The sequence below is a fragment of the Arachis hypogaea genome, chromosome 18, assembly GCF_003086295.3.
Source record: "Arachis hypogaea cultivar Tifrunner chromosome 18, arahy.Tifrunner.gnm2.J5K5, whole genome shotgun sequence".
NCBI classification, from domain to species: domain Eukaryota; kingdom Viridiplantae; phylum Streptophyta; class Magnoliopsida; order Fabales; family Fabaceae; genus Arachis; species Arachis hypogaea.
Window position 1 is genome coordinate 6746100 of NC_092053.1, and position 128171 is coordinate 6874270.

General features: G+C 35.2%; 12 protein-coding genes across 15 annotated transcripts; 3 read left to right on the top strand and 9 right to left on the bottom strand.

Annotated features, from left to right (window-relative positions):
- Positions 1 to 13069: 13069 nt before the first annotated feature.
- Positions 13070 to 13738, bottom strand: LOC112770771 (uncharacterized). Its single transcript, XM_025815172.2, has one exon. The coding sequence runs from the start codon at positions 13736 to 13738 to the stop codon at positions 13070 to 13072; it is 669 nt and encodes a 222-aa protein (XP_025670957.1).
- A 552-nt stretch (positions 13739 to 14290) lies between these two features.
- On the bottom strand, positions 14291 to 20506 carry LOC112770770 (serine/threonine-protein kinase Nek5). Of its 2 annotated transcripts, XM_025815170.3 has the most exons (15): positions 20027 to 20506; positions 19822 to 19946; positions 19613 to 19679; positions 19442 to 19507; positions 19246 to 19292; positions 19089 to 19134; positions 18898 to 18978; positions 18759 to 18801; positions 18619 to 18668; positions 18233 to 18314; positions 18107 to 18156; positions 17459 to 17532; positions 16993 to 17044; positions 16285 to 16899; positions 14291 to 16182 (listed from the first exon to the last, which is right to left on the bottom strand). In XM_025815170.3, exons 1-15 carry the CDS (start codon positions 20039 to 20041, stop codon positions 14545 to 14547), a joined length of 3051 nt encoding a protein of 1016 aa, XP_025670955.1. In that variant the 5' UTR covers positions 20042 to 20506; the 3' UTR covers positions 14291 to 14544. The 2 variants fall into 2 exon arrangements, with proteins under 2 accessions (XP_025670955.1, XP_025670956.1); XM_025815171.3 differs by lacking the exon at positions 20027 to 20506 and having other exon boundaries at positions 19442 to 19526; positions 19822 to 19895.
- Positions 20507 to 35373: 14867 nt separating this feature from the next.
- Positions 35374 to 41517, top strand: LOC112770807 (putative pentatricopeptide repeat-containing protein At1g56570). Its single transcript, XM_072224659.1, has one exon. The coding sequence runs from the start codon at positions 37293 to 37295 to the stop codon at positions 38244 to 38246; it is 954 nt and encodes a 317-aa protein (XP_072080760.1). The 5' UTR covers positions 35374 to 37292; the 3' UTR covers positions 38247 to 41517.
- LOC112770806 (pentatricopeptide repeat-containing protein At1g05750, chloroplastic) lies at positions 38345 to 39991 on the bottom strand. Its single transcript, XM_025815215.3, has one exon. The coding sequence runs from the start codon at positions 39989 to 39991 to the stop codon at positions 38438 to 38440; it is 1554 nt and encodes a 517-aa protein (XP_025671000.1). The 3' UTR covers positions 38345 to 38437.
- LOC112770805 (receptor protein kinase TMK1) lies at positions 40644 to 44999 on the bottom strand. Of its 2 annotated transcripts, none has more exons than XM_025815214.3 (3): positions 44826 to 44999; positions 42131 to 44656; positions 40644 to 41514 (listed from the first exon to the last, which is right to left on the bottom strand). In XM_025815214.3, exons 2-3 carry the CDS (start codon positions 44511 to 44513, stop codon positions 41000 to 41002), a joined length of 2898 nt encoding a protein of 965 aa, XP_025670999.1. In that variant the 5' UTR covers positions 44514 to 44656; positions 44826 to 44999; the 3' UTR covers positions 40644 to 40999. The 2 variants fall into 2 exon arrangements, with proteins under 2 accessions (XP_025670999.1, XP_025670997.1); XM_025815212.3 differs by having other exon boundaries at positions 42131 to 44665.
- Positions 45000 to 47092: 2093 nt separating this feature from the next.
- Positions 47093 to 49351, bottom strand: LOC112772272 (histone deacetylase 8). Its single transcript, XM_025817178.2, has 3 exons — positions 49027 to 49351; positions 48098 to 48681; positions 47093 to 47746 (listed from the first exon to the last, which is right to left on the bottom strand). Exons 1-3 carry the CDS (start codon positions 49292 to 49294, stop codon positions 47453 to 47455), a joined length of 1146 nt encoding a protein of 381 aa, XP_025672963.1. The 5' UTR covers positions 49295 to 49351; the 3' UTR covers positions 47093 to 47452.
- A 13467-nt stretch (positions 49352 to 62818) lies between these two features.
- Positions 62819 to 65715, bottom strand: LOC112769479 (aluminum-activated malate transporter 2-like). The gene is made up of 6 exons (XM_029294862.2): positions 65419 to 65715; positions 64811 to 64951; positions 64414 to 64692; positions 64192 to 64295; positions 63744 to 63887; positions 62819 to 63434 (listed from the first exon to the last, which is right to left on the bottom strand). The coding sequence occupies exons 1-6, from the start codon at positions 65702 to 65704 to the stop codon at positions 62907 to 62909; spliced, it is 1482 nt and encodes a 493-aa protein (XP_029150695.2). The 5' UTR covers positions 65705 to 65715; the 3' UTR covers positions 62819 to 62906.
- Positions 65716 to 69003: 3288 nt separating this feature from the next.
- Positions 69004 to 71962, bottom strand: LOC112769480 (aluminum-activated malate transporter 2-like). Its single transcript, XM_025813993.3, has 6 exons — positions 71689 to 71962; positions 71275 to 71421; positions 70903 to 71175; positions 70535 to 70641; positions 69650 to 69790; positions 69004 to 69417 (listed from the first exon to the last, which is right to left on the bottom strand). Exons 1-6 carry the CDS (start codon positions 71960 to 71962, stop codon positions 69004 to 69006), a joined length of 1356 nt encoding a protein of 451 aa, XP_025669778.1.
- A 2387-nt stretch (positions 71963 to 74349) lies between these two features.
- LOC112769481 (aluminum-activated malate transporter 2-like) lies at positions 74350 to 76763 on the bottom strand. The gene is made up of 6 exons (XM_025813994.2): positions 76407 to 76763; positions 76152 to 76298; positions 75799 to 76071; positions 75187 to 75293; positions 74946 to 75089; positions 74350 to 74848 (listed from the first exon to the last, which is right to left on the bottom strand). The coding sequence occupies exons 1-6, from the start codon at positions 76687 to 76689 to the stop codon at positions 74426 to 74428; spliced, it is 1377 nt and encodes a 458-aa protein (XP_025669779.1). The 5' UTR covers positions 76690 to 76763; the 3' UTR covers positions 74350 to 74425.
- A 12137-nt stretch (positions 76764 to 88900) lies between these two features.
- On the bottom strand, positions 88901 to 91487 carry LOC112772848 (uncharacterized). 2 transcript variants are annotated; one of them, XM_025817853.2, is made up of 2 exons: positions 89450 to 91479; positions 88901 to 89362 (listed from the first exon to the last, which is right to left on the bottom strand). In XM_025817853.2, the coding sequence occupies exons 1-2, from the start codon at positions 91407 to 91409 to the stop codon at positions 89031 to 89033; spliced, it is 2292 nt and encodes a 763-aa protein (XP_025673638.1). In that variant the 5' UTR covers positions 91410 to 91479; the 3' UTR covers positions 88901 to 89030. The 2 variants fall into 2 exon arrangements, with proteins under 2 accessions (XP_025673638.1, XP_025673637.1); XM_025817852.2 differs by having other exon boundaries at positions 88901 to 91487.
- Positions 91488 to 98207: 6720 nt separating this feature from the next.
- On the top strand, positions 98208 to 98820 carry LOC140181221 (uncharacterized). The gene is made up of 3 exons (XM_072224743.1): positions 98208 to 98357; positions 98472 to 98756; positions 98806 to 98820. The coding sequence occupies exons 1-3, from the start codon at positions 98208 to 98210 to the stop codon at positions 98818 to 98820; spliced, it is 450 nt and encodes a 149-aa protein (XP_072080844.1).
- Positions 98821 to 103883: 5063 nt separating this feature from the next.
- On the top strand, positions 103884 to 118995 carry LOC112769482 (uncharacterized). Its single transcript, XM_025813995.1, has 5 exons — positions 103884 to 104007; positions 104241 to 104292; positions 104397 to 104662; positions 104771 to 105265; positions 118217 to 118995. Exons 1-5 carry the CDS (start codon positions 103884 to 103886, stop codon positions 118993 to 118995), a joined length of 1716 nt encoding a protein of 571 aa, XP_025669780.1.
- The last annotated feature ends 9176 nt before the right edge of the window (positions 118996 to 128171 follow it).

Sequence of the window (128171 nt, forward strand, 5' to 3'; positions counted from 1 at the left end):
TATATCTAAAATCTAAAAGATAATTATCAAAGAACAAAAGATAATATCTGGTTTTATTCTCATTTAATTCAAAATCAAAAGTAATAATGACTTATTCAATTTAGCATTTATAACAATAAATGAGATCACCATTATATAAGCCATTTAATTTGAAATAGCATAGTTTGTGATTATAATTAATATATGTATTGCCCACAAACAAATTAAGAAATTAAAATAATTTCCTAACAATCTCCCATTTGGGCTATACATATATTCTTTCTTGACATAATCACATCTTATAAACTTTATGCGCGCATCTGAATGCTATTTCTCTCATTACTTTAACAATCTGGTCCGTCTCATACATTAGATATGGAACTATCGCAGCTTTTATCACATTAATGTCGTGACTAAACTACGACAATCACCATCCTAATACACTTAACGACATAGATCAAATTTGGATGAGTAATATGGAAATTACATGCCAAGTGATCTCATGCATGTCTATTTTCAGCTGGTCCAACTTTAAAACTTTATTGAGATCAAACACAATACAAATATTGCAAAATGAACATTTCACATAACATGAAATAAACTATCAACTTAATTCTGTAGAAAAATAATTCAATATCTGTCATAGGACATATAGCATAAAATAAACTCCCACTAAACCAAGGCATCACAAATATTGACACCCATCCGAACAGTGTGCTCATGAAAGACTTTAGGGATCAATCCCTTGGTTAGTGAGTCTGCTAGCATATACTCTGTTCCTATATGTTCTATGAAAATCTATTTTTCTTAACCTTTCTCCTTGACAACTAAGAGCTTGATGTCTATATGCTTCGATTTTGCTAAGCTCTTATTGTTATTGGAGTATATATAGTACTGCTGACTTATTGTCACAAAATATCCTTAATGGCCTTTCAATGTCATCTACTATATGAAGCTCAGTGACAAAGTTTTGCAACCATATGCCATGAAATCGGAATCAGAGTACCTAATGATCTCCAAATTTTCTGATCTCCGATAAATAAGCATGTAATCCTTTGTTCTCTTTAAATAACGTATTACGCGTTAACAGCTATCAAATGATCCATGTCCGGATTGCTCAAGTATCTACCCAACACTCCCACTATAAATGATATATCGGGACGTCTGTAGACTTGAGCATACATTAAGTTTCCTAGTGCTGATGTATAAAGTTTATCATGCATTGCTGTCCTCTCAAGATCATTTTTAGAGCATTGCTTGAGATTGAACTTGTCTCCTTTAGTTACGGGCGTGTCCGTTGGTCTACATCTTTCCATGACTTATCTACTTAAAATCTTTTGATATAGTTCTTTTGTGATAATCTAAGAATACCTTGAGAGAGGTCTCTTAGTATCTCGATTCCTAATACAAAAGAGGCATCACCAAGATCTTTCATTTCGAATTTGATCGATAAAAATTTCTTAGTTTCATGCAACAAGCCTATATCGTTACTGGCAAGTAGAATGTCATCAACATATAAGACCAAAAGATGTATTTACTCCCACTGAACTTGCAGTATACACACTCATCTATGATATTCACCTCAAAATTGTATGAGGTAATGACTTGATGAAACTTGTGATACCATTGACGGGAAGCTTGTTTGAGACCATAGATGGATTTTCTCCTTTCTCTATTGGATCTCCTTAATGACACTTCTTGAGATTGTTGAGCTTGTTGTATGGATTGGGATTGAGGAGGATTCTCATTATTTTCCTGTGCTGTTGCAGTATCTTGAGCAACAACGATATTCTCATTATTCTCTTGTACTGTAACTGGATCTACAGTATAATTCTCATTGTGCTCTTGTACTATAACTGTGTCTTGAACAATAATAGGTACAAAGACCCGATCATTGTCAGTTACAAAATCCTCATCAAAAGTCACATTCCTAATATTTTCATCCCCCCAAACCCAACACCCTCAAGAAATCTCGCATTTCCCATCTAAAAAAAAGACCTTGATGCAGGATTGTAAAACTTGTACCTCCGTGAACGCTCAGCGTAACCAACAAAGTAGCAACTAATTGTCCTTGAGTCCAATTTTATTTCATGCGGCCTATAAGGTCACGCCTCAGCTGGACATTCCCAAACATGCAAATGCTTTATACTGGGCCTTTTTCCAGTCCAAATTTCATATGGGGTTTTGTTAACTGCTTTGCTTGGAACCCTATTAAGGATGTACATTGCGGTCTTTAAGGCTTCTCTCCAGAGTGATTCAAGCAAGGAAGAATGACTAATCATACTTCTCACCATGTCCTTAAGAGTTTGGTTCCTTCGCTCTGCCACACCATTCATGCTAGGTTTTCCTGGCATGGTGTATTGCGGAACAATACCACACTCCTCTAGGAAAAGAGCAAAAGGTCCGGGACGTTGCTCACTTGAACTGTCATATATTCCGTAGTATTCATCACCACGATTAGACTTGACAGCTTTAATTTTCTTTCTAAGTTGAATTTCAACTTCAGCTTTGAAAGACTTAAAAACATCCAAGATTTGAGACTTTTCATGAATTGAATATAGATACCCGTAACGAGAGTAATCATCTATGAACGTAATAAAGTACCGTTGTCCATTCCAAGAGACAGTAGGGAATGGGCCATATATATCGGTATGTATCAGTTCTAAGACATCTTTAACTCTATCGGCACCTAATTTCCTTTCATTTGTCCTTTTCCCCTTTATGCACTCAATGCAGACTTTAAAGTCTGCCAAATTTAGGGGTCCAAGAATTTCATCCGACACGAGCCTCTGAATTCTCTGTTTAGAGATGTGACCTATGCGTTTGTGCCATAATGATGCCAAATTTTTATTTAGTTTTCGTTTTGTACCTGTTTGCAGTATTTCATTATTATAGGAATTTAGGTCAAGCCTATATAGATTATCCACCAAATGACCAGAGCAAATATTATTCGAATTATAAAAGAGACTGACTTTATTATCTCCAAATGAACAAAATTAACCTGATTTGTCCAAACGATAAACAGAAACCAAATTCCGTCTAAATGACGGTACATAAAATGTCTCTAATAAATCCAAGTAAAATCTACTCGTGGAACATAATCTAAAGGTTCCTATAGCTTCGACTGCAACTATATTGCCGTCTGCCACATAGATATATCTTTTAGCATCACTTGGCGATCGACTCCACAAGCAACCTTGCATAATAATACTTACATGAGTAGTAACAGCAGAATCTACCCACCAAGTATCAACATGTGCATAACTTAAACTAGCCTCAGAATAAACAAAAGTAAGAATTATACCCTTCTTTACACACCAAGTGGTATATTTGGTACAAACCTTCTTCATGTGTCCCACCTTCTTACAGAAGAAACAGGTTAAAACTTGATCCTGTTTCTTATCCTTTTTCTGCTGAGAAGGCATATCCACAGTGGTATCACGCTTTCTTTTATACTGAGAAGATGAATCCATATGAGTACTTTCAGTCTTATCTTGCTGTAGCCTTTCTTCTTCTTGCAAACAGTGAGATATAAGCTCATTTAATGACCAAGTGTCCTTCAGAGTGTTATAACTCACTTTGAATTGTCCAAAGTGTGCAGGAAGGAGATCAAAATGAAATGCACGAGTAAGTCTTCAGAAAACTCTAACTTTAGTGCTTTCAATCTTGAAGCAAGATGAGACATTTCTATAAGGTACTCCTTTATGTTCCTTTTACCTTTATACCTCATGGAGACAAGTTTGCTCAAAAGGCTACTTGCCTCCGCCTTTTTATTCTTAGCAAAGAATTTTTCAACATCTTTTAGGAACTGTTTGGCATCTTTATCCTCAGTAATTGAGCCCCGAAGTGCCTCAGGAATTGAACGCTTCATGATCATAATGCTCATTCGATTAGATATCTCCCACTTCTCTATTTTAACCTCATTGAGATTTTCTAGAATGGAAGTGGATTTCTCCTCTTGAAGAGCTATATCCAGATCCATACAACCGAGGATAATTTTCACGGTATCCTTCCAAACTTTAAAGTTTGAGCCATTCGGCATAGGAGTATTGCTAATGTGTGTAGAAATATTGGTAGTTGAAACCATAGTTTCTGGATTAGAATAAAAGAACATGCAGTAAATATTAGTTAAATAATGGAAAAAATCCATTTTGAGATATTTAGAACAACATTAATTTTCAATCTTTTGATAGAAAAATTAACTGTAAGTGATACTCTCATTGCAGTAATCAAATATTGTCAAAATTCCTGTCACACATTAAGCCTTTCTTTGGACCGACTTAATGCGCACATGGATACTTAACTTTTGCAACCTATTTATTACCGCATATATTTTCTATTAATTGGCCAAACAATAACCTTCCTTTGGGCTGATTATTGATCGCATAATTAATAGAAAATAAACAAAAGAGTGCAATATTTATTATTTGGCCAAACAATAAACTTCCTTTAGGCCGATTATTGTCCGCATAAATAAGAAACATTACTTTATTCTTAATTAGTTGTCCAAACATGTACTTACCATTATTATGTATATGTAATTCGGCCAAATACAGAATTTTCTTTGGGCTGACCAATATTCGCATGAATTATATATCACCAAATTTCTAATGTTTTAAATAAATTAATTTTCACAAAAGAGGCTACTTTGGCAGCATAATGTTCAATCAATTTATTCTAAAACCAAATCTTTATAAAATGAGTGGGTATAATAATCCAAATTGTTACTAGTTTCCTTATGTAATAATAAAAAAATTCCTTAAACTGCACAAGGAATTAAATCTTTAATTGTGTCTTTTCATACCTTAAAGAAAAAATATGGTTATAACTGTGAAACAAATTTATGTGCCAAAAAATTCGTGATAAGATTAAAATCAATCATTATAATTTTATCACTCACATATTATTAATGTGTATACATAATTTGGCCTAAGGATGGCAACGGGTCCCCATGGGGCGGGGACATGCCCCCGCCCCCGCCCCCGCCCCTAATATCTGTCCCCGTCCCCGTCCCGTCCCCATGACGGGTAACGGGGACCCCGTATCTGCCGGGACCTGGGTCTCCGCAGATTTTTGTAAAAATTAATAAAAATAAAAAAAATTAGAGAAAATCAAAGATAATCTTCAATTGTCATTACAAACATAATATCCATAGTCTTTAAAGACTTAAATAGCAATAACAACAAACATAAACAACTAAATATTATATAAACAACCAACCATATTCATAAACAACAAAATAAAGTTCATGACATCATAAAAACATAATTCCACCATCTCAATCTTCCTTTCATCCCGTAATGGTAGTGATGGTAGATTCCGACTTACTTGAATCCTACCGTGACAAGAAAACAATTTAAAGTTAAAATTATATAATAACTCAATAAGTCAATAATATAAAAATATAGTGTGTTATATGTAATTTATTAGTTTACTTATGTCAACATCCCTTCAATGTTATGAATTATGTAGCACTCAAATCCTATGTTAGTTGTAGTACTAAGTTCATTCCAAAGCCAATCTTGATTACACATTAGAGCCTCTAATGTGTCCGGACGTAACCTACTATGATGTGGCGTAACAAATCGACCACCCGTACTAAATGAAGATTCAGAGGTAACGGTAGAGATAGGAATCGCCAAAAAATTCCTAGCAATAGCTTACAAAGTACGAAACTTCGCTCCATTTGACTTCCACCAATTTAGGATATCAAAATTATGTTTAGTTTGTGGTACCGCTCTCTCTTCAAGATAATAATCCAACTCATTCTTTGTATCAATAAATGCGGATTCCTCACTTACATGTGCAGCAAAATCAGCTTGCTAATCTTCATGATTGAACTTCCTCCCATTTGAACTTGAAGGAATTAATGATGGTGGCGGCATATCTAACTGAGCAGCTTGGTCTCTCTCTCTTCCATTTGTTGCATATTCTAAAACTAAATCTTGCACTACCCTTTTCACTTGACCAATTACAACACATGCCTCCATCTCACCATATATTTTACGGAAAAAAAAATTCAATAAATACATCTTGTACCTAGGATCTAAAAGAGTCCTAATAGTCATAACTGTATTAATCACACCCCAATACTTTTCAAACTTAGTTATCATACTAGTAGCCATCATTTCAATTATCTCATTTCCACAATTTTTTCACTCTATCAAAGCCAACTTAATCACACAAACCTTAGGAAAATAAAGATTTGATGTAGGATAAGTTGTTCCAGAAAATAATTCAATCACATAAAAGAATACCCTCAATCTTTGAAAAATCTCATCCGCCATATCCCAATCCTTCTCACTAGGTAAAGATTTATATTGACTCTCACGCAATGACAATCTTTCAAATACATCTCTATACATAATTGCAACTTCAAGCATAAAAAATGTTGAATTCTACCTAGTTTTACAATCAAGACAAAGATTTTTGTGTAGGGTATTTTAAGTTGCGCACATGTTTTCTTAAATTTTTCTTCTCTTTTAGGTGTTGCAGTCCAATAATGAACACTATCCATCACCTTTTCAATAGCATGTGAAATAAGTTGTAACCCATCCTTGACAATTAAATTTAATATATGCGCACAACATCTCATGTGAAATAATTTACCACCCAAGATAAAGTTTCTATGTGACATTTTAGTCAAAATATTCTTAATCATAACGTCATTAGTACTGCAATAATCAACAGTCAAAGTGGATACCTTCCTATCAAGATTCCAATCCATCAAACAATCCACAAGAACCTCTGAAAGTACCTCAGCCGTGTGGGGAGCCGGCATATATATAAACCTGTAATGATAATTTAGTACAATTATAAACAAGACAGCTTTGCAATTGTACACAAGAACATATCGCAATTATATAAACAAGACAGCTTTGCAATTGTATAAACATTCGGAAGAACCTATAATGATAATATTATTACCTCACAAGACGGCTTTGCAATTTCCAAGAATCATCAATGTAATGAGCCGTGATAACCATATAACCTTTGTTTTGGTTGCTTGCTGTCCACATATCAGTCATAATTGCAACTTAGGGGTGAGCACGGGTAGCGGGTACCCGATTACCCGTCCGAATCCAAACCGAACCAATTAAATTGGTTCTGAAACCAACGGGTAATCGGGTCCAACCCGAACCAAACCGATGGCTTTTGTTAGTGATTGATTCAGATATCGATTTTGGGGATGCGAAACCCGAACCAACCCGCGAACCCGATCATATATTAATTAAATAAAAAATATATATGGCTTTTCCATTAGACAATGATTATTCATTATTAATATGTTTGGATTTTAATGAGTTTAGTTTTTAATGTATTTGGTGTTTAACATGTTTGAATTATTTCTATTGATGTTACATGTTTATTGTACTTGTTGAATTTTTAAGATAAAAATTTGGTTTTTTTTTTATGAATTTCAAAGTCATCGGGTACCCAATTACCCAAACCGAACCAATCCGTTCTTAATCGGTTTGGTTTGGTTCGGGTACATTTACAAAAAAATGCAAATCCGAATTAAACCGAACCAATTACATTTTGATCGGTTCGGTTCTAATTTTACCATAAATCCGAACCAAACCGACCCGTGCTCACCCCTATTGTAACTCGACTTTTATTACGGTCAAGGACATTCATTGTCTTCGATCTCTCATCATTGTAGAGCTTCAAGATGTCACTCTTTAAAGTGTTGAGAGTAATCACCTTGAAGAGAGGTTGCAAAGCATTGCAAAATCGTCGAAACCCAATGTCCACAATAGATAGCGGATACTCGTGAAGACAAATCATAACTGATAACTCTTTCCTTGCATTTTTTGGTCGAAGGTATATGCACCAACCACAACTATTTTCCCACTAGTTGTTGGAGTTGTCTTCATCATACATTGTCTTATATCTCTAGTGGTGCGGAGCTTGCAGCTTTTGAAGTGATCACGTAAGTGCGAAGTGCCTTGTTTTGGGTCACCAAGTAGCTTCGATTTGTAATAATTGCATTCAGCCTTTAATTTTCCCATGATTTCTACAATCTTGAAGTGATTCCACACTTCAGATGTTAACTTCATCTTTTGAACACCACTGGTAGAGTTTGTCGTTCCTTCATTAGTAGTTGCGGTATCCGTTGGGGGTTCTTGAGGTTGAGATTGAGGAGCCTCTTGTGTAGTTTGAATATTAGTGCCTATAGGTTCTTCTGATGGAGTACTCTTCTCAAGAGTATTACTCAATGCATCCGAAGAAGACATTCTATAAATCATGAAATATAAATCATGAATCAGAATCACTTTAATCCAACTCAGAAATATAAATCACCTCACAAATCACAATCATGAAGTCATGTCATTTTCATCATCAAAAGATGCCTCTACTTGAAATGAAACTCGTAGCATATCATATTACCATATATTTGCAGCTAAAGTTTATGATAAGGATTTCTTTTGGATACAATATTAGGATATAAAAAAACTCAGATATTTTTATATCAGCTGAATTGATTGACTCAATTACTCACTAACTTAAGAGTCTTATATACACAATTAAATACCAATACATTATCAGTAAATAATAATTAAACTGTTATGATAAACCTATTTTAGCAGCCACACATTGACAAGGAACCTAGTTAGTACAACATTGACAGATGAATTGATGTGGTTTAGGGGGTGATTATGAACAAAGGTAAATAGAACACACAAGAAAATGAGATTTGATTGCAATATTAGTGTGATGATCATAGTGTTATGCATGAGATCAGATAAATTAATCAAACTAGGAAACAATGAAAAAACATAGAGGGACAACTTCACAAACTACACCTAGCAATTTTGCAATAACTTCACAGACATAAACATACAATTCCAATGTCAAAATAATCAAATTTACACACACTATTATGCTTCTTTCACCTCCAGGGTTTAATTTGCTCAGATCTTGAATATTAACTCAGAAATATTAATCAGAATCAGAATCAAATTCATATCAACCTAACTCAGAAATATAAATTACACAACCAGAAATTCATAGTCGAAAATTCATTAACCTAATCAGAAATTCACAAATTCAAAACTCAGAAATCCAGAAATTCAAAACACAGAAATTTAGATTAATTGGAATCTCATTAATTCAGAACATAGAAATTCCTTACCCTAATTCATAAATCTAAATTCAGAAAAGGGGATGAAAGACCAGCGAAGACCAGGGCTGACTTACCTGAACCTGACGGAGAAAAGGGGAAGGAAGACAAGCGAAGACCAGCGATGTGAAGAGGAGAAGATAACGACCCGCGACAAGTCTGCCGTGACCAGGAGAAGAAGACGACGTTGCCGGAGCCCGACACGGTGAGCTCGACTGCCTTGACACCTTCAGTGAGCGACCGAGCCAGTCAAGGGGTCTTAGGTGGGAGGCGGCGCTAAGGGACCAGAGGGTGGAAGGCAGCGGGTGACAGTCGGCGGTCAGCAGGAAGGAGCCAGGAGGAGTTGAGGGTTTGAGGAGGAGTGGAGAGCCTCAGTTCAGTTCTCGCTCTATCTCTCTGAAGCAGGGGAATGTGACGGCTAGGGTTAGGACGTTAGAAATGGCTAATGGTTCACTATTAGGGTATTTTTGTCTTTTCACACAAACGGAGATTTAACGGGTCCCACGGGGCGGGTATACGGGACCCCGTCTCCTGTCTCCGCGGGTAAAAATTACCCCCCATACCTGCTCCCCGACGGGTAAATCTTCGCGGGTACCCGTTCCGCTGGTGATTTTAGCCATACCTAATTTGGCCAAATATAAATCTCTTTTTGGATCGATTAATATTCGCATAAGTTACATATACAATAATCTTTATATTCCAAAAAAAATTATCAATTAGTTTTACACCAAATTAATGACACATATAATTAAATCTAAAACAATCATAATAATACTCTACACTAATGTTTCAGAACAAATCAATTATTATATCAAATTTAAAAAAAAAACGGATACGGTAATTAATATATATATATATATATATATACACACACAATAACATTAAAGTCATACTATAGGCATAATAAAGCCATACATTTGGTACGTGTATACTGTTTGTTTGTTAAGACACAAAATTTTGATGGACACGGTTACATACAAATGTACATAAAATACATGTATTTTGTATATTTCCTTCAAACTGTGACACTGAGACATAATTCATAAGGCACAAATTTTTTTAATTTTATCCCTAGTTATTTTTTAAAATTCTAATTTTATCCTTTACCCTATCTTCATAACTCTCCCTCTTCTTCTCTAATTCATTTCACTTTCTAACCTCTATTCTACCCATGCCTTCTCCTTCCACCATTGTCACCGGCACCACTACTGGCGTCGTCACCGCCTCCTTCCTTTGTCCGCCTCTCTTCCTCTTTTCTGCTGTCTTTCTCTTCTTCTGCCGCCGCCCTCATCTCCCTCAGTGTTGTTGCCGTCACCATTGTTGTGCCGCCTCCCTGTCGCCTTCCGTCGTCGTGCCGCCTCCAGATCTGTCTTGGTTCGCCTCTCTTCTTTGTCTATTGTGTTGATGTCTCTGTTGCCTCGCCTTGCCTCTAGATATACCTTCACCCACCTACGTTGTCTTTGTTGGTTCGTGCCGTCGCTGACGCCTCTATTGCCTCTCCCTGTATTTAGATTTGTCTTTACCGCCTCCATATCTGTTTTTCAAATTGTGCTTGTTTCTTGTATTTTTTTTCATTATTCTTTTTCATTGGATATATTTTGTTCAAGTTTCTTTTTTTTCTTGGATCTCTGTTTTAATTTTTTATATATAAAAAAATTATTCATTTGATTATTGGATTAAATATTTTGATGATATTTCATAGTTATTTAGATTGAGGTTGAAAAATTAACGACAGTGATGGTGAAAAGCAATGTTGGCAGTGGTGTTGCAGTGATAGGGGTAAATATGATATTTGATTGAGATCAATGTGTTTTGTACATCACTACCAAACATAGCAAAAAAAAATTGTGTATTCTATGTGTATGTCTTATTATGTATTTATGTCTCAAAGACACTATCCAAACACTGCCTATATGCACAGTAGCACACCCATAATACACGTACGTGGACATTGGCAATTAAAAAAAATTAATTCTTGTGTTCGTGCAAAAGTGCCAGTTATATATGACGCGCTCATACACATATATCGATCGAAAGAATAAACAAAAAAACTGATATTTTTTATGACCAAATTATGGATTGCTCATATACTATTTATTGGAATAAATTAATTTCAATAATTCAGATCATCTATATTGAATCACAAAAAATATATTATAATGTGGAAGCGTACATTTACTCATAAAAAGTCAGAAATTGATGGAAGAATTTGAATCTTGTGGTTCTTTCGATCTTACTCAACCAAAACCTTCTGTATCCTAGGCGGTTGAATTGTGACTCTTCTGATGGAAAAAGAGCAACAAAGGCGGCTTTGGTATATTGAGGACTGAAATCCTGAAGGCACTATTTATATTTGAGTATGGCACCCATTAAACCCTAAAGCCCAAATAAAATAGTATTTAAAGTCCAAAAAATAATTATCTAAAGAACAAAAGATAATATCTGATTTTATTCTCATTTAATTCTAAATCAAAAATAATAATGACTTATTCAATTTAGTATTTATAACAATAAATGAGATTACTATTTTATAAGTCATTTAATTTAAAATAACATAATTTATAATTATAATTAATATATATATTATCCACAAATAAATTAAAAAATTAAAATAATTTCCTAACATTAACAACTTACATAGTTACTATTATCACTATAACATAATCATATTACAATTCAGCGTATATGAATTATTTTGTATAGCAAGAAAAAATGGTGACTTTGGTTTCATTAGCTGATTAACGCGTATTTGTTACGTAAACGTTTATAGTTTCATACTTTCATCCATGTATTATTATCGCTATTTAATACCGGATGTTATAGCTGATAGTTGATTAACATAATCGAAACCGGCATACATCGTACATATATAAATAAAATTATCGCTTTTTGTATACATCTTTTTTGTATTTTTTTATAAAAGACAAACTTTTATCTTTTATCTCTTATTTTTTATCAATTACTTTTAATACATATAACATCTTTTTTCTTTTATAAATTATAATACTTATATTAAACAGGAGTGGCCACCAATCAGACTAGGGGAGGCATATGTAATAAATAAATAAAGAAATTAAATATTGGCTTCAAGCGAGAACCGATAGTTTAAGATTCTCCGAAAACGAAAAAACTATCGGATTTTAGTTACTTGGCAACTTCCCCATGTCACTAATTAATTTGAATATGGAAGCAAAAAAGGTGTTAGACTCGCGTATGGAGAGGAGAGGTACTTCACCTTGTTGTGGGATTTGAGGAAGCAGAACTCGGACCCTGCGAGTTGTAAATACCCAGAACAAAAAAACGAAAGGTCCAAATTCTACGTTTCAGATTTCAAATTCCATCAGCTGCAAGTCGGATCATGCGATTTGTGAAGCAAAATTTCATTACCAAAGAACTCGCATGGTCCGAGTTGTGTACTCTTAGTTTTTTTAATTTTTTTAACACAAATTGAACCTTCGATTTGTGTACTCTGAATTTTTTCTAACTTTTAAACACAAATAGTCCGATTTGTGTACTCCCACAATTTTAAAAAACACCAACAATTACCATGTTAAAGTATATCACTCATTTTACTTCCATATCAACATTTTTTAGCCTCCGCATATCATTGGATCAAAAAAAGTGTGCCAAATTATAAATTTTTACAATAAATTTAATCTTATATCCTTAAAAACAATAAGCAAGTATTTTGGGTATGCACGGCACTCGGGGCTAAAAAGGTTGGCACATTAGAATGTTATAAATTTAGTTGAAAATAATGTCATATCCGTAAAAGCTAAAAGTTTCATTCAATTCTAAAGAAGAAAAAGAAGTAGATACACCTCAATTAATGATAAGGTTATCATGATGGCATGGGTGTTTCTGTGTGTCTCATGCATCATAATTATACAACATACATGATACATCATTCGAAGTGTTAAGTGACTAATATTTTTCTCTTGCATTTGTCTTGTATTCATAATCTTGTTAATCTTGTTCTAACGTAGTAACATTGCAATCCTTCCCAACACCTAGGAGCTTCCCTGTGTCCTTCATGGTAAAAAACTCAACATCAAGGTCTCCACAATAAATATCCAAAAACTTCTCCTCTGTTCCCCATATCACATGCTCGTATCTAACTCTACCCTTCATTTTCACATTGAAGTTCACCACCCTTTTCTTCCAATCCTTAACCATGTTCTTGTTGCTTCTTCGAATTGGAGCTGGTGGTGTGTCCTTCAACCTCAACTCAACCTTCATGTCCTTCTCCCTCATCTTCTCCACATAGATTAGCAGTGTCTGCTGAAGCACCGGTTCTGGAGCCGAAACCACCACGGAGTCATAGCACACGAAGAATATGAAGTGGTCAACATTCACATCAACCCTCTTGTTTGGGTTTGTGATGTTTAGATCAATCTCATACTTTCCTTTGAGCTGTGAATCAGTGACACTGAAGTTGGACACAGAAACTGAGCTAACTCGAAAACCGGGTAGCTGTGGTTTCAAGACAGACCAGGCAATGGCCATGATTAGTATTATGATGATTAAGAGCACAACAGCTAACCATTTCGCCATTCGAACACAGAGGAACCATGATGCTGAGGATCTTGGTGGTGCTGCAGTCATGCTGATATGAAGAGTAGTCCCTGCCTCCATCTACTAGTAGCCAAAAGGGAAGGGGAAGGTGGAAGGTGGTGATGCTTTGTTATGAGAAGGGTATATGGGGAAACAAAGAATAAGGAGTAGTCTGTAGTAACATGCTAAATACTTCTAGCTAAATGCTTTATTTATAGTTATGTATGTGTAGAAGTTGGTGTATGGTTTACCTAGGGGCTAGGAAGGTTCCATGAAGCTTCTTAGAAAGAAATGCTCAAGGCAACTCAATGTTTACAAAGGGAGGAGAGGGCCTACCAAGTTCCAACATTTTCAAATGTCTTACGTTAAAAGGGGTATGTTATAGTTACCAATGTAGGCATAGATCTATTGAAGGACAAAAGAGAACCACATCTATGATCTTTTTTTGTCTTTGTATTTGTCATCTTTCTAGATGTTCTATGGCGTTATGTCTTGATAAAAAAACCATTGATTTCTAGTTGCTTTGACATTATGGCTTTTGTGCCATTGTCTCATTGCCATGCGCAACTCTATTTATTGATTTATTTGTTTTGCTATATAATCAAACTATCACTATAGTTGATGGACAAGGAATAAAATGTAGGTGAACATTTATTGTTAGCAGCTTTAATTTGACTGGCTGCATCATATTCCATACAATTCACTGCATTTTTGTGTTATTGATTTGTATGGTCACAATATTTACAACATCATAGTAACACTTGAAAAGGGGAAATTCGTTAATGCTTTTGAAACACATTTAATGTGCACTCCAAAAACATCAACAGACAAGAAACAACTTCAAATATCAAATACAAGAAAACTCAGCATGGATAAGAAAAGAAAGATCATGAAGCTCTTCCCACACTATCCTCAATCATTAATCCTTTTAGACTCTTGGCTAACCAAATGGCTGTCTCCCTTGGGGATACCTTATCTTTTCCAAATGGCTTCAAAACAATTGAAAGCTCCTCCAATTTGTTCTGCTCCAGCAAGTCTGCAGAAAGTTCTAAGAGACCTTCAAGTGCCTCAGCTCTCTGTCTTGAAGATTTCACATCCAAAATTTCCTTTGCCTGTGTTTCCTCTTTGACTGTACTAGTCTCATATTTAGTGGAATCAGATTTTGATACTGTAGAATCAGGGATTTTCAAATCTTGATCCTTAATGGTAGGTTGGTCAAGAGTACTTGATTCCAAACTCAACGTGCCAGGGCAACTTGGAGATTCTAAATGATCAGAAGAATTTGAAGAATTAAGGGCCAAAGGAGTGCTTACATTTCTCATTTCTGCATCATCCCTTACAATGCTGATGAACTTGCCAACATCAACATTTTGAACTCCCACTTCTACAGATTCCTTCACCGGCTGCTCACTCCCGACACGATAACTACTATGCCGTATAACATGGATGACATCACCATAAGCTGGAGGAAGTTGATCAGCAGATGAAATTTCAGCTGATGTGTTCTGTAAAACTGCTCCTTTCTCTTCTTGCAAAATGTTCTGGCTTGGAATTTTAGTGGAGACTATCAGAGGATCTGTTTCAGCCACTGATGACAATCTTTTGGTTACCTTGGATTCTTCATCACCACTTGGGGTGATCATAAGTTTTGGTTGGCTATCTTTATCAGGCCTATTATCCGGTGTGCTTTCTTCACAAGAAGACTTCTCTTCAGAAATGGGAATTGGATGCTTCAGAGACTTAGCTGAAGTAGTTTCCACAGAAATGTCTTGAAGCTCTTTGGATTCTTTTGCAGCTGAAGCAGAGGGCTGTAGAGATTTTCTACCACAACCTGAGGCAGCAGATATGGTTGTCCGATTTATGGGACAACCATCATCAGAAGCGAAAATTCCCTTATGATCTTGAACTGAGTGATCCTGAGATAAAGTGGAACTTAGGTTCTCATTGCTTGTATTGCTATTATGGAAGCTCCGTGGAAGCCTTGCAGATTCCCAAGACACATCTTCAGATGTCTCAGAATGCGTATGAGGCAAGTTGCTATTTAGATGTGATTCCACATTCTCAATGTGGTTTATATTCTCATGATCAGCAAGTGTGAGTTCACTCAAGTCCATAAAAGTAGTTGCATCATCACAAAGTTCAAATCCTTGAATAGACACTGAAGATGAGACTGAATTGCTGCTGTCTGTTTGCATTCCTTTTGAGCACTGTTCAGAATACTTCCGAGGCTCTTTCCTAATATCTCTCGAAACACGTGGTATATGACTGTTAGTCAACCTATGATGGCTCATCTTAGGCTCATGAACCACTGGATTCGAGTTTCTTATATCATTCACTATGTTTGGAAAATCAAGCCTGGCCTGCCTCATACGAACTGGAGATGAAGGTGGTCTGAGTAATCTTGGAGGAGTCATTTGCCTTGGCTTGGCAGGAACTCCATTTCCAACTATTTGTTTGGTTCGGCCGGATGGCAGAGTCACAATATCTCGAGGTCTGGTTTTCGGCAATGATTCTGTCATCGGTAACTGCAAGCATATTTTAATGTACCAGAAGTAAATGTAAATGTTATGAGGAAATCCATAAAAAGCTAATAATTATAGAGTTGGAAAATGCCTAATGTTATGTACCTGATACTTTAAACTATGTGATCCCTTTGCAGAATCAAAGGTTGCTTTTGCAGGTGCAATAGTTGGTGCCTCTAAATTAGGCCTCAAACCAAAACTAGGTTTGGGCAATTTGGAAGGTATCTCTGTATTTATTTTTTGGATGGATACATTGCCAGCCTTTATGTGATTGCCTCTCATTGGAGAACTTGATTCTCTAACTCTTCTGTCTTTTAAAGCAATCATTGTATTCTTGAAAAGGTTTTGTTCCTTAGATGCAATATTAGGATGGTTTTCATTATGAGATGGCTTCACCACCTTTACTGTTTTAACATTGCTGGAACAATTTCCTTCTTCACTAGGCAGGGGATACTCAGAGCCATCATCAACAACTAATGCCTGAATTGTGGTTTCTCTACCAAAACTTGGCTCTGCCATTTCCATGTTTCTCTCATTTGACATCAAACAATCTTTGTCACTGCTTGAGCTATTATTGTTTTGGCTTTCAGGCCTATTTCTTCGAGGATCCTGGAAAACTCCAATAGACTTTTGAGGAGAACAGGTTGTAGGCGGACAAAAAGACGGACGATATTGATCAACATAAGGTTGCAGATAGGGGTGTTTTAAGATCTCAGATGCCTGTGGTACATGTAAAATGAATTTACTTTGAGTTAACAACAATAATGAATCACATTAGTGTCAGAAATAAAGTTAGTCTCGGTAGAGGCTTACTGATAAACGATGCTCGGGATTTTTTCGCAGCATGCACTTTATTAGCATTTTCCTGCATATATGAGTAAAATTTAAGATTTTCGAGCTAACATACAGATGCAGAGGGTATAGACAGAATTGAGACTGAAAATGGGGCATATAAGCTAAATTGAAATGCAAGCCTTCTATCCAATCCTTCTGTCTTATAAGAAATTATCTTCTGGTTCTCAAAAATGGATAGCAGGACAAAGCACAAGATAAATCTACGCGCATTTTATCATTCAGAGACATCAAATTCATGTTTACAGAAGAAATCTATCTATTCAAAATACATGGGAATTCTTCACAACCAAAAAGATTGAGGATGAAACAGATGAAGTGTATAGTGCATAACAATGCTTCTACACAAGTGTACCATGCAATCACTAACTTTCTGTTAACTAATTTAAAGGGATATTAAGCATAATAAATGGGAATAGAAACATACAAGGATGGGGAATAACAGGAAGGCAATGGGCCGATTGCGGTACGATTCACCTTACTTATCAATCCTGCCATATCCTGAAACAAGATTTACCATGTTTATCAAAAGGGAGTAAAAAAGCCATGATAAGATACCTCAACATACATAAATGTCCATATGAATGAGTAGAGAACAATGTGAAGCATAACCAACTGAAATACCAGCATCACTGAACTTGTTTTTTTTCCCCCTCAAAGAAAAAGTCTAGAAATTGCAATAACTAGATGTCATGTTCATGCAGTTCCAAAGGACTATTAACAAACTGGGAAAGGCTGGTTGCAAACAAGAGTAATCGTAAAAATCCACCACAGATATCAGAATATTGATAACAACCAAAAATATTGGTCATAAATATGGTTCCTGCAAAATCTGGAAGCCATGCAGTCCACTTGCTCAACTACTACTAATTTTTACAGCTTTTTTCCTTCTAGATCATTAACGCAAACCGATAACTGATATTTCTTACTGCACTTAACTGAAAGAAAATTTGCTAACTTTTGGTGCAGAAATGAGATATTTTGTTCATACCTAACTTGAGGATAATGCATTAAATGAATTCAAATATGAGTATACGTATATATTATTCTATTCAAGAATCAGAGAAGATCTTACAAAAGCTTTAAATGCAGGGCGATGAGCAGCCATTTCATATATACAACACCCTGAACCGGAAAGTAAAGGACACTTTAGCTGCAGCAAAATCCACTATACAAGCAACAACATTCATCAAGCATATACCTAATGACCAAATATCAGATTTGAATCCGTAAGGAATATCTGCAAGCAGTTCAGGACACATGTAGTTGGGAGTTCCTACCACCTGCATACAAATATTTGCTGCAATGAATTAATTCTTCATTTGATTATTATTAAGCAGTCAATAAATAAATGCAATACTGATCACATACAAATTAAAAACATGGGCAAATGTCATATCATAACCTCTAGTGGTTGGAGACCATTAAAACATGGATTCCATCCTTACATAAATATATTAGCTTGTTGGATTTATCAATGCAGTGGAAACTTGACAGAACAAGGCTAACTAGAATACTGACATCCGCTAAACAAAAGCTAGGATTTAAATGAGACAGAAGAAAACAAACTCTTAATTTCAAACATACCGAAGATGCCAAATCATCTGCTTTTAGTGTCTTGGCAAGCCCAAAATCCCCTGTTAAGTTTCAGAAACTTATAAACAAAATCAGAATGAAAACGTAGTAATCCAAGTCCAGTATAATCAAATACAGATAGAAGAACTCACCTAGGCGAACATCCTGATCCTTGGTAAGAAAAATGTTTGAACACTGTCATCAGAGTCAACAAACTCAACTTACTATATTTTCAAATTGAAAGATCAAAACGTTGAAGGCTGCACTGTATGTTTCCAGCAAGTATTTTACCTTTAAGTCACGATGTAATACATAATTGGAATGCAGATATTCCACCGCTAAGAGTAATTGTGCAAACCACTTGCAGAGTTTCTGAGAAATGTCAAACACCTTCAATGTGAGTAACCAAAATAACTTGAGGGAAAATAAAAATCCAAGATGTAGAACATTCAAATATATCTGCATTCATGAGACAAGAATACCTCCTCTGGAAAGTATACCCCGTTTGATTTTTTCATCAATGCAGCCCTGTTAAAGATTTGAAGAGAAGACAAGATACAAAAAACTTACAAGTTATTGGTCATGCACAATTTCTTAACTTATTGACCAGCAAGTTCATAGGTATGATAATTGACTCACATGTCTCCACCTTCACAGTATCCAGTAACAATGCAGACAAAGCAACCCTACAATACAAGTAAGATGAGCTTAGCAGAATAGAACTATTTATTGTTTACAACACATTGCAATTATTAACAAAATTGTTAAGAGAAATTAAGTGTTTGTATGTATGATCATAACATAGAGAAACTCAATAAGGGTCAACAAAATTCACCTTCTCAACCCAAGCCTCTTTGAATTCCACAATGTACGGGTGCCGAATTCGAGCAATAAGAACCATCTAGAATTCCCAATACAGGCTACAATGGTCAAATCCTCCAGGCATGAGGCAAATCAACAACAAGCAAGTTCTAAGGGAAAACAAAAAACCGCCAAAAAAATGTACCTCTTGATGTGCAGCTCTTCTGCACCTTTCAGTCTGCCTCGCAAGCCTTATTTTCTTCAACACATATCTGCAAAAACGAAACGAAAATCCAGCTACTAAAATTTGAAATTTTGAACCCACCCCATTACAGTATCAGCTAAATTGAATAGACATAAGCAAGAGACACACAAAAAAGAGAGAAAAAATAAAAAGGGGGAAGGAATCAATACTTTTTCTTCTCTGTTTTGTGATGAACGAGAATTGCAGCTCCAAATGCTCCTCTGCCGATCTGCTCCATGATCTCGTACTGATCCAAGCGAGACCCCATTGGTACCTCTCTCCAGCTACAAAAATTCTGATAAACAAAAAGAAAAAAAAAAGATGAGCTTTTTATATCTATGTCAGGCACCCATGATGGTAATTCGGTAGTTGTACATTGCTGAGAAACATTGGAATCACGTGGAAGTGTGGTTTCCTGCAATGGCGGTGCTTTGGCTACACTCAAGAAACGCACTCTTCTCTCTCCTTCTCTCAATCTCTCTGTGGGTGTATGTGTCACTGTCACGCTAGCAATAATAGGAGGATCTAATAATAATAATGGCAATTGGCAACAGTGATGTAGCTTAAGGAAAGGTAATAATTTAGCGCAGGAACTGCAATGTAAGAGCTTCTGTTTTTGACTTGTCTTAGATACATATACATGTTCCAGAAGCTAGGTAACAAAAACCAAACACATGGGAATTAAAGTTTGGACCATAATGTAGTAACTATATAACTAACAATTTGTAACACACACACACACATAAAACAACGGACGAAAGAAACACACTGTTCTGTTCTTTCTTTGAGAGTGGAGGTCAATTGGTGAGAGAGAGAGAGAGAGAGAGAGAGAGAGATTTTGGTATGATATGACATGGAGTTTCATGCCGACAGTACCAGCTAGCTTCCTTGCCTTGCCAGCGTTGAATTTTTGGTATATTATAATAATGTTATAATTCCTTTTTATTATTTTTTTGGATCTTGTATTTTGTTAACTAACTTGGAAGTTCAACGTTAATTAATGACTTAATGGCGATAAATTGGGGAATTTCTTTGTTGTCAATGAAAAGAAAACGTTTTGTTGCTGAAATAGTCTTGCATGCATGTAGTGTAAGGAAATTAAAAACCTTTTAGAGAAAAAAAAGAAAAAAGTTGAAATTGTTAAAATATGATGTTTGGAATATACACCACAAAACGTTTTTAATAAAAGTTGTTTATTGTATTGCACTGTCTCTGAGTCTCACTCTCACTCTCATTGTCATCATGTGCTTCACATAACTCATCAGATCTGAATCTTCTTCTGTTTCTGTTGAGGTAAAATATCTCATTGCTACTACTTTTACTTTTATGTCATACATTAATGTTTTGGAGTATCACTTTTTGTTGCATTTTGTAAAAGAAATATGTATATATATATATATATTGAGAATTAAGTTGATTAGTGTAAATTTTCATCAAATACAGCTAATTAAGACAAAGCTGCTCATTGTCTCTCCAGATTTGTCCCTCTTGTTATGGCCAGATCTGGTGGGATATATGACTATGATATGATATCATATAATACGTGGTGGTCCTATGAACCCTTCTTGTTACTGCTTGTATTAACTATTAACACGTGCCTTACTTTCATTTTCATTTTCATTTTAGTAGTTAAAGCCTATGAACCTTGTCATCCATGAAATAACTAAGTACCATACTCTGATTTTTGGGTCTGGGACAAGTCCCAACGGTGCAAGCCAAACCTAATAGCATATCCAATATTACATCTAATTTTAATTTTATTTTAGATTTTATAAATAATATATAAATATTTGTGTGACTATATATTATAAATAATAATTTAAAAATAAAAGTAAAATTTATTTCTTTATATTTAGTTTTAGTTTAGTTAAAATTTTATATTATTTTTAATTATTTCATCAACATAATTATATAAATAGTAAAATTTTATTAATCTTATCAGTTTTATTTCATCAATTGATTTTAATATAAATTTTAATTTTAAATCAATTTATCTTTTTAAAAATATAAAAAATGATACTCTAAAAATACTTCTTTAAAGATGGTCTAAATTTTGTCATGTGTATCTACCCTTGTAATCAGGAACTAATAAATCTTAACATCAATTGAGGTTTTACCTATGAACTACCAACCCTGAAAACATGAACTCCACCATAATATGCAATTAATGGTATAAATTTGTGGAGGTGTATGTTTCCTTGATTGCAAAGCAGGTGAACTCCTATGATCCATAATTTCATACAAAAACAAAGGGATTAATCAAAGATATGGAAGCTGTGTGCGGTTTGTTTTAGACTTTTAGGTCAACTAACTAACTAAACTCCAATAAATTAAGTTCATAACAATTACATGATCTCACCCAAAAAAAGTACAAAAGTTATTAATGGACCAGCAATATATATACGAGAGGGGGTCACTTTTAATAATGACAATCAGAAAAGAAAAATTACATTCTTTTTTTCTTCAGTGGATATTCGATATTCTTCTTACAATTATGGAAAACATACGCTGCCAATCTGTCCGATCTTTTTGTGAGTGTGTACTGTGTAGTGCGTGTATTTGTGTAGTTTTTTTCTTTAAATATTGTCAAGAAATTTATGGAAATATCAAATTGGGCTTTATTTTTTTGGTCATAAAAATTGGGCTCTCAGGTATGGTAAAAGGCACCACAAAACCTTTTTTATTGGACCATAGCGTAACTGAAGCCCATTAAGAAAAGAGAGCTACTTGACTGAAAAAAATTCAAGTACCGGAAGCCTAACAGTTGGCCCCCATAAAAAAGCCTTATGGGGAGAACCACTCTCTTTAGACAACAGATACCTTCTCCTGACCCAAAAAAAAAAAAAAAAAAAAAAGAGATCAGATACCTTCTTGAAGAATAACTTGGATGGAAGTGGAGGGATGACACCAATATTTTTGTGCTGGTTTGTGCTGATCTACTCTAAGCAAATTAAAACCAACTAATGATTCAAATATTTGTGCTTAAATATATGGTATAATAACAATGATTATGAGGAAGATGAAACAAGGAGCTCATGCACAAGGTCATGCTCAAGTGGTGGCAAAGAACCTAAGGGTATTGATGGAAGGTATGGCTAAGAACATAAGAAGCTTGGAAGTTACAAGGCACAAGCACCAATGCCAATAATCTCACTTGGAAGGAAGCATGGGGTTGCTCAGTTCCATTCACGATTATTATGTGCAAAGATATTATTTGAATGTATATATTTGTTTTGGTTAATGTTAGTTGATAATTTTTGTTATCAATTTTTTATAGCAATAAATAAATAAAGAGTAAAGTATACTTTTTGTTCTTTGACAAAATTTTTAGAAATACCCCTAAATTTTATTTTGTTTCAATTTTACCCCAAAAGTTTTCGATTTGCATCAAATGCAAGTGCACCAGGTCGTCTAAGTAATATCTCAGGTGAGTGAGAGTCGATCCCACAAGAATTGTTGAATTGAGTAAGCAATAGTTATCTTGCTGGACTTAGTCAGGCAAATAGAAAAGAGAGTTGTTGTAGGCGCATAAACAAAATAATAAAGAAAGCAGTACGAAATTGGTGTAGAAACAATAATGAGAAATCAGTTAAGGCTTTGGAGATACTTATCTTTCCAGATTAGTACTTCTTACTGACTATATTAACAACGAATGATTCATTCTATGGCAAAGCTATAAGTGATTAATGCCAGGGTCAGTGGTCAACTAATCTCCTCTAATTCACATCAAACGCCAATGTCAGTGGTCATTTAATCTAAACGAGGATGAAACTCACGCAATTCAATCTCTCTTGATCCTACTTAAAGTGCCACAGACAATGTCAGATCTTTCGGATTGGAGAATGAAGCTCAATATTCTAGCTTTAGCGCCACAGAAACCTCAATTACCCAAAGCTAATCGGATTTTATGTCACATATCTAATTAGCCCAGGCAATTTGCAGTTTAGGTGATGTATTCTCAAACTGTAGCTCAATACTATCCGGTCAGGGACTCACAAGAACTCATGTAGAATAAGGGGTCATACTTCTGTTCCACCCCAAATTCATTTAGATGAAAAACGACAATACATCATAGAATAGAATCAAACATATATTAAAATAGAGAAAGTAATAATATTAATTTATGGGAATAAGCAGAGCTCCTAACCTTAACCTAGGAGGTTTAGTTGTTCATAACTTTACAGAGAAAATGAAATAAAAGTAAATAAGATCTAAAGTAATGTGTTTCTCCCCTCCCAGGAGACGTGGTTCTCAAGAGGAAGGGAGTCCCTTATTTATAGTAAAAATACTAGACCTAAAAGATGTTAATTTAAATTTAAAAGTTACAAGTATAAGATAAAATAAGCTAAGGAGTGCTAAAATTCACTTTAGGGACCACTTGGTGAGCGTTTGGGTTGATGCCTGGCGTTCAACTTGGATTCTGGGTGTTCAACGCTGGTCCCTGCCAGTTTTGGGCGTTCAACGTTGGACTTGCTCCTCTTTGGGCGTTGAATTCCAGATGTGGACGTTCGACGCTAGTTTTGGGCAATGATTCTGGAAGAGAAGTATAAATTATTATATATTGCTGGAAATTTCTGAAAGTTAGATTTCCAACGCCATTGAGACCGCGTCAATTGGACCTCTATAGTTCGAGATATGCTCTTTGAAATGCACAGAGGTTAGGATTGACAGCATCTGCTATCCTTTCTTCGTCTCTGAATAAGATTCTGCCAAATTCGCCCGAAATTCACTTAAAATCATAGAAAAAATACAAAAACTTAAAGTAGCATCCAAAAGATGAATTTTGCACTAAAATATACTAAAAATTGATAAAATATAACTAAAAATAACAAAAAATGCTATAAAAAAGGGTATAAGATATTCACTTATCACAACACCAAACTTAAACTCTTACTTGTCCTCGAGTAACCAAAAATAAGATAGGACTAATTAGAAGAGAAAAATACATCAGGTTTTAGAGTTGTCAGCGAAGCTCAGTTCCAATTATTGAATGGGGCTATTAGCTCTTTATTTCTGAACAGTCTTGGCATCTCACTTTCCTTTGAAGCTCAGAAACAGTAGCATCCTTTGGAACTAGAATGCGGATGGTATTATTGATTCTCCTCTTTTAGTTTTTCTTGATTTTTGAACACAACTTCTTTTTGGTGCTTTGCACCTTTGAGCCTAGCCGTGACTCTAAGCGTTTTGTTTTCAAGTATTACCACCGGATACATAAACGCTACAAGCACTTAACTGGGGAAAACCTTTGGATTCGAATTTAGTTTTGCTTAAATTCCCAGACAGTAGTGCTCAAAGTTCTTAAGCATACTCTTTATTGCATTAGATCATGACTTTAAATGCTTAGTCTCAAGATTTTTTTGACACCTTCACATCACAAGCATATAGTTAAGGATAGCAACTCATTTGAGCTTTTTAGGCCAATTTTAACCCTCCTAACCATTGATGCTCAAAGCCTTGGATCCTTTTCTTTTTCTTTTTATTTTTTTTTTGCTATTTCTTTTGCTTCAATAATCAATCTTTTTGATATTTCAGAGAATCAATAATACTTCTATAAATTTACTGTTCTTCAAGAAGAGCCAATATACTCAACTTCAATATCAATTATGCACAGTTAATTCATACATTCAGAAAATAGAGATCAGGCCACCACATCAAAGTAATCAAAATAACTCATAATATATAACTCAAAATCTCATGTATTTTACTACTTCTTTTTCACAATTTTCTTTTTAAGCTTAGTGGAAAATTCATGAGACATCTTTAACCATAAAAACTACTAAAACAAAATCCTAAGAGTGATCATGCAAAAGCTAGAATAGAAAACAGAAAATAGAATGAAATACTGAAAAACAGAAATAAAGAGGGATGAAACTCAACCACCTTAGTGCTGATAGTTGCTCAGGCTATACTCTTCTGTGAAGATGATTCACCTTCCTTTGGTGCTATTGATGATAATATACACCTAGAGCTTGCTCTGCAACACCAAACTTAAAAAGTTCGCTTATCCCCAAGCAAAAAAAACTTGGTCATTTCTATTCCCTTATGGGCGTTGAACGCCCAAGCTATCTTTCCCCTTTTGGCATTGAACGCCAATAAGGGGCACCCTCCAAGGTGTTCTGTTTCTCTCCTACGCGTTCCTATTTCTGCTCTAAGTGCTATACATGATCACAAACGTTAGAAAAAGAAAAAAATTATGAAAATTAATAGAAAATAAAATAATATGAAATCAAACTAAAGTAACAGAAAGAAAATAGAAAAGAAGAAAATACTATATGATACTCATGGTTGGGTTGCCTCCCAACAAACGCTTTTTTGATGTCATTAGCTTGACACTTGATTGCTGAATTTTTTTTTCTCTTCTTCCAATTGGTTAAAAGAAATGACTCCAAAGGAAAAGAGGAGGAGATTAGTGCCCTCAGATTTGAATTCCTCCTAACAAGTTTTCTTTTTTTGTTTTCATCTTGGTTCTCCTTGCTTGTTAGGGTAGGTGTTGGGTTCCTTCTTGCTGACCCTTTTCTTTTCATGGATATCCTCTTTTGTTCCTTGGTCACAATCTCCTTTTCAGTGTATTTCTTAATTATCTCTACCACTCTGGATTCAGAATTTGGGTGTTGTGTGATGGGTGGAGTGTATCCTACATCAAAAATCTCTTGAATTGGTAGTTCATTGAGCTCACCCTCTATGTAGCTCTCTGCTTCATTGGAGTGTAAATTCCCATAAATATTTTTCTCTCCTACAACCTCCTTTTATCGTGCATTTTCTTCTTCTTCCATGTGTGAGGGTGGAGAGTTCTCTACTTCACTAGGGTATGGACTCCTTTGAATGATTCCCTCACATTCTTTTGTATGAATTTGCATTGCTTCCCTTGTGAGGGAGTTTGCTTGTTCCTCTGCCCATCGCTTGATAATCACCTCCACATGCGCCTCTACATTCTTGACACTCATTCTCATATCATGTATGCAGCTTTGAGCAGCCTCCCTTAATTCTTTTATTGTAAGCTCTAAAGCTGATAGTTCTTGATAAGGAGATGATGATTCTTAATATGAATAATGAGATGGTGGTTCTTGATATGAGTAAAAGGAGCATGGTTCTTGGTATGGATAGAGAGGTGGTAGTTCTTGGTATGAGTAAGCAGGTGATGAGGATAAAATTTTTTGTAAAATTTTCTCTGTTATTTGCTCTAGTTCTTGGCAGGTATGATCAAAAGATGATGATTCTTGATATGAGCAATATAGAGTACTGAAGTTTTCTTGGTCTTGTCTTTCCCAACCAAAGTCTGGATAATTCCTCCATCCATAGTAATTTGAATCACTCCTTGAGTGTGAGTAGTAGCTCATGTGATCTTTCTCCATGATTGTTCCTCAGCACAAAACACCAAATAAAATTAAACGCACCAGGTGATAAACAGAAAAGCAAAGAAAAACAAAAATATATTTTTTTTTAAATTTCAAAAATAAATAAAAAAGTAGAATACTAATTTAAAATAAGAAAAATAGCTAGAAATTTTGAAAAATTAAAAAAAAAATTAGAAAGAAAGGGATTAAAAAATTTTCGAAATTCAAAAAGAAACAGAAAACACTAAAGGAACACCAAACTTAAATTTGAAATTAAATGCAAAATAAAATAACAAATAAAATTTGAAAATCAAGAAAAAGATAAACAAGATAAAGATTGAAAATCAAGAAAGATAAACAAGATAGAAATTCAAAACAAAAATGCAAGAATTAACAAAAAATTTTCAAAAATTAAAAAGAAAAGGTTGTAAAATTTTTTGAAATTCGAAAAAAAAAGAAAGAATTAAAGACTAAAGAAACAACAAACTTAAAATTTGAATTTAAATAAAATAACTAATACAAAATTTCTAAAATAAAAGAAGAATATAATTAAGATCAAGAAAGATAAATAAGATAGGATTCGAAAATTCAAGAAAACAACCAAGATAGAAAGAAACACCAACTTTAAATCTTGAATCAAAATAAAGATAAGATAGGATAATTATTTTTTTAAGATAAGAGAAGATAATTATTTTTTTGTTTGTTGAATTCGCATAAAGCACAATAATAAAGAAAGCAATAAAAAGTTGATGTAAAAACAGTAATGATAAAATAGTTAAGGTCTCGGAGATACTCACCCTTCCGAATTTATATTTCTTACCAACTATTTTAACAATGAATGATTCATTCTATGACAAACTGTAAGTGATTAAAACCTGTCCGTTCAGTGAATTAATCTCCCCCAATCCTACTCAAAACGCCACAGATAAGGTCATATCTTTTGGATCAGAAAGTGAAGTTTAAAAAACTAGTTTAGCGCTACAGAAACCTCAATTACCTAAGAACTCTGAGCACCACTGTTTGGGAATTTAAGCAAAGCTAAAATTTGAATCCAAAAGGTTCCCCCAGTTAAGTGCTTGTGGCGTTTATATATCAGGTGGTAATACTTGAAAACAAAACGCTTAGAGTCACGGCTAGACTCAAAAGGTGCAAAGCACCAAAAGAAAAAGCTGTGGTCAAGAATCAAGAAAAACAGCTAATTTTTTAAAAAATTTAAGACCAATTTAACAATAATTTCAGAAGAACAACTCTTAATACAAGGAAATCAAATATAATTTTCATGCATTATTGTTAGATTGGTCTTAATTTTTTTTAAAAATTTAGCCGTCAGGGGTATATTTGATGCAAATTGAAAATTTTTAGGACAAAATTAAAACAAAATAAAATTTAGGGGTATTTTTAAAATTTTTGTCAAACTTCAAGAATAAAAAATATATTTTACTCATAAATAAAATACATTAATATCTAAAGATAGTTAAAAAAATAAATATTTGAATATCAGTGTTAATTTGATATCATGTGCATAGTTTAAGTATTAAATTGATGCAATTCTCTTTCTTATTATTATTAAGTACGATTTTTTTAAATTAAAACGGGACCTAATTCTAAGAGAAGAGAAAACTAAGCTATAATCATTTGGGAATGGGAATCTCTCTATAATTATCATCAATAATACTCTTAAAGTCTCTAAGAAGCATATTAACAAAATAAAAATAAAAATTTGCTGTTATTTTTTTCCTTAGCAAGTTACTTTGTATATCTATTTCCTTCTTTATGTATGTGCTAGAAGTTTAGATCCTATTCCTTATCAATGTAGATTGCAATGTGCTTGGTAATATTGTCAGGATGTTGTGAAATTTTTTCTTTATTCAAAATTGTTAAAAAATAACCGCTCTAGAAATCGTATTTCACTGTTACCTTTTTTTTGTCTTAGGTCCCACAGTCTTCAAATCATGTAAAATTTTCATAATTCATCCTAAAGGTTGTGCACACTTTCAAATTGACCTTGTATCCTATAATCCACCTCCCTAGATAGATTCATGTTATCCCTTTGTAGTTTATTTTACTATCATTTTCCTCCGTTGCACCATCCAAATTTATCTTAATATAGTTTTCTGGAGGGCTTGCCAACTTATGGAAGCTTCTGTTTTTATAGGTTGAGATTTGAACATTTGATACTTTTTAAAATTTTTTTAAATGATCAAATATAAAGGAAGATCACTAGATTCGATTTAGCTAGTCTCTTATAGGAAGGTAAAAATTAAAAATCTCTTTATTACTCGATTGGATTGACCTAAATCCGATGTTAGATTTCATCGAATCCATGTATCAAAGGGAGCTCTAAAAAGGTAAGTTAACTAGTAAGAATGTTCTATACCCATATTTGGATGCTGCCGGATAGTCTCACACCACATGAATCAAATATTATTCAGTATTCTTAAATTTTTTTTACGTTCAAAATCGTGCTTATTTTCCTAATTTTTGGACAAAGATAATCTTTTTCTCTCACCTTCTCCCCACGCCTATTTAATCAAATATACGATGGACAGTTGTAACGGTAGTAACACTATCATCATCAATGAAGTAGCCAGAGAGTCCTCCACTACACCAACCAAACAACAATGCCACTCTTTCCACTCTTATCTAATCGCACACACATCACACATACTCAGAAAACGCAAAAGAAAACAGAAGGAGGGAACGAAGAAGACAGAGAAAGAAAGAAAAGAAGAAGTTGTTCGATGATGTGGCTGCAGTGGCTGTAGGTGACGCTGAACCAAGAACAATATGGGGTCAAAATCATAGAGACAAAATCATAGGTGACGCTGAACACTATTATTATTATTATTATTAAAGAATTTAGAATGATCTAGAGAAGGGGGTGCATCTATGGCCTCCTTTTGAACCCTTTTGCCTTTTTTTAATTTTGACTATAAGGAGAACTTAGTTGCTGAACTGTCTGTCAAATAGAAACTCAAAAGACAATTTTATTTTGTCTTTCCACGATGTTTTAAGAAATAGAGCAACTTTTTACTTTTTTGAAAAACTGTAACTTCTGAGATAAAGGTAATGTAAGAGACATTTTTATGTTGTCTCTTCATGAAAAAAAAAACAGAAGAAGAGTATAGAAGAGAGATTTATATAGGAATGACAATTTTTTTCAGTGGGGAGGGTATCCGCTGGGGAGCAGATTTGGGGGTATTTTTATCCGTGAAAGGTGGGTATGGGTACCCGTGTAATAAACGAGATGGAGGCAGAGGCAGAAATCCCTATCTCGTGGGTATCCGTTTATTACTCATGATCATAAAATTACAAAAATAACCTCATATATATATATATATATATATATATATATATATATATATATATATATATATATATATATATATATATATATATATATATATATATATTTGTTGAAACCCTACTCCCAAACCACAATTTCTACGCTTCTCTCTCTGACTCTCACTCACTCCACTGGCACTCTCTATTACACGAGCCTCTCTCTCACTCAATCTCACCAACACCTCGTTACCTCCTCCTTCTTCCTTCTCACTGCGTCGCCGACGTTCTCCCTCTCTGTTCCTCATGTCGTCGTCCCTCACCTTCCTCTGTCACTGCCGCCGTTTACTTTCTTCTTCTCACTGCTTCGCTCGCTACTTGCTTCTAGCTTCACCACCGCCTCCACTTCACGACAAAGCCTCATATCTACGATGTCGACGACAACCTTCCTCTAGCAATGCCTCTAGTCCACGACGTTGATGATGGCTCTTTCACTAAGACTCTGCGTCACCTCTACTCAGTGAAGACAACAATGACTGTGCTCCGTGGTCGGCCACCTTGTAATAAGTTGAATGTTTATGTTAATTGATGAAATTGGTTTTAATATATACTTTAATTTTTAATTGATAAAATTGTTATGAAATTGGAACATTGGAATTAGGGTTTAAATTCTGTTAATGTGAAATTGGGTTTAGGTTTAGGGTTTGGATTCTATTAATGTGAAATTGGGTTAGGTTTTGGGTTTGTGTTTGTTAATTGATAAATTTAGGTTAGATTTAGATTCTGTTGCTGGGGAACTGAAATTAGGATTTTGATTCTTAATGTGAAATCGGACATTGGATTATAATACTAAGTTTATTGTAAAACTTTTGTTGTTTACTGGGGTTTTTTTTCTTTTTAAAGTTTTTTTCTTATTTGTTTCCTTCAAACCCGTAGATATCCGAATATCCGACGAGTACGGGGTCTCCGTTACCCGTAACAGGGACGGAACAGGGACATGAAGGGTTTCTGGAGGTGAGGGGCGGGGGCAGGGGGCATGTCCCCTCCCATGGGACCCGTTTCCATCCCTATTCACACAGTCATATATCTTGGTTCAGTCGCCATGTGCAATGTGACCTACATTCAGTCTCTCCCACAATAGTGGAAGAATTTTCGCTATCTTTCATAAAGATTACAAACACCAATTTATTTAGGATTCAACTCAATTTTATCTAGGACAAACCAAGCTTCTACCCAAACTAGATTTGGCTAGGTTCACTCGCTAGACTTGCAACCACTAAGTGCTCACCCAACTTAGCAAGGGAATCTCCTCAGGAATACGTGTACAAAACAAAAAAACTTACAAAGGAGTTTTGATATAATTTTCTAACTTTTTCTTATAACTCTTTTTGCCTTTTCTCTCAATGGCTTTTACTGATTTCTTACTTAATGTCTTTTTCTATTGAAAAATAAATAAAAAAAGATGAACACTGAAAAACAGAAAATTTAATGTAAGACTCTGAAGGAGAAAAAAGGGATAGCTTGTAAGCTATGAGAATCCAAAATGTGTGCTCACTTCTTTTTTTTTAGCATCACGATTTAGGTGGGTGGTTTCATATGCAAAGCATTTTCCTCTCAACTCATCATAGGACATTTGTTTTAGGTTACCACTCTCAGCAATAACAGTAACTTTAGTTTTTCACTCTTTGGTTCGGCTTCTCAATATTTTTCTTACTAGCACTTGTTCGGTGTGAGTCATTCCCATAGCATCCAAGGTGTTGATGATGACCGAGAATCTCTCACATTTTATCAATAGTTTCTCCTTCCTTCGTAGCAAACATCTCATATTATTTTCTTAGCATGTCGATCCTTGTTTCCTTCACTTGTTCGGTGCCCTTTTGAGTTATTTGGAATTTATCCCAAATCTCTTTTGTTATTTTGCACCTTGATACCTTTCGATATTCCTCAAAACTAATTGAGCAGTGCATCATGTTGATTGCCTTGGCATTTAGCTCTACCTTTTTCTTGTCTTCATCATTCCATTTAGCTTCTTCTTTGGGTGTTACTACTCCTTCTGCACTTGTTTTTGTTGGAATTTGTGGACGGTTCACAATAATTTTCCATTTATTGTAGTCAACAGATTGGACAAAAATCCTCAACCTTTCCTTCCAGAAGTTGTAGTTCTTGCCATTGAAGAAGGAAGATCTATTGTTGGATTGATCTTTAGTGAGTGTGTAAGCCACGATATTTGAACTTATGTTGTTGGCCATTCAGATATTTTCTCCAAGTTGTGAAGCTTGATCTCTTAAGACCAAGATTTGGTACCAATTGAAGGTTTCAGAATGGTTTAAAGAAGGAGGTGTTGAAGGTGGGTTTATTCTAGATAGGATTGAGTTGAATCCTAAGAAAAATTGGTGTTTGTAATCTTTGAAAGATAGTGAAAATTTTACCACTGTTGTGGAAGATATTGGATGTAAGTCACATTGCACATGGTAATTGAATCAGGATATATGACTTTATGAATTTTTCTTCTCTACTCTTCTATTTTTCTTTCGTGAAGAAACAAAATAAAAATGTCTTCTATATTACCTATATCTCAGAAGTCATAGATATTCAAAAAGTAAAAAGTTGCTCTGTTTCTGAAAACGTCAAAAAGAGATAAAATAAAATTGTCTTCTGAATTTTTATATTACTTGACAAACACTTCAGTAACTAAATTTTTATCCAGTCAGAATAAAAAAAAATATTCAAAAAAATCATAAATTCAATCTTCCTTCTCTAAACCATTTGAAACCTTCAATTATTATTATTATTATTTAAGTTTTGAGAGAATTAATAAATAGTCTTAGAAAATAGGAGGGTGTAGTCCAAAGATAAGGGTTAGCATCTATGTATTAAAACTTAAAAATATATGTCTCATCAGTGCAAAGTGCAAAGTGCAAAGTGCAAAGGCATCTTGATGAGGGGTGTATATGAAAATCTTACTTTAATGCATAAGATACCCAGAAGAGAGCTAGGCAGCAGCCACATCAATCACTCCCCTTTCATTATCTTTTCTTCTTTTAATTTTCTTTTTATCTCTTTGCGATTGTGATGACTTCATGTTGTCACCTTAGATACAAGATAGACAGATAGAAACAGTGCAATAATCATAACCAAAATTGAAAATGGAAATGTTTCATTGCCACCCTGTTATTACTATACCTAGTCTCCTTACCCTCAATGCTACAACCAATCATCACTGTAAAATTTTTACCTTAAAATTTCAGGTACAACCATTTGTAACAGAAAAATCTCAACGTATTACGTACTACTTCACTTGCAAATATTATTTTCATTTATTTATATCTTTTCATTGTAAAATAGAATATACAATTTACTTAAACTTGTTTATTATTATTATTATTATTATTATTATTATTATTATTATTATTATTATAAACAACTCAAACCCTACTTATTACATACAATATGTATATATGGAGTGCAAGTCTTGTACTTGATGATTTGCTAAATCTTCCATCAATTAGATGATAGTGACCTAGTGGGTTTGAAACCTATATTTATTACCAAAACCAAGTAAATTTTATTCGGTTGAAGTTCACTTTCTTCTTATCAATTTTCTCTCTCTTTCATTTGTGTCATAAGGTGTTAGGCGTCTAAATCACCTAGAGGTTTACATAACAACTTTCACCATAGCATTTTTTATTTTATTTTATTTATTTTTTACTTCTACGGTGCATATTGATCCAAAGAAGAGACAAAGTGTGAGATTTATAGTAGAAGGATCAAGAACTAAAAAAACAAAAGGTGTTAGAAATATACTACATTTATTTGTTACGTGTGAATTCTTTTAGCAAGTGTGACGTGTATGGATATCGGCGTTTGGATAGGATTGGATTGTTTCCGGTACCTTAAAATACCACTTTGAGAGTTGGAGATCCTTGCCGATAAGAAAAGAGCAGCGCAAGTTTTGGCTACTGGCTAGTTGGATTCTTCTCAGTTATATAGATTATTTGGCTACAACGGAATGATGTCATATTTCAGAATAAGACAACAGAAATTAAAAAATGTGTGGATCAATCATTTTCTTGTGCTACAAAATGATATAATAGATAACTCATGTTATTGATGGCTATGCCAAAAATGACACAGGAGTTGCTTATCCTTTATATTTATTGTTTACCTTTCTATGCTCCACCTTGAAAATAAAAATAGTGAAAATAAAAACATTAATATACAGCTAAATTCCAATTGAACAAATTAAAACTTGATTTTCAATGGTCTCAGCCAATAGAATTTAGGTACGACTGTATGATTGGATTGTGAGAGAAAAAAGTCAGCAAATATAATGACTCTAAAAAAAAAAAAAAGAAAAAGTAATAATGTATGTATGTAATTGTAAACAGATTTTGAAACAGAGAATCAGATATGGGATAGGGGAAACATCATGTTGTGGCTGCCAATGCCCATGCCATTTGCCTTTTTAATCAAACCACCTACCAAAGCATATCCCCTTTTTCGTTCATTTTCATGTTTGATTTATTTATTAATATCTTTTGACATCACATCTTGTCATATACGTGATTATGTATTGAATTTAAGATATTATGAAAATTCAACTTAATCTAAGAATAAAACATAAAGATTTAATATTAAAAATAGATGTTAAAAAAATTACATAAAAGTACTACATATAACATATTCTTAAATATTAAAAATTTAAAAAGATAAAAATACAAAAAAAAGATGTTTCTATTACTGCTATATTTTAAAAAATTAAAAAAGTATATATTTTTCAATCTCTAATTTCAAATGCAAATTTTATTTTTTACAATAAAAAATTTGTTAAAAGCCAGTAATTTTTAGTATTTTTAATTATTATTTTATTAACATAAATATTAAATTATTTTTAATAAATAAATTTAACTAATTTATATGTATAAATTTTGAAAAATATAAATACAAATTATATTAATTTATGTGTATAAAATTCAAATAAATATAAATATAAATTATATGTTTCTTGTGTGTAAAATACCTATAAATATAAATATAAATTATTGCTAATTAAATGCTGACAAAAAAATAATAATATTTACTGAACACTTAGCATTGTTGTTTCCAATATTGTATCTCATCATATACTAAGCAATTATAAGCATAACATATCCCATCTATTACATGCATTGGCACCTGCCAAGTGATTTGTTTTCACTTTTCAGGTGGCTCAACTGCCACATAAGACGGCGCTGCCACAGAGAGAAGAGCAGTGATGGATCTTAGCTCATATAGGTGCTGCTTACTTGCAATGATTATATAGCTCACCACATTAGTAGTGTCTTCATAAAATGGCTGCATGAGCCATCATTCAAATCCTTGAATCCACACACCACTATAAAAGGGTCAACTAGGATACCCTTCCTTCTCTCAACTCGCATGATAAAAAAGAAACTAAGTCCCTTCTTCCCTCCAATGGCATCAAAGTTCTTCTTCACCTCTCTCACTTTGCTGGTTCTTTTCTGCTTGCTTCTTGTGAAAGACACTTCTGGTTTGTCAATAATCTTTTTCTTCTCGTTTCTGTCACAAACTTGGGAAGAAAAAAAAGAAGGTATCATTCATAACATGTTTTGTTTAATGGCAGATTATTGCAATGCTAATAAGCATGGATGCTTTGATGCTCAGGCAGCTGTTCTCAAGGAGATTCGAAATAGGAAGGTCTATCACTACTTATCACTACTTATCACTACTTATGCTTTAGATTCTATACTTTTGTTTGTGGTACAATTTATAACACTATTTCTACGTTGTTAATTGGTGCAGGTGTTTTTTGCTTTCAAGGATAAGAAAACAAGTCTGAAGGCTATGCTGCAAGGATCATCATCATCAAGAATGATAAGAGATGGTGAAAAATCAGTGAGTTGGGAGCTGAGGAGGGTTCCTTCTGGTCCAGACCCACTCCATCATAACGGTGGCATTGGCAACCCCAAGCCTCAAACCCCTTAACTTCATATATATATATATAGTTCTGTTCTCTTGACCTATTAGTTTTCTTTTTGTTATCACTGTGAAAACTGAAGAGTGTTTATCTACTTAGTAGCTATATATATAGTTTAATCTGGGGAAAGAAAAATGCAATGTGTAGCAGTGAAGTTCTCTTACTTTGACATGCACTAGAATATATATGTGTCAGCTTAGCTTGTTCCTGTTCTTCTTTTTTGTTAATTAGTATTATGTTTTTTTAATTTTAAGCACATCTAGTAAAATTTTATGAATCACACCATATCACAATGGCAAAGAAATCAGCTTACCATACGATAAAGATTTTAGTGATGTTAACCATAACTAAAACCAGTGAAGTATGGCAGATACTGAATCTAGAGAAAAAGGAACAAAAGAAACTGATCTTCCTTCTTCCATGACATTTTTTATATGCTAAATAGAGACATTTTAAAAATAACACGTAAAAAGTATATATTAATCGACGGTAACATTACTCTTAGCAGTAGATGTGATATTGGGTCTGAAAACCAGTGACATTTTCATTATGGCAATTTTGTGCTTACAGCTCATAGTGTTGATCATGGATTGGATTGAAACGGAACCTTTATGAATTATGACAGTTATGTGTTTTGGCCCTTTCTAATTCTTCCACCCGAATAACTACATAAATATGCAAGTATATGTACCATCTTCTCTGATAACTAACCTCGATCTTCTATTCTCAAATTTGTACTCATGATAGCCATAGTGAGAGAAATGACATCAGCAATAACACATATGCTGACGCAACCAACTATATTTTGTGACAATAGCCAAATCCAATAACCAAATCTGGCTAAACATATTCTCTGGCCCTACAACAAACGAAGATACTATTTAAGGATTTCAAATAAAATGTGGTAGTACATTTTTTTATTAGTTTAATTTTGCATCGATTATTTCCTTTTTAATCTCTCAATCAAAATTAAAATTCTAAAAATTGAACTGAACATTCGGAACCATGACCAAAACTCGATAGTGAACTTAAAGTTGAAGGTGATATTATGTATAAGTCTCAAGAACTAAAGCTCGTACCTTTATGCGCCACACTTCTTGACGCTTGCATTTCCTCAAAGAATTTGAAGAATTTGAAACGAATCCACGCGGTCACCATTACCTTAGGAATTTCAAGCCATGACTTCATTCGAACCAAGCTCGTTTCTTGCTACGCTTCCTGCGCCCAGTTGCACCATGCAAATACAATATTCTCCTTCGCAAATCGCAAACCCACTTTCCTCTTCAACGCTCTCATCAGAGCCCATTCCAACCTCAACAATTTTGCCCAATCGCTCTCCCTGTTCCGCTTCATGGTTCTCTCATACAAGCAGTTTGATCGCCACACGTTCCCTTCTGTGCTCAAGTCTTGCGCTGGATTATCGTCGCTGAGGCTCGGTAAACAGGTCCATGGAGCAGTTGTGGTTAATGGGTTTTCCTTTGACTTGGCAAATTTGAATGCTTTGATAAGCATGTATGCGAAATGTGGTGACTTGGCTTGTGCCCGCAAGGTGTTTGATGGAATGCTTGAGAGGAACGTGGTTATCTGGACAACTATGATGGCGGGTTATGGGATGCATGGAATGTTTGGGGAGGTGTTTGAGATGTTTGATAGGATGGTGGAGGCTGGGGAGAGGCCTGATGGCGTGAGTTTGACGGCGGTGTTGTCGGCGTGTAGCCATGGCGGATTTGTGGAGAAGGGAAGGGAGTATTTTGAGATGATGGAGGTGAAGTTTGGTATTAAGCCAGGGCTGCAGCATTACACTTGTATGGTGGATATGTTGGGGAGGGTTGGGGAGGTTGAGGAAGCAGAGAGGTTGATTTTGAGGATGGAGGTTGAGCCTGATGAAGCATTATGGGGTGCCTTGTTGGGGGCATGTAGAAATCATGGGAAGGTGGAGGTTGCTGAGAGAATTGCAGAGAGGGTTTGTGGGAGGGAATTTAGTTTGGCTTCATCAGTTTGAATCCATGATAATTCTAGCTATATGTATGAGCAAGTTCATATATCTTGCATGATCAAACTTAATTCTTTTATATAGTTTTTTTCCGGGGTCTAATCTTATATGCAAATTATAGTTAATCATTTATTTGAATTCGATTAACATTTACCAGTTCAGTAACAAAATTGAATCATTGGGCAAGTCAATTACAAAGCTCAATCACCCTCAAAAGAATGTTTTACAGATAAATCCGGAACATAGCCACATAATTGAAGATCAAAAGACAAGAGCTCCAAAGCTGCATAAATATGCTCATTCTCTTCATGAGATTTATCACCTGCCACAAACTTGTGCACGCTTGAATCAATCTCAATGGAGCTAAAGCCTGGTTGCTTTTGAATCCCACGGACCTTCATTGCCCTCCTAACTTTGTTTGCACCTTCCCACTTTCCAACCGCTGCATAAATGTTAGAAAGGAGCACATAATTGGAATCTCCACCAGGATCCAATTCAACAAGATATCTCATCACTTTTTCAGCCAAATTAATGTCCCCACGAGTCCTACAAGCAGCAAGCAATGACCCTAACACCACTTCATTAGGCTTCATGGGCATGTTCTTGATCACATTCAATGCCTCTTCCAATCTCCCAGCTCTACTATAGAGATCCACTAGACAACCATAGTGCTCAATCCTAGGCGCAATTCTGTGAACTCTCGTCATGTAATCAAAGATTCTTATGCCCTCATCTATGAATCCGGCATGGCTACATGCTGTTAGAGCACCCGTGTAACTGACCCCATTAGGCTCAAACCCTTCCCTCTGCATTGAACTGAATAAATTCAGAGCCTCGTCCGCAAGACCATTAACGGCGCAACCTACAATGGTTGAGTTCCAAGACACCAATGTTCGCTCCAACATGCTCTCGAACACTTGACGAGCAAACTCTATGCACCCACACCGAGCATACATATCAATCAACGAGTTGGCAACCTTAACATTGTGCAATAACCCTTGTTTCGCAGCAAGTCGATGCACCCACAAACCAAGACCAAGTGTCCCCAAGTTGGCACACGCAGCAAGGACAGCAATAACAGTAACATAATCAGGCACTGCACCAGCGAGCTGCATTGCCCGAAAGCACTCCAATGCTTCCTCGTGACAATCTCTCTTCACAAAGCCGCCAATCAAAGCAGTCCAAGAAATGGCATTCTTCACAGGCATTTCATCGAACAGGTGGAGAGCACATTCCGTCTCGCCGTTCCTCATGTATCCATCGATCATGGTGTTCCAAGTCACCAAATTTCTTACACCCATTTGGTCAAACACCAACCTTGCAGAGCCCACGCTGCCGCACTTTGCGTACATGTCGATCAACGCTGTGCCAACGATGACGTCGTTGACGTCCATGCAACCCAGTTTTCGAGCGTGCGCATGCAATGCACATCCGAAGGAGATGTTGCTGTGAGATGGGTAGTGAGCGCAACCGGAGAGAAGAGTAATGAGGGTGATGTGGTTGGGTTCGGCACCGGCTTCCCTCATGCGAACGAAATCGGAAGCAGCTTGGAGTAAGTTTCCGTTTCGGCAGTGCTGAGCTATGGAGGATGTCCATAAGACAGTAGGGTTTGGGTCTGAGGATTTTTGTGTGCGTCTTAACAACAAACTATGATGTTTTGTGATGTTGGGTTTTATGGAAGACTTGGAATTTGTCTGAGGTGGAGGATGGGGGAGTGATGATGTTGGGGTAGCTGTGCACGCAGGTTGCAGCATGGTTCCTTACGGTTATGGACTTATGGGTACCCCTCTTTCTTTTTTGTTTTGTTTTCTTTATCCTACTCTTTTTTTTTTTCAAGTAAATAAATAAAAAGGAAATATTATATTATTATGTTGAAAATACAAATATTCTCTTTGACAGAAATACTCTGATATTATGCCTTAAGTTTCATGTGGTACTCACTGGATCACCAAACTAAATTTGAAGGTCTATTATCTATTATCTCTTCGATTTGTATGCCATCGCATGAAATCAAAATTAAGAAAAAAAAAAATCCTCAAAAACATGTGACCATGTTTTATAGGATTTATGGCATTTCTGAGTTCGGCAGAATACTATTTCATATCACTATCAGCCTTCAATTTTTCAACGGCTATGGTCCAATTGAAGAAGGAAGAAAAATGTCGGTTCAATTTTTCTTCCCAATACAACTATACAAGTGACATTTTCAACTTCTCATTTTTGGTGACAAGCATGAATGAGATTGAAGAACTCTGCACTCTCTTTTGCTTGAGCTTTAGCCCTACCACCAACTTCCCTGCATTAATCTTGCACCTTTTTAAAGTCTTTTTGGACAAAGAAGTTGTCCGGTAGGAACATAACACACAAACTACAAGTAACATGATAATCAAGTACTAGGACTAGTAGTTAGGCACCTTCAATCAATCAGTATCAAACTTGTAATATGAATCATAACAACCTTTGTTTTAACATTTGTAATATGCTGGCTAAGTTGTTGCTATGCATGTGTAACAATCAACCTTGTATTGTATGGATAACAGAAGACTTGCCAAATGAAGTTTCTATAAAGCCAAATACTAAAATAGGACAAAACAAAAACTCTTTATCTACATCTTGGAATAGTATTTTGAAGTGTTTCACTGTCCACAAACAACACAAAAATCACAAAACAAACAATGTAATGGAAAATTTTTTATTCAGGTAAATAGCACTATAGTCTATGGCAATAAGAATCACAAATTGTACCGGACTTGGCTCCAAAATCATCTAGCATCAGCAGAGGTAAAAGAATCAGCAAAACCAGAAGGCTTGGCTGCTATACTACTTCCTCTACTGTTTTCAGTACTGGCGCCATAGCTAAATTCATTGCTCTCTGCTTCCTTCCAAATCTTCAGCATTTGTGGGAGCGGTCTACTGTAGTCAATACCAGAGTCGTAATCTAACTCATCATCAACCGGTTTCCATTTCTCAACCAATGCCACGAGTACATTCACTACATGACTCATATCTGGCCGGTGGTGTGCCTCCCTTGCAGTGCAGTGTCCAGCGAGTTCAGATACAATGGATATGCTCTCGAAAGCCTCGTCAGTTGCTTCCAAAGCTGGATCAATGGCAGCCATGAGCTTTTCTTTGTTTGATTTGATTCGCCAAAACCATTCTGCTAGATATCGTCTTTCCTCCGGCCGGCTCTCATCAAGCGCTGTTAATCCAGTCAGTAGTTCCATCAGGACCACCCCGTAGCTGAACACATCAACTTTAGTGGTGATTTTCCCCATCACTGAAACATATAGACAAAACTTAGTATGCGGAGCTAGATGGATCAAACTGAGAAAAATTGAAGATTTAAAACAAGTGAAAGATGCTAATAAACAGAGATAAACTCACAAGTGTAAAGATGCTAACAAGGATGATGCAATGCATAGTAACTCATAAGTACTTAACTATAAGATAAAGGATACAAAGATCATATTCTGAAATATAAACTGATTGAACTTATAATTAGACATTATCTTCTTGTTAATTATCTAAATGTAGTAGGGCACCTGATTAAAAATAATTGTGTAGTATATTTAGCTAGATAATTTCCTACTTTACTAGGGGCATGATAAATAGTTGTGCTTTTAGCTACTCAATGAATAGAACTGAATTTTAGAAAGGCATTGACAATTACAAAGGTAAACAAAAATTGATAGCAGAGTACTATAGAACAATGTTCATTAACAAACTCAAAAGCAAGCACGAAAACCGAATTTACTCACTAAATTTTTCATCGGTAAATTAAGTTCTTTTAAGAACATTCCAGCTGAATACAAACATGCAGCAGATACGATGCCTTAAGAATAGTGTGATCCTGTTATTAAGTTCTAGAGGTAATTAAAAGTAACACCTCTTACCTGCATATTCAGGGGCAAGGTATCCAAATGTTCCAGCAAGCTTGGTTGCCACAGATTTTTCGCCATCCGGAGCAAGCTTAACAAGACCAAAATCCGATACTTTTGCGTGGAAATCATCACCAAGTAGAATATTAGAAGACTTGAGGTCTCTATGGATGAAGGTCTGGCAGGCAAGACCATGAAGGTATTCGATCCCTCTAGCAACATCTAGAGCTATTGCAAGCCTTTGTGACAAAGACAATGGTTTCAATTTCAAGTTTTTCCAATGGAAAAGATGTTGGCTAAGAGCACCAAGAGGCATATATTCATAAACCAAAAGTCTCTCATTGCCTCCAATGGAATACCCCAAAAGAGATACCAAATGCCTGTGACGAACCTTTGAAAGAACAGCGATTTCAGCTTCGAACTCCTCCAGCGCCTTGCTGCTGATAACACCATGCTCCATTCTCTTCACTGCTATTTTAGTCCCATCTTCAAGTTCACCCTTGTACACAGTTCCAAACCCTCCACGGCCTAGCTCATTTTCTGAAGAGAAATTGTTGGTAACCTTGCGTAGGACTTGAACCGAAATGACAAGGTTTCCAGCCTCAATTATATGAGAGTTTTGAGTCTCACCACTAATGTTACTCAGAGAACTTGTCCCAGTCTTAGTTGATAAGCTTCCAGTAGTGGTATCTGAGACTGTGACTTTAACCACATTATCCCGATTGGATGGATCTCTCGGGTGCACCACAATGGAACTTGGAGCATCCAAGGAGGCCTTTTTCTTCTTCATGGAACAAATGAAGAGGAAAACAACCAAAGGAACAGCAACTACAAAGACTGTAATTCCAGACACAATTGCCACTGTCTTGAATCTTTTGGAATGATCCAGTTTAGATTGACTTGAACTTGAATTCATATTGGGATCATGTGCCTTATGAGAGGAGGATGAAGGGGGTGACAGGTTGTCTGGAGAAGGATGTGAATTTTCAGGCGGCAGAGACATTCCTCCACTTTCAGTAGTAAGAAGAGGGTTTCCCACAATAACAACCTTAACATCTTCGCGAAAATTTGGCAATGGGGGCTCAAGATGGTTGTCACTTAAATCAAACAACCTCAAAGATTTCAATTCAGAAAAATTACTAGGAACCATGCCAGTTATGTTATTTCCTTCTAGCCTAATTTCAAGTAATGAATCTAACTTAGCAAGTGAGGGACTAAGAGTACCGTTGAGCTCGTGCCGTGGCAAATTGATTATAGATACCTGGTGGTTGGAATTGCAGCTCAATCCGAACCATGGCCCTGTGCTCTCTGTGCTTCCAGTGCATGGATTGTTGCCTGACCAATCCGAAATGAGAAACAATGGATAGTTCAGATTATCCAGAACATCTAGCAGTGCAGTAACTTGAGGATCACATTCATGCCCTGGCTTAATTTGACAAAAGAAATTGTTATTATAAGAAACATTTGCAGCCTTAAATTCTGGTATTGGACCCATTAACATGTTATTGTTCAACACCAGTAACTCAAGTTCCATTTCTGCTAGGGATTCAGGAATCAAGCCAACAAGTTGATTACTATTGAGGTTGAGCTCTTGCAAGGAAGTAAGGTTTCCAATATCATGTGGAATTCTCCCATTGAACTGATTTCCATGTAGCCAAAGCTGTCTTAGGAAAATCATTGAAGAAACAACATCAATAGGACCCGTTAACCCTTCACCTTCTTGATTGTTCAACCATAGAACCTGGATAGAAGATTGAGCAAAAGTTTCCGGAATCTTACCGGATAGCCTGTTCCCGGAAAGCCTCAGGTTCGTTAGGGAAGGCAATGTGCCTAGGAAATCCGGCAACGGTCCAACCAAATTGCAATTAACAAGAGAAAGATTGGTTAGTTGCACTGATTTTTCCAAATCAAGAGGAAATGACCAACCAGTAGTTCCATTTAATGGATTTTCTTCCAAAGACAAAACCCTCAAGCTGGTAAGTCCGTTGAAGAAATCTGAAGGGATTGCTTCAAATGCATTGTAATCCAAGAAAGCAAATTCCAACTTAGATAATCCACTGAAACTAGGCAACATCCCAGTGAGATTGTTCCTTTGAAGGCCCAAGTTGTAGAGTTCTGAGAGCTGATTGAAATTTGGAGGCAATGTTCCTCTGAGTCCAAGATTCTTGGCCTGAATCTGAGTGACTCTATCACCACTGCAGAACACATAAGGCCATGAAGGAGGGCCACATGGATCATCTCCATCTTCCGGCCATTTCAGAAGCTCAGGATTCTCTAACCCTTTTCTGAAAGAATTCAGAACTTTGAGATCATTTGGGTCTGTGTCACCATAACACATTCTCATAATTAGGCCAAAGAAGAGAAAGAACAACACTGCCATGATGTGGCTACCTTCCATTGTTACTCTATAAGGAAGAAAAAATAGAGAACCCCAAGTACTCAAGGAAGGAACTTTGACACTAAACTCAGAACCCCATGAAGGAGAAAAACCAATGTCTCTGTCTCTCTGACTTGTGTGGCCATAAAAATGAGGGGCAGTAACTGCAAGAACTAGAAACACAGAAGCTCAGAACTCAGAAGAAGATAATTACATTGAGTGTGTGAATGAGAATGTGAATGTGAGTGTGAAAGTGAGTGCTTGTCTTGTTTGTAACTTAACTAAAAATAGGCATAAACAAAAGGGAATTAAAATTGAGAAAATGTTGAGTACCTCAGAGGATTAGGAAGAATAGAATAGAGAGAGACAAGGACATTGCAATGTGGAGTATCGTCAGCTTTTACATTTTACTCTGCTTTTCATCAGAGAAGGAAGGAACCTCAAAAAAGTGTTAGTCCACTCTTTCCTCTTCAAACCTTCCCTTCTCTTCCTTTTCTTTTTCTCTTCATTTTTTATTATAATTCTCGGCATCTTTTATGGATTGGCCTTGAATGGGAATTATAAATCTTTTTAGTTTTTGTAATTCGATCTTTGAATCCTATTAACATGAAAAAGAGACAAATTTATTTACCATATGACCAGGTCAATGTTAAATAAAAGGGTAAATTTGTCATTGTGTGGTATAAATGGAAAATTAAATGGGTTCTATTGGTGGCTAGTTTTAGAATTTTATTTTTGATAATATTAAAGACAAAAAAAAAGATAAAATTTGTTTTATTTAATATTTATTAATTATTATAATAAATAAATAATTAATAAATACTAAAAAAAATAAATTTTTACTGTTTTTAATTAATTTATTTTAATTATCAAACATTTTAATTTTATTTTATAATTAGAAAACAGAGAGGTATTCGTAGTTATCGAGGTACCTAAATGAGTAACTCACTAATGTTGTAGGCTTGTAGCTGTTGACTACTTGTTGTGGGGAAATAAAATTAAATAAATAAATTAAACAAATATGTGGTACTAAAAAGAGAAAACAACAATGGTGGTGGGTCCCATGTGTTGTCCTAGAAGTTCCATAGATTTGTTAAGCTTTTGTGATGGCGGCTCAATTCTAGGAAGGCTTCCCGCTAATGTCGGTTAACCAATGCTAACAGTATCATGCATGATTCATGACTATGTATCTTTCTCTTAAAGTAAAAACTAAAACAAATAAATGAACCTGTTATAATTTAATTTTAATACTGCAATGCATGAAGAGTGGAGACTAGAAACGATTTAATGGTGACTTATGGAATTCATTACAGTCAACATGAAAAACAAGTAATCAACTAGTTGCAATAAATTATTTGGTGCATTGTGTAAGAAGAACCTACACATGCATATATGCTTATGGAAGTTGATTCTGCTAAAGTCATAGGGTGGAATTAAAAGAGAAGTTTCTGTGTCTTCTTTTATAAAATACTGCAATTTAATTGGAGGCTGGAATTGAATTTTGAGAATTTCATAATAAGCTTACTCCACTTTCTACTGTTTACACATATATTCTCTCCACTTTTTGAGTTTGGCATAGCATCCTAAGTTACTTTGTCTATATTGTTAAATAGTAATTCTCCTAGAAATACTTTGTAAATGGACAACTTTGCATTTACATCCAAAAATAAATGTAGTTAATCTAATCCTATTGGGAATAATAGGATAATTTAATTTATTGCATGATGGGAGTGTATAATTAAGCCAAATTGTGATTGTCATGGAAATTCCTTATGTCAGTATAGCATCCAACAAGTATAAGGATGCATGAAATAAAGTGCACAACTGAGAATTCTGATCAAATTTTGTTGGTTCTGATTTTGTCTAACACATTTTTATCCCAAAGAATAAATTCTTATGTTAGTTTTTTAAGTGTACTTTGATCAATTTATGAAGTTGTAAGTTGACTAAAAGGAAGAAAAAACAAATTATTTTGCTCTTTCTTTAGTGTTACAATTAGAAGTTTCTTCTTTTGACCAAAATAGAGGTGTGTGAACTATGAAGAAGTGACAAGCATCAAAATAGGGTCTTCAACACATAACATATAAAGGTAAAGACACTATGCATTAGAAGATTGATTTGTCTTTTTCCAAAATATAAAGTAGCATATTAATACAAACTACTATTAATGTCAATTTTTCTCAAGTGTCGGTAGTGACAATTAGGCTAATTTTCTAAGTCTAAATAATTTGTAATGAAAACCAAATTATATATATAAGTATCATAGTGATGTTTGTCAAAGAATTGGACCCTTTGTGGGGCTAACATGCAGACATGTTGTTAGGCAAAGTCATGAATGTGAAACTTGTTTAATTAAGTCATTGGAAATGACAATGTTTGTTTCTGTGTTTAGATTGAGAACCATCTTTATCAAAGTATGCACGCCTTGTCAAAGCAATCATAATTTTACTTTTACATTAGTATCTTCATTCCGCATTTTTCGCATCTCCATTGGCTTCCAAAATCAAAGAATTCAGCTCCTATAAATATGGCAGTATAAAATCAAACTCAGTCTATAATTGTTTATGCAGATGTTCTAAGTTTTAACACTATTCATGCACTAGTAGCAGAATATTGTAATTTTTTAATAATTATGAAACCATGGCAAAAGTACAATCATAATATCTACTACTATTGCCTGAGACAATTCAGCTGCAGGGAAATTTTAAAATGTAGATTTTCCTTAACTCATTATTCTAGAGCTTTACAAATGAAATAGTAAATTTATACTTGAGAATAAGCTTTTCTCCTCATTTTCTTCCAGTGATATGCTTAGTGAAAGTTACAACAAATTCCTTCCTTCTTTCTTCTTACTTAGAAGATATAATTAAACCCTCTTGACTTAATATCTCTACTAAGGCCTGAGCACATAAGAATTTTTTTTTTCCAGATGAAATATCTCCAAAGTTAAGGAGTTCTCTCTAAAAAGGAAGTTTATCTTTTTGATAGTTTTTAATGGCATCTATAACCTTTGATGAAAATGTGTCATCCTCAGGGTAATAAGCAATAGGATCTGGCAATGGAGGCAATGATGCTAGGCTGAGAACACCCTCCAGAAATGCATGTAAACAGTATGCTGAATATGTAACATGGTATCCACCTTCTTGAACAATTACAAGGCGTCCATCACTGTACTGTTTTGCAAGATCATGAACAATCTTCCCAATTTTTCTATAACCCTCCATTGTTAAGCATTGCCTTCCATTTGGATCAAACTGAGGCACATAAAGTAAGTAAAGATTCTTTATTGTTAGATAATGAGGGAAAAAGTAAAGATAATGTGATTTAACTATTTTTAACATTGTCATGTTCCATTCAATTGAAGTATATAGAAGGAAATTTTACACAAGAAGTATTTTTTTAATATCTTATTTAAAGGATCCGATTGTGAAGGAAAACTGACTTAACTTCTGTTGTAATTGATGAGAACAATCTTTTTTGTGATTGAAATGAAACAGATAATTTCTAAGGGTATATTTGGTTGAGGAGTTAAAAATAGGTGAAAATGCTAACTATGGCAAGAGTATAAATCATGAACCTAAAAGAAAATGATAAACAGAACTTACTGCACTTGAGTCTAGTCCAATTGTCAAAACAATCAAATCAGGTCCAAACTTCTGGATTGATGGAATAACCAATTCATTGAATGCATAAACATATCCATTGTCCCCAGTTCCATTTGGTAGAGGTATGTTCAAATTGTAGCCATAACCTTCATCTTCTCCTAGCTCATCAATGGATCCATTATGGGGATGGGATGGACCCCATGATCCATGGTTCATATGAAGGGAAATGGTAAGAACCTTATTAGACCTATAGAATCCCTCAGCAGTACCATTCCCATAATGAACATCAATGTCTATAACTGCAACCTTGTTACACACACCAGAATCCAAGGCCAATTGTACTGCAAGGCCAGCATTGTTGAGGAAACAGTAGCCATCAGCCTGAGAAGGTTGAGCATGGTGGCCAGGGGGCCTAACCAAGGCATAAGCAACTTTTCCATGTCCATCAAGGACATGCTTCATTGCACAGAGTGTGGTTCCAGCAGCAAGAAGTGCTGCATCCCATGATCCAGGGTTCAAGAATGTGCCAGCACATAGCATTTTCCCTCCTCCTTTATCAGCTTCTACTAGTTCATTTATGTATTCTAGCAAATTACAAAAAAATTGAAACTCTATCAAGCACTATTTCATCTCAATTAATTAATTAATTAATCCTACTTATCACCATCCTAGTCCCCAATTAGACTTGCAAATTCCAATCTTAGCAAGTGCTTCTGCTGGCTAATGCAACAGGACTCGCATACATAAAAGTTCAGATTTTTTTTATACAAAGATCAATTTTTTACCAGAACCCAATTTCCCTCCAAACTTAAGAACACTAAAAAGCTCCCAAGATCAAAGCAATTATGGCAGCACAGAAATACAAGAAAACAGAAAACATAAAAAGCTAAGGCGATGGAGAAATGAAGAAGATAGTAAATAGAAGGTACCAGGGGTGTGAAAAGAGAGGAGCTGAGAGATGAGAGCAGGTGAACCAGGGTGCCAAGAAATGAAGGGAGAAATAGGACCTCTCTTGAGGATGGAGACCATGTTCCTAAGCCTGTCAGAGTTCTCAGGATGCTTCTCCAACACATCCAAGAAGCCAGGGTCGTCACCAGTGTCAAACACTCCAATGCCAGTTTCGTGCTTCAGCATCCCTTCGTCCCAGAAAACGTTGATGTGGTTCACTGTGACTGTTGAACATGCTTCAGTAGCCATGGCAGCAATGCTTCAATATCTTTTCCTCTAAGCTTTTCTCTCTGCCGTCTGCCCTTTTTTTTGTCATGGGCCGTCTGCCCTTAAGATATTATTTGCACAGACTTGGGCTGACACCAACAATCTTTTTTGTAAAGCCCAATTGATTTATTTGGGCCTATATGTATTGTGTATTCGGAATGAACCCTTTCCAGCCAAAAATGCAGTAAATGGACCTATTTGGACAAATAGGCCCAATTTAAAACTATATTCATCCTTCAGCAAAAGAAATTATTCACGTCCAAAAAAAAAAAGCAAAAGAAATTATTTAAAAGGTTATTTAATATGGTTACAACTTGCAAATGTACTAGACTACTAGGCCTTCATTTTTAATTAATAAAATTGAAAAAAAAAAAGAGTCAAAGTGTACAACCTTGGTGAAATTATTCGATAGTCCTCAACTATTTTTTATTTTTAATTTTCATTCTTCAACCCCCCCCCCCCAATTTCTAATAAAACTTTAATTCAAATCTATAATATACTAAAATTCCAGTTATTTTATTGTACTAATTTGATTACATAATTGTGTCTAAAAACATTACTAGAAATTGGAAGTTACAAAATATATATTTAAAGAATCTACTTTCGAAATACATAATTTGGGGACCAAAAAATAATTATATTTTTAATCACGTTTGCTTAATGTTCTAGATTATTCGGGGAATATGCAACTGAATTAAAAAGTTTTCAACCACTTTCATGTAGTATCGACCCTACTAAAGCAAGTACTTTCAAGTACATAGAGTGTGTTCATATTACATCATATCATCATATTATATGTTTGTCTCAAAAAATAAGAATGCGGGTCAATTTAGTTCATGCAAATTGAAAGCAGCCTCTCTCCTCTTTGATGCTTTTCTTACCCACTTAGCAGAGTGCAAACTGATTCAGCCCAAAAGATTTGAAAAAAATATCTGACTTTCCGTAGTTTCAATATTATAAAAAGAATTTACGGTACTATCTTGACTTTTCACATCGAAGTCACAAAGAGTTAGTAGTGCTCTTTGGTGGCGCACGCATTAAGCTTGTCTCTCAAATATAATGCTTCTATTCTTTTTATGACTAGTAATTTTCATCATGTTCACTCTGTTCACCGATAAGCAGATCCCCTAATTCCTCACTCTACATATATATAAGATATCGGTTGATAAGCGAATTACATACACGCATGATAATATATAGTGTCCAAGAAAAAAAAATAGTATTAGTTAAATAAAATATTCTATGTACACTAAAAAATTAAATAATATATTATTCGGTTGGTCGGTTATCAGACGGTTTAGGGTTGTTAATTGGGTGTGAAGATGGGTCTCTGCCTTGGCCTGGGTCCTGGGGACGAGTAGTGTGAGCAGCCAACTTCTCGGGTTCTTCGCGAGTTGAGGGGGGTGCCACCTGCAAGGACACTCCGACGCTCAAGTCAGTCCGTGTACAAGTGGCGGAGAGGAAAAGTTATAATGACGTACCTTGGGGGAGGAGTAGGACCCTTTCCTTATATACCCTGTCAGTAGGGTGGGCCCCACGAGGGAAGGCCTCCTTCCAGGAAGCTTCGTTTTCCACAACTGTCATGCAGCTAGTAGTAAGGGTGCGTGTCCGGGCCGCAGACCGAGCGGGTACGACCCGACTGCACGGACCGGTCTGTTCATGGGTCGAGGCGGCCATTGTGCTCAGTTGGGCTGGGCCGTAACAGTGCCCCCAACGCGCCAGCTGCGGTCATGAGCGCTGTTGATGTCGCGTTCCTTTTCTCCTTCGCGAGATGTACGGTTAGTCGGTTACCCATGATGAAGACGCGCCTTCTACGCGCGTGTGGATCTGCTCGCTGCGGAGATGCGCCCTTCGTCGCCTCGTTTATCGCGCTGAGCATTTAATGCTCTTAATGGCAATTCAAAACCACGCGAGAAAAGACCATTATACCCTTGTCTTTTGCGCTTCTCGGAGTTAGTTTCCCTTGCAGTTTTCATTTGGTTTCACTCAGTCCCACTGCATCTTCTTTGCTTCCTCCTCGTTCTTTCAAAAATCTCCACCGCAAACCCCTGCTTCACACAGATCGTCATCGATTCTTCGATCCCCTTCCATTACCATCCTTATCCTGGTAGGCTTTCTATTCTTTTTCCCTCATATTGATATGGTATTGTTTATCTCTGTTGTTTGTTATTCTAGCCTTTGCATGTGTATTGTTGCCTTGATATGAATTGCATGTTTGTTTGAGTTTTAACATTAGGTGACATTAGGTAGATACTGTAGGGGGTTGCCATTCTAGGATTTTGCTTTTCCTGGCGCTACACTCGACTGTAGATTTATACCTTGTTTTGTAGTTATCGAATAGGCGAGTTATAGTTTCTGGTGTCATTATCGGCTTCTCGGCCTCTTAGACTGATATTGGTGGTGCCCCACTGTAGGTATGGCCCAGCGTCCCGTCGTAAGGGTCGTGAGACCGGCACCCTATGACCGATATGCTTGGGTGACTTCGGATGTGAAGGATTCCCCCAACCAGATGTCCCTAGAGGAACTTACGGAGTTCCGACAGGCCGACTACCTTTGCGGGGGGACCGACGAGGAGGCTAATTACGCGGCTTTCGTTCCTGCCGATAACGAGCGAATATATGAACTAAACTTGCACTTTCACCAGGTCGCTGACTGGATGTGGTTGTATAAGACCATGTTCACTCGTTTGGGAGTCCGCTTTCCCTTCTCCTCTTTTCAAATGGCGCTGCTCAATCGATGTGATGTAGCGTCGTCCCAATTGCATCCGAACAGCTGGGCTTCCATCCGCTGTTTCGAGATGGTGTGTGAGCACCTGGAGCTGTCGGTCTCAATTGAAGTATTTCTTTTTCTTTTTTACTTTAACAAATCCTCCCAATGAGGGGAGGCCTAAAAAGGGCTACATGTGCTTCGGGCGGCCCAGGGTCGGAGGATCTTCGGCGTATTCGAAGATTCGTATCACGGTTTTAAGGACAAGTACTTCAAGGTTCGTCCGGCCGAAGGTCGGCATCCTTTTTGGTTGACGCTAGAGGGAGAACGTCGCATACCGACGTACTGGAGCTTTGGAGTAGGGGCTAACACCTTTACCAATATAACGTATAAAGAGTTGTCCCCCGAGAACAAGAGGATTGCCGACGTCTTGTTGGCTGTTTTCGGAAAAAACCTTGTTAACCCTCATCTTCTTATGGGTGACCGGGATATGGCCAGGAATTATATACGTGAGTAGCTGTCTAGTGATTTGTTTGTGCTTACATGTTGTTTTGGTTTATCTTCCCGATTTGACGGTTAACTGTTTTCCGTGTTTCGTTGCAGTGTCAATGTCTGCCGAGGTGACTGGACTTGAGGGTTTATTCGACACCTTCTTGGCTGGTAGTGATGACGACTCCGCTACCCCCGCTCAGGAAGTGCCCCCTGAGGATACCGTCAACCCGGAGGTTCAGTCCCAGCCCTCCCAAGGGGGTGGCCAGTACTGGCTTTGGATCAGGTCCTCATCCTGAGGTGGAAGTCGAACCGGAGCCCTGGGAAGAGGCGGAACTGGAGGAAGAGGTGGTCGTTGTTGATAACCCAAGGAAGAGAAAACCATCCTCCAGTCCTGAGGGGGTTCTTACTGTCATGGAGAAGAACTTGGACGCCGGGACCTTCATTGATTCTCAATTGCTTTCCGGCACGGAGGACTTCTTCTTTGGCAGGGACCTTTCTTCTCAGGCGAGGTGGATGTACTGTACTATGCTCAGGGGGGCCGCCCTAGCTTAAAAGGCTGAATCTGCTTTGGCGGGAACCCGATCTCTTGAGGTGAATCTTGAATCTGCTGTTAAGGCTAACGCCAGGTACAGAGAAGAAGTGAAGTTGCTCCGAGAGCAGCTTTCAGCTGCCGAGTATAAGGCCAAGTCAACCGAAGAGAAGGCTAAGTCAGCCGAAGAGAAGGCCAAGGTTGCTGGCGACAAGCTGAAGGCCGCAGAGGAGAAAGTGAAAACCTCTGACGCTGCCGTGGCCCGGCTTACTGAGCGGGAGCTTACCCTGGAGAGTCAACTTAACTCTTTCCAAGGTCGGGTGGTTGAACTGGAGAAGGAGCGTGATAAGGCGCTTTCCTCGGTCAAGGCGGCTCAGGTTGAGACTGCTGAATTTAAGAAGAAGTATAAAGAGACCGTAAAACAGGGCAAGAATGCCATCCTGGTGACCGAGGAAGCTCTTAAAGCTCAAGTAAAGCTGCTGTCTCCCGACTTCGACACCTCGGCTGTTGGCGTTTTCAAGACTATCAAGGATGGCAAGATCATCGACATGCCGAAGAAGTGACTCGTCCTTGTAACTTGTATGCTTTTGTAACTTGTAACGTTCACAATCTTCGAACTGTTCGAATTTGTTTGCCGTTTAATCGGCTTGTGATAAACCGTTTGTTTCCCGCCTTGTCGGCGCTTACTTTCCTTTATTTTCTTTACCGTTTGGTTGGTATTAACTTATTTGTTCAAGAACGTTTTACCGCTTAGTTGGTAATTAGCAATGCTAGGTCATGGCTTTTGTCGTTTCGATAGCCACATGTTATGGCGTTTTCCTTTGTGGTGCCTGGGGTGATCAGTCCCGGTGTACCGTATCAGCTTGAGACCGTTTACTCGTCGTGGTGGCTTAATTAAGTAACAACGAATACGAGAAAGGAAAGAGATGACAAGTAGTATATAATTGGTAATAGTAAATGGCTCAAACGTAAAATGGTTTAAACGAATAAATGATAGCAAACATATGTCAAGGACAAGCAGTTCGTCATAAAGTGTTCTTACTAAGCCGGTGGGTTTGTTCTAGGAATAGAATCTTCTCAGATTGCCCGTATTCCACGTTCTCGAGACTTCTTTGCCGTCTAATCGCTCTAGCTTGTAGGCGCCATTGCCGATTACCTCTTTCACCCTGTAAGGCCCTTCCCAGTTTGTCGCCAGCTTTCCTTCCCCTGGTATCGGGAGCCCGATATCATTGCGCCTTAGGACCAGGTCGTTCCGTTCGAACTCTCTTTTGAGCACCTTGGTATTGTAGCGCAGGGGCATTCTTTGCTTTAGCGCTGTTTCTGATAAATGAGCCATCTCCCTGGATTCGTCCACCAAGTCCTTTTCCACGGCCTCTTTGACTCCTCCTAAGAGTAGTCACAAACTCGGCTCCCCGATTTCAACGGGAATTATTGCATCTACCCCATAGGTGAGCCCGAAAGGCGTTTTCCTAGTAGCCGATTATTGAGTTGTGTGGTAGGACCAGAGAACCGAGGCTTGTTCGTTTGCCCACGCCCCCTTCTTCTGGTCAAGTCGTTTTTTGAGGCCCTGCAAGATGACCTTGTTCGCGGCTTCAACTTGTCCGTTGGTTTGGGGGTGCTCAACTATTGAGAATTTTTGCTTTATGCCCAAACCGGCAAGGAATTCTCCGAATTTTTTATCAGTAAACTATGTCCCGTTATCTGAGATGACGACTTCCGGGATACCAAATCTTGCTATTACCTGTCTCCACATGAACTCCCGACAATTCACCGAGGATATGCTAGCCAACGGCTCAGCCTCTATCCACTTTGTATAATAATCAATGGCCACTATCAGGTACTTGACCTGCCCTGGCCCGACCGGAAAGGGTCCCAACAGATCGATTCCCTATTGTGAGAACGGTCGGGAAGCCGTCAGGAGGCTAAGTTCGGTTGCTGGTGCTTTGTGGAAGTTGGAATTCTCTTGGCATCTTTTGCACCTTCTCACGAATTCTGATGAGCTTTCTGGCTAGAGCCTTTCCTCCGATGTGGTGACTGCAGCATCCTTCGTGGACTTTCCTGAGGACGTAGTCTGTTTGGTCGGGACACAGACACTTCAGCAGTGGTTGGCTAAGCCCTTTCTTAAACAGCTGGCCCTGTATGATCGCATACTTAGCCGCTTCTCGCCTTATCGTCTTAGCCACCTTTTCGTCACTAGGGAGTTCGGCCTTTTCTAGGAAGTCGATGATCAGGTTCATCCAGGAGGGATTTGCCTGAGTCAGGTGTAAAGCTACTGCTGGTTCTTTTATTAAACCTTGAATGAGAGACCAGTTTCCCATCCCTGGTTTTGTACTCGCCAGTTTCGATAGGAGGTCTGCCCGTGTGTTCCTTTCTCTCGGCACGTGCTGGACCGTGACCTCCTCGAATTGCTTACTCAACTCTCTGACTTTTTTCAGGTATTTCTGTAATAGCGAGTCTCTGGCTTGGTAGGTCCCATTGATCTGAGAGGTCACAACCTGCGAGTCACTGTATATCTCTAGTCGGGTAGCTCCGACCTCTCTTGCTAGAGCCAGGCTGCCCAGCAGGGCCTCGTACTCTGCCTGATTGTTTGACACTGGAAACTCGAATTTGACCGACTACTCGTATCCAACTCCAGCTGGGTTTTCTAAGATTATTCATGCTCCTCCGAACGTTTGGTTGGATGCTCCGTCCACATGGAGCTTCCACCGTGTGTTCGGTGTCCCGGGCGGGTCCCCTGTTACCTCTACCAGGAAGTCATCCATGGCTTGAGCTTTGATCGCGTGCCTGGGTTCATACTGTAAGTTGTATTGGGAGAGTTCAATAGCCCAAGTCATCATTCTACCCGCCAGATCGGGTTTCTGGAGTACTTGTCGGATTGCCTGATCCGTTTTGACGACTACTTGGTGTCCTTGAAAGTACTGCCGCAACCTTCGCGACGAGGTCAGGACTGCATAAGCCACCTTCTCCAGCTTGCTATACCTTAGCTCCGCTCCTTGTAGTGCTTTACTCACGAAATATATTGGTTGTTGGGTTTTCCCCTCTTCTCGCACCAAGACCGCCGCCAAGGCCTCATCGGTTACTGCCAAATACAAGTATAGTGCTTCTCCATTTCTAGGCCTCGTGAGGACGGACGGCGCTGAGATTATCTCCTTAAACTGTTTGAAAGCCTCCTCACATACCGGAGTCCACTCGAACGCGATCCCCTTCTTCATCAGGTTAAAGAAAGGCTGAGCCTTGGCCACCGATGCGCCGAGGAATCAGGATAGTGTGGTGAGTCAGCCCGCCAACATTTGGACATCTTTCACACTTCCCGGGCTCTTCATCTGTAGGATTACTTCACACTTTTTTGGGTTGGCCTCCACCCCCCTTTGGGTTATCATGAACCCTAAGAATTTTCTGGCTTCGATAGCGACGGCACACTTCAACGGATTGAGCCTCATTCCGTGTCGACGAAGAGAAGTGAAGACATTCTCCAGGTCACCTATGAGGTCGTCGGCTTTGTCGGTCTTGACCAAGATATCGTCTACATACACCTCTACCATCTTGCCGATGAGGTCTCTAAAGCCCTTGTTCATCAGCCTTTGGTATGTGGCCCTTGCATTCTTCAGTCCGAACGGCATCACTTTGTAGCAGTATGTCCCTCCTGGCGTTATGAACGCCGTTTTCTCTTCGTCTGGCCGGTGCATCGGTATCTGATTATACCCCGAATAGGCATCCATGAAGCTCAGATACCGGTAACCCGCCGCTGCGTCAACAAGAGCATCGATGTTGGGTAGGGGGAAGGAGTCCTTTGGACATGCTTTGTTAAGGTCAGAGTAATCCATGCACATTCTCCATTTCCCACTGGACTTTTTAACCAGGACCACGTTTGACAACCAAGTCGCGTAGTCGAGTTCCCGAATGAAGCCTGCTTCTAGTAGGCTGGCCGTCTGTCTGGCCACCTCCGCTGCCCTTTCTTTGGACATTTTTCTCCTCTTTTGGGCGACTGGCTTTTCCTCTGGTCTCACGGCCAGATGGTGCGACATGAATTGGGGGTCTATGTCTGGCATGTCGGCCGAGGTCCAGGCGAACAAGTTGACGTTGGCCCTGATCATCTCCAGCAGGGGTCCTTTCAAGTCATGGGGTAAATTTCTGTTTACAAAGGTAAACTTCTCATCCGAGTCGCCGACCTTGAACTTTTCAAGGTCGCCCTCTGGTTCCGGCCTAGGTTTGTCATCAACTCTGGCGTCCAGGTCGGCGAGAAAAACACCGGATGCTTCTTTAGACTTCTTTCTCAGGGAGAGGCTGGCGTTGTCGCATGCGACCGCCGTCTCCAGGTCTCCCTTGATGGTCCCCACTGACCCATCATCAACAACAAACTTCATTAGCAGTAGCTTGGTGCAGATCACTGCCCCGAATTCGTTGATGGTCTTCCTCCCCAGGATGAGGTTGTAGGCCGTGGAGTCCCTTAAGACAACGAACTACGCCATTAGCGACCTCTTCCCCCTGCCTCCGCCGATGGAGACCGGGAGGGAAACTATGTCATTTGGCTTGATGAAGTTATCGCCTAGGCCTACTACGCCGTGTTGGTGGCCCCTCAAGTCGGCATCCTGTAGGCCCAGAGCATTGAATACATTGCGAAACATAATATTGGAGTCGGCCCTGTGTCCACCAGGATCCGCTTTACTAGGCCGGTGCCCACTCTGGCTGTGATCACCATCGGCGGGTTCTTCGCAACCTCGTCAAACCATTGATCTTCGGGGCCGAATGATATTAAGGGTACCCTTCGGGAGAGCAGCGTTGGGCCAGAGGACATAGCTAAGACTTTGGTGTCCTTCTTGCTAGCTGATTTCGATCTGGGAGGGACGTCTCTTCCGATCACCACATTTACCACAGTGAGGCCACGCTCACTGTCCTCCTCGGCTTCCTGTCTTTGCCTCACGGTGCGACTTTTGTCCTCGGCTGATCGGTCCCGGTCCCTCCTCCTTGGTTCCCTTATAAGGTGGGAGAAGTCAGCCAATTTTCCTTCTCGGATGGCTTGTTCCAGGGCGTCTTTCAGGTCGAAACAGTGTTAGGTCTTGTGGCCATAGCCCTTGTGGTAATCACAATAGAGGTTTTTGTTTTCTCCCGTCTTGTCCTTGAGTTGTCGTGGCTTCGACAAGATGCCCTTGTCGGTGATCTGTTGATAGACCTCAACGATTGGGGCCGCTAGGGGGTGTAGTTTGTGAACTTTCCAACACGGGGAAAGGGCTTGAAAGTCTTGGCTGACCCTCCGTCTCTGGAGTGTTCCTTAGACCTCTCCCCGCCGCCGGACGGGCGGGCATTAGAATATGCAGGCTGTCGTTTATTGGCTGCCATGACCTGGCTTACTTCTTCGTCATTGATATATTCCCTGGCCACGTTCTAGATTTCCTGCATCGTCCAGACGGGCTTGGTGGTAAGGTGTTTTCTGAAATCCTCATTTAGTAGCCCGTTGGTTAAACACAAGCTGGCCACCGAATCGGTTAGGCCATCAATCTCCAGGCACTCATCATTGAATCTATCCAGGTACTTCCTGGTTGGCTCGCTGGCTCGTTGAGTCACTCCTAGCAGGTTAATCGGGTGTTTTGCTTTAGCGATACGCGTGGTGAACTGGGCCAAGAAGGCGCGACTGATGTCGGCAAACGTGGTTATTGAACCCTGGGGGAGGGAATTAAACCTGCGAATTGCTGGCCCAGCTAAGGTTACTGGGAAAGCCCGACACCTTATCTCATCGCCTACCCCTTCCACGTTCATCCTGGCCTCAAAGGCCGTTAGATGTTCCTGGGGATCTTGAGTACCATCGTACCTCATATCTGTCGGCTTATCACAGTGCTTCGGCAGCCGTACTCCGAGGATCGAGTGGTAGAAAGAGGTCACCCCCATGACCACCAGTTGCCGGGTTCTCCTCGATCTCTCCCTACTATGCTCTTTGTTAGGCCGGCTTCTGCCTGCCCTTTCTCTGTGGTGTTCTTGTTGTGGTTGGCACGTTCTTCCTCGTTCTCTGTCGCCTTCCCAGTCTTCCTCTTTGGTATCTCTTGTTGGTGATCGGGTATAGACCAAAGGATCTCGTCGTCTCCTTGGCGCCTCTCTGCTTTCCTGGCTTTCTGATTCTATCCGGGGGCTCAGAGTGTGCCTAGAGTGACTTCTTCGGAGACTCCTTTCTCCTCTTTGAGTGGATCGGAAACACTCTTGACTAGGAGTAGGCTGACGACTTTCACGGTTGGCTACTTCTCGCTCTAAGTTCTGAACCCTATGGCGCGGCTCTTGTATTATTCTGGCGCTGTCACTGCCTGTTCCTCCAAAGGGTTGTCCCTCGGGATGCCGCGGGGGGGATCCGGCGCCCTCGCGAGTGGGAGCTCCGACGGCTACCCTTCTGCTTCTGGGATCCATTCCCTCCCCGCGGGGCCCGGCTTTGCCGTTAGCCCCACCAGGAACCAAAACAAAGTCCATATCGGCAAGGTCCCCACAGACGGCGCCAATATTCGATTGGTCGGTTACCGGACGGTCTTGGGTGTGAAGATGGGTCCCTGCCTCGGCTTGGGTCCTGGGGACGAGTAGTGTGAGTGGCCGACTTCCCAAGTTCTTCGCGAGTTGAGGGGGTGCCACCTGCAAGGACACTCCGACGCTCAAGTCAGTCCGTGTGCAAGTGGCGGAGAGAAAAAGTTATGATGACGTACCTTGGAGGAGGGGTAGGACCCTCCCCTTATATACCCTGTCAGTAGGGTGGGCCCCACGAGGGGAGACCTCCTTCCAGGAAGCTTCGTTTCCCACAGTTGTCATGCAGCTGATAATAAGGGTGCGTGTCCGAGTCGCAGACCGAGCGGATTCGACCCGACTGCACGGATCGGTCTGCTCATGGGCCGGGACGGCCATTGTGCTCAGCTAAGTTGGGCCGTAAGTCTGTAACATATATTATGTATTATGTATATTAATTATAAAACTTTTTAATAAAATAATCATTATCTGAATAATTAAATTGGTCGTGGTAAAATAATTAAATTTACAATAAATGAACAATTAAATTTATTTATAATAATATAATAAAAAATTATAAAGAATTAAATACGTATATTTATATGTTATAGTTAATTAGTGGTTAAATTTTAGTATATAAGTAACATAATTAAATTAAAAATAATGTTATATATCTAAATTTTTTTTATGAACTAAATTCAACCAAATTAAATAATAAAATTTAAAATAATACTAACTATAACTAATTTTTATTATATTAGACTAATTTAATTATACTTAATTAACAAAAAATTTGAATGCGTAGCATTATTTTTAAATTAAATAACTTGTCACATACATGAGAATTAGTAAAGAAATTAAAACTTTATGTGCTTAGTGGTTGTCGTAATTATGAGAATTGTAATAAGCGTTGTGGACTTGTGGTCTTAGATTTTTACAATCTTCCAAACGCTGTTTTTTTTTATGACAAGCTAAGTGATGAGGACTGTAGTTAATGCCCCACTTTCTCATGTAGTTTTAAAGTTTTCTGTTAAATCCATCTAATAAAACTACCAACTTTGTAAGTGGAAGGGAAAAAAAAGACCTGATTTAATTTGTGGCTGAAAGCACATACTAAAAAAAAAAAAATCAATATTGTCAGCTTTCAATTTAGAATTTTCTTACCTGCCGCAGGGATTTTCTTGAAGAAGAAGAAGCACTAATTCATTGATATGAGCAGCTATTGGTCGTTATATGTAACTTATAAACATATTAAATTGAATAAGAATGCATGCATAGTTAGGAGAAAAGCTTAGCTGGCACGTTTGACATACATGTTATTATATATATGATTTAATCTAAATAAAGTGCGCAAACTATTTTGCATGAGATATATTGACGCACGCCGCTGACTGCTTAGATTCAACTCAGTCAACTTTTTATTTGACCCCTGCCCCTTAACCTTAAAAGAATATACTCCATCTCTTCATTCCTAATTCCTTTTACCTACTAACATATACCGAAAGTGAGTTACTACTTATTCGTGAACTAGTTATGATTCAACCCATTAACAGAGTTTATGAGTTTATACGTCAAATTTGAATTCGAATTTATACATTATATATTTTATATATTTATATTTTTTATTTTTAATTTTTAATTGATAGCTCATGAATATTTTTTAATAAATTTATTTAAATTATACCACAAAAAAATATTTTATTCTATACAAAATAATTTAAAAAATGGCTTAAAAGATGTTAGAAGTACTATAAAAATTTGTAATGTCCTAATGACTTAGGACATTAAAGAAATACTCCACATAGCCACTAATAATTTAGAAATTAAAAAAAAATATTTTTATAATGTATTTACCTAAATCACTAGAATATTACAAACTTTTATAGTATTCATAACATCTTTTAAGCTATTTTTTAAAATTATTTTGTATAGAATAAAATATATTTTTTAATTATTTTGTATAGAATAAAATATTTTCTTTCATTTCTAAATTATTATTGACTAAGTAGAATATTTTATTTAAAATTTGAGTACATGCATGTATTTACCTAAGTTATTATAACATTACAAATTTTTATAGTACTCCTAACATTTTTAAGCCTTTTTTTTAAATTATTTTGCATAGGATAAAATATTTTTTGTAGTATAATTTAAAAAAATTTATTAAAAAAATTTATTAAAAAATATTCATGAACTATTAAAAATGGACAGAAAAGTATTGTATGGAATTCGAATTGATAGCTCATTAAAGAAGTCTCGTAATTAAATATTTTGTTAGCTTTTTTTTAACGTATGAAATAAAATATATATTTTTTTAATTTTTAAATTATTAATTTTTTTAATAAATTTTTTAATAAAATTTTTTTAATAAATTATTAATTTTTTAACAGCATAATTCGAATTATACCATGAATTACTGTGTGTATAATTTGAATCAAGCTGGTTCGAATTAGTCTGTGCGTGTGTTTGTGTGTAATTCGAATTAGTGTGTGCATGTGTTTGTGTATAATTCGAACCAAGTTGGTTCGAATTATGTAGAAATAGAATTCGAACTAAGCTGATTCGAACTACATATAAACGTTGGTAGAGGCTTATTTACGTAAATTATTTTCTCTCTTACTTATTTCTGTTTTTTACCCTAGATTGAAAGTGAATAATAAATCTAATTAAATTATAGAAGAGAACAATATATATACACACACATTAATGTTTGGTATAAAATTTTATAATCATATTTTATATATAATTTTAATAAAGAGTATAAACTATAATTGATAAATAATATATATATATATATATATATATATATATATATATATAATCTTTTATACATAAATTATTATTTATTTATATAAAATTATAAATTGTTAATAAATTGAATCATAAGCCAAATTTAATTTTAGTGAATGGAGTTCAAATTTTACTTCGACACTTCCTCCCTTACCTACTATTAGTAACGAGAAACAAAGGTAGTGCATATACATATATAGAGGTAATTAATGTATGTACTATCCCAGTATATATAGCAGTGTGAAGTTTTAATTTGTTTGATCAACGTTATCGTATGGAACTTTGTATTTGCCATGTCATGTGTTGCATATATACCTACCTTGCTTCGTTGAAACTTGAAAATATAATAGTGAAGTAGAGTAGTAATGCGTCAACCATAAATGTAAAGCAAATTATACTTAAATTGATAAAGGAATCTTTAATTAATCTATACGAATTAAATTAGATAAAGATCAAAATATCATTGATATATAATATAAGTATACATATCTCGTATTTGTATATATAAAGAACTATATATATAATACAATAATGTTACAACTTTTTTATGAATGAAAGAATAATTAAACTCTTATACTGTATTTAATTAGTTAATTAAATTGATTACTGAACAATCACTTCTATGGTTGAACTCCTATTTTGTTTCGGCGAACATATTGAAGACTCATGAATTCTGTTGTTGTGATGATGTGGCATTTTGTCACGAGGGAAAAACCGTTTCATAATCCCTTCACGAAGCAAAGGTAACGGTCTTGTTCTCGTAGCTTTTGTTTGATCTTCATGAACATTATTATTATGACTCTTGAAATGTGCCAAGGATGCTAATTCATCAACTTGTTCCGAAATTCTTTCAATGCTAATCACAACATCCATTAGGAGTGAAGCCATTGCAGCAATTGCCACTACCTCTAGTAGATTAACCTCTACTACTCCTCCTGAGAGATTTGATTTTAACATAGTGCTTAGGGATTCAATTGCCTCTTTGGCATTTGCAATGTGAGCCTTATAATTTGTTTTTGATAAGCATTTCATTGATTTAATTGATAAAGATAACTCCTTCAAAGCCTTCCCGGATTCTAAGCAAATGTGTTGGCATGTATCCTTAATTTTGTTCCTTAGTTCATGTGTAATCTACATACAAAAAATCAACATGTATATGTTAGAAAGTAAGCTATATATATTAATTAATTTTATTCGAGGATTTATATAATGAGAAATAATTAATAATAAGAGAAATGCTAGGGGGCAGCAATTTTTGTGATTTGTAGCCATCAAATAGCCATCAAGATGATTTTAATGGTGTGAGATTGGTGTAAGATTTCATCCAATAGCTCACTTTTCTTTGCTAGTTACATGCTGATCAGAATTTAACAAAGTTGCTGGTCTCCTAGACTTTTCCTAATAATAATGCATGGTAGAATGAAGTGCTCTATTACATACTTGGATCTTAGACTTAATGTGGTAATCTAGGGCTTCAATTTTGTAAGCACATTGCCTCGTTGAGTTTCCAACTTTCAAGTATTGCTTCCATGGATGATTGAATTGAAACTTGCCATGTCGAGGTTCCCATGAAGCCAAATTAGCCTACAAGACAATAAGGATTGCACTTGTTGGTAAGTTTATGTATTTGACGTTTTTTCTTATTAATGTAATAATAAATTATTGACTATGTTACGTATATACTAAAATTAGTTATTAAAGTAATCATTAATATAAAATATATGTTGAAAATAAATTAAATTATACATGTATTTATATATAAATACATTGATAACTAATTTTAATAATTGATTTTAATTTGGTGTACGAATAATATTTTGCTAAATCATTATATGTTAGTTTATACGCATTAAACTAAAATAAAAGCAAACTTGGGATTTAATTTTACCATGTTTTCTTCCTTTGTTTTTGAATTAAGAACACTTTCATATTCCTCAGCAAATGATTTCTCATTCTTCTCCTCCGATACATTAAAGGAGTCATTGATGAACCCTACAAAGAAATAAAGTTTTATCTTTTAGTTAATTTCCTTACATAGAATTTAAAATAATCACCATATATATAATATCACAATTAATTAATATAGATGTTTAAATAGATATGTATATACCTTCTAAGAAATCGCCTATCTTTTCTATGTTTTTAGCAACGGAATTATGAAGATCCTCTCCTATCCACACCGGAAATATGCAAGCGGATACAATCATAGACAAAATGCTTCCAATGATAATTGTGAATAGTCTCTTGCAAGATAATTCTAGTGTTTCACTCTCATCATTTCTATAACCGGATATAGATACAAGACTGAAGGTTAATATGAAAATTGAGAATCCATAATCATATTTTGCTTTCACTCCAGGGATACACCTAATATATGTCATCACCGCACCTGTAACACAACAATAATAATAAATTAATGATAATGTATAGATGATGAATTCTTTAATTAATCAATAAATTCATACATTATATTATATTATATTATTTTTAATTAATTAATTTGGTACCTATGATGAAGAGAAAAATTGCCAATAGTATTGGCTGATTTGTCTTTCCAGGCAAAGTTGCTAGTTGTTGAACTCCAAAACCTAGAAAACCACCTAGCAATGTTGCTGCCATTCTATTTAGTCCTTTTCCAAGAGTTGCTCCTGAAATAAATGGAAAATTGAATTAATTAAGTAAGTCATGCTTATTAGAAGTTTAGACTATAGATATATATAAATCTAAAAAACATTTTTTTATTTAATTTGTATCGAAAATATTATTTACATCTAAAAGTCAGTTATTAAATCAGTCAATATATAAATATATATTTAATTTATTATTGTAATTAAATATTTTTTAAATATTGTCTTTTTATTCGGTCTTTAAAAAAAATAAAAAATAAGTAATTTTTTATTTTTTAAATAATTGATACGTGAAATGAGTATTTAAATTAATTAAATAATAATAAATTCTTAAAAAATTGATAAAACTGAATTTTAAAAAATAAATAGTATTTTTTTAATTTATTTTTAATAAATATTTAGTATTTTAAGATGATAGTTGAATTTGTATGTATAATAATGATGATGTAATGATAACGAAAGGTGAAGACATATATATAGGTACTTACCAACAGAAAATTCCATGACAACAACGACCGTCATAATAGCCCACAATGCATTGACACCAAAGCTATCATAAAGAGCTTGGACATAGAAGAACATGGAGACCAATGTGAGTGCAAATCCTACTTTGAGAGAATGAGTAATCCTTCTAGGATCATCTTGCCCCGATTTCTTTATTTTCTTTGCAACATTTGTAGCTTTCTTGCATGATTTCTTGGGCAATTGTCTAAGCCATTGACAAGCACAAGAGAAATATGTTGCATTTTCTTGAGATGTTATAGGAGAAGCCATTGCATATGATGAGAGTGTATATTACTAATTGTGATTAAGGGCATAAGGTTGGGTATTTATAAGGTTATTAATGAGTGCATATGGCTGCTGATAAAAACAAATAGTTATCAGGCTTGACTCAAATGAAATTAGTGCGTGCGCATTTTCTTTATGTTGCTTCCGTGATATTGCAATGCTTTTTCCACCACTATTCAGACTTTGATACTCACTACAATTCTTAATTACTTTTGCTTCTCTTTCTTTTCATTGCGCTTCTTATTTTTATATATATTATTACTAGTTTTTCAGATAAACAACTTGTACTTATTTTTTGCATGTATGTGTATGTTTTTATTGGTGGAAACAATCATTTCTTAATTGGATGTAATTATTTGAGTCACAAAATTTTTTTCTTGTAAATTCTAAGATAATTGCATCATTTGCATGCCTATGTATGTATGGCTTAAATTAAATAATATAAGACATTTCATTATAACACAATTTCTTGCTAACACATGCGCATGTTTGTTAGTATCGAGATAATTATAATGGGGTAATGTTTTTGTTTACTATGGTGATTAATTAATAATTTAATGTTACTTTTAGTAGTTTTTCTTTATTACATTTCTAACGTGTTAAATTTTTTTTATAGATTTTTTTCTTTTATTGGTCTTGTGTTAAAATTATAAGGATTGAACTCTTAATTTTTAAGTTACAAAGATTCTAATACTATATCATAAAATTACTTATAAATAAAAGGAGAGACATAATAAATAGTTATAGTTGTAACATTTTTAAAAAGTTAGAGGATAAATTATTTTTGTTTTGTATTACCGAATGATATAAATCAGTTATATACATATTTTTAATACACAAAGTAATCACATCTTTAACAATTCAACTTATAGTTAAATTTTAGACAAAAAAATTATCTTTGAAGCATGAATTAATTTTTTCTAAAATTATATATTTATGAAGTTTTATACTTCTATAGAAGAAGAAATAATGTGATAAGTTTAATTCTTAAACTGATTGAGAAAAGTCGTAAAGTGTAACTTAATCAAGGGTATGAGATGGGTAATAGTAATTTAGAAAAGTTTTAAAGAATAATAATTTATTAAAGAATATACATATATTTATATGATGAATTTTATCATACCTTCTTTAAAATTATCCCTTATGATATATATATTGAAAGTGATTCACTATATGAGTTTTATGAAGTGGAAGAAATCTTTACGAATGCAATTGATACACTTGAAGGTAGAGGAGAGCTTATGGTTCGTGATGACAGATGTCATAAAGATATTTAAAAAGATTTTTCAGATCCTCAAGTCATAAACACAGTTAAAGACATTGTTGTTGATGATGTAAAATACAAGTTTTAAGAGATGGTAGATTCGGATCCTCATGAGATTAAAAAGATTGTTGTCGATGAGATAGAGATCAAGTTGAATTGAATTGTAGACAACAATAAGATTTGCAAGATGAGGTGACAATTATGTACAAGAATTTAATCACTTTCATGAGACACAAGTTTTGCGAATAGTGAATTCCGAGGATGTTATCACCATACAAAAGAGGGTGGAGGAGGCACAGTAGATATACGCTGAGGTTGTGAGAAGTTCTCCATATCTCGGTAGCACAAATGTTGTCACGTGCAACGAGCTGAATACGTATACACCTTGTTAATGGGTTTATGAGTTTCCCGCAAAGAGATTTCTCCGGCAGTGACAACCACCACTACCACCATAAACTGGTGGTGCTAAACTAAATTTAAATAATCACAAAAGAGAAAAAAAAGATAAAAAACATATACCTAAGTATTATAGTTAATATTTAATTTAATTGTAATTATAAACACTATATATATTACACGGGATAATTTACTTTTTATTTTAGAGATGACATAGTAGCATTCACCTATTTATATTATTATTACAGATCAAAAGTATTTTGTTTATAGAGTAATATATAGTATATGAAAGAAACGCAGTCCAATCAGAATTTGTAAAAATTTAACAGTAGTTGTTGAGAATTCAGTTTATGCATGCATTATTATTTAAAAAAAAAAATACAAAAAGGTTCTTTAACCCTTAGGATAACTAACTATAATGAACTGTATAGTAATAATACATTTGAAAGGTCAATGAGGAGAAGCAAAGTTTCCTACCTAATAGAATTGATTTGACTTTAAGCATATGTGTACCCTTGATATTATACCTATACAATAGGATTACCAATACCACTACTCAACTTTTAAAAAAAGGCAAAATGGAACATAATTATTAGTGTTGAAGAAGTATTAACATCGCACTTCCACTACCAATATAAAAAGGCATTTCTACAGTATATTATAGAATTTACGGTAATGTAAAAAATAAAATAAAAAATTATTATATTTAATTTAATTTTTATATTTCTATATATAGAATATTTATAATTAAACACTTATTATATATAAATGATTTAATTAATTTAATGATAATTAAAAAATATAAAAATAAAATAAATATATACTATTTTTAAATTAATTTTTTTTATTTTTTTTTAAATATTTTGTAGCATTTAAGGATGATGGCTACATATATGAATTTGAATCTTAAACTTTGAATTCAACAAGCCTTCTCATGGCTGTTTCTATTGAATTGAATAACAATTTGCAAAAATGACACAAGTGAAAAAGAGCCTTTATTTTAATTAATTAATTAATTAAATGGGCTAGCAGACCGAAAAGAAACAAGTTGCGGACAAAGCAACCAACAACAATTAAACAATGTCTTAAACAAAATAAGAACATATGTATGCATAGATAAATAAACACATAATTAAATCACATGCCTTCTTTTTTTTTTTTTTTTTTAAATATATATAGTACATGAAAGTGGCGGCTTGATTTCCTGAGCAGCTAGAAAACAAGTTAATAATAAGGTAATGAACTTGGACATACATGATTAAAGCATTGAATAAAGTAAGAGTATTAAATAGGAGCTGTCACATGCTTAGAGAATAATGAGAATATGGAGGTGGTGGGCTGGTGGCTAGCAACCTCGTATGCGCGCGTTTTTTTTTTTGGTTATATGGATAATTTGGGCCAACATATAAGGTTGGGCTGAATCTTTTTGGAACAGCAGAGTAATTAGGCCCATAAAGAACAAAAAATCAACAAAAAAAGAAGCTGCAGATTCTGGAAAATTGTTATCATTTAATTAATCTGGAAATACAATATATAGTTCTTATCACATTTTGATCCAACACAAGTTCCATATTAACTGATCGATTAATTCCCATAATGAGAAAGTAAAATGCTACAAGAGAGGCTAGTTGATTGTAATAACATGATGAACTCCAATATTTTTCTCTTGAAGATCATGAGGAGGAGAATTTGGGTAATTTGGTGCAACTTTGCTGTCTTTGTTCTTGAATTTTGCTTGCACGGATAATTCATGTACTGACTCAGCGATTTTCTCGGTGCAAGAAACCACGTCAAGCAGCAAATAAGTCACAGTCATAATAGGAATATCCTCAAACAGATTGGTCCCTTCCCATAACCCTGATTTCAGAATGGACTTGAGGTTCATTGAAACAAGCTTAGATTTCTCAATGCTAGGGTTTGCAGCACATGGTGGAATCGTTTTTTGGATTGACACTGATAATTCCTTCAGAGATTTTCCTGTTTCTTTGCTTATTTGGATGCATGTCTCTTGCACTTTGTTTTTTATTTCTGACGGGGTCTGTATAAAAGGTCAACGTTATTTGAAGATTAATCACATTTAAGAAGTTTATTATAATTTAATAAAGGAGGAAACTCAGGTGCAATCAACTTCACGTGAAGTTGATACCTGAGAGCTGTTAAATTATTTGACTAATTTTTTATCTAACGGCTCTTAGATATTAACTTCACATGAAGTCGACCTCACCTGAATTTTCACCTTTAATAAAACTAAATGAGAATCCAATTGGTACCTTGGTAGAATCAAGGAAGCCAGTAAGAGAATCAATGAGGCAGGCACATTGCCTTAATAAGCTTCCAATCTTCAAATATTGTTTCCAAGGGTGACCATATCTGAAAGGACCATGGCACGGTTCCCACCTTGCAAAATTCGCCTTCAAAATATATATCCATATAATAATAAAGTAAATCATTACATTAATAATAAAGTAGTCAATTTCGTAAGTCTAAAATAACAAGAATAGCAAACAAAATATACTTTTAAGAGTCGGTTTTGATTCAACCGATTAATCGAAAATTAAGTATTAAATTTGTCTAATTTATGATAAATATCGATTATTATCATTGATTCAATAAAAAGTCGATTAAAAAAATCCATTAACTGATTAAAATATTCTCGTTTAGCGATTAAGGATATAAAAAATATTTTTATTACAAATATTTTAAACCTCTAACTTTATTGATTTGGCAACTGACTCAATTTTTAAAAAGTTAGACGAAAAGATAGAGTGAATATCTTACCTGACCCTTGATAATTAACTCGAAAGGACTACGAGACTTTTGATAAAAAAATATCTAACTTAGTTTTTGATTTTTTTTGGGACTGATTAGTTCTTGTGCCAAAAATTTTTTTTAATACAGAACTAATCAGTCCCATAAAAATAAAACTCAAGAGTCAAATTAGATATTTTTTTTTGTCAAAAATTTCATTGTCTTTCAAAATAATTGTCAGAGACTGTTTAAAATTTTTTCTCGGTCCTGTTCCCGGCCAGAAATATAGTGAAATCACCTTTCCTATCCTTTCCCCCAATCCCGCTACTGAGAGAGATGTTCACTTCTTAAAATATCCAATATATGTAGGGAAAAGATATAATTGATTAATTCTCCAATATCCTTACCAAGCTTTCTTCGGTAAGCTTTGAATTGAGAACACTTTTATATGCTTGAAGGTTTGACTTATTGGAACCTTCGCCCTCTGATGTTCCAAAACATTCATCTCCAAAACCTGCAGTATAACAGGCCATCTATTTCATATCATACACAACATATAATTTAAAATAACTTTACTTAAAATTGGATAATACTATATATATAGAAATTAAAGTATTTCAAGTGTTTTAATATTTTATATGTTCTACTAATTTAGTCATTAATCTCAATTAGATTTAATCTAAGCATAATTAAGATCAATAGCTAAAGTCACTGAACATTTGAAATACTAAAACATTTGGAATATAATGCTTTCAATATTATATATACTAAGTACCTTGAATAGAGTCTCCTAGTTTTTGAAGATTCTTTGATACTAACTTGTGAAGATCTTCACCTGCCCATATGGGGTACACAATAATGGAAACCAATATCCACACTAAAACACCTGTGAAAATTGTGATTACTCGTCTCTTTGCTATGTCTAATAAATCTTCGTCTCGGTAGCTAGGTAGAGATACTATGCAGAATGTCAAGATAAACACTAAAAACCCATAATCATATCTTGCTTTAATTTGAGGTACAAATCGCATATATGTCATTGTCGCAACTGCATTCATTTATTCAAATTTCATATTAGTCAAATAATTTTAATAATTAATTACTATAATATTCAATTGAACAGGCAAATTTTTTATATATATCTTACCTATGATAAAAATTAGGGTTCCAAGAAATACTGACCCCACAATATGTCCTCCCATTATTGAATCAACCAAGTAATAACATCCAAGTCCTAGAGCACTAGCCAAAACTGTTGCTAAACCTCTATTGAAACATTTAGCAAGTGTTGCCCCTGCATGTGTCACGCATATATAAGACTTAGTTAATTATTATTAAACTAGAAAACAATTCTCCAAATAAATTAAAAATTTAATTTTGATGCATATATTTAATTACGTAATTTCACATCAGCAAAAATAACTATATTTTATATTAATGACGTGAATGATTATCCAAAAGAATAAATATGATTGCACGACTATATAAAACGTTTTACACTGTTAGTGTATCAAAATTAAACTCACACATTAAATGAACAAGTTTAATTAAATGAACTTGCCTACGGAAAATTCTGAGACAAGGATGACGGTTATAATTATCCACATGGGGTTTTTATCAAAACAAACGAAAAGAGATTTAACAAAGTAAAATGCAGAAACTGTGGTGATGGAAAGTGCAACTTTGAAAGAATGAATAAGCCTTCTAGGATCATCTTCTGCCGGTTTCTTCAGCTGCAACATCACACCAACCATCTTAGCAACAAACCGTTGCCAAAACGTGACATTATTATTATTATTGTTGGTATCTGCTATAACTTGAGATGATGATGCCATCATCAGTTAGTTGCAGCCGAAATTGGACACACAAGTCCAACCCCAAAATGTTTTGAATTATTATTGTGCTTTGTGTGTTGTGTTTGAATGTAATGTAAGAACGTAACATTGTCCTATTTATAAGAGAAGTTTTGTTGACCAATGAACCCAAAAGGATTATAATAATCAACACTTCTATGTTTTCAATCCATTATACATTCAATGCATTAAGAATAGATAAAAAAAATCACGATTTTTTTAATTTTATCCAATAATATTCGTATAATTCTTTTTTAATCATTTTTAAGATATTTTTTTTGCTAAGAATTTTTTCCAATACCTTAAAATATTGGTTAACTAAATTCCTATTAATCAAATTTTTTGTTTCATTGTGTTCTTGTATCTGACAGACTAACCAGTATTTTATAAGGATATTTGTTAATATTATTAATGTAAATTTATTTTTATTGAAATATATGGTACTCAATTTTTATTTTTTCCCATGCATGAATTGAATAAGAAGTTTTAAAAATTTTAAAGGCAAATAACAAGTGATTGATCCATTTGGCAGAAAGGTAGACGAAAATCGGTATTTGCACTAAAGTTATATGTTTTTTCAACAATGCTAGGAAGTAAGAGGTACCAACTAAAAACCAGCAAAATGTTTCTGGATGAATCCAAAATATCTAGCTAGGTGGATGATATTTATGCTAGGTATTAGAATGTTTCTTCTACTAAGTATCAGAATATTTCTTTTTCATACTAAATGAATGTTCTTTTATATATTTTATAAATTTTTTTATATACTAAGAATCGAAATTGTTAGAAGTTCCGTGATCTCCACCCCTATTTCTCCAACGTATCGTTCAGAATTTTAATTTGGGGTAGAAAGCAATTAATATCAAATATTATAAATTAAAAACAAATAAAATTAATTAAATATAATTATAAATTAGTTAAGTTGTTTACTTTTTGGTTGATCACCTTTTAGTTCTATATATATATATATATATATATATATATATTTAATTGATAATCTATCTTATAAAAAAAGATCAACGCAAAGGACACACATTATGACCCAAAATTTAAAAAAAAATAAAAGAATCTCCATTAGCGTATGGCTTGGGAGTGTGTTGACCAATGTAGGCCAACGTGTAAAACTATGTGTTATGAAAACAAATTATTGATTAATTGTCCAATAATCAAAGTGATTTAAATTGGACCACCAATTTAACCCCTTCTCTTTCCTTGTCTGAATAATGACATTGAAAGATGCTTGTTTTTAGATTAATTAAAGAAGTTTATATTTTTAGGGACGGAATAATCCTCCTGGGATCTGTCACTTTTGGGCAACAAAATAGGTTAAATTTATCCAACCAATTCGATTATCCGTTTAAATAGACAAATCTTTGTTTAAAAATTTAAATATTTTTTAATTTTAAATTAGATAAATTGAATATGATTAATCTGAAAAAATAATAGATTAAACAAGTCGGTCTATAGACTAAACAAGCCGTTTATTTATTTTTTTATATTTTTTAAAAATATCACTTTTTCTTAAATTTGAAATACAATAAAATTTAAGAATACCTCATGCAGACAGATATCACACGTCAATAAAAAGCTGGTCGCAATGTCTAATTGACTTAGGCTTGTGTTTTGATGCAATATTTTGGCACCACATTTTTGGTTACATTATCGCAGCAATTTTACTCACTTTGGGCACTGAAATAAACTCTTTAATTTTTTTTTTCTGCGTTTGTTTATAGATACTAAACACTTAGACAAAAACATAAAATTATATTTGATAGATAAAATATAAACAAAAATATTAAAATATTAATAAAACACATAATTTATTTTTTAGCTTTTTTATTATTTTTATCAAATTTTTTATAATTATATATTTCTTTAAATTTTTATATGAAAAAATAAGAATAAAATAAATTTTTATAATTTACTCTAATTTATCATAAAACAAAATATAAGAATATTAATTTTTATGTCTTTGTTTTTAATATCTTATTCTTATTATTCTGTCTTATTCTATTTATAGAATAAAATATAATTTTTTAAAACAATAAAATATTAGGCCATAAATCACAAAAAAAAAAAAAAATTAGTTGAGTTAATTCAGAAAAAAAAATGACAAAAGAAGCTGAAGATTCTGAAAAATTGTTCTCAATCAATTAATCTAAAAATTAAATACGAATATAGTTGTTATTCACAATGATTTCAGTAAATGATGAAAAACATTGAATATGTAAATTAAATAAACAATTTTACATAAACATCTGGTCATCCAAAATAAGTCTTAAGAAAGAGTAGCCAAAATATAAGCATCAGTTTTTTTTTTGTGCAAATTTTGATCCAAGACAAGTTCCCTATTAATAAGTTTATTTCTATTTTACAAACCCACATTTAACAGATTGATTAATTTATTGTTAACTAAGGATTTATTGTATGTTAACACAAGGGAGGCTAGTTGATTGTAATAACATGATGAACACCAATGTTCTTCTCTTGGTCCCCATGGCACGGTTCATCAAGATGAGGAGGACAATTTGGATAATTTGGTGCAACTTTATTGTCTTTTTTCTTGAATTTTCCTTGGATGGATAATTCATGTATTGACTCAGCGAGTTTCTCAGTGCAAGAAACCACATCAAACAGCAAATAAATCACAATCATAAGAGGAATATTGGTTCCTTCCCATAACCCTGATTTGAGAATGGACTTGAGGTTCATTGCAACAATCTTAGATTTCTCAATGCTAGGGTTTGCAGCATATGATGGTGAAATCTTTTTTTGGATTGACACTGATAATTCCTTTAGAGATTTTCCTGTTTCTTTGCTTATTTGGATGCATGCCTCTTCCACTTTCCTTTTTGTTTCTGATGGAGTCTATATATATAAAACGTAAACATTTCAAATTATTTTTACAATGTCAACTAATCACATTTAAAAAGTTTATTTTTCTTACTAATTGTAATTTTAGTACCTTGCTGGTATAATCAAGGAAGCCAATAAGAGAATCAATGAGGTAGGCACATTGCCTTAATAAGCTTCCAATTTTCAAATATTGTTTCCAAGGGTGACCATATCTGAAAGGACCATGGCACGGTTCCCACCTTGCAAAATTCACCTTCAAAATATATAATCATATAATAATAAATCAAATTATTACGTTACTATATAATAAAGTTGTTAATAATTTCGTCAGTCTAGAATATTATTCTTACCAAGCTTTCTTCAATTTGCTTTGAATTAAGAACACTTTTATATGCTTGAAGCTTTGACTTATTAGATTCTTCACCATCTGATGTCCCAAAATATTCATCTCCAAATCCTGCAATATAAATTTGTATTCCATTAGGAAAATATCCCAGCTATTTCATATAATACACAACATATAATATAAAATGAATTTAATCGCTCTCTTAAACCTTATAATTTTACTAAATTTTTTATTAATTAAGTTTTTATACTTTTTTTTCTTTTTAATTAGGTCTCTACATACTTTTAATTTTATAATGAAGTCTTTTTTGTGTCAAAAAACGTTAAAATTAACAAAATATTTCTTCTAAAATACATACAGTAAAAAATTTAGTTAGATTTTTAATTATGAATACGTTTAATTTACGAAGAAACATTTAGTTAACTTTAATATTTTTTACACTAAAAATGACATAATTTTAAAATTAAAAGTAATGATAGAAATTCAATTGAAAAAAAATATCTATAAACCTAATTACAAACTTGGTAAAATTATAAGGACCAATAGAATAATTCAACCTATAAAATATTAACTTCATTTAAAATCGAATGATATTATATCTACTAGATAGAAGTACCTTCAATAGAATCTCCTAATTTGTGAAGATTCTTTGACACTAGCTTGTGAAGATCATCACCTCCCCATATGGGGTATACAAAAATGCACACCGATACAGAAATTAAAACACCTGCGAAAATTGTGATCACTCGTTTCTTCACTGTATCTAGTAAATCTTCGTCTCGATAGCTAGGTACAGATACCATGCAGAATGTTAAGATAAACACTAAGAATCCATAATCATATCTTGCTTTCACTTGAGATAAAAACCGCATATATGTCACTCCTGCAACTGCATATATTCAATTTTCGCATTAATCAAACAATTTTAACTTACATAGTATATAATATTCAATTGATAAGGTATATTACCTATGATAAAAATTAGGGTTCCTAGAAGTAATGGCTCCACAATGTGCCCTCCCATTATTGAATTAACCAAGTGATAACATCCAAGTCCAAGAGGACTAGCCAAAACCGTTGCCAAACCTCTATTGAAACATTTAGCAAGTGTTGCCCCTGCATGTGTCACGCATATATATATATAAGACTTGGTTAATATATTATTGAACTAGAAAACAATTCTCCAAATACATTGAATGAACAAGTTTAATTAAACGAACTTGCCTACGGAAAATTCTGAGACAAGGATGACGGTGATAATTATCCACATGGGATTTGAATCAAAAGCATCATAGAGAGGTTTAACATAGTAAAATGCAGAAACTAAGGTGATGGAAAGTGCAACTTTGAAAGAATGAATGAGCCTTCTAGGATCATCTTCTCCCGGTTTCTTCAGCTGCAACATCACACTAACCACCTTAGCAATAATCTTGCTAAAAACGTTAACCAAGCATTGCCAAAACGTGACATTATTAATGGTATCTTCTATAAGTTCAGATGATGCCATCAGTAGCCAAAAGTGGACACACGGTTCCACCAGAAAATGTTGTGAATCAAATAAGAGGAGTTTGTGTGTGGTTGTGTTTGAATGTAATGTAAGAACGCAAATTCTATGATATAATGTCGTCCTATTTATAAGAGGAGTTTTGTTGACTAATGTAAACAAAAGGATTTTAATATTCAACACTTCTCTCTGTTTTCAATCCATTGGATGCATTGCTTACTTTAAAAATAAAAAAATTGCGTTTTTCTGAAAATGTTAAGGATATCATATATCCTACATATTTTTAATATAAAAAAATATATTTTTATGAGTAATGCTACATGAAATTTAAAATGAACTCTCAAAATCAATTATTAGTATAAAATATAAATTAAAATATAAAATATATATTAAAAATAAATTAAAATAAATATATTTATACGTAAATATATGATTGACTAATTTTAATATATAAGTAGTATTTTTTATCTTTTATACATTAAGTGCATGATGAATGACAAATTAAAAATATCACAGATTTTTTATTTTTTTATTTTTATCCAATATTTGAATAATGAGTTTTAACTAATTTTTAAGAGATTTTGTTTTTCTAAGACGATTTTGTTAATAAAATTCATATTTATAAATTTTTTAGTTTATTGTGTTCTTGTATCTCACTAATAAATATTTATATGAATATTTGTTAAGATTATTAATGTAAATTTATTTTTTTATAGTACAACTTTTTTTTTCCAATGCATGAATTGAATAAAAAGTTTTAAAAATTTTCTCTCTTATATTTATCCTAATTAACAGTAGTATAAATCCTTTTAGAGTTGGTAAGCTCTTAACAGGTTATTATTATGTGTGTGTTTAACTGTTTATTGAAGGTATCATTAAAGGCCGCAATTAGAACTGTCACTAACTAGGTGATATTATTAAAGTCAGAGTTAGTGAATAAATTCAAAACAAAAATGATTAAATGTATAGTACTGTAACTTGTTTATCCCTATACGAAAGTATTAATTAACATATTTTATTGATGAGTATGAATTAAGTATTTAGATTAGGATTAACTACTGTTCTTTAATTTCTGGGGGTGCGGTATCGTATTCATACTTGCATGTAGGTATGTGTATTGCTACTGTGGATTGTGTCAACTTGCATCCTTATTAATTAGCGGTAAAAACTCAGATGCAAATTAAAATCACGTAAAATTAATAGTTGAGAATTATTAAATAATTTAATAAATTTAATTAAATTATTATTTAATAATTATTTTAGTTATCAACTTCACATGAAATTAACTAAAATTCCACCTTATTAGAATTACATATTTAAGCATGCGTTGAAATATTTTGTAGACGTAGCCAATTTTGTTTTTTTACTTATTTGAAGGAGGCCAAAATGTGGCTCCGTACGAAACCATAATCTACCGTAACTCACCACTGGGTTTAAAGCCGTCATGTGATCTTTCCCTTTCAACTTATTGTTCTATATTTGTATTTGTATTGTTCTATATTTGTATTGTTATTGTTCTATATTTGTATTTGTATTGTTATATAATTAAGTTGTTAAAATTTAAGTATATTTTTTTTTTTGGTGACTAAATTTAAGTATATTTGATTTTTAACAATTATATTTTATACACATAAAAATTATTAATTAACAAAATCAATCATTTATATGCAATGCATTTTAAAGTATATATTAGTTGATTTGGTGTTTCATTTATTTTTAAATATTTATTTCTGTATGTAATAAAAGAATTATATATATGACAATTTTGATATCAAATTAAATTTTATTTATCATCAATCAAATTTAAGCTTAAAACGAAGAAAATAATGAAACTATTTTGATCATTTTTTTACAAGGAAAATTTAAATTGTTTATTTTGAATTAGACAAAATATCTCATACAAATACTTAATAATTTTAAACTTATTTTTATTAATATTTAAGCAAAACAATTTAATTTAATAAAATTAAAATACTCATAAAGAATATTTTTCCACTTCCAAGCCAAGTATTTTATCCAAATTTTAGTAAAAACAATGTACCAAAGTTGCGTTTGGTTTTAAACAATTTCTCTCTCTTCTGACTTTAGTTGTATTTATTAGCATTTAATCTTGCTAACTTGTGCAGCAAAAATCTTTTGGTGCTAATAAATAGCATAGCCGCCATTGTTATAAACTTATCTGGAGTGGATAGTTTTCATTTTCCGTTGGCTTCTTCTAATATTTAGCTGGCACTGGCTTAAGGATTTTGCTGTTATTACTAGTCTATTAATAAAAAAATCATCCACAAACACGTGCTTTATAGAATCATCCCTCTAAATACGTTACACTTGAGAATGCTAATTAAGAAATTAATTTAATGTGTTTCGATGAATTATCCCGCTTTACACTATTTTATTAAAACCGAATTAGTAATCGAACCGATTAAATTATTGAATAATCGAATTATTGATTTAACCAATAAATTATAGATTAAACAGATTAATTTAGTCATAATTAAATAATTATATAAAATTTTATTATTATTTTTATAATAAGTGTTTTTTTAATTTTATTTTTATATTTTAATAATTTATTATATTATTATATATTATATATAAGTATTTATTAAAAAAATATATTGTGATGAATAATTTTTTTTTATTTTTTTAATTTGTATATAATTAAAAATATAATTAATTTAATATTTAAGAATGAGTGATAAAAATTAAAATGAAATTAAATTAGTAATGAAAATGTTATAAGTAAGGTTGGGAAAATCGGTCCAATAAATGAATTGGTAAGGCGACTGGTTCATTGATTTAATGATCTAATTGAGGTTCAACTGATTTAATTAAATATTAAATAAAATTATTAAAAATTATATATATAATTTTAAATATATAAATTTAACCATTTTTAACCTAATAAAATTTAAAATTTTACAATTTCACATAATAACTATAACTTTATTGAATGAAACAAATTTTATTATTTCATTCACTAATAACTATTAAAATATCAAAGCATAGCATTTTCGATGTATAATAAACCAGCATTAATATATGAAAGCATATAACCAATTTGGGATTATTGGACATCATTAAAATTAACACACAAAATTAGAAAATCAAAAACCAACAACAATATTATTATAACAAAATATAACAAATAAAGAATAATAAAAAATTAATAAAATCTCAGCAATTCAAAATCAGTGATCTAACCCATCAACTCAATTAGTATTATTAACAACAAATCAACAGTACAAAACAAGCAAAAAATCAAAATCAAATTCAAGAAACAGTGCTTAATGCTGAATGCTAACTAGAAGAAGGGACAGAGAGACATCAGAAAACTAGCAACAATATTATTATGCAATCTCAATAACTCAGAATAATCAGAAATTAACAAAATCTCAGCAACTTAGAATCAGTGAACTAACCCAACAACTCAATCAGTATTATTAACAACAGACCAATAGTACAAAACAAACAAAAACAAATTCAAGAAGTAGTGTTTAATGTTGACCAGAGGAAGGGGCAGAGAGATAGAGAGCGAGCTTGACGGCGACAAAGAGAGAGTTCGACGACAACAGTGAGGAGAAGAAAGAGTTCGACGACAACAGCGAGGAGAAGAGAGAGCTCGACGGCGGCGAGGAGAATAGAGAGCTCGATGGCGACGGCGAGGAGAAGAGAGAGCTTGAAAACGACGACGACAGAATCTTCAACCCTACTTCCCATGACGAGACGACGCCGACGACGCTGACGAACACAGAGAGAGAGCTCGACGATGACAACGACGCAGTGCTGCGGTGCTATGGAGGTTGCGATGGGCGGTGGCTGTGGTCTACGGGACTGGGGGCCTAGGGTTTTTTCTTTGTCCTTTCAATTTTCAAAGAGGAGAGGAGAGGAGATGAGTAGGGCCTGGGAGGACTAGGTTGCTTTTCGGGTAGTCATTTAGGGTTTTTTTTTTTCATAAAAGTCAAAACGACGCTGTTTTGGAGGGCTTCACTAAACCGAAAGACCTCTAAAATATCGGCCGATTTCGCCAGTTCATCGGTTAATCGCTGATTCGACCGGTTTTTTGACCAATTTTTTGTTAGACGATTCTTGAGGTTAATCGAACTGTCCTGATGACCGATTCTTGGTTAATCCAATTGAACCGACCGATTCGATTTGGTTTTTAAAACTATGGTTATAATATTAATATATATAATAATTAGAGAAAATTTCACTCCCCTCCTTGCGAGATGCTAAAATGACACTCCCCTCCCCTCTATTTATAAAATGTATATTCACCTCCCTTATAACTTTTAAAAAACCTCCTCTTTAATCCATTTTAATTTTTTTGTGTTAACTAATTTTAACTTTATACATTTTTCAAGAAAAAATAAATTATTTTTTAACAAAAATACCCTTTGACAAAAATTTTATTTTTTGTCATTAATTTTACTTACCAAAATATCCTTTAATAAATTATTTTTTTATTGATTAAATTGTATTTTTACCAAAATATTTTTAAAAAAATTTAATAATTAAATTATTTTTCTAAGATACCCTTCAATAATTTTTTAATTATTAATTAATATTTATCAAAATTTTTGTTAATAACTTTTTTATATTTTACTATTAATTTTTTGATATCAATATATATTATTTTAATATTAAAAAATTTTAGTAAGATTATTAATTGTTATACATATTAATTATACATATTAACAATGGTAAGACTTTTTTATTTAGTGTTAAAATAATATACATTGATATCGAAAAATTAATAGTAAAATATAAAAAATTATTAACAAAAATTTTGGTAAAATTATAATTTAATAATTAAAAAATTATTGAAGGGTATCTTAGAAAAAAATAATTTAATTATTAAATTTTAAAAAAAATATTTTAGTAAAAATACAATTTAATAAATAAAAAATAATTTATTAAATAGTATTTTGGTAAGTAAAATTTAATGATAAAAAAATAAAATTTTTGTTAAAGGGTATTTTTATAAAAAAATATATAAAATTAGTATTAGTTAACACAAAAAATTTAAAATAGATTAAAAAAGGGGTTTTTTAAAAGTTATAAGGAAGGGAAATGTACATTTTATAAATAAAGGGGAGGGAAGTGTCATTTTAGCATCTTGTAGGAGAAGGGAGTGAAATTTTCTCTAATAATTAGCATATAAAGTGTTAAACAGCAAGATAGCCTAATAGCAATGTTAGTTGCTTACAATACTAGTTTGTTTGGTCCACATTTCTACTTGAATCGATCATATTGTCGGTTTACTAATTTTTCAATCAAATCGATTCATCCGATCCGATTTTAATAACTATGTTTATTTCTCTATTCATTTGTATATTAAATTACTAATTAAGAAATGAAATATAAAACTTTGGTTACAAAATTATTTATGAAAATACTTTTTTTTATGAACATCGGGGCAAAAGTGCCCAAAAAAATAAGAAAACTAAAGAGAGACTACTCTAGGGAGAGAAATACCTATAGAATCAGCATGAAAAGCTAAGGAAATACAAGAAGGCATATTGAAAAAAATATGACAGTCAGATGAAAGACTATGACCAAAGTGAGCCAACCTATCAGCACAAGTATTTGCTTCCCAAAATTGGTGATGAATATTCCAACTAGTAAGCTTGCTGCATCTGTTTCTGATAGCCAAGACTAAGGATCTAGTAGCATGTAAGTCAATTTTCTCCTGGAGGCAAAGCTTCACTGCAACAAGGGAGTCTGCTTCAATAATCAGATGAGAGCAAGCAATATTCAAAGCTAGCTCCAAGCCTAGTAAAATTCCCCAAAGCTCCGTTGTCGTCACTGTTTCGCCATCCAAATTCGCACTAAAACAAGCTATAAATCCTCCATCAGAGTCCCTTAGGATCCCACCACAAGCTGCTCTTCCTCCATCTAACACAGAGCCATCCGTGTTGAGCTTAATAAACGGGTGATCTGGTGGCTTCCATTTGATCTGTCTTTCAATGAAATTGCAAACCTTCTTCCTGCTCTAAACAAGCTCGAGCTGTGCCAAAGAGTAGTCCTTCGCTAAGTGGAAGGCCAAAAAATGAATGCTATTCTCTGCTACAGCCTCATCGCTATCAAAGATCACCTTATTTCGACGAAACTAGAGTGCATTCATTGTGCATACAAAAAGGAGGGGCCAGTGAACCCCTTTGAAGAGGGATTGGGATGATAAATTCTCCAACAACCAAGGGAGGAGGGGGGTGTTGAAAAAATTACCAACTCTCAATCTGACATCAATGCTCATCCATGCTTGTCTCGCGACTCTGCAGTCTCGGATCACATGGAGCATCGATTCGGTTGCCTCACCACAAATAACACAAGATCCATCCTGGGCCATATTTCTTTTGACTCTAATCTCATTTGTTAATAGGACCTCATTTGCAACAAGCCAGCAAAAAATATGCAGCCTTGGGGAGCTTCAAGCTTCCAGATCTTCGAAAACAACTTAGCTTTAGAGTTATCTGAAGGGCTTAGGTAGAGAGAGCAAGCTGACTTGATAGAAAACGCACCGTCTGGTGTCAACAGCCAGGCTAGAATATCTTCTCCCATCTCTGGTTCAGGTGTTTTCGTCGACCTAAAAACGAGAATCCAATCATCGCCTAGGACTACTGCAATTCGATTGAGATCCCACCTCTGGTCTGATATATAGTCACACACCCGTTCCTCCAACATATCAGAAACCACCTCGGGCTGAGCAAAATCAATCAGGTGGTGTACCCCTGGCATCCAATGATCAATCCAGAAGTTAACATTTTCACCGGACCCAAGTCTCCAAACAAGGTTGTCAGCAAACTTCTTCCAAACATGAAAGATACCTTTCCAAGCATTAGATGAAGATAGATGTTTTGTGATAAGTGGCAGGGAGTCATCTCCACATTCATACTTGCTACGGACTATATTTACCCATAGCGCATCCTTATTATGGATTAATTTCCAGGCCAGCTTCATAAGATTTGCATTATTCAACACTCTAGCCGGTTTGAGGCCCAAACTGCCTTGGCTTTTAGGAAGGCAAACTTTCTCCCAACTCATGAGATGAAGTTTCCTCCCCGAGCTAACACTTCTCCACAAAAAATTCCTGCAGATTTTATCAATGCTATCACAAATGCTTAGAGGAAGTTTCATGGTCTGCATGACATAGGAAGGAATAGACGCCAGTGCTGATTGGGTGAGAGTAACTTTGCCCGCAAGAGAAAGATTTTTAGCCTTCCACGAACTAAGTCTATTAGCCATTCTATCTAATATGAATTGAAAGTCCTCCTTCTTAGAACGACCATGAAGGAGAGGGACTCCAAGGTACTTACCCATATTGTTTGTTAGCCTCATTCCCAAAGCATCACTCAGTTCTTTTTTCCTAGCGAAGCACATATTATTAGAGAAGTAAACACAGGATTTAACATAATTTACCTTTTGACCCGAACATTTACAAAACAAATCCAGAATTCCCCATACAACTTCAACCTGCTCCATGGAAGCTTTCCCGAATAGAACAATATCGTCAGCAAAACAAAGATGGGAGAGTTTCGGCCCACCTCTATTCAAAACCATTGGCTCCCAAAAATTCTGATTAAGAGCAAAGGAGATAGTCTGAGACAGTCTTTCTATACATAAAACAAAGAGATACGGTGACATAGGATCACCCTGTCGAATACCTCTGGAAGGAGTGAAAGAAATGGACGGGATACCATTCCACAGGACTTTCATCTCCACAGACGAATAGCAATGAGAGATCAGGTCAACTAGATTATTTGGCAGTCTAGCTTCAATTAACGTATCCCTGATAAACTCCCAGTTCAAAAGATCATAAGCTTTTTTCAAATCTATCTTAATAGCCATATAACCGTAAGCACCTTTCTTGATCCTCATGGAATGGATGGCCTCTTGGGCTATAATAATATTATATGCACTCTGCCTGCCAGGGACAAAACTTGACTGGGAGGGGCCAATTAATTTGGGCATGACCTGTTTTAGCCGATGAGAGATAATCTTTGTAATGAGCTTATACGAAACATTACAAAGCCCAATAGGTCGAAAGTGGCTAAAAGTTTCTGGAGCGTCAATCTTCGGGATAAGCGAGATATAAGTGCTATTCGCCACTTTAATTTCTTCATGATTGTTGAAAACCCAGAAAACCCAATTTTCCACTGAGGTTTTAACAGATTCCCAGTTGCTTTGATAAAACATCGGAGGCAGGCCGTCAGGCCCCGGCGCCTTCCAGGCTCCCATAGAGAACATAGAAGATTGGATTTCTTCAACAGTCACCATTCTTCCTAGCTGGTTTTGCTCCTCATATGATAGAGTCGGAAACAAGCCTGGAGCATTTAGTTTCTCACAATTCCCATCATCAGTATACAAAGTTAGAAAGTGTTGTGCTCCAATATTTTGAATTTGTTGCACATCATCGATCCATTGTCCTTCTGCATTTTCAATCATAGTTGCTCTGTTTCTTCTCCTCCTGGAAGATGCTGTGCTATGAAAATAAGCAGTATTTTTATTACCATAATTAATCCACTTGCACCTAGAACATTGCTTCCAGTAGACTTCTTCCTGAATAAGCAAAGTTTCCAATTCCTTCCACAATTGGATTTGAAGATTATCAAGAAAAGGATTCGGCGTGAAACTGAGATGAGCAGATATACCATTTAATCTCGCCAGTAGCCGATTTTTCCTTTTAATAAGATCACCAAACACCTCTCGATTCCAAATTTTAGCAGCCTCCATGAAAGTAGAGATATTTACCTCCAGCTGTTTATCAACATCCCAACTACTCCTTAGCAAGTTATTAAAATTGTTGTGAGTCATCCATGCTGCAATAAACCGAAATGGGCGAGTAGAGGAGCCAGGATTATTTGCAGATCTCAAATCGAGTAATAATGGCACATGATCAGATTTTAGTTTTGGAAGATGCTTTACTACTGCATGATTAAATCTTTGAACCCAAGAAGGGTTCGCAACGTACCTGTCTAATCTCCTTCGAATACTACCTCTCTGCCAGGTAAATGGTTGTCCTTGAAAGCCAATGTCTTGGAGACCACATTCAAATAGACAATTTGATAAGCGAGCATGATCCCTGGAGAGATTTGAGGCACCCCCTGTATCTGCCAATGAGAGAACACAATTGAAATCACCCCCCACACACCAATCACCATGCACCAGATCCCCTAATCTTTGCAGATTTTCCCACAATTCGGATCTTGGTCCAATATGAGGTGAACCATAGACTACCATCAGATACCAGTATTGTTCATTACAAAAAGAAACTCTAAGGTGAATAAATTGCCTATGTGACTCAATAACATTAACATCCCAGAGACTGCCATTCCACAGAAGCCAGATCCCGCCTGAGAAACCACATCCTTCCACTAGATGCCAATTCGGGAAACCAAATTTTTGAGCCACCTTTTTCGCTTTAGCCCCCGAGATATGTGTTTCAAGTAAACAAAGAAAACCAGAATGAAATCTATTGCACAGATCCTTCATCAATCTGGAGAAACCTTTACCATCTACACCTCTATAGTTTCAATTTATTATATTCATGATAAGCAGCAATAAAAGGAGACGAGGGACCAAACAGCCAGAAATTACTGCGCATTAGGCGTAGCACCTGTGGCGATATCTGCCACCATGTTTTCTGAAAGCACCCCAATAGGGGATATATCTGAAACTGACTTACTAGCATTTACGTTCTGATTTGCTCCTGGGTCAGGGGGATTTGCCGCCGAATTGCTCACTCCAGGTTTGAGGCGAAGCTGCTCCACCATTGCATAAGCTTCCATGGATGGTAAGTGAGTTTGAACCCCAGGAAACATCCCGTACTCCCAACCGTCACTACCTCCCATGCTTTGAGCTTGTTTAATTAAATTAATAGAATCCCAATAATTTTCCTTTCTCCGATTGTGGACCTCTGTAGAACTGGAACCTTCTATCTCCTTCCCCTTCCAAGTAGACACACTCGTATTTCCTACTGTCCCCTTACTCTGATTAGTATGAGGTTTTTGAGTGGGTTTTTTATTTTCTTTTCCTACTGTGGCAGGTTTTGCAAGCATAGCAGCTTTATTGGGCTGGGGTTTTTTGGTCCTGGACTCCAGATGAGCTTCATTCTGCCTACCCACCAAGTCCATTTGTGTCGACTCCTGGTTCTCTATTTGGTCTAGAACCTGGTACCTTGAGCCCATGGCAACATTAATTCCCTTGTTTAGATCAGGCCCAGAGACTTTTTTCTTCATATTTTTTCTTTGGGGCCTCTTAACTATCATCCAAGGCCAAAAAGAATTCAAGGTGTTCCCATTTTTCATATCTTCATTCAGATCTGACACCCCAATATTCCTTCCCATAATATTTGTAACTGGATTAACTGAATTCGAAGCTTCTGGCACCAAGGTAGCGGATTTCACAACCAAGTTCTTCGAAACATTTTCTGATTGACCACCACCATCAGTGCACGGTGGTTGAATCTTCTCCTTCCTTGTCCCTCCTTCTGAACATAGCTCAACTCTATGACCATAACGGCCACAACCGAAGCAAATTAAATGTAGTCCTTCGTATTCCACTTTGAAGTCGCGACCCAGTACTTTGATTGCTGGAACCAGTTTGCGCCTCAGGTCAATTTCCACGCACAAACGTGCAAATTTTTCTCTAGAATGAATGAAAGTATTCTGGTCAATCTTTAACATTGTTCCTATCTTTTCCTCAACTCTCCATAGAAATTTATCAGTGTACAACTCCACAGGCAGTTCGGAAATACGCACCTAAACCGCAATTTTTTGGACAAAATCATTTGAAGGTTGGAACAGGGGCCTCCATCTCTGCACCAACAGATAGTGGTCTGCAACTTGCCATGGACCTTTAAATAAGGCATGTCGATAGTCACCTTCATCCATGAATCTCACTAAGAAGAAATCACCTGTTAAGTCAATTACTTTGAGATCTCCATTCCGTGACTAAGCCCTCCGAATCCAAGCCTCCATCGCTCGAAATCTTAGACTCTTGCCAAGCAGCTTCACAATGAGAGAAAGTTTCCATGGTTTGCACCACTGATCATATTCCTCAAAGGAGACTTCCACTACCGATTTTGGATTGAAGGGAGCCTCCTCTTCCAGATTCACATCCTCCTTCTCCTCCAAACCATAATCCTCAGCCACTAACTGCATAATTTCTGTTAGAGACAATACAATTCCCGTATCATCCGACATCAACCTGTCCTTGTATGTACTTACTTGTTCCGGATCTTTCATCCTCAGTCCACACCCATCAAGCGGGGTGCTCTTGTTCTCACTCGATTGAATCCCCTGGCTGGAATTAGGGTTTTCTATGATCATACTTTCTCTGTCTCTAACAAATTCTACGTTGTCATCTGCATCCGGCAGTGATTCGTCCCCATTCGGCTTTGCTTTCTTAACGCTGCGAAGCCTCAAGTCTTCTTCTTGGGGAGATTCCTCTTCTAGCGGCTGTGCACTCTCCAATACCATTCGGTTTCGTGACCTAATCCTTTTTTCTCTCAATCAATTTCTTTCTGGACTACAAGCAATACCGTTTATTTATGAAAATACTTCTATCGAATAACTTAATTATAGGATAAATATAGTATATATTATTGTTTATTGTACTTAATATTATGTTGTGTAAAGATGAAAAAAAAAGTATTTAGTATATAGATTATAGAATATTGAATTGAAATAAATACAAGTGATTTACTTATTTTGTTTAGATGGTATGATATATGATTTACATGTATCGTAATACTATGTTTTTTCGATTTTTTGTTTGTTTGTCTTATAAATATTTTGAAAAAAAAATCTAAAATAAGCTTTGTAAATTTGGAAAGTAAAAAATTAATATAAAATTGGTAACTTCTATTATATTTAAACCTTATTATCTTAATTAGTCACCAAAAAAACCTTATTATCTTGATTTTAAGTGGTTTAGTTTTTCCCTTTTCTACTTTATTAACTTTTTTTTTTAATTAATCCTCTCCATTTTTGTGTATTTTAAAATAAGCTTCCAAAAACAAAAATATACCATTTAGCATTTGTAAACCCAAAACAATTCTGTCCATCACACAGAAGATCGCTCCAGATATTGGGACTTGGTATAAAAGTATTTGCTTCAAACCTAAGCCACACAAGTTCGAATCCTAGCAGTGGTGGCTAGGTTAGTGTGTGTGAGTGTGTTTGTATGACAAAAAAAAAAGTAGTAATCAATATGCTATATAACTATATTAGTATATTATTTCTCCAACAGATCTAAATACAGAGTATCACTCTTTATTAGGCTTTATATCACAGACATGTTAATAAAAAAGGAAAATAAAGTAACTAAGCTAATTCATTCTTCTATGATTGATTTACATGCACTCTGTTTTTGTTGTTTTTCCTTTTGACTTTCTTATTTGGTATACGGATACCTAAAAGCCTTGCAAGCCATTGTGGGTTTCCAGTGTAGAAAAAGGACCATCCTAAGAGCACTCCAACCACCACTCCACATGCATATCCCACTGCAACAGATTTCCAGCCAAATCCAAATTTTTCTTCATCCTCAAATGTCAAGGATGATGAGGAATGTCCATTGTCATCATTGGCACCACTGCATGATTTTGATAAAGGGAGTCCACACAACATTGCATTTCCCACATAGGAGTCATTTTGGAATGTGTTGAATTGGCCACCTGCAGGTATAGCTCCCTCTAATTGATTTTGTGAAACATTTAAAACCGACAGAAAATTCAAATTTGTTAAGGCCAAAGGAATCTCACCCTTCAGCTGATTCCATGAGAGGTCCAACCATTCCAAATTTCTCAAGTTACCCAAAGTTTGTGGAATGGTGCCAGTTATTCTATTATGTGAGAGATTGAGTCCTTTGAGGGAATCTAATTCTCCAATTACCTGTGGGATTTCACCCACAAGTAAGTTATTTGACAAGTCTACAGTTGTAAAAGTCATCAATATTTTCACTAGTTCCACTGACTGATCTTTCATGTTGACCACTATTGATGCAAAATATGATCGATAGCCGGAATAAGTGAAACTCATATATTGCAACCCATTATGAGTGTAACTGACATTCATCATTCCTTGAAAGTTCTTCAAGAATGATACTGGCAAGGACCCACTAAAATAGTTGTTGGAGACATCAAAAACTCTCAACTTTGGAAATGCATGTGCATCTCTAATGTTGGAGGAGTTACTGAAGGTACCATAAAATTTATTTGCTCGTAAAATGAGTACCTGTAGCTCTTGAAGCAATCCTAGCCAACTAGGAAATGTGTCCTCTATGCTATTTTCTCCAACGTCCAGAACTTGTAGTTTTGTGCAGTGGGCCAGGGATTTGGGTAATGCTCCCTCCAAGAAGTTGCCATTCAGTTTTATAGTATCTAAGACATTACCTTTAGGGAAGATTCTTGGTAAGGTTCCACAAAGGTTGTTCATATGCAAGTCCAAAACTGTGAGAGAGGGTAAGGTTGCCAAACATTGTGGAATTGTTCCTGTCAAGTTGTTGTGAGACAAGTTGAGAATTTTAAGAGAGCTTGCATTGAATGTTTCACAGTCATTAGGAATGCTTCCACTCAAGTTGTTATTAGATAAATCAAGGAAGATAAGATTAGCCAATCTGAAAAATTTATGGGGTATATTTCCCGTGAATTCATTAGAGCGCAGGTCTAGAAAACCAAGACTTGGATAAACCCCAAGTGCTTCTGTGATGTTTCCAGAGAAATGATTGCCGTCAAGCCTTATTGTAGTTAGTGTTAAACAATTTCTCAAGGAGTTTGGAAAAATCCCCGAAAAGCTGTTGTTATTGACTGCCAAAATAGATAGCATCATACCGCTGCACAAGTTAGGTGGCAGTACTCCTGAGAAGTTGTTGTTACCCATACGAAGCTCTTTGAGGTTTGAGAGCTTGGACAAGTTGGACGACAATGGTCCTTCCATCTCACAATATGAGAGGTTCAGGAATTGAAGCTTAACCAAATTGGTATACAATGATTCTGGTATTGTGCCATTAAAATAGTTGAAAGAGAGGTCTAGAAAAGTCAAGTTGTGGCACTTCATTATGAAACTTGGGAATTCGGGAGTGAATGAATTGAAAGACAAGTCAAGGTATGTTAAGGAAGGCATGCATGAATAATCAGACCAGTGAGGAGGAGATGCAAAGTAGTTTCCTCCAAAGTCAAGGTACCATACCTTTGGGAGACTTATGACCTGATGGGGAATAGCACCATTGAAACTGTTGTTGTTGAAGCTGAGATATTCGAGTTCCCTTAAATGTCCTATCTCATAAGGCACTGTCCCTGTAAAGTTGTTGCTTCCAAAGTCCAAGAAAATGAGTTTGGAGAGGCTGCCAATTTGAGGTGGTATTGACCCATAAAAGCTGTTATCATTGAGGTCAAGGTGAGTGAGATTTGGTAGGGAAGCAAAATCGAAGCCATGAAGGGTGCCACTGAGATCGAAACCAGAAAGGTATATCTCTGAGACAGTTGTGTTTGTTGTTTTGTCGCAAACAACGGCATCCCAAGTACTGCAAAGGTTGTGAATATTGGAGAGGGACCATGAATTGAGAAAAGGAGTGTATAGTAGGCTGTTTTTCCATTTCACAAGGACTTCAGCTTCTGTTGTTGGAGAAGCTGTGATTTTCCGTGAAAGCAAGAACATCAATACTAACATTATATGAAAGAGAACATGATTGAGAACACAATGTGTTCTTTCAAAAGTTGCCATGTCTCACCGAATGACTTTTATGGCCACTCTTTGTTTAAAGCTTTACTTTGAATGAGTTGTAATGCTGGTTAGCTTTGCTCCCTTATATTTACCATATAATCACCATTATTTATATTAAGATTAAGACTAAGACTAGTCTCGGTAAGCTTATTTCTTTTCTGAACATATTAAAATAGCTATATGGTGTGGACCATTTGATCCCCACACGCGGTTTGTTATGTCAGTAGTGGATCATAAATTCATAATATTAGAATGAGACTGGGTGATGTGTGCAGAGGTAAATTAATTATATTATATAGTATATTTTAATAAGTATTATATTATTTAAAAATTGATTAGATAATATGTAAATTAATATTATATGGCTAAAACAGTTGTTTTGGGCTCGAATATTCACTCGAATTAGAATCAATTACGAAATAAACTTTAACATCTAATAAATTTAAATATAAACCTAGTCAATTAATTTGGTTTTGTCTTTTTTATTCTTTTTTTTTTCTGTTTAGTTACCAAAAAATAAACTAATGTTAAATTTAAATTGTTTTATTTTACAAAAATTTTTAGAATATTTATTTGATAATTTGTATATAATTTTATATAATTATTCAATTTAAATATAATATAAATTAAATTATAATTTATTATTTTAAAAATTTAGATTCATTTATTATTTTTAAAAAATACATAATTTTTTTTATATTAGAGTTGTGTAAAATTATATCTTCATTTGTTGCTTTTATTTTTATGTTTGTTTCAATTGTCATATTTTGTCTTCTCATATGGTGTTCTTTAAGTTACAAATAATTTAAAAAAATTAAATAAATGAGAATGAAAAACATTAAAAATATAAATTAGTTTTATAATGATGATATATTTGAATATATCTAGAAAAGAGATGTATCAAATTTAAATTTTATTTGGGTTTAGAAAAATAAATGAGAATGAAAAATACCAAAAGTGTAAATACAAAATTATGAATAATTTTATAATAATGATATATTTGAATGTATTTAGTAAGAAAATATGGCAAATTTAAACTTACTTGAAAGAATTTTCGCTAATTGATATGAGAGATTAAGAAATAAAGATAGTAGTCTTATGTAACATGTAGAAATAAACCAAATAATGTACTAATAGAGTATTAATACGTTTAAATTGTAGAATTTTAATATTTAAAATTGAAAATTTTTATAATTATTATTATTATGACAGGAGTTAATATATATTATTTATTGTATTTAATTAGTACTTTATGTTTTAATTGAACAATAATTGATGAGAATTTTTTTTAAATATTTTACTAAAAATGGTTGATTGATTTTTTAGTTTTGTCAAGTAAGCAAAATTTTTTATGAGATTTGTTCACATTTTGGCCCAACAAATAAAAGTCAGGCCCAATAACACAAAAAAGACCCACCAATAAAGGTGGACTTCACTACAAATCCGACCTTTTTAAGGAATTCGGACACCAACACAGAAGTCTAGCCCTACTTACCTTAAACGAGTAACTGCCTTTTTATATATCTCTTACTATCTCTACCTTATCTAGAAGTTAGATTCTAACAAATTTTCAAGATAAAAGGAACGATTATCCATCAGAAAAGATAGAATTATTTCAACAAATGTGGTCATCAACTCTATTATAAATACACTGGAACTCCCAGAATTCACGTTCTAATCTACTAAAAATCTACTTAAAAAATCTTTACTAACTTAGATATCAGAGTTTCTTGCAAGTTGAACTCGGACAGGCAGCATTTCAACACCAAAAAGATTGAACGCCACCATATTCAAGAATCTCGACCACATATTCAAACCCAAACCAATATTTTAAGTAACCCTCAAAAACAGTATCGTTAGAAAAAAAATATAACTTAAACATAATATAAAAAAATTTAGATATTAACTTTTATACAATAAAAATAATATTCTTATTTTTTTAATTAAGAGAGGATCGGCAAGTCTTAAATTACAGTAGTTATTTACTTGACTTGGTCGTTTTATTTCGTGTTAGTCAAGTAGCACTTTATATTTTTATCATGACCATATTTATTTACTTCTAGTGGATTGATTAGCGCCTCAATCCACATTTTTGCAAGAGGTAGTTAAATGAGAAATGAGTGTGACAGGTTTATTATATATGTGGAACTCAAATTTATCTTCAATTTGTTTTAGAGATATCAAGAAGTGGTCACAAGATTGAAAACTGAATACTAATTATAATTAGTAATTATTAATAAATAATAATAAGTATAGATTAATTTGTAAAATGGTATCGGACTCTTATGAAGCAAGAAATCAGTGAGGGGCTAATGCAGAAGCTCACTGTTAATACAAAGAGAATGAAGAGCGAAGAGAATGAGGGAGATTGAGAGAATCTTGGGGCTTATTTTTATTGAGACGTGTAATTTACTCTCCAACTGAATATATCTATTAAACAATAGATAGTCGTGGTTTTATCTTCGAATTGGAGACTTCTCTGTATTTCACGTCGGTTCCAGTCCCAGGTGGAACTTCTCCTCCACGGTGGCTTCTCCTCCAGCGTGGCTTCTGATCTTAATGTCTGCATGTGCTCTTCTGTCACTCCGCCGTCACCCATCCCTTTCATCTCCTCGCTCACGCAACCTATGAATCGCTCACGCAACCTGTGTTCTTCATGTTTTTGTTTGAATAGGTAATGATTAGTTGGAACCCTAGGAGCTTTGCTTTTTTCTCCTTACTTTCTTGTTCTCTGCCCTACCAAACTCTGTGTACGAGTCTTTCTTGGGAGTTTGCTTCGTCGCCGTTTATCCAGGTTAGCTTTTTTCCAGTGGAGGCTCAAATCCAGGATCTCCGATCAATCAATCAGGTGCATCCAAACCTATTTTGCTCTTCATCGTTTTTCTTTTCCTTCATTGTGTACATCCTTGTGATCAATCTTGGTTATTGTTCCAGGGTTAACTCAGATTTAATTGTCTAGGGTTTGTGAAATTCTTAATTGTGCAAATTGCAATCATTTTTTTGTATCTGTTCCATGGTTAAGCGAGATTCTATTGTCTAGGGTTTGTGAAATTTCTAATTGTGCAAATTGTGATCATGTTTGGTATCTGTTTGATGGTTAAGGGAGATTTTATTGTCTAGGGTTTGTGAAATTCCTAATTTTTACAGATTGTGATCATTTTTGGTATCTGTTCCACAGTTATCCCAGATCTTATTGTATATGGTTTGTGTCATTTGTAATTTGAAAATTGTCTATGTGATTTGGCTTGTTTGTGGGTTCATGTTCTTCGTTAGATTCTTTCCAAGTTGCTGTTAATTTTGAATATGGTCTATGAATCTGTTTCATCTTCTTGATTTCGTTATTTAGAATTTGATGTGATTATCATTTCTCCTTTTGCTATCTCTTGAATTGTTTGTTGCATGTGGTTTGTCTATTTCATCAATTTTTGGAATTTTATAATCATTATAAATATTGTCTTGTTACTTACCTTTTCTTATATTTATGGATGATGGGTTTGTTTTTGTGAATGATTGTCTAGGTATGGAATTTCTACCTAATCTACTTTCTCCATGATGATGTGATTGACAGGGTTCTTTCAGAAAATACAGAGTATAGACCCAGCTTCTCCTATTCAACTTTTGGATTCCCAATTTCATTCTCTCCTATTCAATTTTTGCATTCCGATTTCCATTTTGATTCACTAATCCCTTTGGATTGTTTGGGCTGAATCTAGCAATTTCTAATTTTATTCTGCATTCAGAATCAAAATTTATAGACCTAGCTTCTCCTATTCAACTTTTGGATTCCTAATTTGATGTTACTAGGGAATTCTCTTCTAGGTAGTCTATTTGATGAGTGGTGATATGATTGATATGAATTGATTGATAGCTTCTTTGTGATTTATTTGCATTTTGATGAAATCTTTTGTTAGTCAACTCACTTGCGTTTGAATTCTTTATTGGTTATGCAAAGAGTGCTCTATATTTCGGCTGTTGCATAGAAGTAGAGCTGATTGTCATGAATTTTTGTGCTTCTTTGATAAAGGAATATGCTTTTGCCACTCCCATTTAAATTTTGTACTCCCAATTCCATTCTCTACTGTTCAAGTCTTGCATTCCCATTTCAATTCTGATTCAATAATCCCATTGATGGATCTTTCCTCTTTTTTTTTACGCTATGTCCATCAAATCCATTAAGTTTACCTAAAATGAATTGCTGGTTGCATGTGGGTTGTGAGAATCATTATCAAGGAATTGGTTTTGTAGCTAATGTATTCTATCGGTGGTTATATGATTGACAGATTTTTATTGATGTTTCTGTATACTTTTTTTCCCATTCATTTGCTGTTTCCAATGTATGCCTACCTAAGACACTTACCAACTCTCATTGCCATGAGTACAATGATTGTTTGGGGTAGTTGATGACTGCCTTCGCTATGGTGTAATGACATGTAGGTGCAATATAGCAGGTATGGTGTGATATCTCATTTTTTGGTCCCTATTTCTTGATTTCTTGAAAGTTTCACTTGTTTTTGCTGTTTTTGTGTTAGTTCAGGTTTTGCCCCTCTCATTAGTTGTCTCTATGGCATTGAATGGAGATGGATATGGACTCATATTTTGTTTTTTCTGCATTTTCATATTCAATTTGAATTCAAAAAGGTGATCCTCTTTCATACAAGTAGAGCTAACTGTGATGCATTTGTGTGCTTCATTTAATTATATCCAAAGTAGACCCATTAAATCCTATATATCAACTGATGAATCTAGTTTTAATCTTTTACTTTGTATATATTCAACAAATCCATTTAGTTTTTATACTTTTTTTGTATTCAGAATCATGTTCTGTTATTTATGTTTGATTTCAAATTTTATGAAGCACTCTCATAATTACATTGAGAGTAGACCCATTGAATGCAATATTAAAATTTCATGAATCTTTTTTTATTTTTTTATTTTCTGTATATTCAACAAATCCATCAAGTTTAGATCAAGTGAATTGGTGGTTGGATGTGGGTTGTGTGAATCATGACGAAGGAATGGGTTTTGTACCTAATCTATTCTATTGGTAGTGATGTGATTGACAGAAATTGATGTATAGCTTGCTGGTTGTTTATTTATATGTTTTGATGTTTTGAATTTAGGTCAATTTTATTCTATTTTTTTATTCTTTATATAAAAGTACTTTTTGTCTAACTAGGAATTCCCTCCTCCAAAAACATATACCTTCACTATGTTATCTTCCGTTGAAGATATCTTCTGCACCGTTAATGATGTTCTGCCATACATTCTTCACTGAAAATGTGGGTATCCCTATCAAGGTATGGGATTTCTATCTATTTAGTCAGTGGTGATGTGATTGATAGGAAGGAAGTGGCTTTCTCACAATCAGATGGCATCACTCCACTGTTTGTGTTACTAGGGAATTCTCTTCTAGGTAGTCTATTTGATGAGTGGTGATGTGATTGATAGGAATTGATTGATAGCTTCTTGATGATTTATTTGCATTTTGATTTGTAATTTGATGAAAGCTTTTGTTAGTCAACTCACTTGCATTTGAATTCTTTATTGGTTATGCAAAGTGTGCTCTATATTTTGCCTGTTGCATAGAAGTAGAGCTGATTGTCATGAATTTTTGTGCTTCTTTGGTAAAGGAATATGCTTTTGCCACTCCCATTCAAGTTTTTCCCTCCCAATTCCATTCTCTCTTGTTCAAGTCTTGCATTCCCATTTCAATTCTGATTCAATAATCCCATTGATGAATATTTCTTTTTTTTTTTAAGTTATGTCCATCAAATCCATTAAGTTTACCTAAAATGAATTACTGGTTGCATGTGGGTTGTGAGAATCATTATCAAGGAATTGGTTTTGTAGCTAATGTATTCTATCGGTGGTTATGTGATTGACAGAAATTGATGTATAGCCTGCTGGTCATTTATTTATTTTTTAAGTTCAAGTGAATTGCATTACATTTTTTGTTCTTTGTGTAAAAATTAATTTATATATCAGTTGTTGGATGGACATACAGCTCTTTGGCCTGAACTTAAGAGGTTTATTGAGAAAAGAATGGCCTTGTGCGAGTAAAATGGCTTCATGGTATTGTTTATCTAACTAGCACATCTCTTTATCAAAAGAAAAATCTATCCAGCAGCTGCTCTTCCCATGAAAATGTCTTCTGCATACATAATATGGTTGTGCTATATATTCTTCATTGAAAATTTGGCAATCATTATCAAGGTATGAGGTTTCAATCTCACCCATTTCCTGAATGTTGATGTGATTGACAGATTTTTATTGATGTTTCTGTATACTTTTTTCCCATTCATTTGCTGTTTCCAATGTATCCCTACCTAAGACATTTACCAACTCTCATTGCCATGAGTACAATGATTGTTTGGGGTAGTTGATGACTGCCTTCCCTATGGTGTAATGACATGTAGGTGCACTGTAGTAGGTATAGTGTGATATCTCATTTTTTGGTCCCTATTTCTTGATTTTTTGAAAGTTTCACTTGTTTTTGCTGTTTTTGTGTTGGTTCAGGTTTTGTCCCTCTCATTAGTTGTCTCTATGGGATTGAATGGAGATGCATATGGACTCATATTTTGTTTTTCCTCCATTTCCATATTCAATTTGAATTCAAAAAGGTGAGCCTAAAGTCCTTGATTTTTTCTATAAAAGGATGGTTGTGGTCCACATTCAATGCACAAACATTCTGCTGTGTTTTATTTCCTCCTAAGCTCTATCTACATCAAAACTTTTCTGTTTACATTTGATCTATTTCATCAACTCTATTTACCTTCTTTGTTTCTTTTTTTTTCTGCAATGCCTCCTCCATTTGATATGATTTCTAAGATGCATCCTCCTAGAGAGGCTTGGAGGCTAAAAGTTAGGGTTCTAAGGCTTTGGGTTGTCCCCTCTTTTGGGAATCATGATGTTCCTAACTCAATGGAGATGATTCTCCTTGATGAGCATGTTAGCCCCTATTAGTTTCTCTTTTAAATATGGTGTTACTTGTTATTTTTTAAGTTTTTAATTTTAAATGATGTGTTTCACTAATCTGATGTTGTTCTTTTGTTGGATTTTCAGTGTGGAAAAATTCAAGCTACAGTTAAGAAACCACTCCTTAATAGGTTTAGGGATCATATAGTTGAAGGTCAAGTTTATAGAATGGCATACTTTACTGTTGTGTCAAATCATGGTAGTTATAGAGCAACTTCTCATAAATTCAAATTGGTTTTCCTTCACCGAATCATTGTTGTAGCTGTTGATGAAGATGTTATCCCTAAGACTTGTTTCAACATGTTTCCTTTTTCTGAGCTGTTGAACATGACCAAAGATTATGATTTTTTAGTTGGTGTGTCTATCTTCTTGGTTTGCTGTTATTCAAGTTTTTTTAACAAATGCTTTCAATATTTAATAGGTTGTGTTTATTTGAAATAGATGTCATTGGACTTTTAACTTCAGTGGGAGAAGAGAAAGAATATGCAAAAGAGGAGAAAATTGTGAAAATGATTGTGCTTGAATTAACTTCAAAAGAGTATGTTGATTGAGTCATTTCTGCTGGTTTCTCTTTATGTTTTAATCATCTTTTTTTCTTGTTTTCTGTTTGATCCTTTGTCATGTTTTGAGTTTCAGTCTTACAGTGAGATGTGCATTGTTTGGGGACTATGTTAATCAAGTAAATTATTTCCTTGCTTCTGGCTATGTGGAGCAGCCTGTTGTAGTGATTCAACTTGCTAAAGTCAAGTTCTTTAGGGGTAAATTGTTTGTTTTCTGTACATCTCATTGCTACTCTAGGTGTTGTCTCCAATAAACTTTGCTATACTATTTCTGTGTTGCTATGTAGGTCAAGTAGGCCTTCAAAATGTGATGTATGCCACACAAATATTATTTAATCCTGATCTTTCTGAAGTTGTGGAATTCAGGCAGAGGTTAGGATATTTTATTTTGTTGATTTTTATTGTATTCTTTATTTACAACCAATCTGGAATAACAAATACAAGTATTTGCATAATTTTTTTTAGGTATGGTTGAGCAAGGTGTCAATGGTACCCAACCACTGTTTATTGCAAATGAGGGTAAAGTTGTCTCCTTGGAAGATGATTTTATGCGTTTAACTAGAAAATGCACTATTGAAGAGCTTTAAGATAACAATGAGGTTGTTTTCTTTTGAGTTAGTTGTGTTTATATTTATTTTATACACAAATGAACTGAAAAGGAAAATCAAAGAACAATTTCTAGATCTATTTTTTTTCATATTGTTAACAAATTTTGAAATGCCGATTGGATAGGAGGGTTCTTTTATCATTTTTGGTACAATCCAAGGTATTGTTGAGGATGGAGGTTGGTGGTATTCTGCTTGTGTGTGTGGAAAGGGTATCTATCCTCAAAAATGGTACATATTACTGTGATTTTTGTTTGAAGCACATAACTAATGTGACTCCAAGGTCAGAAATTTTGTTCAAAATGTCTTTTCATTTTGTCTTGTGGATTGTTTATAAAAATAATGTTTCTTGGTATTATTTATTCCGAATCATTGTGTTCCTTTTTTTTCTCTGCAGATTTAAAATTAAAGTAACAGTTGAAGATCATAGTGGGGAGGATATTTTCCTTCTCTTTGATTGTGAGGCATCTTATTTGCTTAAGAAATCATGTGCTGACTTGTTTACCGAGGTTCAAAGAGATGCAAGTGTATATTCTTAGTTTTCTTTTGTGTATTGTTCACTTAAGGGATGTGATATGTGTTATTTAAACTCTGTATTTCTTATGTATTATTTTCAAAATAGCTTGTATGTGGGGATACTTATCCTCCTATATTCCAAGAGCTCATTGGAAAGAAGTTACTGCTGAAGGTTGATACCAAAGGTGTGCCACATGATACATTTTATGGCACTTTCCGAGTTAGGAGAATATGTGATGATCCCACCATTATTGCCATGTTTGAGCTTCCCGATTATAATGGTGATGATGAGTCTACTCCAAAAAATATTAGATATACATATAATTATTTTTACATTGTGTAAATTCATGTTTTGTTCCTTTTTTTATTGTGTTGTGGTGAATTTTTCTTACCGTTTTATGTATTTTTAAACTCTTGTGGCATATGAATAGGAGCCTGATTTACACAAATCTGTTCCCTGTGGAGAAGGAGATATTGGTATTAAGAAGGAGTCATCAAAGACTTTTATCAAAAGTGAGAAAGTTGCTAGTGAGTCTTCTGGGATTTTATCTAAAACCCCATTTTTTATAGATTTTTTGGCTGGAAAACAGCCTGCTATTTCCGAAGGGACTGAGTTTGCTTCCTTAATTAATGGTGAACATGGAAATGATGAGAAAACACCCAGCAATGATACTGTTAGTGATGATCTTTCTGCTGAACTGGATATATTGCTTAGCTCACCAGAAAAAGAAACTCAGGTGCTATTATATAATATTTTTTCCCTCTTTCCTATGTGTTGTTTCTAAATGGATTTTGCATTTCTTGAGTGACTTTCATAGCTTTTGTTAATTTCTTTGTGATAGGAGGTGTTGTCCCACGTTATTGATGCACCTTCCCAATATGGAGAGAAGCTTATTCATGAAAATCATGTTGTCTCCTCCAAGGGCAAGAGAAATCTGAATCCCCAATTTCAAGAGGCTGCTGCTGATGCAGATGGGCGTGGGTTCAAGATTGCCAAGGTTAATAGAGTTTGATTTAAGGTGTGGGATTGAGCTGCTGTGTATAGGTGTAGGAACTTTATATAGTATGTCTACAAGTGTTTAGGAAGGCTTATGATTCCAAATACATCGAAATGTAATCATGCTGGCTGGATGGTATTTTGATTTGACCTTTTTAGATTGTGTCCAACAAATAGGATTGTCAGATATAGGAATTTTCCTTTTGTGTTGGCTCGGGTCATCTGCAAACTAGGTCTATTCTCAACTCCTTCTTTTGTAATAGTGACTTTGCTAGGGATTGGACACATTTTCAATGTTGTACCCTCTTTAGGTTTCATACTAGCATATGTAGTCAGATGTTGGGATCCTCCTTATCATAGGAGAGATAGCCATATATAATTGTGTATATCACTATCAGTATTTTAATGAAATGCGGCAGTTCTTATTTTTATTTCTTTATTGTTGTACAACTTTATCTTTTCATGTCAATTAGTTATTGGTGTTGATTATAATACTTTATTTTTTTTATGTTCTGCGTTATCAAAGGTGTGCATGGTTATATAAGTTCTTTGTTGGTGTGTTTCACAAGTTCTCTTTGCAGCCACCCCCCTTTTTTTTTACCTCTTGCTTATAGGAACTTAACAATGTGGATGTCTTTTGGGCAATGAATTAGGGGTAGTTCTTGCGATTTATGTTTCAACCTCTTGTTTTCTTTAGTACGAGTAACAAAGATGTCTCATAATTCTGTTCATGCTAGAGAATATAGGCGAAATTCTTTGAAAAGAAAGCGAACACAAAGTCACCATCGAAATGCAAAAGGTCAGTACTGAATTGACCTTCGTGATATTTTTAGTGTTTTATGTTCCATTTTTCAGTGATTTGATATCTATGGGAGTCTTTTGTAATTTATTTTTGTTTTTTAATGTTTTAGAGGTCCTCGATTCCTCGATGCCTGCTCTCTCTTTGAATGATTATATGGGTAATTTTTTTTGCTCTACCTATATTTTTTTAGTTAATCTTTATGTTTCTAAAAATTTATCTGTTTATTTTATATGTTTCCAATGTTTCTGTTTATTTTTATTTTTTAGAAAATTTAGTTGAGGTGTCTCAGAATGTTAATCAGAGTTCAAATTTTATCTTGTCAGGTATAATAATATCTTTAAATGTTTTATCCTTGTTCAATTTTATTTTTGTTAAATTATATTTTAAGTTCTTTGAATTTATATCTAATAATAGATTGGTTTGTTGATTTATTATTGTTTTTTTACACTGTTATAAAATTCTTTATGGAATCATTTAGATCAGTATATAGGTTTAATTTATATTGTTGTTTCAAACATATACAAGTACTAGAGGTTAATAAATTGTTTAATTAGTGTTTATTCTTGTCTTGGACAATATGAAAAGTTTTTTCGTTATGTGATTGGATTCACGTAATTAGTTAATTAATTAACTTTTCTAGCTAAATAATAGACAAGGGATATTTCTTGAAACTTTCTTAATTTGATGTCATAATCAATAGTTGTATATTAAAGAAAAGTTTAATTATTCTGTCGGTTCCTCTAATTTTTTTTTAATCTTCTATTAGTTCCATATAAATATTTTTTCTTTTAGTTCTGTCTGTGAATTTTTTTTTTTAGTTTTTTCAATTATGCCTCCCTTGATAATGATTCGGTCAATTGTATAATGAGATGTTTACAACAAAGAATATAGTGCATGGATTCAATTAAAAGAAAAAGGAAGCCTTTGTAGCTAATTAAGAAAAAAAATTGTGCAATGACTCAGTTAAAGTAAAAAAAAGATATACGCACTTGGTTAAAAATTTTACAGGATTCTATGGACCAATAGAGGCATTAAAGTCTAAAAAAATACAAAATGATTCTAATAGTGATTTAGCTTATTTAATTGCAACCTAGACAATTAGTATGAGTGATTAAAATAATAAAACAAAGTCTATTCTAACATTAAAAAAAATCAAACGGTTCTTGAATGTGCATTAAGCTTTATTTATATTTAGTTATTTAATAAATCAATGTTAATTCTGATTGGTTTTCATAGTTTATTACATTTTTAATGTTCAATTTGCACGTTGATTATTAAATAATTAATTGATTTCTTATTTCATCATTAATTTTTTTTTTATGTTTGGTTGTCAAATATATATTTACATAAATTTGTGTTATTTTAAATTAAAATGGATGATATAGACCAATTAGAAATATATGATCTTTCGATAAATTCATTCAGTCAAGTTGGTTCTGTTATTGATCATCCTCTGTTCTTACAAAGTGAGATACAAGGTACGCTCTCTTTCTTAAATCATCTATTATTCAAGAATAGTAAAATAGAAATCTTATTTACTTAGTTCTAAAAGATTCCATTGTGCTTCTGTGATGAGATATTATTCAGGCAGTGTAAAATAGAAGTAGTGTTTTCTGATATATTTTTTTGACAAAATTTAAACGATTCAAGTATTTATTATATATTATATCTGTAAGTTAATGGTTTATTCATTTTATGTTGAATCTATTTCATGCCATCTAATTGAGATAAAAATTTTTTTTATTGTTATGCATGTTTTTTTTCGCTTTATCTTTACCAAGTTGTCTTGACGTTGGTGATCCTAACTATGAATGTTCAATCTGTGGGGCGTGTTTCTGGTTATCAAAACGTGTTGAAAGAGACTCTATAGTTAATCGTCCTATTTTTACTGTTTGTTGCTCAAAAGGGAAAATTCAGTTACCTTATCTCCGAAAGCCCCCAGATCTGCTATATAATTTGATTAACGGACATGATAGCAAGAGATTGTATTTTCAAAAAATTATTTGATCTTATAACAATATGTTTGCCTTCACGTCTCTTGGTGGTAAAGTTCTGGATTCAGTGAATGATGGGAGTGGTCCACCGCAGTTTATAATAACTGGTCAAAATTATCATCAGATTGGAAGTTTGCTCCCGGATCCTGGTCAGAAGCCTAAATTTACGCAATTATATATATATATATATATATATATATATATATATATATATATATATATATATATATATATATATATATATATATATATATATATATGACACTCAGCATGAGATAATGCATAGGCAGAGAATCTTTCGGTATGTGTGTTTGAAGTTTTGTTGTTAAATTTTTTTATTTTATTTCCCTAATGTTTTAATGTTATTTGCATTGAAAAATAGGTTTATATCTGTCATTGCATAGTTATATTGTGTTTTATTCCCGTTATAATGCGTTATTAATCATTTCTGACTAATAATGATGTATCAAAACATATCATAATTGTATTATGTGTGGTTTTTAAATATATTTTTGTGGTTAATGTATATTTATTTTAGGCAAACATCTGAGATAGATAAAGAATTGATAACTGAGTTGTTGCAAATGATCGATACTCATAATGTCATAACACAGTCATTTCGAAGAGTCAGAGAATTCTATCAGTGTCATCCATCCGAGATCTTCTCTTTGAAGTTGTATTCGCATAGGAAGGTTGATCGAAGAACTTACAATACTCCCTCTTGTGACGAAGTTGCTGCTCTGATTGTTGGAGATTTTGATTCGTCGGATCATGGTCGTGACATTATTGTTCGATCTACTGCTGGTCAGTTGCAACGTATCTATGAAACTCATGCTCTATATTGGCCTTTATAGTATCCGCTGTTGTTTCCATATGGCGAGGATGATTACTAGTTGAATATTCCTTATCGAGGTCAACAGGAGGGATATGTCCCTGGAAGGAGAACAAGGGTTTCTCTCAGGGAATTCATATGTTTTCGTCTGCAGATTAGGGAGCAAGAAGATGGAATTATTCACAAGTGTAGGCAATTATTTCAACAATTTGTTGTTGACTGTTTCACCATGATTGAGTCCCAGAGGTTGTATGAGATTAGAATGAAGCAAAGTACAATTAGAGGAGAAGTGCTTCAAGGAATAGAAGAGGCTATGCGTCATGGTGATGACGAAGCTTCTTCAATTGGGACACGAGTCATCTTGCCTTCTTCCTTCACTGGTGGTAGACGTTATATGTTTAATCGTTGTCAGGATGCGATGGCAATCTGTAAACATTTTGGCTATCCAAATTTATTCCTTACTATTATGTGTAATCCGAATTGGCCTGAATTTCAGCGATTCACAGAGCGAGAGCGAATTTCCATCGTTGATCGTCTTGATATCTCTTGCTGTGTCTTTCATGCTAAGTTGAAATGTCTGCTAAGCGATTGACAAATGAATTTTTGCCGGTATAGAAATTATCAAATGATCAATCGTAGTATAGTCTAAACCGACGCAAAATCCTTTATCAAACAAATCTACAATCTATATCCGAGAGTACTAGTCTCCCGAGTCGTTCTCCCTTGGAATTGCCAAAGTGTACATCTTATTGATTTAGTAAGCTTTGTTGGAATTCTTTGAAGGTTTTAGCAAGGTAATGAGAAACGAACAATCAATTATCAAAAGACTTGGCTTAGGGTTGGCATTAGAAATTCTATCCTTATAGTCCATTCAATGTTGATAACAATTAGGCCTTGCTTCATTTAGTTATCCCCTAGGTATAGAGGGAGGTCAAATGAAAGCAATCAACTTGAGTCACAAGTCCTAGCATCACCTTATGGGAATCTAGCTTTAGTGCACTCCAAGCCAACTAGCAATCCCTAATTCCAAATCAACTATTGATACAACTATTCAATTTCTTCCAAGGACCAAACCCTATGCCAAGTGTGAGAATTCTACTCCATAGCTAGTGTTGTCATTTTATCAAACATGTGATGAGCAAGAAGGAAAGTCATAGTAAAATGAGAAGAAAAGTCAAATTGAAAGTATTGCAACACAAAGATCTAACAACAAGTCTCAAAGAGTAGCAATGAAAATCCAAAATAGAGATGAAATCCAAAATTACAAAGTTGAATTCTAGATCTATGAGAATTGATCAATTGTATCTACTACTTGAAATTGGAGAAGAAAATATATGACATGAACAAAGTGGAGTGAGAATTGTAATGGATCTCACCAAAAAGTCATTGAAAATTCAGAAATTAGATGAGGATGAACCCTAGTGAAGCTTTGAATCTCCCTCTTCTTCCCCCAAAAAGTGTAACTAACTCTCCTCTCTCCCTAAAAATGTCTAGATCTAGAAAATGAACTAACTAAGTGTCCTTAACCCTTGTTCTTTTGGTCTTCTTAAGCTTTTCCCGCCAAGGTGTTTCTCCAAGAGTGGGATCCTTAACTGCCTCCATGCCTAAGTCACGTGACTTCTTAAAAAATCATATTCGCAAATCGGCGCGCACGCGCAAGGCACGCGCACGCGCCGTTGAGACGTCTTGTAATGTGCGCGGAGGCGTGATGTACGCGTGCGCGCCCATGAAGATCCTGGCTTAGCCGCTTCTCAAGCCGGCTCTTGGCTTTGGCTCCACGTTGCCCTATCCGCGCGGGCGCGTAAGGTGCGCGCACGCGCCCATGCGGAGATTTCCAAAGCTTAATCCTCATGCTTTCTTCCTTTGTACCCGTCTTCCTTCTCTCTTTCGGTCCATTCCTACTCTATATCCTGAAACCACTTAACACACAAGTCACAGCATCGAATGGCATCAAGAGAAGATTAGAAATGTATCCATTTTAGTGCGAAATAAGCATGTTTTCATTCATGAGGCGAAACTAGGAAAGGAATGCAAAATCTTGTATTTTCATATAGAAAGTGTGTGGAATCATTGATAAAACCCCTGAAATCATCACAAGATAAATCCTCAAATTGGGGTTTGTCAACCTCCCCACACTTAGATTCTAGCATGTCCTCATGCTTAGAGAAATGCGAAGAAACACAGAAGACCGAGGGATTGCAAAAGTATAAGACTCATGAAGTGCAACCTACTTATATGCATGCAACTATGACTATGACTAGTGCCACTATCCACTTGGTTGGGAGCAAATTAGCCTTCTTAGGACATATGCGAGCACATGGGATACGATGGTGGTCAAAGCATAGGACTTGCCACTTTCTAAGCATCAAATGCAATATGCGCAACCTTACATGAGGAATGCTCGCGAGAGCCGGGAATCAAAGGATTGAGCATCGAACCCTCGTCGGAAGTGTTTGCACTCCAATCACTCGGTGTTTGGGGTTTATTCTCTCAATTCTCCCCTAATCATGCTTTCCAAGATTTGTTTTTCATCTAACAATCAACAATTATTCAGTGCATGCATACAATTATCATGAGGTCTTTTCCTAGGTTGTAATGGGGTTAGGGTCAAGGTAGGGTCGTATATGGCTAGTGGACTTAGGATTTGAATCTTTGATTAACTTGAACTTTTCCCACCTAACCTATATAATGACCTATACAATTAAGTGCTAACCTAACTACCCATTCCTCACTTTTCCACATACTCATGCATTTTCTTTTCGTTTCACTATACTTATGCATTGATTCCTCTTGAGCTTCACTTTGGGGCATTTTGTCCCCTTTTCATTATTTTTCCTCTTTCTTTTTTTTTCTTTCTTTTTCTATTTTTTTTTCTTTTCTTTTCCATATTGTTTTTCTCAATTTTTTTTTCTATATACAAGAGCGTCAATGCATGAGGTTTTACATTTGATCAATACATGAGTATGTACCCAATTCCCAATATTTTCAATAATAATACAAAATACCCTCTTATTCACCCAATGTCCCAAGGTTCCCACACTTGAATGATACTCACACACACTAGCCTAAGCTAATCAAAGATCCAAATAAGGACTTTTATTGTTTTCCGCTTAAAGGCTTGTAATGTGCTAAATTAAGAACAAAGTGGGTTGATCGCAGGCTCAAATTTGGCTAACAAAGGAAGATAGAAGGTAAGGCCGTTTGGGTGAGTGAGCTAATGAAATGATGGCCTCAATCATATAAATGCATGAATACACTAAATAATGGACATAAAGAATCAAACAAATCAAAGATCACAATCATAGGAGGAGAATAATGCACACAAGAAGGAAAAATAAGTGGTTATAAGATGTAACCACACCATTAGGCTCAAATCTCACAAGCTTGTGTTCTTAGCTCAAAACCATGTTCCAAAATATAATTCTTCATGCAACTTTGGCATCAAAGCATTTAAAATTTGCAATGCCATGGTCGTCCCACAGTGTTGGTTTCCTAAGAGAGAATTTCATTATTCCAACCAAGCAGATTTATCATGCGAATGGTGTCAACTAAAACCTAATCATGCAACCTATTCTAATTTATTCGGATTTATTCAGATGTTACCTACGGAGATCGGTCGGCCGACCTCCCCACACTTAAAACTTAGCACGGTCTCCGTGCTAGAGGTTAGGCGCACTCGGCCGAGTGTGCCACATCCCCAATGCCATTGCTATCTCCGCCTGAAGTTGCGGTGGAGGTGGAGATATCGGGTTCTTCCATAGGTGGGGTGATTACGCTGAGAAGCCTCTTCACATGAGCATAGCGGAATAAGGCAAGCTCGGCGGTGATTGATGACCCATGTGTGCTTGGGAGCACGTAGTGAGCTAGAATTTGGGCCCATGCCGTGGCTTCTTGAGTGAGGTGGCGGACATCTAAACCCTTGGGTCTTCGCTTTATGGTCCCCCGAATCCAATATGCGTCGGGTAAAGCAATGACGCGGAGGATCGCACTCCAATCGAATGCGCGGTCAACGCATGTAGCCAAGACTTCTTGGTAGGCGTCATATGCATCCGTTGACGGTTCAATCCCAAGGACTTCTCGGATGGTTTCCACGGTGACCGACACTTGTTTCCGGCGCACAAATATTGATGTGAGATGAGGTGAGTGGAAGTTGGAGTAGAATTCCACCACCCATGAGAGATTGGCCTCCGTTGGTTGCCTCAAGAGGAATCTCCAATGCCTCCGGTCAATGTGTGGCATCACAATCGGACTGAGGTGAGCCGGTAAGACTAGGAGAGGTTCCGGATGGTAATTCCTTTCAATCATTCTGGAGTAAACAAGTTCGCAGTAACGGTTGGGAAACTTGTTTGAATCCTTAGGAGGGTTGTCCTTCTCTAGAACGTTAACGGGGCCCTTGGTCTTCTTCAGGAGGGGCCTGGCCGTTAGTTCTTGGCGCGCTTTATTGGAAGCTGGCTTCTTGGGGCCTTTCCCGTTGTCCTTTTTGATGACCATCCTGTGGAAGCAAGAAAGGGAAAATATCAAACTCAAAGAAGTGGAGGTACATGAGCTCTATGTGATGAAAAGTAATGCCATAAAATATGGGTATCTTTGTTACATGACAGCTGCAACATGTAACTAGGATAATGTGTGAAGAGCAAAGCAAATTATTTTCATGTGGTGCTAGGGTAGTTTAAGCATGCAAGGAAGAGGCATGAGAAGCACACACCCTTAGGGACCATAATTGGAAGGCAAGCTAAGAAAATGGGAAAGAATGGTTTGTGGAAAGTGGGGATGCACTCAAAAGTGATTGGTTGAGAGGCAAGGTAGTCACAATGAGTCTAAATTTCAAGTGTGCCTTTCATCGAACACTTGGTGTGCATTCTTCAAGTAGTATGTGATTATGTGAAAATGAGAGCAATGTAACATTCCACAATCCATTATTAACGATTATAATGCATATTGATTGCAAGAAAAGTAAGTAACACCATTCATCTATTCATGTAAGTGAGTTTGGGACCTAAGTGCTCATGAAGAACAAAGAAGAAAGAAGGAAGTAACTAGAGAAAGGAGGAAGAGAGAAAGAAAAGAAGAAGGAAGCTACCTAAAAGATGGTGCAACTAAATGAATAAGAACTACAAGAGATTAATGGACTAAGAGGGAGTCTAGTATAATACCTTGTGAGATAGAGAAGGATATGGGAGAAGAAGAGCAATGAAATGAGAATGAAGGGGTGAGTGTGCCCCCTTTTTGTTTAAAGAAGGTGTCGATCACCGGCGCGTGCGCGCGCGGTGCGCGCTCGCGCAGGGAGCGAGGTGGACTAGGGGCGCGCGTGCGCACAGTGCGCGTGCGCGTCTATGCGCTTGGGCTAGTGGCACAGGGGAGGCACAGGGGTGGCATAACTCTCTGGACGAAGTACCAGAGATGGCTTCAGTGCTTGTTGGTGCGCGCGCGCATAGTGCGCGCGCGCGTCCTCGTGGTTGTGCCCCAGGCATGAGAGGGGCCTGGAGGGGGCTCAACTCTCTGTGAAATGGCCCAGAGAGGAGTGCAGAATAAAAGGGCGCGTGCGCGGCTGCGGCGCGCGCGCGCAATTCGTGCTCGCCTTGCATGGACGCGTGCGCGCCAGGTGCGCGCACGCGGCAAAGGTGCTGGGCCGGTGGCTTAGTGTAAGCTTGAGAGTGGCTTAACTCTCTGTGGGATGTACTAGGGGGGTCAGCAAGGCAATCGGCGCGGACGCGCACAGTGCGCTTGCGCGTCGATTGGCAGATTTCGCTCATGTGCGCGGACGCGCCATTTGCGCGCATGCGCAGAGGGGTGGTTTTTTCTAATTTTGCAAATGTTTACACCACTTTTGACATTTCAAACCCTCCCCCATACAGCCACTTAAGCACTATAGCAGGGTATTTTACTTGGTAAACTATCAAGGAAGTCAACAAATGAAGGGGAGTTTTCATTAAAATCTAGCTAACAAACATGAAGTCAAGTGTCTATGTACAAATCGCAAAGGAAGATCTTACCATGGTGGGGTGTCTCCCACCTAGCACTTTTGTTTAACGTCCTTAAGTTGGACTTTCAGTGGCTTATGGTGTTTGTTCAAGAGTTGCATCCCTCAAGAGGAACACTTCAAATTCCTTGGCATTCTTTCTTTGCTCACCATGATACAATTTGAGACGGTGCCCGTTTACCTTGAAGATGTCCGGGTTTGATGGGTGGCGCAAGTGGTAGACTCCATAAGGTTCTACTTTCTCCACTTGGTAGGGCCCATCCCACCTTGATCTAAGCTTTCCGGGTAGTAATCTCAACCTTGAATTGTAGAGAAGGACTAGGTCACCGGGTTGGAATTCTCTTCTCCTAATGTTCTTGTCATGGATGGCTTTCAACTTTTCCTTATAAAGTCTAGAGTTGTCGTAAGCTTCCAATCTCAAACATTCTAGTTCTGCCAATTGAAGCTTTCTCTCTACTCCGGCCCCACCCAAGCTCATATTACACTCCTTTACGGCCCAATAAGCTTTGTGTTCAATCTCCACCGGTAAGTGACATGCTTTACCATATACAAGCCGGAAGGGGCTCATGCCAATGGGTGTCTTGTAAGCCGTTCGATAGGCCCACAGTGCATCGGAGAGTTTAATGCTCCAATCTTTCCTATTCGGCTTTACAATCCTTTCTAACACATGCTTGATTTCCCGGTTAGAGACTTCGGCTTGGCCGTTTGTCTGAGGGTGGTAAGCCGTGGCGACTTTGTGGATGATGCCATATTTTCTCATGAGGCCGTCTATTCTTTTGTTGCAAAAGTGGGATCCTTGGTCACTTATGATTGCTCTTGGGGCGCCAAAGCGACAAATGATATTGTTCCTCACAAAAGAATACACAACATTAGCGTCGTCCGTTCGGGTGGGGATTGCCTCCACCCATTTTGACACATAATCGACGGCTAACAAGATGTAGAGAAAGCCATTGGAATTTGGAAATGGTCCCATGAAGTCGATTCCCCATACGTCAAAAATTTCGCAAAAAAGCATATTTTGTTGGGGAATTTCGTCCTTCTTGGAAATATCTCCAAACCTAATACATTGGGGACAAAATTTGCAATAGAGAGAGGCATCTTTGAGAAGAGTTGGCCACCAAAATCCGCAATCAAGGATTTTTCTTGCCGTTCTTTGGGGCCCGTAGTGACCACCTCCTTCGGAAGCATGGCAAGCGTCCAAGATTGCTTGGAATTCGGTTTGAGGTATGCACCGTCGCATTATTTGGTCCGCTCCACACCTCCACAAATAGGGATCATCCCAAATATAGTATTTGGATTCGCTTTTCAGCTTATCCTTTTTGTTTTTGTCGAGATTGGGAGGGAAAGTGCGTGAAACCAAATAGTTTGCGATTGGGGCATACCAAGGAACCACTTCCGAGATTGCATGCAAGGCGTCTAAAGGAAAGGAATCATTGATAGGAGTGGTGTCGCCTTTTGGGTTTTCGAGGCGGCTTAAATGGTCCGCCACTAGGTTTTGGGAACCGCTCCTATCTTTGATTTCCAAGTCAAATTCTTGTAATAAGAGCACCCAACGAATTAATCTCGGTTTTGATTCCTTTTTTGCCAACAAGTACTTTAGTGCCGCGTGATCCGAATACACTACTACCTTGGAACCAAGAAGATAGGCTCGGAACTTGTCCAAAGCAAAAACAATAGCCAAGAGTTCCTTTTCGGTAGTAGTGTAGTTGGATTGGGCTCCGTCTAATGTTTTGGAAGCATAAGCTATGACATAGGGAATCTTACCCTCGCGTTGTGCTAACGCGGCTCCTATCGCATAGTTCGAAGCATCACACATGATTTCAAAGGGTTGAATCCAATTGGGTCCTCGTACAATAGGGGCTTGTGTCAATGCTACCTTGAGTTTGTCATATGCTTCCATACATTCCTTGCTCATCTCAAATTCGGTGTCTTTTTGTAGTAATCGAGAGAGAGGTAAGGCCACCTTGCTAAAGTCCTTGATGAATCTCCGGTAGAATCCTGCATGTCCAAGGAAAGAACGGACTTCCCTCTCGGAGGAGGGGTAAGGTAAACTGGATATGACATTTATCTTTGCCGGATCTACGGAGATGCCTTCCTTTGATACTATGTGTCCCAAAACAATGCCTTGTTTGACCATGAAATGACATTTTTCAAAATTTAAGACAAAGTTTATTTTGGTGCATCTTTCTAAGACTTTTTCAAGGTTACCTAAGCAATGCTCAAATGATTCACCATACACACTAAAATCATCCATGAAAACTTCCATCGATTGCTCTAGAAAGTCCGCAAATAGGCTCATCATGCATCTTTGAAACGTTGCCGGTGCATTGCATAGGCCAAATGGCATACGCTTGTAAGCATACGTTCCAAAGGGGCAAGTAAATGTGGTTTTTTCTTGGTCTTCTAGAGCAATATGAATTTGGAAGTATCCGGAGTAGCCATCAAGAAAACAATAGTATGATTTACCGGCTAACCGATCAAGCATTTGATCGATAAACGGTAGTGGAAAGTGATCTTTTCTTGTGGCCGCATTCAATCTTCGGTAGTCTATGCATACTCTCCAAGAATTCTGCACTCTTGTTGCTATAAGTTCACCACTTTCGTTTTTGATTGTTGTCACTCCGGACTTCTTTGGCACTACTTGGACTGGGCTTACCCATTCACTATCCGAGATAGGATAGATGATGTCCGCTTCAAGTAGCTTAGTGACTTCTTTCTTTACCACCTCAAGAATGGTTGGGTTAAGTCTCCTTTGAGGTTGTCGGACCGGTCTTGCTCCTTCTTCAAGAAATATGCGGTGCTCGCATACTTGGGGGCTTATTCCCACTAAATCCGCCAAACTCCACCCAATTGCCCTTTTGTTTTTCCTCAATACATCAAGCAATTTTTCTTCTTGTTGAGGAGTTAACTCTTGTGCAATTATCACGGGTAGCTTTTGGGCTTCATCAAGGTATGAATACCTTAAGTGAGGTGGTAGTGGCTTCAATTCCATCTTCTTGTCATTCATTGAAGTTTGAGTTTCCGGATAGTTTGTATGATGTGTAGTATTTAGTTCGCTTGACTTTTCATTTGCTTCGTCGACCATGCACTTCTCATCTAGTCTTGCAAGATGCACTTCGGCTACTATGTTGTCGATTGGGTCGCACCGAAATAGGGAGTGGTTCTCCGGTGGATGCTTCATTGCTTCCTCTAGGATAAAGCTTACAATTCTCCCATCTATTTCAAATGAGTAGTTCCCCGAGTAAGCATCAAGCTTAAATCTAGAAGTCCTCAAGAATGGCCTTCCAAGTAGGATAGATGATGCTCTCTCGGTTTCGCTTGACGGCATTTCAAGGACATAGAAGTCAATCGGAAACACCAACCCTTTTATATTCACCAATACATCTTCCGCAACACCCGCTACGGTTATTATGCTTTTATCCGCTAGGACAAATCTTGCCGTCGATCTTTTTAGTGGGGGCAAGTTCAATACCCGATAAACGGAGAGCGGCATGATGCTAACACATGCTCCGAGGTCACACATACAATCTCTAATTGAACTCCATTGACGGTGCAAGTGACCATACAAGGGCCCGGGTCATCACACTTCTCCGGTAATGTTCCCATCAAAGCGGAAATAGAACTCCCCAATGGGATGGTTTCCAATTCAAGAATTCTATCCTTGTTTATGCATAAATCCTTGAGGAATTTGACATATCTAGGAACTTGATGGATGGCATCAAAGAGGGGGATGGTTACCTCAACTTTCTTGAACATTTCTACCATTTTGGGCTCGAGTTCCATGCGCTTTTTAGCTTTCTTTGCAAGTGTTGGAAATGGAAGTGGTTGAGCAATTTCTTCTTCCAAGGTTCTTTTGGCCTTGGTTGTCTCTCTTGTTGGTTGGGCTTCATCCTCAACTATGGCTTGTGGTGTCTCCTCTTCCACTACCTCTTCTATATCTATTCTCTCTTCCCCTTGGGCGGTTGTGATAGGACTTGGGTCCTTTGCTTCCTTCTCTTTTAGTTGTGTACCGGATCTAAGGGTGATGGCGTTGATGCCCCCTTTTGGATTTGGTTGAGGTTGAGAGGGAATGACACTTTGGATTGGGGGTTGAGGAGTGGGGGTCGATGGTGTGTCCATGCGTGCAAGAAGAGCTTGTAGTGTAGAGGTGAGGCCGGTGAGGCCGGAAGCAAGTGTGTTTTGTAATTCCTTTTGGCCTTGGATAATGGTCCGGAGTGTTTCGTCTTGGTTGGAGGGGGTGGTTGCATATGTGAGTTGAGGAGTTTGTGATTGGTTGGGTGGTGGTCTTTGATGTGGTGGTTGATATGTTTGGTAGTTTCTTTGTGGGTTTTGTTGATTGTATGGTTGATTTTGTAAGTTGTATGGTCGGTTTTGTGAGAAATTTTGCGGGTTGTTATTCCATCTTTGACCTCCTCCATTGTTGTTGTTGTCCCTATTCCCTTGTTGGTGATTGTCTTTCCAATTTTGATTATTGTGTCCACTTCCTTGGTTGTAGCCTCCTCCTTGATAAGGGTGTCCTTGGTTAGGATTACCTCCTTGGTAGTACCCTTGATTGGGGTGGTCATAGAAATTATGGGTAGCCGCCAAGGTGTTGTCTTCTTGAAGGCTTGGGCACTCATCCGTGTGGTGAGAGTAGCAAGAGCAAATGCCACATACTCTTTGAGGGACCAATTGTTGGTTGTGTTGTTGAGGTGGTGGAGGGTGTTGTTGATATGATTGAGGTTGTTGTGGTTGTTGTTGGTTCAATTGGAGTTGCCTCAAGACGGATGTCATCTCATTCAAGGATTGAGTTAGAGCGGTGGCTTCACTACTAGTTGATACCTCGTTCACGGTCCTTGGACGGTTGACTCTTCGCCTCATATGTTGATTGGATTCGGCTAAGTCAATAATAAGTTGCCATGCCTCCTCCGCGGTTTTATATTTGGACAAAGAACCATTGCTAGAGGTGTCCAAGAGGGTTCTATCTTGCTCTCGCATCCCTTGACATATGTATCCAAGCAATACTTGAGTGTCGAGCATGTGATTAGGGCATGCATCTAGTAGTTTGCGAAACCGTTCCCAATACTCATAGAGTGGTTCCGTCTCACCTTGCACAATACAAGACATTTCCTTCCTTAACCTATCCATCTTTTCCGGGGGCAAGAATTTATCCAAGAACCCCCTTCTAAGTAGGTCCCAATCGGAGGTAACTTCACTAGAGAGAGTGTAGAACCATTCTTTGGCCTTGTCCTCAAGAGAGAAAGGGAAAGCAAACAACCATATAGCAACTTCATCGGACCCTTCCCGTCTAGTGGTCGAGCATATGCGATGGAAGTCCTTGAGATGTCGAATAGGGTCTTGTGCGGGAAGTCCGTGAAACTTGGGTAGGAGGTTGATCAAAGCGGTCTTCAATTCAAAGTTCGCATTCAAATTGGGGTGAGTTACATGAAGGGGTTGAAGGACATAATCCGGTGCACCCGCTTCCTTGATGGTAACTCTCCTTGGAGCGTCCATGGTATTAGTACCTAAAACAAAAGAAGAATTGTTAGTGAGTTTGCTGGGAGTATGATTAATGCCTTCTTTGAGTGACGGTTCAATGTTCACTTCTAGTAAGGTGGTTGAGGTGGTGAAAACCTCTTCACCTTTTCCAAATCTTAACCGCCTCCGAGCTTGTCTAATATGAAACAAAGTTCGTTCTATTTTCGGATCAAAAGGGATTAAGCTCGGATTCGGTTGTGAACGCGTCATGCAATGAAGGGGAAATGGGATTCATTGTAACGATGAGGAGTTAGTCAATTGCGTAGTATACAATGAAGTGCAACTATGTACATATATACACACTTAATCCAAAACAATAACATGGCACACTAAGCATTTCCCCGGCAACGGCGCCATTTTGACAAATGAATTTTTGCCGGTATAGAAATTATCAAATGATCAATCGTAGTATAGTCTAAACCGACGCAAAATCCTTTATCAAACAAATCTACAATCTATATCCGAGAGTACTAGTCTCCCGAGTCGTTCTCCCTTGGAATTGCCAAAGTGTACATCTTATTGATTTAGTTAGCTTTGTTGGAATTCTTTGAAGGTTTTAGCAAGGTAATGAGAAACGAACAATCAATTATCAAAAGACTTGGCTTAGGGTTGGCATTAGAAATTCTATCCTTATAGTCCATTCAATGTTGATAACAATTAGGCCTTGCTTCATTTAGTTATCCCCTAGGTATAGAGGGAGGTCAAATGAAAGCAATCAACTTGAGTCACAAGTCCTAGCATCACCTTATGGGAATCTAGCTTTAGTGCACTCCAAGCCAACTAGCAATCCCTAATTCCAAATCAACTATTGATACAACTATTCAATTTCTTCCAAGGACCAAACCCTATGCCAAGTGTGAGAATTCTACTCCATAGCTAGTATTGTCATTTTATCAAACATGTGATGAGCAAGAAGGAAAGTCATAGTAAAATGAGAAGAAAAGTCAAATTGAAAGTATTGCACCACAAAGATCTAACAACAAGTCTCAAAGAGTAGCAATGAAAATCCAAAATAGAGATGAAATCCAAAATTACAAAGTTGAATTCTAGATCTATGAGAATTGATCAATTGTATTTACTACTTGAAATTAGAGAAGAAAATCTATGACATGAACAAAGTGGAGTGAGAATTGTAATGGATCTCACCAAAAAGTCATTGAAAATTCAGAAATTAGATGAGGATGAACCCTAGTGAAGCTTTGAATCTCCCTCTTCTTCCCCCAAAAAGTGTAACTAACTCTCCTCTCTCCCTAAAAATGTCTAGATCTAGAAAATGAACTAACTAAGTGTCCTTAACCCTTGTTCCTTTGGTCTTCTTAAGCTTTTCCCGCCAAGGTGTTTCTCCAAGAGTGGGATCCTTAACTGCCTCCATGCCTAAGTCACGTGACTTCTTAAAAAATCATATTCGCAAATCGGCGCGCACGCGCAAGGCACGCGCACGCGCCGTTGAGACGTCTTGTAATGTGCGCGGAGGCGTGATGTACGCGTGCGCGCCCATGAAGATCCTGGCTTAGCCGCTTCTCAAGCCGGCTCTTGGCTTTGGCTCCACGTTGCCCTATCCGCGCGGGCGCGCAAGGTGCGCGCACGCGCCCATGCGGAGATTTCCAAAGCTTAATCCTCATGCTTTCTTCCTTTGTACCCGTCTTCCTTCTCTCTTTCGGTCCATTCCTACTCTATATCCTGAAACCACTTAACACACAAGTCACGACATCGAATGGCATCAAGAGAAGATTAGAAATGTATCCATTTTAGTGCGAAATAAGCATGTTTTCATTCATGAGGCGAAACTAGGAAAGGAATGCAAAATCTTGTATTTTCATATATAAAGTGTGTGGAATCATTGATAAAACCCCTGAAATCATCACAAGATAAATCCTCAAATTGGGGTTTGTCAGCGATCTGAAGGAAGGTGTGTTTTTTGGTCCACTTAGCGCAGGTATGTTATTTCTCGGTTGGCATTTTAATTTTTGTCTGTTGTCCTCGGACATGTAGTTGTCTGACTTCTAAATGATGTTTTTGTATTTTTTAGGTATGTATACTATTGAGTTCCAAAAAAGAGGTCTACCACATGCACATATGTTACTATGGCTTAACGCGGAAAGCAACTTACAAAGTATTGAAATTGTTGATGAATTCATCTGTGCCGAGCTACCTAATCCCCTCAAATTTCCAGCTCTTTATACTGTTGTCACCAAGTACATGATCCATGGTCCCTGCGGTCGACTTAGATCGAGTTCTCCTTGCATGAAAGATGGTAAGTGCTCAAAATTTTATCCGAAAAGATTCGTTGACCAAACAAGCTTTGATGAAGATGGCTATCCGATATATAGACGTCGTAATATGGGTGTGACAGTGAAGATCAACGACGTTGATATTGACAACAGGTTTGTTGTGCCTTATAATCCACTGCTGTTAATGAAATATCAAGCTCACATAAATCTTGAGTTCTGTAACAAGTCAAACGTCATCAAGTATCTTTTTAAGTATATCAATAAGGGTCCGGATCGGGTGACTGCAACTGTTGGAGAAATATATCATGTTGGTGAATCTTCTCAGGTGGTTGATGAGATCAAGCAGTATTATGATTATCGTTATTTATCATCGTCTAAATCCATGTGGAGAATTTTTGCTTATGATATTCATCATAGATGGCCGTCAGTACAGAGGTTGACTTTTCACTTGCCGAACCAGCAACATGTTATATTCGATGATGCTGATATCACTATTCATGTTTATTTGCGCAACAAAGATTTGCTGACGATGTTTACGGGTTGGATAATGGCCAACAGGCGGTTCCCGGATGGGTGATCTTTAACATATGTTGAATATCCAGGCAAATTTGTCTATTGTTCGAACAGTAGGGAGTGGAAGCCGAGAAAGAGGGGATTCTTAATTGGAAGATTGAGTTTTGCTCATCCCTCATCTAGTGAACTTTTCTATATGCGGATGCTTTTGAACGTGCAGAGAGGTTGTACCAGTTTTCGAAGTATAAGTACCGTGAATGGTGTTACTTACGATACATTTTAGGAGACATGTTCTGCCATGGGATTCTTGATAGATGATAAAGAGTATGTTTCTGCTATTAAGAAAGTCACCGAGGTAGCGTCCGTTGCACAGCTAAGGAGGCTTTTTGTGATGTTGTTACTATCTGGTTCCATGGGAAGGCCTCTGTCAGTTTGGGAACAAACTTGGGCTTATTTGTCTGATGATATTCTTTATCGCAGAAGGCATGAGCTGCAATATCCCAGTAAGAATTTTGTTCATGATGAATTTATTATATGACAAGCAGGCACACACGGACACAGATAGTGCAGAAATGATATTATCGTGCTAATATTTATTAATTATCGTTAAACGTAGATCTAACAATGAGTCAGGATGAGTTGCAAACATTTTGTTTGTTGGAGATTGAGAAACTATTGCAGAGTAATGAAAAATCATTGAAAAATTATGCTGGCATGCCGGTTCTTAATAACTCTTTAGTCTCTCAATTTAGCAACTTGATGCTGTTGCGTGAGTTGCAGTATGATACTGTTTCTTTGACTCGTGAGCATGATACAAATGTCTTAAAGTTAAATAAAGAACAGAGGGTGGTCTATGATAAAATTATTGATTGCGTTTCAAATAAGAGGCACTGATTCTTTTTTGTGTACGGGTTTGGTGGCACTGGAGAAACTTTTTTATACAGGATTTTTTCGGCTAGATTGCGATCTGAGAAAAAGATTGTTATAAACGTTGCTTCTAGTGGTATTGCTTCTCTGTCGTTACCTGGTGGTAAGGTGGCTCATTCTATGTTCAATATTCCTGTTGAGCTGACTGAAGATACTGTTTATCGGATTAAGAAGGACAGTGCAAAAGCTGAGGTAGTCCGATTGGCCGATTTGATTATTTGGGATGAGGCACTGATGACTAACAAATTAGCATTTGAGGCGCTTGATAGGACGTTACGTGATATAATAGTTTCGGTCTCTGATAGGAATAAAGATTTACCTTTTGGTGGGAAGGTGGTCGTTCTCGGTGGTGATTTCAGGCAGGTCTTGCCAGTTATTCCGAAAGGTTCTCGTGCTGAGATTGTCATGGCTTCGATAAATTCTTCTGTCCTCTGGAAATATTGCGAAGTTTTGCATCTGATGAAAAATATGAGGTTAACAATGGGATTGAAACAATCAACTCCTCAGGAGTTAAGGTCATTTTCAGATTGGATACTTCAAATCGGTGAAGGTCGATGTAGAACAGTGGTCAATGATAAACTTTTTGTTGATATTCCTTCTGATATAATCATTCCTATCTTGGAAAATCCAGTGGAAGATATTGTAAATACAATCTATCCGAATTTGGTTCAGAATTTTCGTGATCCAAGCTTTTTCCAGGATAGGGCAATTCTAGCTCCGACTATCGACAATGTTGAAGAGATAAACAATTATATAGTTGACTTGTTGCCCAGGGAGGAGAAAAATTATCTCAGTGCTGATTCGATATGTGGTAGTGATGTCTATTCTGATGTTGATGTTGATTGGATAAATATTGAATTCTTGAATCAGATTAGGTGTTCTGGTCTACCTAATCATTCGTTGAAGTTGAAAATAGGCATGCCTATTATTTTGTTAAGGAATATTGATCCAGCTGGGGGTTTGTGTAATAGGACCCGACTTGTTGTGCGAGATCTAGGGAGAAATGTGATCGGTGCGGATATTGTTTCTGGTAGCAATGTTGGGGATAAAGTTTTTATCACCAGAATGAATATGATTCCCAGTGATACGGTTATACCGTTTAAATTCCAACGCCGTCAGTTCCCGGTTTCTCTGTAGTTTGCGATGACAATAAACAAAAGCCAGGGTCAAACATTATCAACAGTCGGTTTGTTCTTGCGTCGTCCTGTGTTTTGTCACGGTCAACTTTATGTAGCTCTTTTCCGAGTTAGGAATAGAAATGGTCTTAAGATTTTACTTTGTGATGATGGATTAGTTGATCCTATCAGGACTGAAAATGTTGTATTTACGGAAGTTTTTGATAAGATATAATGTAGTTTCTTCTTATACCTTCCAATCTTATCTGTGTAATTTATAGTTTTGTTTTGGTCTATGTTTTCTTTAGAGAGGGACAATTTCTTTGGGGTATGTCTAAAATCGTCTCAACCATTTTGTGTGCACTAGATGCACCATTTTTTATGAACCGTTAGATTCTATTAAATGAAAATCAAAGGATGTTATGAAAGAAGAGTATTCATACGATTTATAAATATAGAATATATTAGTATATATTAGCATATGCGTGGTTTCAACTCCGATGTGGAGAGCTATCCGCGTTTCAGGCCCGCAGACATCCAAGCTGGATGTTTTTCTCCAGCGTGGCTTCTCCTCAGGAAGGGTGCATGTGCTCTTCTCTGCTTTCACCGTCAGCTGTCTTTTGTCGCGATTCCTTCACGCAAGCCCCTTTTTTCACGGATTTAGTTGATCAGGTAATCATCAAATTGAACCCTAACCCCTTTGTTTTCATCTCCTGATCTGCTTTCCTCTGCCCTACCAAACGTTGTCTACAGCCTCTGTTTCTTCGGACTTTGGTTCCCTGTCATTCATTGCAGGTTAGGAATTTTCCCATAGAGTCTCAAATTGAAGATCTGCAACCAATCAATCAGGTACACTCTTCTGGTCCCTTTACTTCCAAACCTGTTTTTCTCTTCATCGTTTTTCATTTTCTTCATTGTGTATATCGTTCTGATCAAATTTCGTATCTCTTACACTGTTAATCCAGGTTTTACTGTCTAGGGTTTGTGAATATGCTAATTTGTGAATTGTCTATCTAGCTTCGTATGTTTCTGGGTTCATGTTCTTTTTTACATTCTTTGAAAGTTGCTATTAATTTGAATATGGTCTATCAATTGGATTCATCTTCTTCATTTCATTATTTGCAATTTGGTGTTAATTTGATTATCATTTCTCCTTTTGTCAGCTGTTGAATTTTTTTTTTGTATGTGGTTTGTCTATTTTATCAAATTTTTGGTTTTTATAATGATTAGAAAGATGAAATTTCTACTTATGTTTTCTTATATTTATGGATCATGGTTTGGTTTTGAATCATTGTCTAGGTATGGGATTTCTACCTAATCTACTTCCTCAGCGGTGATGTGATTGCCAGAGTTTTTCCAACAAAGTGAGTTTATGGATCCACCCTCTCCTATTCGAGTTTTGCATTCCCATTTTCCTTCTCATTCAATAATCCATTTCAATTGTTTGTTATATTGTTTAATTTCACTTTTTGTATTTTTCAATAAAAACTATTTTATATTTCATCTCTTGCATTTCGTAGACATAAAGTTGTTTGTGCTGAATTTAATAGCTTCATTGAGAAAGGAATGGGTGTTGTGACACCAAGTTGGCATCACGGTCCTGTGTTATCTTCCCTTAAAAATGTCTTCTGCACATATAATGATGTTCTGCCATATATTCTGTATCTTTTTGAAAATATTATATTTTATTAAATAACTTGATTATTTATTTTTTTAAGTCTAATATTGTTTTTTTCCAAAAAAATAGAAAGAAGCTATATTGTTAATATATTAATAAAAATAAAATATGACCATGTTATTAATGAAAAATAATTATTTATTTTTTTATAGAAAGAAAAGTTAGATGATACCAATGCAAATCTAATTTTAATGTTTTAAAAAAATTTTATTTTAATCTGAATTAGACTATATCCATACAATTTTATTTTATTTTTGTTATTTCTAAGATATATATTTAAGTAATAATCTACAAGTAAAGGAGTGTGGAGTAAAATCGAAGCTCAACAATAAAGTAAGAATCATTAAGAATAGCATACGCGTGGTTTCATCTCCGATGTGGAGAGCTCTCTGTGTTTCAGGCCCGCAGACATCCAACCTGGACGTTCTTCTCTAGTGTGGCTTCTCCTCAGGAAGGGTGCATGTGCTCCTCTCTGCTTTCACCATCAGCTGTCTTTTCTCGCGATTCCTTCATGGAAGCTCCCTTTTTACGGATTTAGTGGATCAGGTAATCATCAAATTGGACCCTAGCCCCTTTGTCTTCGTCTCTTGATTTGGTTTCCTCTGCCCTACCAAATATTATCTACAGCATCTGTTTCTTGGGACTTTGGTTCCCTGTGATTCATTGCAGGTTAAGGATTTTCCCATAGAGTCTCAAATTGAATATCTGCAATCAATCAATCAGGTACACTCTTTTGGTCCCTTTGGTTCCAAACCTGTTTTCTTTTTCATCGTTTTTCTTTTTCTTCATTGTGTATATCCTTGTGATCAAATTTCATATTTGTTACACTATTAATCCAGGTTTTACTGTCTAGGGTTTGTGAATTTGCTAATTTGCGAATTGTCTATCTGGCTTCGTATGTTTCTGGGTTCGTGTTCTGTTTTACGTTCTTTGGAAGTTGCTGTTAATTTGAATATGGTCTATGAATTGGATTCATCTTCTTCATCTCATTGTTTGCAATTTGGTGTTACTTTGATTATCATGTCTGCTTTTGCTAGCTGTTGAATTTTTTGTTGTATGTAGTTTGTCTATTTTATCAATCTTTTAGATTTTACAATGATTACAAAGATGAGATTTCTACTTATGTTTTCTTATCTTTATGGATCATGGTTTGGTTTTGTGAATCATTGTCTAAGTATGGGGTTTCTACCTAATCTACTTCTTCAGCGGTGATGTGATTGGCAGAGTTTTTTCAACAAAGTGAGTTTATAGATCCACCCTCTCTTATTCGAGTTTTGCATTCCCATTTTTGTTCTCATTCAATAATCCATTTGAATTGTTTGTTATATTGTTTAATTTCATTTTTGTATTTTTTAATAAAACTATTTTATATTTCATCTCTTTTATTTCATAGACATAAAGTTATTTGCGCTGAATTTAATAGCTTCATTGAGAAAGGAATGGGTGTTGTGACACCAAGTTGGCATCATGGTCCTGTGTTATCTTTCCTTGAAAATGCCTTCTGCACATATAATGATGTTCTGCCATATATTATGTATCTTTTTTAAAATATTAAATTTTATTCAAAAATTTGATTATTTACTTTTTTAAATCTAATATTATTTTTTTAAAAAAATAGAAAGAAATTATATTGTTAATATATTAATAAAAATAAAATATGACCATCTTATTAATGAAAAATAATTATTTATCTTTTTATAGAAAGAAAAATCATATGATAGCAATGCAAATTTGATTTTAATGTTATAAAAAAAATTATTTTAATCTGAATTAGATTCTGTCCATACAATTTTATTTTATTTTTGTTATTTCTAAGATATATATTTAAGTAATATATATTATTAGTAGTAACTTTTTTATAATGTATGTATCAATTATTCTTGGTGCCTTCTGTCTTCAATTTTTTTTATTATTTTGGTTTTAATATTTAAGCCAAATTCTAATTTGATGTCTAATATTTTAAATATTTTGTTTTAGTTCAAAATAATTTTGTACGAGTTTAATATTATTTCAGTCTTAAATTTGATACAAATACTTTGTATTAGAAAAGTGTAATAACCAAAATTTGATTTTAATGTTATAAAAAATATTATTTTAATCTGAATTAGACTCTGTTCATACAATTTTATTTTATTTTTGTTATTTCTAAGATATATATTTAAGTAATATATATTATTAATAGTAACTTTTTTATAATGTATGTATCAATTATTTTTGGTGCCTTCTGTCTTCTATTTTTTTATTTTGGTTTTAATATTTAGGCCAAATTTTAATTTGATATCTAATATTTTAAATATTTTATTTTAGTTTAAAATAATTTTGTACGAGTTTAATATTATTTCAGTATTAAATTTGATACAAATACTTTGTATTAGAAAAGTGTAATAACCAAAAGTTTTTTGTAATGCTTTTTTTCTCTGTACAAAATATCTCAAACAACTAACCATCAATCATTAGTGCTCCAAAAAAAATTTATGTATTTCATATTTAATTGTTTCAAAATAAAAGATTCTATTACTATTTAAAGTTTTTGTATTATAGTATTGTTATTTAAAGTACTTAATTATGCACTAAAATATTATGTATTTGTTAGAGTATATCAATGTTCTTCTTTTATATTAACCTTTGATTTCTATGTAATATAATCTAATAGTCTATACAAATATGGCATACTCTATAAGTACATAATTATTGTTCTCATTTAAGATATAATTTTTTCAAAGTAAATATTAATTTTTTCAAACTATAATTATGGTGAATATTAATTAGTTCTAATTTTCTTTGAGTTGATTAAAATTTTATAAAAATGTCTTATTGTTATTCTACTACAAGATTATATAAAAAAAATATCTAATTAAAAAGAGAGTAGAAGTTGAGAATAGAAAAGGTCAATTTTTTATTACTTGAACTCAAGATCATTAATTAAGTCCTATTAAAAAGACTTTTAATACCAAATTTGTTAATAATAATCAACTTTTTGTTTTAACATATATCATATTTAAGAAGAAGGAGCGAATATTTTATAAAAAAAATAAATAAATCCATAATTATTTTCTTATCTAATTTTCATAATTTGTATTTTAATAATTTTTGTGTCACCTAAAATTTTTATCAATAATTTAGTTATTTATTTATTTTTTTAGCTTTTTGTGATTTTTCGTCATTTTTATGCGCATTAACAATAGAAAAAACAATTGAAAAAATGTAAACATTACTTAAACTTTAGGATACATAAAATTTATTAATATAAAAAACTCAGAAATAAATAAAGAAAATAATTCATGATATATTTTTTTCAACATTTAGCTCTTCTTTTTAATTGTCATAAATACTAAAAAAAAAAAAAATAAATGCTTCTTAACAATTCGAATATTAAAAGTCTTTATGATCATTAGTAATTAATTCTTCATAATGGTCTAGTGTAATTTTTTTTTAAAGAAATTTAACTATCTTTTATTTTTGTGTTTCTTTAATTTTTTCCTAGGTTTAAGAAGATCAACAGTAATCACCAACAAAGAGTAAAAAGCCAAAGGTCACGACCCACCCTCTCCACCTTTCCCCCGGTCAAAAACAAAAAAGAAACAACGACAATAATATACTTACTGAACCTCCTTCATCTCTCTTTGTATCGTCTCACCTCGCTAAACCCGCAAAGTCTAGCACCGAACTTTTCCATATTCAAAACCCCATATTCTCCTACAGGATACTAAGCTGTCATCATCTGCGGTGGCTCCCAGTGCTTTCAATCCGTCCAACAGACCAGTCTCCCTCGGTGACTCGGCGGATACTTCTTTATCTTCAGGTTTTGACAGATTGAGACAATAAACTTCAGCCAAGTAACAAAGGAGGTGTTGTTAGGGTAAATCCTCAAAAAACTAAAAACCAAGGACCAATTTTAGCTTTTGCCCTAATGGTTGCACTGGTAACTAAGTTTTCTGTTTTGTATTTTTTCTTTTGGGTTTCTTTTCAATTTTGCTAGCTTTCTTTGTCTTTAAACTTTTTTTTTGGGACATGCATGTATTATTCAGTGAAAGTTTAGCTGCAAATTTAAAGGGAAAGAAAGAAACAGTTGATTTTCAGCACATGGCATGTCTCATACTTCCTTGAGCGCAACATCTGATTCTTATCAAGTTGTTTTTGTTTATGCTTTCTGTTAGCATGATTTTAATTTTACATTTAATTTTTTTTTTGTTCTTTACAATGATCAGTTATTTTGCAAAATACTCCAACTATTAATCCCAATTTTATATTCTCAGGTATGGCTTTATTCTTTTAGGTTTTGTAAACTCTTCCTCAACTTAAAAAATATAGTCATTGTTTACATTATTTTATTGATTATTTTAAAATATAAAAAAGGTTTTTTTAAAATCAGTTTTATCATATTTATAATTTTTGAATATTCATTTTGGTCTTTTATATTTTATTATCGATTTAATTTTTCTATATTTTCTTTTTTTCATATCGTTTGTAATGCATGTTCTAATTAACAAACTCATAATTCATGACTTTTTGTTTAAATAATTATTAGTAGTAGTGGTTAGCTTTCTGAAACTTCTGAACATTATAATTAGGATCAGTAAAAATTCAATTTACTAGAATAAATAACGATATTTTTGTTCATCTATTTCTTCTTTTGTTTATGAATGGTTGCTGTTCCTTCTTTATATTTGTTCTTTATGTTTCTGGATTCAATTTTATCACTTATTTTTCTTGAATTTGTTGAAATCTCCTATTAGGGTTTACTTTATTATAATACTCTCTTTTGCAGTAAGAGACAAGATATTTTTGTTGTTATTGAATCTTTATACGAAGTCTCTATATCTGATAAGGCTGAATGGCAATGGATGCTGATAGAGAAGATCCAAACAGGTATGGTGCTGAGCATTAGAGAAGATGTTTTCTTTGCTGCGTTTTCAATTCCATTGAAGTCTCATCTACTTTTTCATTCAATATATTTCAGATTAACTTGTGAAAATTTTAATGTCAATTAAATATCGATGTTATGCCATTTATAATTTTTTTTAATTCTTTCTCAAGTATTTTTCATGTTGTAATTTAATTTTATTGGCTTCTCATTTATATGTAGACCAGATTTCAGAAGTTGACGTAATCTGTAAAATATGTTGTATAGTAGTTTTTCAAAGTGATTTCTTGGATATTTTTCATTAATATAATTTTAATTTGTTACTTTTTTTTTCTTATTTACTTGGTTTCTTGGGTAAAAGTCTCAATCTTAGATTCTAATCATACCATTATGTGCTAATAGGAGATTTTTAGCAACCCAGCAATATTGGCCCAGTGGAAAAGACCTTATTTTTAGATTTCAGCTTTTCAGTAAGCAGGTAACCAAATATATTATGGAATATTATATCATGCATGTTAACCGATTAAAGAGGTGGGTTAGATCTTTAACTTCGAATGGTTTGTTTTTAATTTATATTCAGTTAGTGGTCTTTTCTACTTTCCTCCTCTTGATAGTTTCTTTTCCCTGTTAGATAAGTTTGATTAGCTAAACTCTTA

Excerpts from the sequence above, each read along its gene's own strand:
- LOC112770771 (XM_025815172.2), bottom strand. The coding sequence starts at position 13,738 with ATGGAGGCAGGGACTACTCTTCATATCAGCATGACTGCAGCACCACCA.
- LOC112770770 (XM_025815170.3), bottom strand. Across the intron at positions 19,135-19,245 it reads TACTGTGAAGGTGGAGACAT|GGCTGCATTGATGAAAAAAT; the intron begins GTGAGTCAATTA and ends AATCTTTAACAG. Across the intron at positions 16,183-16,284 it reads CACATAGTTTAAAGTATCAG|TTACCGATGACAGAATCATT; the intron begins GTACATAACATT and ends ATATGCTTGCAG.
- LOC112770807 (XM_072224659.1), top strand. The coding sequence starts at position 37,293 with ATGTATAAGTCTCAAGAACTAAAGCTCGTACCTTTATGCGCCACACTT.
- LOC112770806 (XM_025815215.3), bottom strand. The coding sequence starts at position 39,991 with ATGCTGCAACCTGCGTGCACAGCTACCCCAACATCATCACTCCCCCAT.
- LOC112770805 (XM_025815214.3), bottom strand. The coding sequence starts at position 44,513 with ATGGAAGGTAGCCACATCATGGCAGTGTTGTTCTTTCTCTTCTTTGGC. Across the intron at positions 41,515-42,130 it reads CCTTGCCCCTGAATATGCAG|TGATGGGGAAAATCACCACT; the intron begins GTAAGAGGTGTT and ends TATATGTTTCAG.
- LOC112772272 (XM_025817178.2), bottom strand. The coding sequence starts at position 49,294 with ATGGCTACTGAAGCATGTTCAACAGTCACAGTGAACCACATCAACGTT. Across the intron at positions 48,682-49,026 it reads CCTCTCTTTTCACACCCCTG|AATACATAAATGAACTAGTA; the intron begins GTACCTTCTATT and ends GTAATTTGCTAG. Across the intron at positions 47,747-48,097 it reads TTGGACTAGACTCAAGTGCA|TTTGATCCAAATGGAAGGCA; the intron begins GTAAGTTCTGTT and ends TATGTGCCTCAG.
- LOC112769479 (XM_029294862.2), bottom strand. The coding sequence starts at position 65,704 with ATGGCTTCTCCTATAACATCTCAAGAAAATGCAACATATTTCTCTTGT. Across the intron at positions 64,952-65,418 it reads TGTCATGGAATTTTCTGTTG|GAGCAACTCTTGGAAAAGGA; the intron begins GTAAGTACCTAT and ends CATTTATTTCAG. Across the intron at positions 64,693-64,810 it reads AATTTTTCTCTTCATCATAG|GTGCGGTGATGACATATATT; the intron begins GTACCAAATTAA and ends GTTGTGTTACAG.
- LOC112769480 (XM_025813993.3), bottom strand. The coding sequence starts at position 71,962 with ATGGCATCATCATCTCAAGTTATAGCAGATACCAACAATAATAATAAT. Across the intron at positions 71,176-71,274 it reads AACCCTAATTTTTATCATAG|TTGCGACAATGACATATATG; the intron begins GTAAGATATATA and ends AAATGAATGCAG. Across the intron at positions 70,642-70,902 it reads ACTAGGAGACTCTATTCAAG|GTTTTGGAGATGAATGTTTT; the intron begins GTACTTAGTATA and ends GTTATACTGCAG.
- LOC112769481 (XM_025813994.2), bottom strand. The coding sequence starts at position 76,689 with ATGGCATCATCTGAACTTATAGAAGATACCATTAATAATGTCACGTTT. Across the intron at positions 76,072-76,151 it reads AACCCTAATTTTTATCATAG|TTGCAGGAGTGACATATATG; the intron begins GTAATATACCTT and ends GAATATATGCAG. Across the intron at positions 75,294-75,798 it reads ATTAGGAGATTCTATTGAAG|GATTTGGAGATGAATATTTT; the intron begins GTACTTCTATCT and ends TTTATATTGCAG.
- LOC112772848 (XM_025817852.2), bottom strand. The coding sequence starts at position 91,409 with ATGGCAACTTTTGAAAGAACACATTGTGTTCTCAATCATGTTCTCTTT.
- LOC140181221 (XM_072224743.1), top strand. The coding sequence starts at position 98,208 with ATGCCTCCTCCATTTGATATGATTTCTAAGATGCATCCTCCTAGAGAG. Across the intron at positions 98,358-98,471 it reads TGATTCTCCTTGATGAGCAT|TGTGGAAAAATTCAAGCTAC; the intron begins GTTAGCCCCTAT and ends TTGGATTTTCAG.
- LOC112769482 (XM_025813995.1), top strand. The coding sequence starts at position 103,884 with ATGTTTGCCTTCACGTCTCTTGGTGGTAAAGTTCTGGATTCAGTGAAT. Across the intron at positions 104,008-104,240 it reads AAGTTTGCTCCCGGATCCTG|GTTTATATCTGTCATTGCAT; the intron begins GTCAGAAGCCTA and ends ATTGAAAAATAG. Across the intron at positions 105,266-118,216 it reads CTTTCATGCTAAGTTGAAAT|GTATGTATACTATTGAGTTC; the intron begins GTCTGCTAAGCG and ends TGTATTTTTTAG.